The 144179-nt window shown below is 39.8% G+C and overlaps 1 protein-coding gene, 1 long non-coding RNA gene, 1 other non-coding gene and 1 pseudogene across 4 annotated transcripts; 2 read left to right on the top strand and 2 right to left on the bottom strand.

Annotated features, from left to right (window-relative positions):
* Positions 1-5136: 5136 nt before the first annotated feature.
* On the top strand, positions 5137-5243 carry LOC123458992. Its single transcript, XR_006635925.1, has one exon. It is a non-coding gene; the product is annotated as a U6 spliceosomal RNA (small nuclear RNA).
* A 34934-nt stretch (positions 5244-40177) lies between these two features.
* LOC123458533 lies at positions 40178-46005 on the bottom strand. The gene is made up of 3 exons (XR_006635713.1): positions 45786-46005; positions 41715-41784; positions 40178-40233 (listed from the first exon to the last, which is right to left on the bottom strand). It is a non-coding gene; the product is annotated as an uncharacterized LOC123458533 (long non-coding RNA).
* A 349-nt stretch (positions 46006-46354) lies between these two features.
* Pcmtd1 (protein-L-isoaspartate (D-aspartate) O-methyltransferase domain containing 1) lies at positions 46355-143338 on the top strand. Of its 2 annotated transcripts, XM_045144215.1 has the most exons (6): positions 46355-46430; positions 78583-79013; positions 113930-114032; positions 128387-128558; positions 138112-138235; positions 141544-143338. In XM_045144215.1, exons 2-6 carry the CDS (start codon positions 78707-78709, stop codon positions 141909-141911), a joined length of 1074 nt encoding a protein of 357 aa, XP_045000150.1. In that variant the 5' UTR covers positions 46355-46430; positions 78583-78706; the 3' UTR covers positions 141912-143338. The 2 variants fall into 2 exon arrangements, with proteins under 2 accessions (XP_045000150.1, XP_012803178.1); XM_012947724.2 differs by lacking the exons at positions 46355-46430; positions 78583-79013 and adding an exon at positions 122260-122452.
* On the bottom strand, positions 133094-137759 carry LOC105943743 (annotated as a pseudogene).
* Positions 143339-144179: the final 841 nt, after the last annotated feature.

The following is a 144179-nucleotide window of genomic DNA, read 5'->3' as shown; positions in this document are numbered from 1 at the left end:
TTTAGGAAGGACAAGGCAATTCTGAGTGTCAATCATTGTGGGTTTCAGTCACACAAAGAATATTGCAGGTTTATGCTACACGAAGCCCCCTTCCAGTGTATTATATATTATGCTATGAAGCATTCTTCATTATTCTACATTTGCATGAATGATGAGGTCTTTAGGAGGAAAGAAGCAGAAGGCGGCTAGGGAGTATACCAAAAACAATTGATTTAAAACCATGCTCACTGATGATTATCCTTATTGAAACAGGAACAGAAAAAGAACTGGTTATATATTAGCAAAAACCAAATTGTGATTTCAAGGCATTAATTCAGTTAACCAAATGTATGCATGTGATTAAAATGTAATATTGCTGTGATTATAATGCAATCAGCAAATTATTAAATAGCAATCAAATTGTAAACAAGTCCTATGTGTCTTCCAGAAGTCTCCCCTTCTCGTTACTTTAATTCAATCTGTAAACTAGTTTTTGTAAATAAACTCTTTCATATTTCTTAATTGTCACATTTCATTTTTTCCCTTTAACTTGTTAACTGAAAGAAAACATCAAAGAGGTGTTTTTAAGGACTTTAGTAGAGCTTGTTCAATGTAATTTCAAAAGGTATTTGAAACCAGGCATGGTGATGTCCGCCTTTAATCCCAGTATGTGGGAGGCAGAGGAAAGGAGCATCACCATGAGTTCAAGGCCACCCTGAGATTACATAGTGAATTCCAGGTCAACCTGAGCTAGAATGAGTCCCTACCTGGAAAAAACAAAAAACAAAACAAAAAAAACAAACAAAAAAAAAAAAAAAAAAAACAGTATTTGAAACCAGGCTTTCATTTTGTTACTATGTAACACTTGATATATTAAAAGAAAAAAAATATTTGTGTTTAAAACAAAGTTTAAACTGGTAAGGCTGGATACTCCATTTAACATTTGATCATAGCCAAATGGCAGGCCATGGTGGTACACCCCTTTAATCCCCACACTTGGGAGGCAGAGGTTGGAGGTTTGCTGTGAGTTTGAAGCCAGCCTGGGACTACAGAATGAGATTCAGGTCAGCCTGGGCTAGAGTAAAAAAAAACCTTGACAAAAAAAAAAGTTTAAGCAACATATTAAAGATTGACAAACACTATTTTCTTGATTGCTAAGTTAGATTATAAATTACTCATGATAAGATATTAGTAGGGGGGCTGGGGAAATGGCTTAGCAGTTAAGGCATTTGCCTGCAAAGCCTAAGGACTCTGGTTTGATTCCCCAGGACCCACGTAAGCCAGCTGCACAATGGGGTGCCTGCATCTGAAGTTCATTTGCAGTGGCAGGAGGCCCTGGCATGCTCATTCTCTCCCTCCCTCTGTCCCTCTCTCCCTCCCTCCCTCTCTCTCTCTCTCTCTCTCTCTCCCTTTTCCTCTGTCTGTCTCTCTCTCAAATAAATAAATAAAATATTTAAAAAAGAAAAAAAGATAGTAGTAGGGGATGGAGAGATGGCTCAGTGGTTAAGGACACTTTAAAGCCTAATGGCCTGGTTTTGATTGCCCAGCATCCATGTAAAGCCAGATGCACAAAGTGGCACATGCATCTGGAGTTTGTTTGCAGGGACAAGGAGGTCCTGGTGTGCATATACTTCCTCTCTCTCTCAAAACAAATAAAAAATAAATTTTTAAAAGGTAATAGTATATACTGCTGGGGATATAGCTTATTTGGCGCAGTGCTTGCCTTGCATGCACAAACTCCTGGGTTCAATCCCCAGTCTAGGATACTTGAGACCCTGTCTCAAAAGAAACAAGAAAGATGATATTATGTAAACGTGCTTTCCCTTTCGACACTAGTGTTGTATATGATTATGTCTAAAAATATTTTAGTGCAGATGTTTAGATGTCAAAATTATAAATTGTCCAAACTTTGTTTTTATTTAATTAAAGTCATATATAAAAACCTAATTTCTAGATCTCTTTGTTCTGCCCACATTTTTTTTTTTTTTGTCTTTATTTGTTTTGAGGTAGGGTCTCACCCTAACCCAGGCTGACCTAGAATTTACTATGTAGTCTCAGGGTGGCCTTGAACTCACTGCAATCCTGCTACCTCTGTCTGTCAAGTGTTGGGAATAAAGGTGTGTGCCACCACACCCAGCTCTGCTCACATTTTAAAAAATATTTTGTGTTTTTCTGATCCCAAATCACACAAGAAAATAAAGTCTGTTTAAAATATTTCACCTATCCTATTCCAAGACAAAAGAAAACTTAAACCATATTTCACCAACAATATCTTCATTTCTATTTTCACTTAACATTACAGCACCCATTGTTTAATATGACTGTCTGCCTTGGGCTTCTCTGGAAGTCTGTAATCTGAGAATCAAGCTTTGTTCTTCATTGGAAAAGTCTTGTTAAAAAATTTGACTAACCTGTTGTGTCATAACATGGTTGGGCTGAGCTACCTTCAAAGGGCTGATACAAAGAACAGCTTTATTAAAGTGTAGTCATTGTTTGGAGTTATTTTCTGGGAATGGGGTGGGGTCCCACCTGCAATTAATGGCATCCAAGACTTGAGTACAGCCATTGTCTGTCTCTAAGCTTGGAACAGCTCAGAAGCATCTTAAAACTGAAGTAGTTCTTAAGGAAAATATGACTGCTTTCTATGTCTTCACCCTTAAATAACAACCTACCAAGCTAAAAAGTGGTAAAGACAGGGTGTGCTGGGCTGGAAAGATGGCTCAGCAGTTAAGACACTTGTCTTCAAAGAATAACGAACTGGGCTTGATTCCCCAGGACCCATGTAAGCCAGATGCAAAAAGTGGCGCATGTATCTGGAGCTCATTTGCCGTGGATAGAGGCCCTGGTGTGCCCAGTCACTCTCTCTTTCTCCCCCCCCCCCGTGTGTGTGTGTGTGTGTGTGTGTGTGTATCTGAATCTCTCTGCATGAAAACAAATAACATGTTAATAAATAAATAACAACTCATTTGAAAGCAAAAAACATTTTATTTTATTTTTGATAATTTCACACATGTATATAATATAGTTTATCGTATTCACTCCACCCATTCCTGCTATCCTGAAAGCCACCTCTTCCTACATATTCCCTACTATTTTCATCGTGTGTGTGTGTGTGCGCGTGCGTGCGTGTGTCCCAGTGAATTACATCACAGTTGCTTGCATGAGCATAGGTAGAATGTTACTTGCTGAAATGCTAGAAACTTACCAGGGGCTACAGCTCTGGAGAGTATGGCTCTCCCTTGCCCAGCAACCATTAACTGCCAATAGCTCCTCTGTGGGGAGCTGAGGCCAACAGAGCACCTCAACTAATGGTGTATGTCTGGAACCCCGGCATTCAGATCAGGCATGCAAAGCCAGCTTGGGCTCCATGGAGATCTTACCTCAAAGAACTAAATGTAAAACGAAATTAAAGAAAAGAAGATGCCAGACTCAGTGTCTCACACATATAATCCTAGCACTTTCTCATAAAACTTGGGCCCATGAAGGACAGAGGAATAGCCTACTGGTATGGCCAAGCTGAAGAGGATTGGGGTTCTACCCCCAGCATTTTGTGCCTTGGGTTTGTTTGTTTGGTTGGTTTGGTTTGGTTTGGTTTTGGAACCACTGGGTTAAATTAGAGTCACACCCATGATCATGGATGGGAGGTTATTTACTAGAGAATGCCAACTCACCAATGAAGGATATGACCCCTCTCCCAGCAATCCCCAGCTGCCATTAGCTACTAGGGGAGTGAGGTCTTGTGAACACCTCTCCCACACATGATGAAATCGTGACAGAGTTGGGTGGTGTTGTGCACACCTTTAATCCCAGCACTGGGAGACTGAGGTAGGAGAATCGCTGTGACTTCAAGGCTACCCTGAGACTACATAGTGAATTCCAGCTCAGACTGGACTTGAGTGAGACACTGCCTCAAAAAAAAACATATATATAAAGACAGTTTCAGTCTTTCAATCTTATATAAGAAACCCCATCTCCTGTGAGTTCATAAGTATAGCAGCCTTATACTATCCAAAAGGTAGCATTCTGTACCCCCCTTTTCATCCTCTTGCATTCTTTCTGTTTCTTCTTTGATGAGGTCCCCAGAGCCTTAAAATTGTGGTTTAGGTATCATGTATTTGGCTGAGCACGTACTGGTGTTACTATTCATGGTAACTTTGGCAGCTAACCACCAATGCATTAACCTGTGCCCTTTGCATAAAAAATCTTCCATGATCCAGGCTTCAAGATGTAGCAATACCAGTGGCTACAATGTGGTACACCTGGCAAAGGCAGGAGGGGGTACAGGATGCTAATTTTTTTCTTTTAAAAAATCACATGTGGGCTGGAGGGATGGCTTAGCGGTTAAGCGCTCGCCTGTGAAGCCTAAGGACCCTGGTTCGAGGCTTGATTCCCCAGGCCCCACGTTAGCCAGATGCACAAGGGGGCGCACACGTCTGGAGTTTGTCTGCAGTGGCTGGAGGCCCTGGCGTGCCCATTCTCTCTCTCTCTCTCTCTCTCTCTCTCTCTCTCTCTCTCTCTCATAAATAAATAAATCAATAGAGTTATACCTTGGAGTAAAAAGTTGGGAATACCAGAAATGAGGATGACCATATGCTCAAGGCTTATGTTCCTAACAGAACATTTTATTTTTTTGTTTTGTTTTATCTCAGTTTTAGAAGTGATTTTGCACTTGTACTTTCATTATTTTTGTTTTTTACTTTTTTCACAAATAAAAAAAACCTTTATATAAAAATTCTCAAGCATTCCTCCCTACCTTTTGATGCTTATAGTCTTTCTTTTTTTTTTTTTTTTTGGTGGGGTGGGGGATATTAAACAGAAATAAATTTAATACACAGAATTACATGCTTACAAGGTCTTTGGAAGGGATAAAAGACAAGTCATGAATAACCCTAGGGTAATAACTCTCTGACTGCACCACCAGGCAAATTAAGATTCTTTCTGAAGCTGTGTGTTTGAGACCAGGTGTTATAGATATGATCCAGTTTATATTCTTGCTACCTCTTACAGTGGTTCTGGAGTCTTGGAGGGTGTGTCAGAGATGTCTTCTTTAATGCTGAACACTCAACCATCACATCTCAGCACTTTGATGAGTTTTGAGTCTCCCCAGCAGTCACCACCATCTGAAAAGAGATTTTTTTCTAAGCAAAAATAAGAGCAGTGCTCACTTCGACAGCACATATACTAAAATTGGAATGATCCAGAGAAGATTAGCATGGCCCCTGTGCAAGGACAATGTGCAAATTCATGAAGCATTCCATATTTTAAAAAAAAGTAAGAGCAGCACAACAGTAGCAACTACTCCCCTAGGGCCTGTGACACTCCCAGCCACAGGCTTTTGACTAGGTTTTTAGTAACAGGCATGAATTCTCTTCCATGGGGTGGGCCTTAAATAAAGTTAGAAAATAGTAGCCAGGCATGGTTTTGCACACCCTTAATCCCAGCCCTTGGGAGGCAAAGGTAGAGGATTGCTGAGAGTTTGAGGCCACTCTGAGATTACATAGTGAATTCCAAGTCAGCCTGGGCTAGAGCGAGACCCTATCTCAAAAAAAACAAAATAAAATTAGAGAACAGTTGGTTTTCCCATAACAGACATGACACCATTGCACAAGTGGGTATATCTTTCCTAACCTATGGCTTATTATAATACTAATGTGCCCCTTGGTGGAGATTTAAGATGTTATTAGATATGTGATGCATGAAGTTGTATGTAGAACTATGTGTAACAGATAGTAAGAAAGCCCACACTATACAAATGAGTCAAAAATCCCATACTAAGGTACCATACTAGTTCTGTCTCTATAGCAATGTCATTGAGCTGTTATAGCTTCCTCTGGCCCTTGAAAGTGTATCATTTCATAATAAATTCTCCTTATTTTCTTGGGACTATATATATATGTTCAATTCTTTGTTTTAGAACACAAGGTCCTGAAACCCCTCTTGAGGTACCCATCAAACCCCACTCCAAAATCAGTCAATATTATGTCACAAGAATGTTGTCAAACATAAAGATGGACAATGATGTTTATTAAGAGAGCTAAAGATATCTCGAGATCTAGATAGAACATTACAAGTTTCCACAACTGTGAAGTTCTAGTCAGTGAGTAAGCCTCCCAAAATTTCTAACACGGATGTGGCATTGTCTGAGAACTTCAGTTCACACCCATGAGCACTTGAGCAACTTTGAATTCCAGGAACAAGACTGATCAATAGACATCTATGTTACCTGGGACTCAACTACCCCCAAGCAGCAGACAAGCCTGAACAACAGGCTACACCTAAATGGAGACAATTACCCATGATTGGAGGCTGCACCTTACAGCAAAAGTGATCATCTCAGCTGGGCATGGTGGAGCACACCTTTAATCCCAGCACTCGGGAGGCAGAGGTAGGAGAATCGTCATGAGTTTGAGGCCACCCTGAGACTACATAGCGAATCCCAGGTCAGCCTGGACTAGAGTGAAACCCTACCTCGAAAAACCAAAAAGAAAAAAGAAAAGTGATAGATCACCTCATAAGACCCACATTGCTCCCCTCACATGTGATAGCAATAACAACTTTATTCACAACCACCTTGCAGTACCAGAAGTGGGGCCATGATCAACCAGACCACATCTTGGCCAGAATTGCTTCACTTGCCTTTCTGAATGGAGCTCCTATGTCATCCACATTGACCTGGAATTACCTGAATTCTCTCACCTGTGCCTCCTGAGAAACTAGGATTACAGGTTGTTTACCAATGTGCCCAGCTTCTCCCTTCCCACTTTTTTTTTTTTTAATTCTTATTTGAGTGTGACAGAGAGAGAAAGAGGCAGAGAGAGAGAGAGAGAGAGAGAGAGAGAGAGGAGAGAGGAGCCACTACAAACAAACTCCAGATGTGTGCGCCCTCTTGTGCATCTGGCTAACGTGGGTCCTGGGGAATCAAGCCTCAAACTAGGGTCCTTAGGCTTCATAGGCAAGCACTTAACCGCTAAGCCATCTCTCCAGCCCCACTTCTTTTTTCTATATAAACTATGTCAGTACTCCAAAGGTGATCTTGGGTTCGCTAGATCTCTTTATCTGTTCTTCTTCCCACTGAATAAACCTCTCTGATTTTCACCATGGCTTTTCTCCATGGAGTACTGAGGACACATGGCTGGATCAATCTATTGGAACTGCCAGAAACTAGGCTTTTGCCCTACAAACTGCAGTTACATTAATGCACTCCCTAGACAGAAAGGTGAGAGTAAGTGCAGTGACCCTCTAACAATAGTCATGCCTGAGACTAATTAGTACATTCAGGGTACATTGACCTTTATAAACTCGAATATGTACAGGGCTTATCTTAAATCTACCATCGTTTCATGCCATTGACACAAAATTTCTTATAGTTTAAGATACTTTTGGTAGGCACTGAAAGGTAATTGAAGGGAGGGGCAATTATAATTCAAATATGGGCATCATAATGTTGGATAGTAAATGCTTATTAATTAAAACTGTCTTAAGAAATTATTAGCAATGAAATTTTAATAACAGACAATATTAATATTGAGTAAAATTAATTTGCTAATCAAGTTAGTGTACCAAGTGATTTTACATGAGAGGATTTAGTTGTCATGTCTAATAATAGTACAACATAATATTTTAAGACCATGAGAAAGAGTATGAGGTTGAAGAGAGGAGAGGAATAGAGACAGCCATCTGACTCACAGCTGCAGACCCATTTGACTATGATTTGGACAAGTGCAAGACATGAATGTATCCTCTGCACATTGTTGGGTTTCTAGGAAAAGTCATTGAAGAGCAAGGAGGAAAACAGTTCTATGCCCTATCCAGATAGAAAGTCAGGATTACATGTGGGCTTGTTGGCAGGTAGAGAAAAGGTTGCAGGGAATAGGAGTGACTGAGGTCACAAAGGGAGCCATGTTGAGCTGGAACTTGAAAACTAATCTCCAGACAGGTGTTCACTTAACCTTTAGTGGTGCCAGACTGCCGGCAGTAAATCACATCAGCCCTTCTTCCCATTTGGAGAATGCCTGCTATACAAACAGCTCAGCAGAGCTTTTCTTAAGAGGGTAACTGGCTTCTATAATGTCTCTGGCTTTCTCTTTGCTGCAGTTCCTCGGTCAAGTTACAGATCTGTTCTGATAGGAACCACGTGACATTCTTACAAAGAAGCATGGTGATTTTATCTCTGTTCAGGAAAGGTTTTCATTTGTTTTGTTTGTGTTGGGAATAGAACCCGGTGCCCAGTCATGCATGTTCTCTACCACTAAGTTACACTCCCAGGTTATTTATTCTTTAACTTAAATTATTCTGCAGGGCATGGTGAGTCACACCTGTAATCCCAGCACTAGGTAGGTTAAGGCAGATGGATCAGGAATTCAAGGTCGGTCTGGGCTACAAAATGATTCAAGAGAAGCATGAGCTAAATGGGAAGTGATTTAAAAAAAAAAAAAAGCCAGGAATGGTGGCACATGCCTTTAATCCCAGCACTCAGAAGGCAGAGGTAGGAGGATCGCTGTGACTTCAAGGCCACTCTGAGACTACAGAGTAAATTCCAGGTCAACCTGAACTACAGTGAGAACCTACCTTGCAAACGCAAAAGACAACAACAAAAAAAGAAAGAAAGAAAGAAAGAAAGAAAGAAAGAAAGAAAGAAAGAAAGAAAGAAAGAAAGAAAGAAAGAAAGAAAAACACTCTGATCAGGCATGATGATGAAAGCCTATGGACCCAAGTTGGACTCCCCAGAACCCACATAAGCCAGGTGCACATGTTGATGCATGCATCTGGAGTTTGTTTACAATGCTAGAGGCCCTGGCATGCCTATTCTCTCAATCTTTCTCTCTATAATAAATAAAAAAAAAACCCTTTTATAACAGGAAGATAGGATGAAAGAAAGAAAACCTTAAAAGCAAAAGCTGGGGTGTAGTTTAGTTTATACAATACTTGCTGAATAAAACTAGTCATGTTGTCCTAGAGCACCTTGAATTCCAGCACTCAAGAGGTCAAGACAAGATGATCAGAAGTTCAAGGTTACCCTTAGCTACATAATAAGCTCTATACCAGCCTGGGTACATGAGACTTGTCTGAATGAATGAACTGAATCACTTTTACTCTTCAATAGAAAGAACAATTTGTGGCAAAATGCATGCACTGTCAAATAAAATGTGTGTACTTATATATGCATGTATGTTTAAAGTTACTTATTACATGTATATATTTTGATCATAATCCCCTCCTATTACCTTTTCTTATCCCACACCCCTGTCTCCTTTCTGCTGAATCATTCTTTCCAACTAGTCCCTCTTCTACTTTGTGTTTCTCTACTTTTCTTGTCTTCCTTTCCTTTTTTTTTTTTTTTTTTTGCTTTCTCTACCATCCATGAGAGAATGTTGATGGGCCAGTATCATGCAGGTCTTCTGCAAATGACGACACTTGTTATGAGATGATGGACACAAAGGCAACTTCATGCCCTGAAGACTGCATTCCAGAGCATCTCTCCCCATCCTCTGGTTCCATATTCTTTCTGCACCCCCCTTCTGCTAAATTCCTTGAGCCTTGAAGGGAGTGATATAGATGTCTCATTTAGCACTAAGTTCTCAACAGTCATTTATTCTCAGCACTTGTATGAGTTTTGAATCTCCCTAGGAATCACTGCCAACTGCACAAAGTAGTTTCTCTGAGAAAAGGTGAGAGCAACACTAATCTATGGACATAAATATAAATATCTAAAGGGAAATTTGATGAGAACTATAAGTATATACTTAATTAAGACAGAATCTGGCCATGTAGCCTAGGCTATATATTTTTTTGAGTTATGTACACAGTGTGTATTCAGCCATGTTGATACCATTGTTAGCCTCCTCCCTGCCCTCCCCCTCTCCACAGGGACCCTCCTAGTTGGAGAAAGTGGGTCATGCTTTGTGGGTTTAGCCATCAGTTATGGGTAAAAGGCAGTGTCCCTGTGCATAATGTCCCAACATGGCTCTAACAATCTTTATACCCCCTTTTCTGCAAATTTCCCTGAACCATGTTGGGTTCGTTTTAGGACTACTTCAGTGATGAGATCTTGGGAACCTCTGTGTTTCTGGATATCTGGTTTTGTAGGAGTTCAGTGTTCTCTGTGTCTATCTCCTTCACCCTTGTGCTGGTGCCAGGTTCACCAAGAAAGCAGCACTCTTGCTCATTTCCCCAATTACTCTTGGTTTCAGTTGGGGCCCTGGTGAGGTGCCATTGTCTGATTCTCTCCTCAGGATCTGCGTCCACCTAAAAAAGAGAAGCAAATTCTCCAATGGAGAGTGAACTCAGAACCAGATAAATGGGATAACTATTATTATTTTAGAGAGAATTTAATAGGCATAGGCCCTCTTGTAGCCCACAATTGGTGGGAGCTTGCTAATGGAGAGCAGACTCATTTTTTTGGATATGGTTCTGATTTGTTTCCCAGCTCCAGCTATGGGTTCCATTCCACTGAGTGGGTCAGTTAGCCAAATCAAGAGCAATTGGTTACCCATGGCTGTGTGCCACTATTGCGCTTATGTGAGCATCACATCAGGCTGTTTGCTGCTGAGTAGCTTAGACCACGAGTTGCTTGGACAGATGTTGCTCATTTTCCCCCACTCACTGTCTAGTGCACCTTCTGGCACTAGACGAGCTAACTGTCTGGGTACTGACTCTCTTCCAGACTCCAGCCAGGTACTCTGACAGAAATTTGCCTTCTTTTGGGAAACATTGTATGTCTCTCTGATCAACAGCTCATTGTGGATGCTAACCACATGCTGGTACTGGGAGTTACAGGCCAGTGCCAAGGAAAAGAAGGAAGAAAAGATAGGTAATATAAAAGAGATAGAAGAGGGAGAGAGAAGCAGGAGAAGATTAAAGTTAATCATCATACCCTCTCCATGGTCCTGTGACTCAGGTGTTCGCTTTAAGAGCCTGATGAAGGTTCAACCATTTAGTGTGTCTTTTAGGATATAGAATTTTATGATACCACTGCCAGTTTGGTCCAGTTTGGTGTCCCTAGTTCTTTGCCCCATTTTGTGAGTGGGTTGTTTGACATTTTAATGTTTAGGTATTTGAGTTCTTTGTACATTCTAGAAACTGGACCTCTGCCAGTTGTATAGCCAGAAAAAATTTTCTCCCATTCTGTGGGTAATCTATTGGCTCTGCTTATAGTATGTTTGTCTGTGAAGAAACTTTTCAGCTTCATGAAATCCCAATGGTTGAGTGATTCTTTAAGTTCCTAAGCTACTGAGGTTTTGTTCAGGAAGTTTTTTCCCATGCTTATATCATGGAAAGTTCCTCCTATTTTTTTCTTCCAGTAGTAGCAGAGTTTCTGGTCTTATATTTAGGTCTTTGTTCCATTTGTACTTGATTTTTGTGCATGGTGAGATGTGTGGATAAAGTTTCATTTTCCTGCATATGGTTATCCAGTTTGTCCAGCACCATATATTGAAGATGCTGTCTTTGTGCCAGCCTACATTGTTAGGGCTTTTGCCAAATATCAAGTAGCTATAGTTACTTGACACAAACTCTGGGTCCTCCATTCTGTTCCATTGGTCAATAATCCTGTTTTAATACCAGTACCATGCTGTTTTTACTACTATGGCTTTGTAATATAGCTTTAGATCAGGTATGGTGATGCCTCCAGAGGTGTTTCTTTTGCTGAGAATATGCTTGAATATCTAAGGCCTTCTGCCATTCCATATGAATTTTGATATCATTTTTTCTATCTCTGTGAAGAAAATGTTGGGATTTTTATTGATGTTGCATAAAATCTGTATATTGCCTTTGGTAAGATTGCCATTTTCACAATGTTAATTCTGCCTATCCAGGACCATGGGAGGTCTTTCCATTTTCTCCAGTCCTCCTCAACTTCTTTCTTGAGTGTTTTTATGCTTTCATTGTATAGATCTTTCACATCCTTGGTTAATGTTATGCCAAAGTATTTTGGGTTTTTTATTGTTGTTGCTATTGAAAATGGGACCATATCACTTATTTCCTTCTGTGTATTTTTGTCTTTTGCATATAGAAAGGCTAGTGATTTTTGTGCATTGATTTTTTTATCCTGCTACTTTGCTGAAGGAGTTAATCACCTTTAAGAGTTTTGAGATGGAGGTTCTCAAGACTCTTGTATATAGAATCATGTCTTCTATGAAGAGGGCTAACTTAACACTTTCCTTTCCAATTTGTATCCGTTTTTATTTCTTTCTCCTGTCTTATTGCTAGAGCTGAGACTTCCATTACTATGTTGAAGAGCAGTGGTGAGAGTGGACATTCCTGTCTTAGGAATTCCTTCAATCTCTCCCCATTAGTATTATTTGGGCTTTAGGAGCTTTATATATAGCCTTTATTATGTTGAGATATAAACTGTCCATGCCAATTCTCTCCAATGTTTTGGTTGTGAAGTGATGTAGTATTTTGTAAAAGGCCTTTTCTGCATCCATCAAAATGATCATGTTTTTGTTGTGTTTAACCTTGTTTATTTGGGGTATTACATTGACAGATTTCCATATGTTGAACAACTTTTGCATTCCTGGGATAAAGCCTACTTGATCAAGGTGCATAATGTTTTTGATGTGTTGTTGAATTTGGTTTGTGAGGATTTTGTTCAGGATATTCATATCTAAGTTTATCAGGAAAACTGGCCTATAGTTTTATTTTCTTGTGGCATTTCTGCCTGATTTTGGTATTAGGGTGATACTAGCTTCATAGAAGGAGTTGGAGAGCTTTCCTTGTTCTCCAATTGTGTGGCACAATTTGAGAAAAATTGGTTTCAGTTCTTCCATGAAGGTTTGATAGAATTTAGCTGAGAAGCCATCTGTCCTGGACTCTTGTTTGGAGAGAGGTTTTTGATTACCTTCTCAATCTCAATGTGTGGGGTAGGTTTGTTTAGGAGATTAATCTGCTCTGGGTTTAGCTTTGGTAGGTGTTATATGTCCAGAAATTCATCCATTTCCTCCATATTATCCAGTTTTGTGAAAGGTTTTGAAATAAGTCCTGATGAGTCTCTCAATTTCACTTATGTCTTCTGTGATCTCTTCTTTTTCATTTTTAATTTTGTTAATTTAAAGCATTTTTTTTTGCTTGATCAAATTAGCCAGAAGGTTATAAAACTTATTTTTTTTCAAAGAACCAGCTCTTTGTTTCACCAATTTTCTTAATTGTTTTCTTAGTTTCCAATTCATTAATTTCTGCTCTGATCTTAATTATTTCTTTCCATCTGGAGCTTTATGGGTTGGATTCTTCTTGCTTTTCCAGTGCCTTTATGTGGATGGTTAGGTTATTGATTTGGGATCTCTCTGATTTGTTATGAAGGCATTTAGTGCTATGAATTTTCCTCTGATGACCACCTTCATTGTGTCCCATAAGTTTTGGTGTGATGTGTTCTCATTGTCATTCATTTCTAGAAATTTCACAATTTCATTTTTTGTTTCATCTACTACCCATTATTGTTTAAAAGTGTGTTGTTCAGTTTCCAGGAGCTGATGGGATTCCTGATGCATGTTTTTTTGTTAATTTCTAGCAATATAGCATTGTGACATATCATGCAGGAAATTATGTTGATCTTCCTAAATATATGGATGCAGGCTTTATGAACCAGTATATGATCTATTTTAGAGAATGTTCCATGGGTTGCTGAGAAGAATGTGTAGTCTGTGGATTTTGGGTAGAATGTTATGTAGATGTCCATTAGGTCTAATTGATCTATGGTTTTGTTGAGCTCTCTCAGTTCCCTGTTAATTTTCTATTTGGATGCTTTATCTACTGCTGATAGTGGAGTATTGAAGTCTCCAACGGTGATGGTGTTGGTTATTTCTGTTTTGCTGTCAAGTAGGTTTTGTTTTATGAATTGTGGTACACCTGTGTTTGGTGCATAAAGATTGATCATTGTGATATCCTCTTGTTGGATCATTCCCTTGATAAGTAAGAAGTGGCCCTCTTTGTCTTGTTTGACTACTTTTGGTTTGAAGTCAATTTTATCCAATATTAGTATAGCTATGCCTGCTTGTTTCTTATTTCTGTTTGCTTGGAATATCATTTTCCACCCTTTCACTCTGAGACAGTGTTTGTCTTTAGTGGTGTGTGGTTTCTTGAAGACAGCAGATTGAGTGGTCTAATTTTCTGACCCACCCTGTTAGCTTATGTCTTTTGATCAGTGAATTAAGGCTATTAATATTTAGGGTAATGACTAAGGTTTGATTTAACCCCTGCCCTATTGTGGTGGTTTATGTGGTTTGGTGTTTTCTTGGACTTTGTAGCTTTTTGTGCCTTCTCTGAGTTTGGTTATTGCAATCTGCTTCATTTAGGCACTTGAGTTTGGTTATTTTATTCTTCTGTGTGGAAAATTCCCTGAAGTAGTCTCTGCATGTTTGGTTTTGTGCTCACATAGTTGTAAAGCTGAGTTTTATCATGGAAAGTTTTTATTTCACTACCTATTGTGAGGGATAGTTTTGCTGGATAGAGTAGTTTGGGTTGGAAGCCATAGTTTCTTAGACTTTGCAGTGTTCCATTCCAGGCCTTTCTGGCTTTCAGAGTTTCCATTGAGAAGTCTGAAGTAATTCTGATGGGGTTAGCTTTTTATGTAATGTGTTGTTTCTCCCTAGCTGCTTTTAGGACTTTCTCATTGGTATTGATGTTTAGAGTCTTAATGATAATATGTCTTAGAGAATTTCTCCTTTGGCCCAGTGTGTTTGGGGTTCAGCTAGCTTCTTGTAACTTGATGGGACATTCTTTTGAGTGAGTGGGAAAGTTTTCTTTGATAATTTTGTTGAATAAATTCTCCATGCCTTTGGTCTGAATTTCTTCCCCTTCTGTTATTCTCATAATCTGAATGTTGGGACATTTAAGGGTATCCCACAGTTCCCTCATGTTCTGTTCACAAAGATTTTTTTTCTTTTGAGGTAGGGTTTAACTGTAGCTCAGGCTGACCCAGATTTCATTATGTAGTCTCAGGGTGGTCTCCAACTCACAGTGGTCCTCCTACCTCTGCCTCCTGAGTGCTGGTATTAAAGGCATGTGCCACCACACCTGGCTCTGTTCACAAAGATTTTTGAATTTATTAAAACTTTTGGACTCACAAACTGTTTCTTCTGTTTTGTCTTCCAGTTCTGAGTTTCTTATACTCCACATGGCTGACTGTATTCTTGAGATCTTCTGTAGAGTTTTGGGCTTTTTCAATTTGGTTTGAATTTTCTACTGCTTTTTTATGTATAGTTTCCATCTCTCTGTCAAGTTCCCTTTTCATGTCATTTTATGATTTTCTTAATGCTTCCTGGTATCCATCCTTGCATTTCTTTATGTCTTCATTGAGCTTAACCATCTGGTTATTGAGGTCCTATTTTTTTCCCTCTCCTTCAGATCATTTAATTGTCTTTAGAACCCTTCCTGATTCTTTTCTATTAGGTCTAATCTAGTAAGGACAGCACTCATATAATTATCATCCCTTTGTTGCTTTCTGCAAGTTCTGCTATTTGATTGGTCAGGGTTGCATAGCTTGTATCTTCATTTTGGCATTCTGATCCTATTGTCTTTTCTGTTTTGATTAGAGACATCCATTGTGGGACTGGGCAATCTTGTTGGATTTACTTGCATTTTATTTTTCATGTTATCCCTTTTACACTGTGTTCTGCCCATCACAGTATAGATGTCTTATTTAATTTAGGAGGAAGCTGTAGCCTACCCTGGAAGTGTCTTCAGTGATTATTCCCTTGTATGTTCACTTCGATTAGGATTCTGATGGCAATGGGGCCTGCCTTCTCAGAGGGAAGGAGCCTGTGAAGCTCAGTAGGGGCTTGGGAACCTGATGAAGGGGCTTGTTGTTCCATGATTCAGAGTATAGGACTGCATGGTCAAGTGGCCCAAGGGGACAGGGGGTAGGGTGGAATGGGACAAAGCAGACTGGTGTTGCAGCTGGGCTGTGGGGGGGAGAGGATGGGAGTGCATAGTGGTTCCCTGATGCTGAAGGGTGAAGAGATGGGTCAGCCCGTCCCATTGGACCCTGTAGCAGGGGGGACTGCCAGGTCCTGTGACAGGGCAGGGTAGGGATATGGGACAGCTGTGGGTCAGGTGACATGTGTTGAGGGGGCATGGAGGTCCCCTGTGGTGGGAGAGCCTAGGCAAGGGGGAACCCTAGCCTGCTGGTCTGGGTCTGCGCATGGTGGGTGGGGGGAGTTCTCATGTGGAGCTCTGCAGGGTCAGGAATGCCTGGAGGGGACACTAGCCTGCTGGCCAGGGTCTGAGCATGGAGTGGGGGGTGGCACCTGCTGGGACAGCTTTCACACGTGTAGGTCCCCTGGGGGAACATTATCCTGCTCGCGTGGGTTCTACCACAGGGGTGGGGAGCGACAGTGTTCATGAGCTTGTAGGCTCACATGGAGCTGTACTAGCCTGCTGGCTTGGGTCCCCTTGCCTGAAGTTAATGCAGGAAAAACCTGTGGCTGGGACTATGGGTAGGAAAGCTGCTTGAGTGGATTATGGGACTGGTGGGCTACCCAAGGGCATGGCAATCAGTGGATTCCCTACTTTTCTCCTCCGTGCCCTCCCATTGGAGGTCTCTTACAGCCTGCTCACCCCTACAAGACCCAATGAACCCTAAACATCTTGCCTTTCCTTCCCCAGGAGGTGCAGCAGAGTGAGGTGGACACCATCTTGACCAGAAGTCAAAAAAGCCCAGGCTATCTGAACTGTGGTTACTGGTGTCCACCAAGCCCCCCTGTTGTTAGGTTTTTGACAATCGATATCAATATTAATGCAATAGAGATTCTGAGGTTCTTAAGTCTTGGCAGTTATGTTTAGGCTGTTGCTTCCCCTGCAGCAGGTATCAAGTAGCAAAGAAAAGCAATAGCATGCACTTTTCCTCAAATTGCATAGCTCATGAGCACACATAAGGAAAAATGCATTAAGTTCTTCCATTGGCACATTTTAAAGGAATGAAAAGAACTTTGCTTTTACAAATTCCAATTTTTTTTTTTTAAGTGTGATACTGTGTGGGAAGAGTAGTAATATTTTGGCTTATCCTAAATATTTTGTTTCAGAATTTTACAGTCAGCAGTGTTCTGGGAAATTAGCTAATACTTAGTAAATCCCAGTATCTGTGAAATGATTTAATTTACACTCTGTTTACTTTCAACTGTAAATTTTTCTTTATTTTAACCACATGTAATTGGCAGCACAGCTGAGTGACCAGTTCTGCACAATGTGGGGTATGCTCATACTCAGCTCTAAATGGCCTCAGGTCACAACCAGCCCCAGTTTCTCTGTGGACAGACTAGCAACATACAGCTTTAGAATACTGGGTATTATATAAGCTTTAAGTGACTTAGAGATTTAAGCAAAGAATCTAAGTAGAGAGAAATACATGTGTAATATCTGGTAGACAATGATTCACAGTGTACGGTCTGAGGCAACAATAAAATGCCCACACCTAAGCCGGGTGTGGTGGTGCACACCTTTAATCCCAGCACTCAGGAGGCAGAGGTAGGAGGATCACCATGTTTGTGACCACCATGAGAGGACATAGTGAATTCCAGGTGGGCCTGGGTTACAGCGAGACCCTACTTCAAAAAACCAAAAAAGATGCCCATACCTGACCCTCTCATGATGACAACACACTCCTCTTCTCCCTCCTTCCCTGAATAAGTCCCAGGCAGGGTAAAAATGTCATATTTATTCCTTTATTTATTTACTTATTATTTATAAAGTCTCATGTATCCCAGGCTGACTGTGAACTATGTAACCAAGAGTATGACCTTAAACTTCTGATCCTCTGCCTCAGATTCTGGAATGTAGGAAGGGCCTTTGGAGCCCAACTTTTGGGTCCTTATCCAATTTAGTAAAGAATTGATAAAATGGACTTCAAGAAGGGTAAATTATGAATTATGAGGTTTATTATGGAGGGATTTCAGATCTATTGAGAGGCTACCTGAAAGACTCAAGACAGCAGAGCATTCTTCTCATTGCCTGGCTGGAAAGGGAGAAGGAAGACAGAACCTCCATTACAGAGAAAGCTTTTGGGATGAAAAGGCTCTAGAAGAGGTGCATATACCCACAATTCAGTAATCTCTGGACACCCAACCAGAAGCAGCCCATGGGAGAAAAGGGCTTATATCAGACTTACAGATTCCAGGGAAAGCTTCATCATGGCCAAAACTGGCTCACTTCATCATAAATCCACAGCAGCAGAGAGACAGACAAAAGAGAGCAGCCAGGGTTCAGCTGACTCAGAACACACCTTAGGGCTGGGCTCATTATCCAACCCCAGTGACACAACTTCTCCAGCAGGGTTCTGCCTGCTGGGGACTTAAGTAGGAAACTTAAACTTAATCAAAAATATCTGGGCCTATGAGGCCATTTACATTTAAACCATCACAACTATACTACTATTCAACAAAGTAGACCTGGTGAGCCCATACTTTCCCTCTCTCTCTATGTCTATTTTTTCTATTTCTCTCTCTCTCCTTCTCTGTCTCTCTCAAAATAAATAAATAAATTTTTTAAGCTTTTTTAAATTTTATTTTTTTCTCAATTTTTATTAAAATTTTCCATGATTATAAAATGTATCCCATGGTAATACCCTCCCTCCCACCCCCACTTTCCCCTTTGAAATTCCATTATCCATCATATCCCCTCCCCACAAAATAAATTTTAAAAGAATTAAAGTTTGACATCTCTAGCAACATGGGTAGTAACAAGCAGATGGTGCTTTTAATAGCAGTTATCCTCTATTGTCAGAGGGCAAGGCACATTCTGAAAAACTGCTGTTTTACATAATATATGAGTCCCTTAGAACAGAGCTCAACCTGGTCTCAACGTACATTTCATCAACTCAGAAATAGGAAGAAAAATTAAAAAACCACTTTCAGATACTGAAATATACCCTGTGACTACCTGTGGCTAAACAAAAAATACTTATTTTAATAGTATGGTACATCATGAATTTGTCCTTGTAACTAGGATTCTTAGAGCAAAAGCTGGCATTCTGATAGCCCCAACAGAAGCCAGATTCAATCACTCACCACATAAGCCAATTTAAAGACCAATTATGGGCTAGAGATATGGCTCAGCAGTTAAAGGCACTTGCTTGCAAAACTTGACAGCATAGGTTCGATTCCCCAGCTTGATGCACAAAGTGGCACATACATCTGGAGTTCACCAATGAGTTCAAGTCTGTCTTTAGGGTACTGACTGGAGCTTTCTGTTTGAACAGAGTAAAAACCATGGGTGGGAGAGACAAGAGATATGCATGATGAAGCAGTCCTATATAGTGGTCATCTTGTTGCAGATTTTCACACTGTCAAGTTCTTGGTCTTGTGACCATGAAAAACAAGGCACACAGTCACGGAGGGATGTAGAAGGCAAAGGAGATGTATTGAGAGAAAAGGGTGGAAAATCCCCAAAGTGTCAGGGCAAGCATGCTTAAAATTTCAGAGTGCATCCAAAGAAGAGAAAGAAAGTTGGGGGTGGGTTACACTTTCGAATTAGAACTCAGAAAAACAGGCAGGCTTAGCAGTGACCGTTTGTGAGCAACTGTAACAAGGCAGGGGCCTCTGCAGATTTAAGTACATTATTGTTATTTAAGTGCATTATTATTAAAGGGCAAATAATCATCCCACTTACTTAGCTTGTCTGTAGGTGAGGGATAGTCTCTTGATCAGGAGATGCACAGAACCACAGTTGTATTAACTTTTTGTAATATTTTTTTACTTATTTTCAAGACAGAAGAGTGTCTCTGTGTGTGTGTATGGGTGCCATAAGGCTGGCCCTTGTCACCGCAAACAAACGCCAGATGCATGTGCCAATTTGTGTATCTGGTTTTATGTGGACACTGGGGAATTGAAACCAGGCTGTCAGGTTTTTCAAGCAAGTGCCTTTACCCATTGAACCATCTCTCTGGCCTGAAGTTGGATTAACTACTAAGGGAGGGGACCATAATCCTATGTTTTGGGTAATTTAGAATATCTTCACCCAGGTCCAGAGGTAAACTCAAATTGGCTTTCCTTCAACAAAAGCCCTGGTATTTCTTCCTCCTTCCCTTCATACAGTAGTTTAAATTTTATAGACCAGCAATTGTGATTTTTCCCTTTCTAATGTTACTAGTAAAACAGGTCTATCCTTCAATGACCTCCAAGCCCAATGTCTGCCTAGATACTTATCAGTCTACTTGATGTTTATCTCATCTCTAGTTCTGAAAGGTGGTTTAAAGAAGTTCTCATTGCTTCAGGGGACAAGATGGTTCTCAGAAGATGATTACCTCTGCTCCAGGGTGAAATGTCACCCTGGATAAAGGTCATTGCCTTTATCTGGAGTGTTCTGTCCTAGGAGGCTTTGATGCTCCTGGACTAAGATGATTGAAGGTTTGGGACAGTGATTTACCTCCATGTCTTCAGGCTTGAAGGTGGATGACACAGGTTAGGTATCTAGGCACTCCAAAAGTGATTAGCATGCTTAGGCAGAGTCCAACAGGAGACTGAACCAAAGTAAGGACACAGATACAAAATGAAGGCAGAGATGTCACAGTTTCATCCTGTGCTTGGTTGCCTTTAGAGTCCATGTGTTTTGTGGGGAGGGGGAACAGCTGCTAAGTGCTTCTCTCTCTCTTTCTCTCTCTCTCTCTCTCTCTCTCTCTCTCTCTCTGTGTGTGTGTGTGTGTGTGTGTGTGTGTGTGTCTGAGACAGAGCCTCATGTAACCCCTGCTGGCCTTGAATTCAAGATGTAGCTAAGATTGGCCTTGAACTCACAATCTTCCTGTCTCCCCCTCAAATGCTGTTATTACAGATATACATCATCATACCTGATTTTTTTTTCCTTTTCTTGCATGCAAATATTTACTTTTTAATTTGGAGCAGGTTCCCTTATTTAATATTCCTGATTTAATTTTGTTGTTGTTGTTGTTTTGTTTTGTTTTTTTGAGGCAGGGCCTTGCTCTAGCTCAGGCTGACCTGGAATTCACTATGTAGTCTCAGGTTGGCCTCAAACTCATGGCAATCCTCCTACCTCTGCCTCCCAAGTGCTGGGATTAAAGGTGTGCACCACCATGCCCAGAATGATTTAATGTTTACTATCATATTAGAGTGCTAAAATTTTCTATTGTTTATAATTACTAAGAAACAAGTGGTTCAGGAATCCTAATGCTTGTATGCTGAACAAATATCATTTTGCCAGGTGTGAGCATGATATCTCTGCAATGAAGGCAACTTTGTACCCTGGGGGTATGTTAAATGCTTTTGCATTGTACTAACTGCATCAAAAATAGCAATGAATCCAGACATGGTCAATTCATCCTTGTAATCCCAACACTCTGGAAGAGTCACAGGGAAGAGGAACACCGCAAATTTGAGGCTAGCTTGGTCTATATAGAAAGTAGAAGACTAGCCAAGGCTACATAGTGAGACTCGATCTCAAAAGAAATGAAAATCTAGCATTTTCACCTCTTTAGCAGCACTTGCAATTGAAGTCATGTCTTTGTACATACTAGGCAAGTGTACAACCAGTGATCTATACCCACCCCAGCCCTCTCCTCTTGGATAAGTGGCACTTGATACCCTTCATTTTATATATATTTTATTTATGAGAGAAAGAGAGTGGGCCTCTTTCCACTGCAAACTAACTCCAAACACATGCGCCACATTGTTCCTCTGGCTTTACATGGGCACTGGGAAATTCGAACTAAGTGCCTTTAACCACTGAGCCATCTCTCCAGCCCACTTGGTACCCTTTGAACATTACTCCCCACTTCATCCTTTTCCTAGTCTCAATAACCACTAATCTATTCTCTATTTCTATGGTACTGAGCGCGCCAGGGCTTCCAGCCTCTGCAAATGAACTCCAGACGCGTGCGCCCCCTTGTGCATCTGGCTAACGTGGGACCTGGGGAACCGAGCCTCGAACCAGGGTCCTTAGGCTTCACAGGCAAGCGCTTAACCGCTAAGCCATCTCTCCAGCCCCTATTTTTTAATTTAATTTAATTTAACATATATATGAAATTAATGCCTGCTCGTTTTTTGCTTATTTGTGTGTTTTTCCGACAAGGTCTTGCTCTGCAGCCTTGGCTGCCTCCCATCTTCTGATTGCTCTGCCTAAGTGATGGGATAATAGGTGTGTGGCACCGCACTTGCCATATTGGTCTCCCTTTGCCAGCTCATTTCATTCACCAATGGTGCTTAGGTCCATGTTAAGAATCTAAAAATATTTGATGTTATACATTATAATTCTCTGCAAAAACTAGATATAAGCAAAAAATGTATCTATTGCTCTATTTAAGCAAGATTTATAGGATCTATGGTTCAACTTTATTTTATTTTTTTCGAGGTAGGGTCTCACTCTAGCTCAGGCTGACTTGGAATTCACTCTGTAGTCTCAGGGTGGCCTTGAACTCTCGGCAATCCTCCCACCTCTGTCTCCTGAGTGCTGGTATGGTTCAACTTTAAATTGAAGTAGTCTCAGTTAATTCTGAGCACAGAATGCTAAATGGTGATCCCTTATTTGTCTACTTGTCCTCTTCCAATGAAATTAGGCTCTATAGTCTGCACTTCTGCAAGTATTTTCACAGGACAGAGTAAGCAACCATATATTATTAGACGACACACTCTTAAAGGACTCATGAACAATAGGACATTTAGCTCAGTAACTCAAGAAGCATGTTTAGTACTGGAATTAAACTCTGTTGCAGTCAAGTTCACATTGCTGGCAGAAATCACCCAACCAACAGCAGTTTGTAAGAAAAAAAAAAGCGGTTTATTTTGGCTTACAGATTTGAGGGGAAGCTCAATGATGGTAGGGGAAAACAATGGCATGAGCAAAGGGTAGACATCACTCCCTGGCCAACACAAAGTGGACAATAGCAATAGGAGAGTGTGCCAAGCACTGGCTGGTTATAACACTCATAAGTCTGCCCCCAACAATACACTGCCTCCAGGAGGTGTTAGTTCCCAAATCTCCATCAGCTGGGAACCTAGCATTCAGAACAGCTAAATTTATCGGGGACACCTGAATCAAACCACCACATACTCTAACAAGAAGACATTATGAAAACTATCAGATATTTGCCATGTGGCTTAGGCAGACAAGAACATATCCTTAAGATAGGACATGATACACTTGTGCTCTGTTCTGAGGAAAAGGGGAAGGCATATTTGAGATGGACAAGATGGATATCATTTCTCAAATATCTTGACAGGAGAGCACAATATGCTACCCTCCTTTTAGAGGAAATTGTAATGTGATAGCATGAATAGCTTAATAATAAAACAAAATAAGGCAACCACCCCCTTTGTTCTTGTCACAGAGGCACTGATACTCAAAGGACAAAGGATTAGAACACTTTTCAGAAAGTGGCCCTATGAGCTTGTCAGAAATATAGTTTCTGGGCTGGAGAGGCAGCTCAGCGGTTAAAGGCACTTGCTTGCAAAACCTAAAGGCAAGGATTCAATTCCTCAGTACCCCATGTAATGCCAGATGCAAAGTGTATGAGTCTGGAGTTCCTTTGTAGCAATAGGAGGCCCTACTTCACCCATTAATTCATTCTCTCGATTTCTCTCTCCCTTCTCTCAAATAAACATTTTAAAAATGAAATGTAATTCCACCTTTCAGTTAGCTAGATTCTTTGGGGATAGGGCTGCAATTGGAGTCCTAGTAGATTCTTCATGCAATCATTGTATACCTTGAGATTTGAAAACAACTGTCTGAGTGGATACTTCTGATATGCTTCAAACTCAATCTGAAAGTGACACTTCCTAATCACCCACTCACAAAAAGCATGACATAAGTTCAACATGATCCAAAGAGGATGCACATCCAAAAGCATGTCAGAGAAACAGCACAACGTACAGCAGCAGTTCTCAAAGTATAGTCCCAGTGGTATTGGTTGACCTACACTGTGGCCTAGTGACCTGTGTCTAATGAGCTCTTCAGGTGCTCTTGACATGGCTAAAGCTTGAGACACGGTGGTGAAGAGAATGTCATATTTTGGGGTGAGATGTGGAACTAAACAACAAGTTAGGTGGCTTTGAACATTTCCTAAAGCTTTCTGTTACGTTTCCCCAATTATAAATAAAAATACTATTGATTCATTCATTCATTCATTTGTTCATTATAAAAACAATTTATTATAGGTGGGCATGGTGGCACACACCTTTAATCCCAGCACTCAGGAGGCAGAGGTAGGAGGATCACCATGAACTCAAGGCCACCCTGGGACTACATAGTGATTTCCAGGTCAGCCTAAACTAGAGTGAGACCCTACCTCAAAAAACCGGAAAAAAAATTATTATACATCTTTTGATCTAGGTCTGGTGACATGGTCTTATAATTCCAACTACTCAGGAGGCTGAGGCAGGCGGATGGGCTACAGAGTTAGTCAAGACCAGCTGGGATAATATAGTGTTTCTAATAAAAAGTACAAATAGAGACTGGGGGGAGGGAGGGGGTCTAGCTCAGTTGGTATACTACTTATCTGGCATGTACAAAACCTTGTGTCCAGGGCTGGAGAGATGGCTTAGCGGTTAAGCGCTTGCCTGTGAAGGACCGGGGTTGGAGGCTCGGTTCCCCAGGTCCCACGTCAGCCAGATGCACAAGGGGGCGCACGCATCTGGAGTTCGTTTGCAGAGGCTGGAGGCCCTGGCGCGCCCATTCTCTCTCTCTCCCTCTATCTGTCTGTCTCTCTGTGTCTGTCGCTTTCAAATAAATAAATAAATAAAAATTTAAAAAAATATTAAAAAAAAACCCTTGTGTCCAACCCCCAACAGTATGTGATGCTAGCATGTTGACACATGCCTGCTATCTCAGCAGGACTTCAAGGTCATTTTTGGTCACATAATAAGTTTGAGGCTAGCCTGGGATACATGGGACCCTGTGTCAAAAAAACAAAAGCATAAAAAGAGCTGGGGATATACCTCAGTAGCCCAGCAGTAGAGCATTGGCCTAACATGTGAAAAGTCCTGAGTTCAATCTCCACCACTAAAAAAAGGGTAAAGAGCCTACTTTGCTATATTTTTAAGATTACTAAACATCCATCAAATAAGTTGATGTTCCACTTGAGACTTAATAGCATGAGCAGTTCACTTAGTGATGGGCCTGGGCAAAGAAAAAAGCTGTATGGGTGTCTCATTGCTACTTCAGACTGTGCTCTGTATAACATTGCCTTCGGGGTACAATCCATTTATTTCCCTCTGCTTAAGTCTCAGAATAACTTAAAACTTATATCTCGTTTCCTTGTGTAAATTGTTTAAAGTTGTGTGTTGCTAGTCTAAGTCCATGGAGAAATGTGGGTTGGTTTTGACCTGAGGCCATTTTACAGCTAAATGTGAGTATACACTACATTGTCCAGAATTTTAACACATAGGTCACTCAGCTGTGCTGAAAATCACATATAATTAAAATTTTTAAAAATCATATCTTGCATGACTCAGAAGGCATCATGGTACTGGGCAAAAGTGACAGGAGTGCTCAGCACTGCAATATCGCTTTCATACCTTCCAAGGCTCAGGGCATGTAAGAACCAAAGGAAGGGTAGGACTCCTTACAACGTGCTCCCCCCAGACACAAAATGGTCTGGATATCCATGATTTCACAGTGCCTGATACTACCTACACAAGACCATCATAATAGGAAGAAAAGATCATGACATCAAAATAAAAGAGAGACTGATTGAAAGGAAGAGAGGGTATGATGGAGAATGGAGTTTCAAAGGGGAAATTGGGAGGGAGGGCATTACCGTGGAATATTGTTTATAATCATGGAAGTTGTTAATAAAACAAATAATAAATAAATTTAAAAAACAATAACAAAAGAAAGAAAAAGATTGAAACTTGAAAAAAAATCATCTTTTAAAGTAAGAAAAGGGTTGTTGTTTTTTTGTTTTTTTTTTCCCAGTTTCAATTTTCAAGGAGCCTGCTTTCTTTCTTCATGCCCCCTGTTGCAGTCCGGTTCACATTGCTGGTAGAAATCACCCAACCAAGAGCAGCTTCTGGGAAAAAGAGATTTATTTTGGCTTACAGGCTCGAGGGGAAGCTCCACAATGGCAGGGGAAAACGATGGCATGAGCAGAGGGTGGACATCACCCCCTGGCCAACAGAAGGTGGACCACAGCAACAGGAGGATGTGCCCAACACTGGCAAGGGGAAACTGGCTATAAAGCCCATAAGCCCACCCCCAACAATACACTCCCTCCAGGAGGCATTAATTCCCAAATATCCATCAGCTGGGGAGCTAGCATTCAGAACACCTAAGTTTATGGGGGACACCTGCATCAAACCACCACATTCTGCCCCTGGCCCCCATAAACTGATATCCATACATGATGTAAAATACAATGCATTCATCTAACTTTAAAAGTCCCATAGGTTTTATCAATTCCAATGATGTTCAAACATCCCCATAGTCCAAGATCTTTTAACTGAGCCATAATACCAAAATATAACCTCAAAAAACCCATAATGGCACAGAATGTTCACACTGCAATAGATGGCATTGGGCATAGCAAAGAAACTTTCAACATACAAGATTTAAACAACCAGGGCAAACATCAAACTCTGTAGCTTCAAGTCCAGCAACGCTAGCCAGTGACAAATCTTCAAGTCCGATAATTCTCACCAGCAACAAGTCTCTAGCATTCCAATTCCACCCCTCCAGCTAGGCTACTCACAGTCCTGGAAAACTTCATCTGGGCCAGCAGCATGTCGGCAGCCATCTCATGGTCCTGGCATCTCCACTGGGTCTCCACTGCAAGCCACAGTTCATCCTCATGGCCCCATGGGGTCTCTATGCAGGCAACCAGAAAACCCACTTCACACTGCCATTTCCAAAACACAAGACCGTGTTGCAAATTCAATGACCCTCTTTCAAGCATTTCTTATACTCCACGATACCAGATAGGGAGCCAATTTGTTAATCTAGGGGGGAATAAAGCAGACTTAGAAGAACAGGACACTCCTTGAGCACTTAGGCCCCTTCAAAAGAGTCAACATTCTTTCTGTTGCCCCAGCGCAGGTCGGCTAGCCCAGTCTCAAAGATTGTAATCTCTCAGTTGCAGCTGAATGGGCAACAGTTCACCCAAAGATTTTCCTTTCTGTGCCATATCCCTCTGCTCACACCAGTTCATTTCTACGCAAAGCAACCCTGCACAGCTTCTCAGGACACGGGCACAAGAGCAAACTTCTCACACAAACTGCTAGCCCAGTCCAGACAAAGCTCTTTCTCACCCTCATAAGCCAAACCTCACAGTCCATAGTTCTTACTGCCTTCAGGTCTTGCAGCTCTGACCAGATTAGTCCATCAAGCTTTACTTAACAGCACTGCAAGGCATCTCTTAGGCCAAGTTTTCAACTCTTTCCACTTTCCTCTTGAAAATCAGATCCAAAAGGCCAAAGCCACACAGTCAGGTGTCTAGCAGCAATCCCACTCCTCGGTATCACTTTACTGTTGCAGTCCGGTTCGCATTGCTGGTAGAAATCACCCAACCAAGAGCAGCTTCTGGGAAAAAGAGATTTATTTTGGCTTACAGGCTCCAGGGGAAGCTCCACGATGGCAGGGGAAATCGATGGCATGAGCAGAGGGTGGACATCACCCCCTGGCCAACAGAAGGTGGACCACAGCAACAGGGGGATGTGCCCAACACTGGCATGGGGAAACTGGCTATAAAGCCCATTAGCCCGCCCCCAACAATACACTCCCTCCAGGAGGCATTAATTCCCAAATATCCATCAGCTGGGGAGCTAGCATTCAGAACACCTAAGTTTATGGGGGACACCTGAATCAAACCACCCCCCCCCCGCCCCAGCCCTTAGTCTGAAATAAACTTGATTGTTTATAGATGCCTTCCCTTGTGGCAGTACTGCCATCATCCTGGCTGAAGCTGGATGGCAAGGAAGAGGAGCATGGAGGATGCTCATGCCCCCTGGTGAGACCTGGCTCACTGCAGCTCATCTTTCATTGCTCATCATTTCACCCAACTTCACTGTGCAGGATTCTGGGAAACAGCCTGGTTCTTGAGCAGGAGCAAGGATGTACATCTAGCAATCTTCACTAAACTACTCCACAGCAGTCATTTCTCTGACAGGGACATGGGACAGAGGCATGGGGGAACAAAGTGTTAGCTAACGGCGGCTCGCTGACAAGCACCTCTGTGGCCTCACTTCTTGTAGTAACAAGAGCCAGGAGGAGTGAATGGGCATGGCATGGACAGAGCCTGGGACAAGGATGAGAAATTAAACTTGCTAAGGGCTGGGGAAATAGCTCGGTGAATAAAGGGCTTACCCAGCACCCACACAAAGGCCAGGCAGGCAGAAGTGACCCACTGGTAATCCCAGTGCTCAGGAGTCAGAGGTGGGGTTCCCAGGGCAAGCTCCATAGTTGGACTAGTGGAATCAGCCAGTTTTGAGTTAAAGAGAGAAAGCCTGCCTTGGTAAAATAAAGAGGGAGTGACAGAGGAAGACACCAGCATTAACTTGTGGCCTCCAAGAACACTTGCACATACATGTGTGTCTACACACATGCAAATATGCATACGCATACATGTACACCACACACACATGTAAAATAACAACATAAAGTTTTTTTTTAAGAGAGACATAGTGTTGTGTTTATTTGTTTGTTTGTTTGTTTCCAGTGGGAAGAATGCCTCCAGACTGTAAGTATTAAAGTTGGGAAAAGCACATCCGTGTAATTAGAGCAAGAAGGCTTCCTGGATTATAGAAAACCAAAATCAGGTATTTTACCCACCATTCTGTGGAAGCAAAACATTCTCATAGATCAAATGGAACCTATTCACTGAAATTGCAGCCACTATAGATGCAGAAACAGGAAATTGCTTTCAGTAAGCTCTTGGGGTTCACCTACAAAAGAGCAGCAGGCACTGAGCTCAGACCCACAGGCAGAGCTGTCTAGGAAGGAAAATCTACAACAGATAAACCTCGCTGGCTGTTGTCACCAGTTCTCAATGAGCAAAGGTTGATGGTTAATTTAGGAAAGGCTATTTAAGTGCATTAATATATGTTATGTATAATGTGTTGCATAAAATTATGAAACTTGCATTGCAAATTACAGCATTCTCATTAAATCTTCTTTATTGTCTATATTTATAAAGTCTGAGATTGTAGAACACTTCTAATTAAATTATAATTCTATCATAAATAATAAAGTGACAATGACCTTGAATGCTTACAGAGATTAGAAAGTGGGAAGGGAGAGATGGAAAAGAGGTGGGAAAATGAAAGCCTTCCGTTTACAGAGTGGGAGTCAAAGAGGTTTTGCTCCGTGGAGCAGAAAATGTAGGCTTAGGCAGATTTTTACGACAGTAAGAAGATATGGTAAAGGTATGATCACCCATACCTGTAATTCTACCGCTTGAGAGAATATGGCAGGATTTTCAAGAGACCAAGGTCAATTTGTCTACATGGTAAGTTCTAGGCTAGCCCTGGCTAGAGTTTGAAGCCCTGTCTCAAAAAAGAAAAAAATGGTCAAAGACATCAAAATAAAAGAGGGACTGATTGGGGGGTAAGATATGATGGGGAATGGAGTTTCAAAGGGGAAAGTTGGGGGGGGAGAAGGCATTGCCATGGGATATTGTTTACAATCATGGAAGTTGTTAATAATAAATAAATTAATTTTTAAAAAGGTCAAAGAAATAAAAAATGGGATAACAGCAATAGTGGACTCAGTGAACTAACCTACCAGAATGAGCAAGCTGCTTGTGTCTGCTGTTGGAGCAGAATGCCAAGCTCTAAAGATGGATATATCTAACCATAATAGCCAAATCTTAGCAATGGATTAATTTTATGTCTGTTGCTATAGCAGAATGTCTGAGGCTGGGTAACTTATAAACTGAAGAGATTTATTTAGCATTGACTGTGAGCTATATCAGAAAGTGATCCATTTCATCACTGTTCCTCACAGAAATAGAAAAAAAATCTTACATTTATCATACCAATAACTGTGGGCTAACCCCACAATGCACGACCCATATACCTCAACAAGGAGGGGCCAATTGGGAGGGGGTAGGCCACAAGAATAATAAATAAATAAATAAAGAAAGAATCTTAAAATTCACATGAAATCACAAAAAAACCCTGAAAAGCCAAAAAAAAAACCTCAGCAAAAAGAATTCAGCTGACGGTATCACCATACCCGATTTCAAGCTATACTGCAGAGTAATAAAAACAGTCTGGTCCTGGCATAAAAGCAGATCAGTGGAACAAGATGAGGATCCAGAGCTCAGTCAATGCTGAATGTATGCCCCTCATAGGCTCAGGTGCTAAAATAAAACTTGTAACTCAGATCTCCAGCCACCTGGTGAGAAAAAGTGTCACTGGGGTGAATCCCAGGGTACAGCCCAAAGGTGTATTTGGGGAGGGTCTGAATTCCTGCCCAAAGGTATGCAGAGAGGCCTGAGCTCTGCCAGGGTCTCTGCAGCTTGCTGCAGGTTTGTGCTTGCTGTCCCCTCCACCGCCACCCCACACCCCACACACACCCATGGTTTCTCTCTTTCTGCTTGGATTCCTGAATGGGAGCCAGCTTCTTCTGTCATTGTTGTTCAAACTTCCCCTGGATCTATAAACCTGAAATAGGTTTCTTCCTCCCGTAAACCATGTCAGTTTGGATACTCATCCCAGCAACGTGGAGCTGACTATAGCATCTCCCATAGCACTTGCTTTTTGACAGTGTTGGAGAGAAAAGACAGTATTTGTGACAGATGGTGCTGGTAAAACTGCATATCTACATAGAAGAATGAATCTAGACATTCATTTCACCTTGCACCAAAATCAACTCCAAATAGACCAAGAATCTCAGTGTAAGATCTGAAACCCTGAGCAGCAGGCAGAGAAAAAAAGCAGAGAAAGCACTTCAAGTAATAGGTGTAGGGAATGACTTTCTCCATAGGACTCTAGTGGCCCAGGAATAAAGCAATCAACAAAAGAGATCTCCTGAAGCTTAAATGCTGTTGCACAGATAAGGAAATCAACTGAGTCAAGAGATAACATAAAGAAAGAGAGAAAATGTTCACCAGCTATACATATGCAAAGGATTAATATCTAGAAAATACAAAGAACTTAAAAACTGAGCAATAAAAAATTAAATAATCCAATAAAAAACGTGCCATGGAACTGAACAGAGAGTTCTCAAAATGAGAAATATAAATGTCCAATAATTTTTTTTTTTCCTAAATAGGGTCTCACTGTAGCCCAGGCTGACCTGGAATTCACTATGGAGTCTCAGAGTGGCCTCAAACTCAGCGATCCTCCTACCTCTGTCTCCTGAGTGCTGGGATTAAAGGCGTGCACCACCGTGCCCGGCTTCCAGTAAATATTTTTAATGTTTAATACATTTATCTATCAGTGAAATGTAAATTAAAACTACTACTTTGAGGGGCTGGGGAGATAGCTCAATGGTTAAAGGCATTTCCTTTTAAAGCCAACCAGCCTGACTTAATTCCCCATGACATAACAATGGTCAGACATCTGGCGGTCATTTGTAATGGCAAGAGACACAAATAAATAAATATATATATACTTGTTTCAAGGTAGGGTCTCACTTTAGTCCAGGCTGACCTGGAATTCACTCTGCAGTCTCAAGATGGCCTTGAACTCAAGGCAATCCTCCTACCTCTGCCTCCCAAGTGCTGGGATTGAAGGTGTGCACCACCACACCCGGCACAAACAAATATTTTTAAAAATAAAACTTCCTTGAGACTCCAGAGTGAATTCTAGGTCAGCCTGAGCTAGAGTGAGACCCTACCCCAAAAAACAAAAAAATAAAATAAAAAACTTCATTGAGACTCTATTTCACCCTGGTCACATAACTATCATCAAGGAAGCAAGTAGAAATGAATGTTGGTAAGGGTATAGGGAAAGACATGCCCTTGCCTCCTGTTCATGGGAGTGACAGCTGGTACAGCCACTATGGAAAGTAGTATGAAGAATTCTCAAAAAACTAAAAATAAATCTACCATATGACCCTGCCAGAGACTCCTGGGCATATACCCTCAGGTCTCTACACTCTACTTCAGAGATACTTACTCAGCAACGTTCATTGTAGTCACAATAGCTAGGAAATGGAATTAGACTAGATGTCTACCAACATATGAATGGATACTGAAGATGTGGTATACATGCTCAATGGAATTTTATTTAACTATAAAGAAATATGAAATTTGTTCAAGAATTAGATGGAATTGGAAAATATAATACTAAGTGAGTGTAGCAGACAGCTTCAGGTTCACTAAGATGAACTTCCAGACCAGGTACAGTTATGGAGGAAGGGATTTATTGAAGCTTACAGATCCAGGGGAAGTTCCATAATGGCAGAAATAGCTGGCCTGCCTTCACAGGTCCAAGCAGAGAGAGAGAAGCACAAGCCAAACAGCCAAAGCCACACAGCACAGCACACTTCAGGAACTCCAGCTAGGCACACTTTGCATATCTTTAGATTGAAATCTCAAACCCACCACCACACCTTAAGATTTACCCAGTGACACTGCCTCCAGCCAGGTGGCTGCAGATACAAACTAGAAAGTAATAAAATACTGAATATATTGGGGGCCATCTATTCAAACTACCACAGTGAGGTAACTCAGTCTTAGAAAGACAGCCACCACATAGTTTCTCACATATGTGGATCTCAGCTTTGTATTTTTATATTTGTGTGTAAGTTGGAGTAAGAGTCTGTAGAAGAACCCAGCATGGTAGACAAAGGCCAGGAGAAAGGAGGGGGAAGGATGTAGGAGAAAGGATAGTAGAAATGAAAGTGGAGGGACAGAATACAGGAGGTAGAAAGGTCCAAGTAGGGTCAGTGCAGGGGAACTGAAGAAGATGGGGTGGGGGGAGAATTCCCCAAGGGCATTCATAATATAACTTTCAAAAATGTAATTTAGAAAAAGAGAGAGAGAGAGAATGGGAGGGAGAGAGACAGGGAGGGAGGAAAGGAAAACGGGAGGGAGGGAGGGAAGGAGGGAAAGAAGGAGGAAGGAAGGAAAGAGAAGAAAGAAAAACTGAGTTTTGGGAAGAAGTACACTGCTAGGGTAGAGCCCAGAAGCTATAGGTTATTCCAGGAAATTCCCAGTACCAGGAGTAACCCCCCCGACTCCATGCCTTCGAATTGGGGAGTCCCATGAATCCCCCAAAACAACAAAGGCTAATACCAATGTTCATGGTTACCCAGCAGAACTATGTATGGTAGGACCCTATTGCTGAAGATATCACAAGCTGTGGTCATAGGACACAGAAATCAAGCTAGAACTGAGCAGAAAGCTGCCTCCTGTTGGCTGGTGTCATAGTTCTGAAAAGTACGATGTAGGCTGCTGGGGGAGAAAGGTCATCAACATTCTTAACTAGCAGTGGAACCTACAAACTACACAATCAAATAGCGAGGCAGGATGTACACTTTGCTTTAAAACAATTTTTAAGCGGGTTGTGCACATGCCTTCAATCCCAGCACTTTGGAGGCAGAGGTAGGAGGATCACTGAGTCCAAGGCCAACCTGAGACTACAGAGTGAATTCCAGGTCAGCTTGGCCTAGAGTGAGAGCCTAGCCCGAAGTGAATATATATATATTTGACAATTTCATACTTGCGTATAGAGAGCATTCCAATTTCCTTAAGATAAATGGAGTTGTCCCGGGTCAAGACGAGAGGAAGCTCCTGTGAAGGAGATTGCAGCCTCTCACAATCTTGACTTTCATCTCGCAGCTTTGGCATGCGTCCCTGATCCCCACCCAGCACCTCAGCTCTGCCTCACTGCCTGTCAGCTGCTGCGCCATGCTCTGCCTCCGTGCCTCTTCAGTGAGCTTTTATGTTTATCTTGCATCTAAGGGGAATAAAAGTCTACCATGAAGGACAGATAGAAGGGTGGTCTCATTCTCTGGATGACTGAAAATATCTCAAAAATCTTTTAGAATTCCTCTTGCAATCTAGACCTTTGATCATGAACAAGCAGCTTCCAATTCCACAATTGGGCACCCTAGCCTCCTTTCTTCGGAGGCACTGACTACAGCGGATAACAGATGGTCACAGTGCCCTCTTTGTTTACTGCAAATTCTGCCACTTTGTTTCTAAACTGGGTGTCATGATTCCTCCTGTTCCTAGGTTTCTGATGACCCTGCCATAAAAGAGTTGTAGATCCAGTTGGTAAGAGACAGAAATGGGCTCTTCAGCTCCAGGCTAACTTCTTTCCAAATGTGATGTCTATGAAAAGATTCCTTCTGAGTTTCCTTATCCTAATTAATAATAATTTTCTTAAGTTCAATTAGTCTGCTTTTACATGATTAACATGACTCTGCTCATGTCACAAAATAACAAACCCTGATTTACAAAGAGTACTTATCATTAAATCTGGCTTTCAGTACAATTGGCATTTGCGGAGCTGGGCATGGTGGTGCCTTTAATCCCAGCTCTAGGGAGGCAGAGAGAGAGGAAAATAGCGATGATTTGGAGGGAGGCCGCTTTGAGATTACACAGTGAATTCCAGGTCAGCCTGGGCTAGAGAGAGACCCTACCTTAAAAAACAAAACAAAACGAAGGAAGGAACAAAAACAAATGGCATTTTGCTATCTAATATGGGATCAATGAAGCTTAGGCAGAACAGGAAGACAGGGAAAGTTGTAAAATAATAAAGAGAGGCCCCAGACACAGAAGGTTCTCTTCCCCAGGCCTACTGTGCTCTTACTGACTTCAAACACAACTAACAAAGGGAAAACAGAAGACCTGGGACTTCAAACGACTTCCAACTTCAAGCAGTATTTGTGGAGGACAAATGGCCCACTAAAACAGTGTCTTAGATCTTTTTTAACTTTTTTGTTTAAGATGGGGGGAGGGAGGGCAGTACCATGGAATATTTTTTATAGTCATGGAAGCTGTTAATAAAAATAAAATTGAAAAGAAAAAAAAATTGTGTATTTATTTGCATGTGTGTGGGAGGGAGGGTTTCAGGGTCTCTTGACACTGCAAATGAATTCCCTTCTGGTTTTATGTGGGCAGCTGCTGGAGTGAACCTGGGCAGCAGGCTTTGCAAGTAAACACCTTTAACTGCTGAGCCCTCTCCCGGCCCCAATGCCTTTCAATCCTCAGCACACCCTCTCATTCCTTGAGCAGAGACAGTACCCACCATGAACTTTATTTAATAAAGAGAAAGCCTGTAACACTTAAATGACCTATCGATTTAACTCTAAATATTGTTGAAGAGGAGAGAGGTGGCTTCCTAGCCACCAGTAGGCATGTAATTTGAGAGTCACCAAACCCCTACATAATATATCCCTTACAAAGAAAGTTAATTGCCCCCTTCTACTTTGAGGACACCCTACCAAATTGGCTATGACCTTTCCATAGAGAAGCCCAGCGATCTGTTGTTTTTTTTTTTTTCTCCTTTACCTGAAGCACGTTTTTCTTTCTACCTGTTAAAGTTCTCAACTTTGCTTCAACAACTAGTTCAACTTCGATTTTTTTTTTTTTTTTTCTAGCACCAGAAGTCACAAAACATGGAGTTTCACCTCAGGAAAGTCTCTAAAAGGAACTCCTCAATCTGTGGGGAAAGGGTTAAGGTAGAGACTGACTAAGAGTGAAATTTCTGTGCTACTTATCACCACTGAAAAGCCAACACACTAAAGTCAGCATTATGAATACCTGTTTTGGTTCCTCATATTTTCCTTAATTTTTTTTAAAATTTTTTTATTTTATTTATTTATTTGAGAGCGACAGACACAGATAGAAAGACAGAGAGAGGGAGAGAGAGAGAATGGGCGCGCCAGGGCTTCCAGCCTCTGCAAACAAACTCCAGACGCATGCGCCCCCTTGTGCATCTGGCTAATGTGGGTCCTGGGGAACTGAGCCTCGAACCTGGGTCCTTAGGCTTCATAGGCAAGCGCTTAACCACTAAGCCATCTCTCCAGCCCCCTTAAATTTTTTTTAAACCAGGTATGGTGGTACATGCTTTTTAATCACAGGGCTTAGGAACTTGAGGTAGGAGGATCATAGTGAGTCAACAAGAAAAACAGCAGAAAACACACTCCCAGAGATCGAAAAACACACTATTGAACAATGAGTGAGTTGCTAAAGAAATTCAGAAGGAAACAAACAAGCAAACAAAAACTAAAACTGGGCTAAGGAGATGGCTTGCAAATCCTGGTAGCCCAGTTCCAACTTCCTAGTGCACACGTGTGTGTGTGTGTGTGTGTGTGTGTGTGTGTGTGTGTGTGTATTACAGATTAAACCTAGAGTCTTAGGCAAGTGATCTACCACTGTGCATAAATGCATGAGAATATTTGTAGAGTTAGTCACCATTTTATATATATAAGAAATTAACTGTAGCCAGATGTGGTGGCACATGCCTTTAATCCCAGCACTTGGGGAGGCAGAGGTAGGAGGACCACCATGAGTTCGAAGCCATCCTGATAATACATAGTGAATTCTAGGTCAGCCTGGGCCAGAGTGAGACCCTACCTTGAAAATAATAACAATAAAAAAACCCTGTATTTAATTTTATTATGAGAATGATACTATTGGTATTCAATCTACTATAGCTTCCAGGTAAGAATATTCAGCCCACTATAAAACATGAGGAGTGGACTAAATGACTCCTAGGCTTTGTACAAGTATTCCATAATTTCCTATTCCATTTTACATGCAGCTCACTAAAATATGGGTTCCAAAATGGCAGGGCCTTTTCTAAATTATTACCTGTTGTTAACTCTTGTTGCCAGAATATCCTATACCCAAATAAAAAGTTGTTGAGTGAAACAGTCAGTCAGCTATAGCGTTTGTCTTCTGTCCCTGAAATGCTTATACTTACAGAAATTCTGCTGAATACTTTTCTGAGGAACAACTACTGTGAGCACAAGGCTGCTGTTATGGGTTCTGGGCTCCTATTCAACCTCTCACAATCTATTTGGAGAAGATTTTAGCACAGTCAAATGTGAACACCATAGTAAGAGTAGTTGAGATACCAATGAATAAGAAAGATTCACAAACTTGACATATGAACTTTATTTAAAAAAAAGAATGAGTATAGATACTTTTTACAATTTTTTAAATTTTTTTTATTTTTAATTTTTATTTATTTGGGAATGACAGACAGAGAGAGAAAGAAGCAGATAGATAGAGAATGGGGGTGCCAGAGCCTCCAGCTACTGCAAATGGAACTCCAGATGCGTGTGCCCCCTTGTGCATCTGGCTAACGTGGGTCCTGGGGAATCAAGCCTAGAACCGGGGTCCTTAGGCTTCACAGGCAAGTGCTTAACCGCTAAGCCATCCATCCAGCCCGAGTATAGATAGTTTGATTCTTTTCTCCTTCATTCCTTCATTTAAAAAATTTCTTTCCTCTCTGTTCTTCTTTTAAAAAATTGAAATAAAAAAATTATTTCTGTATGTGTATAGGCATGTATGTAGAAGTCATAGAACAACCTTGAGGTGTCTGTGTTCTTTGACCTTCTTTGAGACAGTGTCTCTTGACACTGTAAAAGAATGGCACTCTAGCTGGCCCATGAGCTTTGAGTTCTCCTGGCTCTGTCTACTACTATAATAGGTGCCTTGGGATCAAATACACACATGTCACTTTGTGTCCAGGTTTACATGGGTGATGGGGATAGGACTTGGGCAGACGGGCTTTGTAAGCAATTGCCTTTAACTGCTCAGCCATTTCCCCTGTCCTTTTCTTTGTTTTTCTAACAGAATTATAATTATTTATAGAATATATTTCCAGAGGATCAGGGAATAAAAAGCAGGATAGTGGGAGTAGATATCCCGTATTTTTTCTTCTTATTTACTAACAAAACACTTGTTTTACCAGATTTAAGAGTTGTGTGCCGTTATAAATAACTTCAAGCTTGTGACTGAAGCCTGCTTTTATGCAGCATCTGGAAGACACACTGAGAGAAAAAACCTACAAATGAATCTGCGGACAGGTGCAAGACCAGAGCTAGATATTTTAAAAATATTTTAATTTACTTACTTGTGAGGAGAGAACAAGAGAGAGGAACCAGAGCCTTTTGCTGCTATAAAGGAACTCCAGATGCATGTACCACTTTGTGCATCTGGTTTTAATGAATTGAACCTGGGCTGGCAGTCTTTGCAAGCTATCACCTTTAACTGCTAAGCCCTCAGAGTTAGATTTTGTTTTCTCTTAAATATTAATGATGTTTGGAAACAGAGTAACTTTCTTTTTCTATACACTAATATTTGAATATACATGATAGAGAAGAGCTCATGAGAATGTAGAAAATGAGAGAAAGAGTCTAAAGATTTCTATGGAAACAGAAGCACTTTAATTTGTCAATAAAATAACTTCATATTTATTATTATATCAGCTATGATATGCTCTTAGAGCAAGTCTTTTAGATTTTTTACCTGTTTTTTTATTTTATTTTTTTATATTTATTTGTTAGTGGGGCAAAGAGAGAAAGAATGAGTATACTGGGGCCTCTAGCCACTGAAAAAAACTCCAGACACATGCACCACCATGTGCATCTGGTTTATGTGGGTTCTGGAAATTCAAACCTGGGTCCTTAGGCTTTGCAGGCAAGCACCTTAACCACCAAGTCTTCTCACCAGCCCCTTTTCCTTGTTTTTATGTTTTCTCAGATAGTGTCCCCACTGTAAACCAGTAACTTAGGCTGACCTTGACAGAATTCAGTATTTTTTTTTAAATTTCTTTTTGTTCATTTATTTATTTATTTATTTGGGAGCGACAGACATAGAGAGAAAGACAGATAGAGGGAGAGAACGAGAATGGGCGCGCCAGGGCTTCCAGCCACTGCAAACGAACTCCAGACGCGTGCGCCCCCTTGTGCATCTGGCTAACGTGGGACCTGGGGAACCGAGCCTCGAACCGGGGTTCTTAGGCTTCACAGGCAAGCGCTTAACCACTAAGCCATCTCTCCAGCCCAGAATTCAGTATTTTAACAGTGCAGATCTAACAGGTATCTGCTGAAGCTTCCAGGTTCTTGGACAGCAGTACAAAGGTCTGTACCAGAGACACATGGTAAGGTAGCCTAGGCTGGTTTGAAATTCACTGTTTTCTTCCCTTCCTAACCTCTTAATTGCAGGAGATGCAAGTGCAAGTTGCATTTGGCTCCTAAATGGTTATTGTAGTAAAAAAGAAATATATTTCAGTCCCATAAAGCAGCCTGCTTTGCAAAACTGAAACTAAGACATAATGAAGTAATTGTTATTGAGAAATAATTTTCTGTGGTTTATTTTTGAGGTAGGTTCTCACTCTACCCCAGGTTCATACAGAGATCCTCCTACCTCTGACTCTGAGTATTAGGATTAGAGGTATGTGCCACCATGCTGACTAAGAAATTGTTTTAAATGATTGTAATTTGATTTTATTAGAGAGAAAAGTAAAATCTGATATATGAAAAAAAGAAAAGTTTTAGAGCAGGACAAAAAGTAGGTAAAGATAATTACATACTCACCATATAATTATTTCAGTTGTTTAAGACAAAGCAATTAAAGTTCTTATATCATTATTACCAAAGTTATCAACAAATTATCTAATGCATAAACTTCTTAGGCTTATAACATAATGAAAACAAATATAGCCTGTTAGATAATATAAGTACTCCAATAACTTCATAAATAAAAATTTCTTAATAAGGCTGGTACTTGTTCTTCTGTTTTTCTAATTACTTTCATAGCATGCATAATTCAATTTACTTATTAAAAGAATGGATATTATACATCACTTTAAGTAATGTTTGATGAATTTGCTATCACATGAATTAGTATTAGGCAAATGCCAAAAAAAGGCTTATAACTTCTTATGTTAGGTGAGCAAAGGAGCTATATTTTTACTTTATTTATATAGTATCTTCTTATCAGTAGAAATGAGAAAATATTGACATAGGAATAAGTAATATCTAAGGTCCTTCATTAGATAGGGAATTTTTTAAAAAGAATTTTTATTGACACCTTCCATGATTGTAAACAATATCCCATGGTAATTCCCTCCCCCACACTTTCCTCTTTGAAACTCCACTCTCCATCATAGCCCCTCCCCCTCTCAATCAGTCTTTCTTTTATTTTGATGTCATGATCTTTTCCTCCTATTATGATGGTCTTGTGTAGGTAGTGTCAGGCACTGTGAGGTCATGGATATCCACGCCATTTTGTGTCTGGAGGAGCATGTTGTAAGGAGTCCTACCCTTCCTCTGGCTCTTACATTCTTTCTGCCACCTCTTCAGCAATGGACCCTGAGCCTTGAAAGATGTTATAGAGATATTTCAGTGCTGAGCACTCCTCTGTCACTTCTTCTCAGCACCATGGTGCCTTCTGCATCATCCCAAGATCGCTGCCATCTGAAAAGAGAAGGGTCTCTAACCAAAACTGAGAGTAGCATTAATATATGGGTATGAACATTAAGCGAAGTGCTTACTGGGCAGTTTGATGAGCACAGTATATACTTTTAGCCAGATTGCAGCAGACATTATACCCCTAGGGCTCATGACTACCCCTGTTATAGGTTTTCAGTATCAGGGATATATTCCCTCCTATGAAGTGAATGTCCAGTCAAATTAGAGAGTGGTTGGTCTCCCCCATAGCAGATGTGACAGTATTGCACCTGTTGGCTCATTTGGTAGGGAATTATTTATTTATTTATTTATTTATTTATTTATTTATTTATTTATTTACAGGCAGAGAGAGATAGAAGAGAGACAGAATGGGTGAACCAGGGCCTCTAGATGGTACAAGCAAACTCCAGATGCATATGCCTCTTTATGTACCTGGCTTTACATGGGTACTGGAGAACCCAATCTGGGTCATTAGGCCCTACAGGCAAACATCTTAATTACTGATCCATCTCTCCAGCCCTAGGTAGGGTATTTCTTATTTTTTTGAGGTAGGGTCTCACTCTAGTTCAGGATGACCTGGAATTTACTATGAAGTAGTCTCAGGGTGGCCTTGAACTCACAGTGATCTTCCTACCTCTGCCTGCCAAGAGCTGAGATTTAAGCCATCACGCCTGGCTAGGTAGGGTATTTTTAAGTCACCCTTCAAGGCCCAAAACAGTCAATCATTTAATGTCTTTTATAGTTTTATGCTGTATCAGATGAAGTATCATGAGATATATTATTTATAGTTATCACAGACGAATATGTATGTACTTACATATGTGTATATGTAGACACATGTAGTTTAAAGTTTTAAAATAGAGATTATATTTTAATTAAATTCAAATTGGATATGGTCAACATGGCATGGTTCATGATCTACCTTTAAATTGTTCAGATTAGCCTTGGGGATTTGTTGAAGTGGAGCATACCCTAAGAACTTGAGAACTACTGGTTTAAAAGTTAAACTGTCCTATTCACCTCTATAGAGGATAGCTACTCTTATGCAATAGAACTCCTGCCCTTGGCTTTTGACAAGGGTTTCTCAATAAGTGAAGTAATCATGTGAAAATAGTAGAACCTAGTGCCAAGAAGATATTTGAAATAAAAGAAAATTCTATTAGACAAAGGTTATAATTTAGAAGATTTCTTTTTGTATTTTTCAGCTACAAGGTTGCTTTCAGGCATGTCGATGAACACCTATAATCCTAGCATTTGGGAGGTGAACACAAGAGAATGAGGAATTCAAGATCCTTCTCAGATACACATGTTGTTCAAGGCCAGCCAAAACTATGAGATACCCTGTCTCAAAAGAAACTTTAAGTAAGTAAATAAACAAATATTATAAAAGTCTTGGCAGGAATTAACATCTTCTGAAGAAAATCCCTTGCTATTCCCTTTTGTTATGGGACCACTGGAACAACTGATTCCAAAAAATTGAAATTTACCTAGAATCTCATGCTGGGAGATGAAGACTGCCGAGTCTCTGAAGCCAGTCAGAGAGAGAGAATGTGTCTCCTGGAAAGAGATTTATATCTTGTCAGACCACAAGTGAGAAGACCCTTCAGGACACTGGAGCTGCAACAATGATGCTACCTTGGCCAAAGCTTGACTGCTACTGCTGTGTTCTCTGCATGTGTGTGCAGGAGGTGCATCCCTCTGCTCCCATGTGTACATCCGCACAGCACACATACTATACACCACATATGCAACATACACAGAAGAAAACAATAAGGAGCTGTTGATGTGTTTTTGTTTTTCAATCACATAAAAATGAAATAAAGCAAAGATAATTCTCCTACAGATGGGAAATATTTGTGTTCACTGGTTTGGAGAAAAGAGTTGGAACTGATGGACTGAAATAGTGTAAGAAAATAAAGTTGCAAAATAAATCAGTTCCATGTTTAGCAGAACTTCAGTTTTGGCCTTTCCCCAGATATTGCAGATACAATGAAAAAAAAAAAAAATACAAGTTCTTTCAGGCCTTAACTAGATTTGCCTTTGCCTCTGTATCAGTTAACTTTTCATTGCTAAGACAAAATACCTGACCAGAAGCAACTTAAGGAAAGAAAGAGTTGTGTGGGCTTATCATTCTAGAGGCTACAGTTTCAGAATGTAGAGGCCATTATGACTCAGAAAACATGGCAGGAGAAGGAAGCTGGGTCACCATGCCATATCAAAAGGGAGGAAGTAGAGAGATAAAAGTTAGTGGGGCTGACCGGGTCCATTGTGGAAGAGGTGGCAGAAACAATGTAAGAGCCAAAGGAAGGGTAGGACTCCTTACACCGTGCTCCTCCAGACACAAAATGGCCTGGATATCCATGATCTCACAGTTCCTGACACTACCTACACAAGACTACCATAATAGGAGGAAAAAAATCATGACATCAAAATAATAGAGAGACTGATTGACAGGGGGAGGGGATATGATGGAGAGGTGGAGTTTCAAAGGGGAAAGTGGGGGTAGTGTGGGAGTTACTATAGGATATTGTTGACAATTATGGAAATTGTCAATAAAAAATTAAATAAAAAAGTTAGTGGGGACTGAATTTAAAAAGTTTGTCAAGCCCTACCTCCAGTGACATACTCCCTCCAGCAATGTGCTACATCCTAAAGGTTTCACAGGGGCTGGAGAGATGGCTTAGCCATTAAACACTTGCCTGTGAAGCCTAAGGACCCTGGTTCAAGGCTCGATTCCCCCGGGCCCACATAAGCCAGATGCACAAGGAGGCACATGCATCTGGAATTTGTTTGCAGTGGCTGGAGGCCCTAGCATGCCTGTTCTCTCTCTCTTTCTCTCTCTCTTTGTTGTTCTCAAGTAAATAAATAAAAATGAAAACAAAAACAAAACAAAAAAAAAAAATAAAGGTTCACAACCTTCTCACAGAACGCCACTAACTGAGGATTAAGTCTTTAAAACATGAGCCCATGGGAGACATTTCATATTCAAACTACCACATCCTCCCTAATTCATAACTAAGGTCTATTGTTTATTATCACAAGTTGGGCAACACAGGGAGATACCCAATTCTGAGGTGAGAGAACACACCCAACAATGCTAAAAACCATGTAACTACTAGAATGATAATAATTATATATACATTGAATATCACTGAGTTTAATGAGTATCTTATGCATTTAAATAATGGCCTGTCTTTTTCCATTTTGAGGAGGAGGGATTTAAGTCAGGGCTTCATATAACTCAGTGTTGTAGTTACCTTCTCATTTCAGGGGCAAATCACCTGACCAAAAGCAGTTTATGGGAGGAAAGTGTTTCTTTTACCTTATAGTCTCAAGGAGAAACTTCATGATGGCAGGGGAAAGCATGGCATGAGCAGAAGCTGGACATCACCTCTGCCACAGCAGGTAGAAACAGCAACAAGAGAGTGAGCTGAGCTCTGGCAAAGGGGAGCTGGCCATACATTCCAAAGCCCACCCTAGCAGCATGCCTCCTCCAGCAAGGCTCCGCCTCCCAAATTACCAGTAGCTGGTTACCAAGCTTTCAGAACACATGTGGTTATGGGGGGACATCTGACTCAAATTACAATTCAGCTACATATGAAGTTCAAGACTAACCTGGCCTCCATAGTGAGTTGCAAGCTGATATAAAAGGGAGCTGTTCAAGTTCAATTCAGTACAAAATAAAGGTCTAGTAAAAAAGAGAAATCCTCATAACAGAAGGGGCAAAGTCAAGAAATGAATGTTAGAAAAATGGGAAAGCCAGAACAGATGTTTATGATTTTAGCTATACTCCTAATTTAGGGTAGGTTAGTTGACACTCATTTATAATCCCTCAGGATTAGAAAAGCAGTATATAATTTATATGAAGACAGCATATATAAGATAATGACATGTAAGGCAGGTGCAAAGTGGGCTAAAAGTTCAACTTTGAACCTTAACATCCTTCCTGATTTATTATTTATATTTGTTTTGTTTGTGGTATTTTCCTTTCTTCCCCCTTTATTTGAGACAGTCAGTTAGCTCAGAAAAGTCTTGCACATGCTATTTAGCCATGGATGACCTAGAGCTCCTGATCCTTTTGCCTCTACCTTCTGAATGCTGCCATTATAGACTTAAGCTATCACTGTAACTTGGTATTTTCATGTGCTAAAATTTGTGCCTGGAGTAGCAGAAAAATGTAGCAGAAAAGTAATGCTGAAGACTGTTATGTCATTCCATTGCCTTAGGAAAGCCCCGGGTCCAGGCAAGAGTTCCAGAAACGGGGCTAATGAATCTTCCCAATAGTTTCATTGTACAAGACAGATGGGTAGATTTTGCAGTTTAGAGATGGAAGTCCACTGATTATACATTCATACTTTAATACATTTATTTATTTGACAGAGAAAGAGGGAGAGAGAGAATGAATGGGAGCCAGAGCCCCCAGCCACTGCAAACACCCCCTGGTGCATCTGGCTAAGTGGGTCCTGGAGAACTGAACCTGGGTCCTTTGGCTTTGCAGGCAAATGCCTTAACTGTTGTGCCATCTCTACAGCCCTACATTTATACTTTAAGCTCAAATAAAGTGAATTTGTTTGAGTAGACTGTCAGGTCACCATAGCAGGAATTAAAACTTTTTTCCTTTTACTTTCCTTGTTCTTGTTTTCAAGTTTACTTAGATATTTCATGATTTTGATGTTATCTGGTTCTTTATAAACACCTCGGTACATGACCACTTGGGGAGCACTACAGTAACGTGGGTTCATGGTTTCTTATTTTTTTTGGTTGGTTGGGTTTTTTGTGGTAGAGTCTCACTCTAGTCCAGGCTGATTTAGAATTCACTATGTAGTCTCAGGGTGGCCTTGAACTCAGGGGATCCTCCTACCTCTGCCTCCTGAGTTCTGGGATTAAAGGCATGCGTCAACATACGCGGCCTAGCCGCATGTTTTCTTGATTTTTTTCCTTTGAGGTAGGGTCTCAGTCTAGCCCAGTCCAGGCTGACCTAGAACTCACTCTATTTCCAGGCTGACCTCAAACTCAGTGATCCCCCTAAGTCAGTCTCCTGAGTGATGAGATTAAAGGCGTGAGCCACCACGCCCAGCACTTTTAGTTTGAGAGAGGCTCTTTGTGAAGCCCGGCCAGACCTAGAGCTAGTGTTCCTCCTGCTTAAGCCTCAAGTGATGGGATTTACAGGCAGGTGCCGCCATGCGTGGAACTCAAGGCTGTACTAACTGTAATTTTCCTTAGGAAATCTGTAAAAGTAGCTTTCATCACATCAAGATAGCTGAAATCCCAAACTGAGCGCAACTCAGTGACTCATATACTCATATATTCCAGCAATGCTAGTGAATCATACTCCTATATCCAAATGGTTTGAGGGAAACACAGATCAGAGAAATAGGAGAGCAGAACAGTATCTGGGGAAGCATGCTTTTTATGTATTGTAAGCTGGGGGAAAATGAATGCAGGTTTCTAGGAGTCCTCAAAATATGAACGTGTTTACTGCTCAGGATCGTTCGTACTGCTTTCCCGGATTCTGACCCTATGTTGCTGGCAAACGCGGGCTGTGGGAAGCTCAGTACCTAAGCAGAGAAACCTCGCGCGGTGGAGGCCTCACGCAGCGTGCAGCAGCGGTTCGGGTCTGGGGGGGGACTTCTCTTTGGGTACAGGGTCTCCGGGTGCAGCGCAGGCTGGCCTCCAACCCCGATCCTTCGGGAGCTGGACAAGTCCGGGCACCGAGCGTCACCGCCTCGGGGTCGCCTCCAAACCAGGAAGGCATCTGGGTTGCGGTTCCGCCTTCCTAGGGACAGTGTCCTCGAAAGCGGTAGGGGACGCCGAGGACAGGCCAGGGAGGCAGCGCGCAACGCGACCGGGAACAGCAGCAGAAGACGCCCTCCCGAGCCCGGACGCCCCCGCGCCGCCTCGCGGCTCCGCAAGTCTCGCGTGGTTTGCACTAGGGGGCGTGGCTAGGCTGGATGGGCGAGCCGGAGGGGGCGGAGTCAAGCGGGGACGTCCCTGGGCCTTGTTGACATCGGCGTCCGCGCGGCTGCACGACGCGCTCGGCGCATGCCCGGCTGGCGGGCGGTGCTGGAGGCCGGGACGGTCGGGCTGTCCCGGTCCCTGGTCGGGGCCCCGCCTCTTCCCCGGCTGGCTGCGGCGGCCGGCGGTAGCGGAGCTCGTCCTGGCCTAGCCGAGGCTCGCGCCGCGGCGCTGGGGCCGCGTCACAGGTAACGCGGCGGCCCGCGGGGTCGGGGGACGCGGGGCGGGCCCGGCAGGGAGCCGCTGGCTTGCAGGGCTCGTGGACCTGGAACGCGGGCGCGGGCCCCCGCCGCTCCTGGGACGCCCACCGGGCCGCGCCGCCCGCTGGCTTGGTTGTTTTGGTTTTGAAGCCAGAGCCCAGCCTAGGAAGCTTCGTGCTGCCGCAGCGGCTGGGAAGCGGCCCGAGAGAGCAGAGCCAGCGGGCGCTAACATTTCCTTTCTGACTTTTGTTGTTGTTTTGATTACTGCCTGTGGCATGTTTGTAGGCTATTTCAGACACCGCAGGCAGAATATCCAGGAGTATAAGAAACGGAGGATTTTTTTGCAGACCCAAGATTCCACCCCCCCAACCCCACTTACTTAGTTTTCATGTCTTAAATCGAGATCATCACAGCTTTATTTTTGTGGTTAACACCAGTAGAATTTGGGTACAGGGGAGGAAGAACGCTTTTAGCAGATTTCCTTTTTCATAACAAAAGTACTGCGTGCTCTGTAACAAGAAAATATGTTGCCAAACAATGAAGACGCCTGCCGTCCCTCTTGTGCCTTCTTTCCCCCCTCCTCCAATATTTTCTCGTTTCTCAGGGTAACTAGATCTCAAGTGTATGTAGTCAGCCATTAGGAATTTTTTGTTTGTTTTCGGAATTTTTTCAGTGCACACGGTGGGTATGTTTTAGAAACAAAATTGGAATTACATTGTACATCACTTTTGGCCAACAGTACATAACCTCTCCATTTTATTAACATTGTTTTTAAAAGCTATACAGATGTGTATGCACTGTTGGACATGGTCTTCAGTTTTTCAGTAACTACTTCCTTAAACGCAATTTTTGTTTTTTAAATTAAGATGTGGTTTCTTACAGCCCAGGCTATCCATCAACCACCTATGTAGGATAGAATAACCTTGAACTCCTGATCTTCCTGCCTCTGTCTCCCAAGTCCTGGGATTACAGGCATGTGCCACCAGGCCTGACACACAAGCCATTATTTTGCAACATAATATTTTGAAACTTTCAGAATGCCTAAGGCCAGATGTGCTACTTTCATATTGAACAGATTGAATAATATGTTTACACAGAGCTTAATGATAGTTCACATGAGACAGAATGACTTCATGAAGTAGATTACTGAGTTTACTTTTTTTAGTGCATTTTTCAAAACTAAATCTAAAATACATATGGTGAGATGAGAACATTTAATTTCTTAAATTTGAGGTGGGCTACTTGTGAAAAAGAGGTAAGGTAGAAAACCAGTGACCTAGAAGTTTGAAAAAGTACTAGGAATTAAATACTTTGGTAAGTGAGCCTTAGGGACTTAACTTGAAAGTGGAGGATAGCCCGGCAACTACCTGCTATTAAATAAGACAAAGCTGGTGAAGCCCTGTTAAATTCTGTATCTGTGCAGTGGAGGTGGAGGCATTGTTGATTTAATCACTTAACTTGTGTTTACTGAAAATGCCCTGCTGTGCGCGTCCATGGCAAATAGAATTGAGTAAATTAATAGCAAGCAACTGTCTGGTTCTAAACATGTCCAGCCTTAAATCTAAATTGCATTGCATTTTATTTGAGAACTAGGTGTTACAGGAATCAAAGCCATTCATGGTATTGTTGTTTCTGGTAATAGGCTCCTCTAGGTTTTTCCTAACAATAGCATATGTAATAATCTCCCCACTCTATGATAAATTACTCTGAGATTAACTAGTTGCTGCAGATTCTGTTGCTTTTTCAGTAGCAATGCCTCCTTATACTCTCAAGTGTGTTTAATCCAAAAACTTTTTTTTTTGTTCTGTTTTGCTGTGTTTCCTTAATGGAAACTGCCTTATTGAAAATAGTCTAATAAATGCAAGAAACTAAAATCGTTTGTATCTTTAGATGAAGGTGTGGTAGTTAGTTAAATATTATTAAAACATTAAACTCTTTGGTTTTAAGTCCTTTATCAAGAAGGGAGGGACCTTGATGTTCAATGTCATGGTAAATTTGAGTATCTTTACTTATAGATTATATGTGAGGAGTCTGTCCAAACTTGGTTGGTAATCTCATTTCAGTAAACATTTCTGTGAATCTAGGTGAACTTTTTTGTAAATTGAAAAGAATACAAGAGGACACTAAGATTAAAATTTGCTTCTTTGTGCTATTTCAGTTTTAATGCGTCACTAGGGTATGTGTCATAATTAGGATATGTTTAATTTTTTAGTTTTTTGGTAGGTCTTGACAATTGTAGTTTAAGGAAATATGGCAAATATGGAAATAAGTAGAATATGATCAGTTATAATGTGTTTGAGAAGAAACCCATTTACAATAAAAGATTTGAGCCTTTCTGCTAAGTTTAGCGTTAGATCTTGGAGTTTGATCTAAATATCTGCCATTGATTACTTAGCTTGTCTTGGATGTATTTTATACTTGTTGGACACAAAAATGTTCCAGGTCTAGAAAGATCTGTTTACTAAGAGTGTCTTAAGATCTGTTGACCTTTAGCTATCATCTGATGAACATATGCATGAGTGTGTGTGTTTAGAAATGAGCGAAATCCCAGTGATACATCCCAGGATAAAGAGCTTGCCTGGCAGGCATGAATACCTTGGTTCAGTTCCCATTTACCCCCTTCCTTCCCAAGTAAATAAATGGAATAATCTTATTCCTTATAGGAAAGTTTTATTTCCCAATTAAACCTGAAAATTGTTTGGGGTCATATATTCATATTAGTAACCAGAAATAGATCAGCTATTTTGGTCCTATGTATAATTAAAACTTTTAAAAAAGATATACAAGATGTTTCCAGTTTAAAATCTTGTTTTGGCCGTCTGTCCTTTTGCCCCTCTCTCCCTCCCTCCCTTTCTTTTATTTGTGTTTTTTGGTCAGGGTAAAGGACACAGAAAATTTATTATATATCCCAGGGCTTTGGAAGTACAAGACTTTTACTTGGGGTGTTTGAAATTAATTTATATAAACAGCTATTGTGGAATTACGTAAAGGATTTAGTCTTCAGAGTTAGGTTTCTTGGGAGAAGCCAGAATACAGTGTGAATGTGTGAATCTGGTATTGGCTGTCAAAATAAACAAAGGGTGTAGGGGGTTCTATAAAGACTGGGTAATCAGAATCAAATATATAGACAAATGTATAGGAAGGTGAGAACCTCAAAATTATAATTCCTTGAATTTTGAGACATAGAAATCTTAATTATATAATTATAATTATCTTGTATTAGCTGGATCTTGCTGGGGGTTGAATTGGGATAATTAAAGTAACTTGCATGCTATTGTATACCTTGAACACATTAGCATATGTCAGCTAGTCCAGTTCTTAACCTGAAGTTATAATGAGCATTTGAGGAGATATAGGATGGGAAGTGCTATGAGGTTTTGTCATCTTGCTTTCTTTAAACCAGCACCCCCAAGTTGTCCTCTCTGAAGCCTTTATTCATGCTCCAGCTTCCTAGTTTTAGGTGTTGCCTTATGCGTGGTTCTCATCTGTCATTGTAGAACTCCATTCTTTGTTGGTGATCCCACACAGATCAGGATTTTTTTGGTTGGTTGTTTTTGTTTTTTTTTGAGGTAGGGTCTCACTCTGGCTCACCTGACCTGGAATTAACTATGTAGTCTCAGGAACTCACAGCGATCCTCCTACCTCTGCCTCCCGAGTGCTGGCAGATGAGTGGTTATAACTGCTTATACCCTGTACCCCAATTCTGCATGATAACTTACTGTCAGTTTGTTATTTTGAACCAGCTACTTTGTAAATTTTCATTCCTTTTTCCTCTTTCCTTGTTTATGTTGAAGGCTAACATTTTGTTAGTCAAGTAGACTCAAAACCAAAAGGTCACCCTTGAGTTTTCACTCTACTTTGCCTAGCAGTATTTTTGTTTTGTTATGTTGCCTTTTTCTTTTTCTCCCAGCAGCCATGTACACAGTGAGATATCTCTGACCTCTAGGATTTCCTTTTCATCATGCTTACTGATAATAATAGAGCCCTGATAGTATTCTTTACTCACTGACATAACAAAACCCCATTTACTGCCTACTTCTATATCAGTCATAGTTTGAATGGTTTATTCTCATTTTGGTCCTCGTAAGTTGTTAGGTCCTTTTATCCCCACTATACAGGTAAAGAGATTGAGCCTTTGTGAGCCTGAAGGAGTTGGTGGTATAAAGCTGGAAGTTAAAAGATTGTATTTCTAAGCATCTTCTTTGTAAGTCTGTATTCTTGACCACTTTGCCCCTGTCACATGTCTCTTCATTGACTGGAAAGTTCCCCAGCATTGTATCTCTGCATTAAAATGATCCTAGTCCCCTTTTTAAAAACTTGTTTCAACTAGTAGACAAACTTGTTTTAGTACCTATCCCCAAAAGGTTGTAAACTTAAGTTTTACTATGCTTTTTTTTCTCAAGCATTTTCATTTCTTGGGTTTTTTTTTTTTTTTTCCTTCTCTCATTTATGCTTGTCATTGTGTTTGAAGCCTGGTTCCCAGAATGGCAATGAGCAGGTGAAGGGTACTCCAGAGGTGCTTAGGTCTTTAGGGTAATTGGGTACAGGACCTGGGAAGTCATTAAGGCGTCCTCAGGTGACTCCTGCATAGTTCTCAAAAGAGATAGTTCTTGCAAGAGAGTGGTTATAAAAGCAATCTCACACCCCCCCCCCCTTAGATCTCTGATTTCCTGCTTGGGGATGTAATTGTTCTTACACACTAGCTCCCTCTATTGCAATTACCATAATTTGGTGCACAAGGAATTTGTGTTTTAGTAATCAAGCTTGGGACAAGCCTTAGCTAACTTGTCAAGTTTCTGCACATTCATGGCCAACCACTTGGTTTAGCTCCTGGTTATGGAAGCCACAGGTATGCTGGTCAGTCACAACACTGCTGTCATGGCCAGTGGGTAAATAGTGCAGAGCTTCATTATGATGTCATTATGTCTTGCCTTAAGTTTAGTGGAAGGCAGTATTTAGAAATACCATGGCTTAAAGACTTTGGTTTACAATATCTGAAAGGACAGTTCATTTTTTTTTATGACTCCTGAAAATCTTGATACTTTTAATTGTCATATTTGCATCTCATAGGTCTGTGTGTGTTGTGTGTGTATTTAGGTTTATGAAGGCAGGATCTTACTATGTAGCTGTTGCAGTCAGATTCGCATTGCTTCCAGAAAACACTTGACCAAGAGCAACTTGGGGGAAAAGGTTTATTTTGGCTTACAGACTTGAGGGGAAGCTCCATGATGTTAGGAGAAAATGATGGCATGAGCAGAGGGTGGATGTCACCCCTGGCCAACATAAGGAGAAGTATAGCAGCAGGAGAGTGTGCCAAACACTGGCAAGGGGAAACTGGTTATAAAACCCATAAGCCTGCCCCCAATAAATACACTGCCTCTCGGAGGTGTTAATTCCCAAATGACCATCAGCTGGGGAACCTAGCAGTGAGAACATCTAAGTTTATGGGGGACACCTGAATCAAACCACCACAGTACCCCAAAACAGTAACCTCAGACTGACCATCTTCTTGTCTCAGCCTCCCAAGTGCTGGGATCAGGCACCATGCCCAGTTCATTCTCTTGATGACTAGAGTGGATTTTTAAATCTTGGTCATTCTTCCTACTCAAACATAAGAATAATTTTTGAACACATAAAAGTAATTACCACAGTTTTTTAAATTTTAAATATTTTATTCTTATTTATTTATTTGGGAGAAAGAGAGAGAGAGAGAGAGAATGAGAATGGGCACTCCAGGTCTTCTAGCTGTTGTAAATGAACCCCAGACACATGCATCATCTTGTGCATCTGGCTTATGTAGGTCCTGGGAATCAAACCTGGTGGATCCTTTGGCTTTGCAGGCAAGTACCTTAGCCAGTAAGCCATCTCTCCAGCCCCACAATCTTAATTTCAACACAGGTCTGTCATAGTCTTTGATAGTTTAACATGCATTATAAATTCTGTTATAAAATAAATACTTCTAAACCATTTTAATGAGATTGTTTTTATTTTCTATAGACTGATGTGAACACTTCATTCTTTTGAAATCTACAGCGATTTATGTAAATATATGTATCATAATTGGTCATGAAATTGTTTGGGCTCTAAAGGAAAGGAGTAAAATCACCATGGGCATATGGTAGCTGAACTACCTCTTTTTTGTTTGTTTGTTTGTGAGAAGATAGGGTTACTGCTACTGTTTGTTAAGGATTTCTGTCTTCACTGTTTAGTAATCCCTGGTTTAAGAGCACTTAACATTGTGTGACTGTAGTTCACACTAATTCCTACAGACTGTAATTTGCCAAAGCAGCAGGAAAGTTTGTTGTGGACAGGGTCTCAGCTCTATAACTGAGGATGACCTTAAGCTTCTGATTCTCCTATCTCCACTTAATTGCAGGGATTATAGGGGCCTGGTTTTAGGCAGTGTTAGGCATTGAACCCAGGGATTTGTACATACTAAGCAAGCACTCTACCAATTGAGCTGCATTCCAGTCCAGTCCTTAAGCAGGAAAGTATTTTTATTCCCATTTTATAAATACACGTATTGAGGCTGAGGGTGATTTCATTTTCCTGAAGTTTTTTTTTTGTTTTTTTTTTCCCCTACAGAATGACTCAGTCATCTGTATTGTTGAAGAGCACAGGGTGTGGTTTGAGTTAAACCTAGAATTCAACCATAATTTTGCCTCTTAGTACTTGTGAAAGTTTAAGTACATTATTTATTTCACTTTAGCTTTTCATCCTTGAAAATACCACGCAAAAAATTTTTCAAGAATTGACTGTGTTAAAGTCCTTAAAGCACCTCAATGTTTTATGTTTAACAAACCGTCCATGTCACTTGTGCTATAATAATAAAGGTAATAATAAAGGATAATAATAAAGGTAATAATAAAGGTAATATTTTGTGAAGTATGTACTACCACTGAGCGATTATGAGATCAGTTACTTGGTAGAAAGTGAGGGACCTAACTCAGCAGTAGTATCTATATGAGTATAGGCCAAATTTGGACTATTTACCTCATTTAACTATATTGTAAACAGGGAGCTGGAGTGGATTACAAAACAAACAAGCAAGCGAACAAAAAAACCTGAGCTAGGCCTGGTAGCAAATGTCGGTAATCCCAGCACTTGGGAGACTGAGGCAGAATTGTGAGTTTGAGGTCAGCCTGGAACACACAGGGAGCCTGAGGCTTACAGAGTGAGACCCTGTCTTATGTCTAACCGTTGCTAAGCCATCCCTCCAGCCCGTGCTGGATATTTTCTATGACTGCAGAATCAGGATACTGGGGACTTTTCTTAACTCTATTTTTTGAAATGGAATTTTGCAGTGTAGTGCAGGCTAATCTGGATTTTGCTGAGTTTCCAGGCTGGCCTCAGTCTTACAGCACTGGGCTACCACACTCATTGAGCTTACTGGTTTTGTTTATTTTGAGGTTGGGTGTCACTCTCACCCAGGCTGACCTGAAAATTCACTCTTTAGCCCAAGCTGGCCTTGAACTCTCATACGTCAGCCTCCTGATGCCCACCTCATCACTTTGTTTTTAGAATCTTTGGCTTAAAAAGAGCTTTTCAGATCTGGGCGTGGTAGCGTACACCTTCAAGCACCTGGGAGGCAGAGGTAGGAGGACAGCTGTAGGTTTAAGGCCACCATGAGACTACATAGTGAATTCCAGGTCAGCCTGGGCTAGAGCGAGACACTATCTCAAAAAGAAAAGAAGAAAAAAAAAAAAAAGGAGCTCTTCAGTTATTTGTAACATTAATTCCTTTTACCTTCATTGGCACTAGGTTAAAAGAACAAACTAAGCTGGGATTGGTGATGCAGACCTGCAATCTCAACTACTTGGGACACCAAGGCAGGAACATTCCAAGTTCATAGCCTGTGTGGGCTACAGAGTGAGTGACAGCTAGTCTACCTTGGTACCTTAGGGAGATCCTGTCTCAAAATAAAAAAAAGTAAAAATAAAAGCTCTGTGGTAAAAGTGCCTGCCTAGCATGCCCAGTACCCTAAGTACTTCAAAAACAAAACAGCAAGACCCGAAATTTATTCATGTGACCATGTTTCAATATTTAATTTGGGAGCCAGGTGTAGTGGCACACACCTTTAACCCCAGCACTTGGGAGACAGAGGTAGGAGGATCACTGTTAGTTCAAGGGTACCCTGAGACTACAAGTGAATTCTAGGTCAGCCTGGGCTAGAGTGAGATACTACCCTGAAAAACCAAAAAAAAAAAAAAAAAAAAAAGATTTTATACACACACACACATAATTTGGTTCTCAAAACTAAGTTTAGTCAGTAGTAGAATAAGGTAGAAAGGCTGCAGATTTAAACTTTAGTAAATATGTTTGATTCTGGCCTCTTTCATTGCTGCTTCAAAGTTTTTATCAAGATCAGTATTTATTTTTATACCTGTTTTAGTGCCTTCTGCTAACTGGAACATTACTGAAATCAGGTCTTGCTTCTAAATGTCTCTCTTGCACACGTTCTTTCTCTTTATACATATAGCTTTTATTTTCTTTTGGCCAGTTCATCTTTCTACTCTTTTAGCAATGCACTAGACAGACAAAAGACATTTACCTGCAGAAGAATTTTGTTTTCTTTTTAAATTTTATTTATTTATTTATTTATTTATTTTTTTGGTTTTTCAAGGTAGGGTCTCACTCTAGCCCAGGCTGACCTGGAATTCACTCTGTATTCTCAGGGTGACCTCTAACTCACAGCAACCCTCCTACCTCTGCCTCCCAAGTGCTGGGATTAAAGACGTGCGCCACCACGCCTGGCTTAAATTTTATTTATTTATTGAGGAAGGGCGGTACAGAAGGAGGGAGACAGAGAGAAAGAAAAAAGGGAAAGAAGGAACAACACAAGCATGGGCATGCCAGGGCCTCCTGCCACTACAAGTGAACTCCAGACGCACACACTTTGTATATCTAGCTTTATGTGGTTATCAGTTTTCCCCTCCTATTATGTAGGTCTTGTGTAGGTAGTGTCAAGCACTGTGAGGTCATGAATATCAAGGCCATTTTATGTCTTGAAGACAGCACTGTAAGCACTCCTCTCCTTCCTTTGACTCTTACATTCTTCCACCTCTTCTGCAATGGTCCCCTGGCCTTGGAGGGTGTGATTGAGATGTCTTGCTCAGTGCTGAACTCCTCTGTACTTCTCAGCACTATGGTGAGCTTTATTTTATTTTTTTTATTAAGTAGAAACTTTGGACATGTTGTGTACTGGTACTATGATTTCCTTCCTCTCTGCCCCCACTCCACTGAGGGCCCTTGTCAGTGGGATTACTGGTATTCTCCATGGGTTGTAGGTTATGAGATAAGAGAGCATCAGTCAGTCATTGTAAGGGAGTGGGTTGGTAATGCCTGTGGATATTCTCTCATTTTGTGGTTATTAAAATCTTTCTGCTCCCTCTTCCACAAAATTCCCTGAGTGGTAACAGGTGTGTTTTAAGTCTCCTGTACTGTTGAGCTCTCAGCAGCTTCTGGATTTGTGCTGTGATACATTTTGGGTAACCTCAGTGTCTGTCTCCCATCACCCTGACGCAGGTTGTCAGGCTCGACATTGAAGCAGCCCCTTCATTGAGGAACCTCTCCAGTTCCTCAGTGTGGTTTGGGCCTTGGCTGATGTACAAGGGGTGGTTTACCTCCTTGGTTCTCACTGCTTTCTGACCTCAACTCTCAGTGATCAGGTTTCCCCAGCATCTCTAAAATTATTTTTAATGTTTTATTTACTTGTAAGTAGAAAGAGAAAGAATGAATGAGAATGTGCATGTTGGGGCTTTTGGCACTGCAAATGAACTGTAGATGCATGCTCTGTTTTGTGCATCTGGATTTATATGGGTACTGTCGATTCAAACCCCAGGCCATCAAGCTTTGCAAGTGAGCCTCTTTAAACCCTGAGCCACCTTTCCAGCCCAACCTTGGTCTTTAAAAATAAAAGTTTGAAGTGGATGTGGTGGTGCACACCTTTAATCCCAGCACTCGGGAGGCAGAGGTAGGAAGATTGCCGTGAGTTCTAGGCCATCCTGAGAATACATAGTGAATTCCAGGTTAGCCTGAACTAGAATGAGACACTACCTTGAAAATAAGGAAAGCCAAGTAAATTGTAGAAAAATTGTTTGTTTGGTAATGTGTTTGTGTATGTGTTCATATGCACACGTACAAACATACACAGCATGATGCACATGTGGAAGGCAAAGGATAATTTTCAGGTCAGTCCTCACCTTACTTCAATTTTGAGGCAGGGAGGCTCCATTTGCAAACTTCTGGGAAATTCCCCTGTGACCTTGATCTTCTGATTATCCTTTCTCCACCTCCTGAGTGTTGGGGTTACAATTTAAAAATTTTATAAATACTAAAAATTTCATTTTCAGAATTTAGGATTAAACCCACCTACATGCTTGGCAGGGGCTCTACTGCTGAGCTACATCTCCAGCCCTTATTTTTCTACTGAAAAAAAATGTTTATATGGTTTGATAATTACCACACCAGAAGGTTCTGAGTTTTATTTGTTTCAGTATTTTCTGTTAGTACTTATGTAAACTCATGGTGATCCTACCTCTGCCTCCCAAGTGCTGGGGAATTACAGAGATTTTATGTAGTTTTTTTTTTTTAACTTGAAAAAATTATTTATTTATTTGAGAGTGACAGAGAGAAAGAGGCAGATAGAGATAGAGAATGGGTGTGCCAGGGCCTCCAGCCACTGCAAACGAACTCCAGACACATGTGCCCCCTGTGCATCTGGCTAACGTGGGTCCTGGGGAGTTGAGCCTTGAACTGGGGTCCTTGGGCTTCAAAGGCAAGGACTTAACTGCTAAGCCATCTTTTTTATGGAGTTTTTGTATTGTTAATCATTAGTATAGCTATTTTTTTTCTGTTAGAGGTGTTAAAGCCATTTCTAAGAGTATGATCATGCATCATGTATGAGAGAAAAATGTGTCCCCAGTTACTTCAAGAATTAATAAGAGCTTACCTCTATCTCTGGCCTTGGATCCCCCCATTGTGTCTTTAGTTCTTTGGTTTTATCTGGAATGAGAAATGAGAGCTAGGATGTTTAGTTCTCTCTAGTGATCTGCTGAAGAGTTAGAGGACAATGAAAGTTTGAGTAGCATGTTAGCTAAACAAATGTTCCCTAGGAACCTGTACAAGTGTGACCTTATAGAGCAAAGGGGAATTAAGGTTGCAGATGAAATATGGTTGCTAATCAGTGTGGATATTTCTGATGAGTGATCACAAAAAGGTGCTTAAAAATGGAAGAGGGAGGCAGAGTTGAGAGCCAGGGAGATGGCAGCAAAAGGCATTCATTCCTGCAATACTGGGGCCAGAGAAAGAAATACAGGATATACTGCAGATTCTTCCCTAGAGCTTCCAGAAGAGTCCTCCTGGTACCTGCATCTTAGCCCAGTGAGATTATCAGAATTGCAAGATAATAAATTTGTGGTTTCAGGCCATTAAGTTCAGGGTAATTTGCTTTGGCCGTGGCAGAAAACTGTTAGAGCTAAGTGTGTAGTAACCATTCCTTAGGGAAATGACTGGAATGGGATCCTGTTATGTTGGGAGAATTACAAGTAAGGTTATCTCTAAGTTTGTCATAACCTAGCAAGTAGTTTTAGAGATTGAGGTTTTCTTTTATTATTAAGGCCAGTGGCAGTATTAAGGAGAGCACCTGGTTTGCAAAAGTGAGGGCTGTGTAGAAGATTTTGGTTTCAAACACATTGAGTTTAAGGTGGTAGCAGGAACCTCCTTTTATGTGATAGTAGTGTAAAAACTTGCTGAATATACTGGAATATTTGTGTAGAATCAGAAACAGGTAGATAGGTATGTAGCCCAAAATTACAAAAAAGTATTAATAGGTATTTAAGTTGCTATTTTAGCAAATGGAGCCAGGGTTTTTATACATTTGCTAGGAGTCTTTCCTGCGTGGGGGAAAGCTTGTGCTAGAAGTCCTATGTAGTTTTTCTTCTCAGTATGAACAGTATCACTGAGTTCACTCTAGGTAAAATGCATTTCTACCACAGGCCAGTGTGGTAGTTTGAGTTTGAAATGTCCCCCATACCCTCATGTGTTTGTGGTTAAGCCTCATACTCCATCCCCAGCTGCTGGTAGTTTGGGAGGTGGAGCTTTGCTGGAGGAGGTGTGTTATTGGGGCAGATCTTGAGGTTCGTTAGCCCAGTTCCAAGCCTTGAACAGAGATTACTTCCACCCAGATATGTGACAGCTTTCTGCTTGTGCCATGCTTTTCCCTGCCAAGATGAAGTGTCCCCTTAAAATTGTAAGCTGAATGAATTCTTTGTTCTTCGCACATATGCCTTCCTAGCCAACACAACCAAAGTAAAATTTATGTGACATAAGGCTGTCTTTCTAGCACTTGGCACTTTTAACATGGTGGTCACTGTATTAGACTTAAGTATAGAAGGGAAGAGATTTGATGACTTAGCCTTTTCTTATTTCAAAATTGTATTACTAAAAAAATGATAAAACAAATATATTGAATTCATTTGTGGCATGCGCTTGCTCGCTCTCTCTCTCTCTCTATATATATATATGTATATATACATATATTTCAGTGAGTACATTTTTGATGTTCTTTTACTCTGTCAACCTGAAATGTCATAAGAAAATATATAATAAACTTTAGTTATTGTTTTACCAGCTTTTGATTCAAGAATGTGTCTTTGCTTGTTTCCCTACCCCATTATTCCTTCATGGATTTCTTTTTCTTTTTCTTTTGGTTTTTGAAGGTAGGGTTTCATTCTAGCCCAGGCTGACCTGGAATGCATTCTGGAGTCTCAAGGTGGCCTTGAACTCATGGTAATCCTGCTATCTCTGCCTCCCAAGTGCTGGGACTAAAGGCATGCACCACCATACCCAGCTTCCTTCATGGATTTCTTTTGTGAGCTTACCTACCATGAAATTTATCCTTTTCCAGGTGTAGAGGTATATAGGAGAGAAACAAAGGCATCAGAAAAATGATACATTTTGTTTAAAAGGCTCTGTTTGGGCTGGAGAGTATGCAAGCCTTTGCCTGCAAAGCCTAATGACCCAAGTTCATGATGTAAAGCCAGGTGCACTGGATGGCACATGCCTCTGGAGTTCATTGGCAGTGGCTTGAGGCCCTGGCATGTCCATTCTCATTCACTCCCTCCTTCCCTCTTTCCCTTCCTCCCTCTCCCCCTCCCCCCCCCATGATGGCACGCACTTTTAATCCCAGCACTCAGGCAGAGGATCCCTGGGAGTTCACAGGCAGCCTGAGACTACATAATGAATTCCAAGTCAGCTTGGGCTAGGCTAGAGGGAAAGCTTCACACAAACAAACAAACTTCTCCATCAGGAGTGAGCTGTCTTACAGAAATGCTGGCAATCGGCACTTAAAGTGTTGTATGCGAGTGTGCTATGCGTGTACATGCCGAGGCTAGAGGAGAACCTCAGTTTCCCTTTATATTGCTTATCCACATACTTCCTTGAGATGCCATCTCTTCCCCCAACTCAAGCTGGGTTTTTAGTCAGGGAGCTCTGGGATTGTCTGTTCTCCACCCCTCCCAGACTGGGTTACAGAGGCATGTGACCACACTTCTTCCAGCATCTCAGGCCCTCATGCTTTAGTGACAAACACTCTTAATTGAGTCTTTTCCCTAGTCCAAGTATTTGTCAAGATCCGAGAAGGCACTCAGTACTTTAGAAACACAAACAAAACAAAAGATACAAGGGAGTACTTCTGGGATACTGTAATCTCAATAAAATCTGGGAGATTATGAGTGTTTTGTGGGCCATGTGTCAGTGTCTTCTGTATTCTTGGTTTCTTTCCCCTCCTAACCATTGTCCTTAGTCCAGTACCTTTTAGGGTTCTTTTATTCTGGATCTAGACAGGAAAGAGGAATTGTAATTTGAACTTTTTTTTTTTTTTTTTTTGGTTTTTCGAGGTAGGGTCTCACTCTGGCCCAGGCTGACCTGGAATTCACTATGTAGTCTCAGGGCAGCCTCGAACTGTCAGCGCTCCTACCTCTGCCTCCTGAGTGCTGGGATTAAAGGTGAGCGCCACCACACCCGACCAGTAATTTGAACAATTTTATAGAATTATTTACTTTTACAAAGAATTGGCTAATAAGTAAAGAGAGCACTATAAAAAAAATAGAACATTGAGAGGTGGAGGCAGGAGGACCCAGAGGTCCAAGCCATCCTTGGCTATATGGGATTTTGTCAGAGAAAAGCTAAAAGAAAAAAAGAAGAGAAAGAATGGAAATTAGGAATAGCCACAGTATTTTTTGTTTTGAGACAGTCTTGCTATATAGCCCAGGCTGGCCTATACTGGTGGTCCTCCAGTCTTAGGCTCCTGAATGCCGGGATTATGAATGTGTGTCTGTCTGTATGTTTAATTCAAACCAGCCACAATGGGTCTGTGGTTGAGCACCCAAGCAAAAGGACAACACAGGGTCATAGATAGCAAGACTGTGCTCATTGGAGAGCAGACAAGTTGATGAAATTTGCCAGCTGTTGTGCAGTATAGGAGCCTGGTGGCTAAGCCTGCCAACCCTTCTGTCAGACCAGGAATCAAAGCCCTTTGCCTCCTGTAGCCACTGTAGCACTCTCCAGTTAAACACATCCTCCAGTTGAAATCACTAGAAGAAATAGAATCTTTTCTCTTGTGTTTAATCTCTGGTGGATTCAAGGGAACATATACCTGTGCTAGGCTTTCCTTTCCAAAACAGAATTGCAACAGAGAGAAAATAGGATGAGCACCTGGGCACCAGGGTCTCTTGCTGTAAACTAACTCAAGACATATGTGTCCCACTTTGTGCATCTGGCTTTATGTGGGTGCTAGGCAATTGAACCTGGGCCAGCATGCTTAGCAAACAAGTACCTGTAACCACTGAGCTAGCTCCCCAGCCTATATTACAGGCTTTTCTTGAAGCATATTTTCTTAGTTTTAGTATTTTTCCCTACCTCAGAGGTTTTCTTCTAGGTAAAGTGCTGACAGACTCCATTTTGATTTAGAGGTCAGAGCCTTCCTTGCCTTTGTATGTGGTCGTGATCATTCAGCTGATTATAGCTTTTCCTGCTTGCCTCTGCTATCCCCCCTCATTTAAGTATAGAAATACAGTTGTAGCCTTGGCTAGTTTGCTTTTTCCTATAACGATGAGATTAAATGCTTTGAAGTAGAACTTTAGAAGGTACTACACAGGTTTTTGACCTAAGTTGTTTTGTTAAAATACTAAAAAGGCATTTTATCGTAGATAATACTATTTTTCTAGCTTGTATTTTATGATGAATTGAAAAGGAAACAAAGATACTACAGACAAAAAATTCCTGTATGGCCTTGTAGTTTTTCCAGATAAGTGATGGAAAACTAGATTATTTTAGTATTTTACTAATTTTATTTTATTTATTTTTGGGACAGAGTCTCACTATAGAATATTCTATAACAACCCTACCTCAGCCTTCCAAGTGCTGGGATTATAGGCATGAGCCAGCATGTTTGTCTTTATAATTATTTTTCTTGACTTGCCTTTCACAAATGTTAAAGGGCTGTGTTTTTTTGTGTGTGTTTATATGCACAGAAAAATAAATGGATTATGTCTTTGCCTTTGTGGGTGCAGATGATTTTAAAGCTATAGAAAGAATTTTAAAGGGTTGGGAGATAGTTCTTTTGGTCACAAATGCCTGTCTAGCAACCATGAGGACCCGAGGTCGATCCTTAGAACCCATAGAACCCATATTTAACTTCCCATCAGTAAGCTGGGTGTGGTGGTTCATGCATATAATCCCAGCTTCAGAAGACTAAGGAAGGAGGATCACAGTGACATCAAGGCCAGTCTGTTCTACAGAGTTGAGTTTCAGGTCAGCAGGCGCTAGAGTGAGACCCTTGCCTTAAAAAAAAAAAAAAAAAAGCCTGGCATGATGACACAAACCTTTAATCCCAGCACTCAAAAGACAGAAGTAGGAAGATCGATGTGAGTTACAGAGTGAGTTCCAGGTCAGTCTAGGCTAGAGTGAGGCCCTACTGCGGAAAAAGCCCCCTCCCCCTATAATTTTTTTTCAAGTGTCAGCAATATAGTGTGGCGGTTTTTTATTTCGTCTCACTTTATTGCTGTTGCCACCAGAATTTAACAACAAAAGTATTCCAGTGCTACAAAACCTTTTGTGAACTGATACCAAGGAGGACACTTAAAGGAATGATCTATACATCCTAGCTTGTCTGAACACATTTTTAAAAATCTTGGGCATTTTGCCAACTTTTATGTACTTATGCTTATTGTATTTATAAAACTCTTTAAAATATTTGCTCTTCTGTGACGTTTACTTTGGTTTAATAGTGCATGAATAATTCAAAAGAAAGTCTGTTGAGTTTTTTCTTCCTGCTGTTTGTGTGCATCTGTCTATGTACATGTTATTGAGAGTCAAATGGAATTGTGGTTATTGCAGCAGTCCAAGAAGTTGCTTTTTGTCTCTTGGTAGCATTTTTCTGTGAAGGATGAAACAGGTCCCTTTGAATGAGGAAGGTCTATTCTTTGAGAGCAAAGAGGCTGGTAATAGAGTTGGCTATGGTTATGGGACAAATGAAGGATAAGAGTCTTTAGAGCACTGGAGATGTGTTCTCAGCCTTCGGAAGCAGGGAAGAATGTGTATATGCTTGTGCATTTCTCTAGTTTGCTCTCTTTTATGTTTGTATTTGTTTTGTTTTTAATTTACTGATTTCCTTGAGTTCCATCCAACACCATCAAGTATATGCTAGTCTTCACCCAGCTTTTCCATATTGGTTTCCTTTATAAGTACATTGAACTACTGAGATCATGTTGAAAATTGACATTTGAACACAAATGTATAAAAATCCTCAAATTATATTGATTCTTGAAGTAAGGGTATGTTCTTTCATAGGATTGGGTTCTTAGTTAAAATTATTTAAACAGTGAACACCTGTTGAGCACTTAAATAAAACTTTCTGTAATTTTCACACTACCCAGGGGAGGGTAACTGTTAACCAGTGAGGTAACTGTTCGCCATCTACCAGTTGAGGCCCAAGAAATGGAAATTCTATTTCCTGAGATTTAGCAAGTTGCAGAATTAGGGCTCTAATGTAGAACCTATAACCACACTATGTTATATGATTCTAATGATTATTTATTTATTAAGGCAGGGTGTCATTCCTGACCTGGAACTCACTCTAGCCCATCCTGACCTTGAACTAATGGTGCTTCTCTAACCTCAGTTTCCCAAATGCTGGGAATGAAGGTATAAGCCATTATATCTGGATTTTAAGTGTATTTTTTAAACTTATGTTGAAAAGAGTACTTTTTAAAAATTTTTATTTATTTGAGAGAGCAAGAGAAGAGAAAGAGTGAGTATGGACACACCAGGGCCTCCTCCTACTGCAAATAAGCTCTAGATGCATGTGCCATTTCGTGTATGTGGCTTTGCGTGGGTCACTTGAACCTGTTATGGCAGGCTTTGCAAACAAGTACCTCTAACCACTGAGTCATCTCCTCAGCCCTTGATAGGAAGTTATAATTTGAGATACTAATAATCACTTATAAATGCTCCTTCTTGAGACTAGCAAATGATTACTCCTATTGACATGAATCCTGTTGAATTTCATCAGACTTTTACATTTACTGAGTGTTGTAACTCACCACAAAAACCTATATGGATTCAAATATATTTGATCAATTGAATTATATAATTTTTGTTTGAAGAGGTCATGTATTAAGGTTGTTTAGGAAAAGGAAGAGGAAGAGAAGCTTGGGAGTTCCATGAAGGCTTACAACTTTGCAATAAGATTCTAGCTTGCACTACTTCATTTGTTCTGTATTCCTTCCCCGCCCAACAGTACAAACCCTAAGCTGCTACAGGGCTGATGTCTGCTCTTTGCTGTCTTCACACTTGTACTGTTCTCAAGTCGAGGAGACCTGAAAGGGTGAGGGGGAAGCTGGAGGCTGCTTTGTGAATAGCAATGTCTTAAACCCTGGCAAGTAGCAAGATGTGTAACATGGATACTATAACAAGAACTCACTTTGTAGTGTTGTAGGTATGGGATAGAGATAGTCTTGAATTATTGGCTTATCAGCTGTCGGATGGAATGATTCCAGAGTTAAGAAAATAGAAAATAAAAATGTACACTTTGATGTTATTGTATCTATTGGATATATTCAAATTTGACATGGCTTCCCAAAGTAGAAAGCTGGACCATATGCTCATAATAGTTAGCTATTATTTAGTAAATTATTACCAAGGCATATGATAATCACAAATTATTATTTGTGGTGCTGGCATTGGGAACTCAGGGCCTTGTTCATACTAAGCAAGTACTCTACATACACCCAAAATTCTGACTATGGTAACTATATTAAGTATATAACATCATGTTTGTCTCCAGTGAGTCTACAGTTTGGGATAAAAATTTGCATGGAAGGGCTGGAGAGATGATTCATTCCCCCAGGACCCAAGTAAGCCAGATGCACAAGGTGGCATATGCGTCTGGAGTTGGTTTACAGTGGCTGGAGGCCCTGGCGTGCCCATTTTCCCTCCCTCCTCCTTTCTTCTCTCAAATAAATAAAAATTTTTAAAAAAGAAAAGTTGTATGGAAGCAAAGAAAACTGTGTAAGTCAGTTGATGAAATTTGCTAAATTGCATAACTGGTACTCGTTACAGAGGACAAAATATTAGTGATCACAAAAGTTACCTAGTGAAAAGTGTTGGATTACTCTTTTCTTCTAAGATTCTCAGTGAGCACAGAAGGGCAACCTGACTCTTAATTTAGCCCTCAGTCTAGTTTATGACCCAGAGCATGGCAAGAGACCTGTGTTGTCCTCTAGTCACTTACGTGTGACTTTGTATGCCACTGGTCTATGTCTATTGTGCCTTGTTTTTTCATTTTACACACTCTAATATCAGTATTTGTCCCCATTCCACCGGGGTTCCCCTTGAAGTCATTAGGCATTCGACGATAATGTCATGAGGTTTGAGATCTGGTGCTTTTATTTAGTTTATTTTGTATCCGTTTTTGTTTTTCAAGGTAGGGTCTCCCTCTAGCCCAGGTTGACCTGGGACTGACTCACTGTGTAGTCTCAGTGTGGCCTCAGACTCCTGGTGATCCCCCTACCTCTGCCTCCAAAGTGCTGGGATTAATGGTGTATGCCACCATGCCCGGCTCTGGTGCCTTTTTTATTTTTATTTTTTAATCTTTTGTGCTGAAAATGAAAGTTCAGAAGTAAAGCTGATAGTTACTGGACATTAGTATGTTAAGGGCTTTATAAACAGGACACTACACATAGTCCAGGTAAAATAACTGGAGATTACAGGTTAAATGCTTTGCCTGAGGCTGCATGACAGTAAATGGCATCAGATCCTTTTTAAAAATCCTCCACCACTTCATTCTTTCTTTCTAGCTAAATGCCAAAAGTGGAAGAGAAATGGAAAGTTTTAAGGGAAGGAAAGGTCAGAATTGAGAATTTTATCAGCTGAAAGTTAATGAATAATTCACTTTTGCTTGTGGATCATGAGTCTGTGCACAAATTGTTTTGCTTTAGAACAGTTTCATAACTGGGATTCATCCTGCAAGCGTCTGGAGTTTGTTTGCAGTGGGTCTATGCCCTGGTGTGCCCATTCTTTCTTTCCCCTTCTCTTTCCCTCTCTCTGCCTCTTTCTCTCTCAAACAAACAAATAAGAATTAGAGTCCTATGCTTGATATGTAGCTAGCCCAAGGGAAATGGCCCATTTTACCACTATTTTTTTTAATCTATAGTATTTGTCATCAAATGTAAAATTCATGTTTGTCAGCTTTTGAAAGGCAAGGGACTTTTAAGAACAGCTATCTTTTCTTTCATAATACATATTTTGTTGTACTTGTCAGCCTGATTATTGAGAAAAATTTTCTGCTCATGGAGTTTCCTCCATAACCAAAACAGCTTTGGTCATTACCAGTGACATTGAGCTACCTGGGCACAAGGAGCATTGTTCATTCATTTTTCCCAAATTATGTGTTCTCTTGGATCTCTGTCGCCTTTGCTCCAGAGCTGGGTAAGGTTTGTTTTCTTTGTGCAGAAGAAGGAACTGCAGGAAGAAATTGGCTCCTTCTCCTAGGGTGCTAGGAGAGAAGGAAAGTGAGTCAGCATTCATTCTGTTCTCACTCTGAGACATCTGTCTACCATCTGTTTACTTCCTGATTACTTCTACTTGCCAGGACGTAATACTGCACAGGGCATTCCTAAGCAGCCCTAGACACCTTAGTAGTGAGGGGGACCCTCAGCAGTTCTTCCCTGCATCAAATAGATTTGAATCACAAATTAAATTTTGAAAGAATAGCAAGAAATATTTTGAACATTTCACAAATCTTTTCAGGTGTGTTGTTGTGAATGCACCCATTTAATAACCTTACCTCCACTAGTGAAATAATGTTTTATGACTAAATGTCCCTTCTTGTCTCTTTAAAAAATTATTTAGGGTCTGGAGAGATGGCTCAGTGGTTAAAGATCTTTGCTTTTAAAACCCGACAGCCTGAGTTTGATTCCTAAGTACCTGTGCAAAGCCAGATGCACCAAGTGGCTCATGTGTCTAGCATTCCTTTATAGTGGCAAGAGGCACTGGCATGTCCATTTTCTCTACTTGCAAATAAATAAATAAATAAAAACATTTAAAATAAGAAAACTTTCATTTAAAGTTATTGACAATTTCATGATAACCTCTTAAGGGCTTAAACTGTTCACTACTTTATGTTGTCACATTTTTCCCTCTTTACATTTTCTTTCACATTCTTTATTTTTTTTTATTGTTTAGTGTATGACTTGGTTACTTCTAAATTGTTTGCTTCTCTGGAAGTAAAAATGGCAGGAATGGAGACTGGGAGATTGCTCAGTGGTTAAGGAACTTGCCTACAAAGCCTAACAACCCAGGTTCCATTCCCTAGTGCCCACGTAGAGCCAAGATGTACAGAGAGATGTATGCATTTGGAGTTTGTTTGAAGTGGTACTGTGTCCTAGTGTGCCCATTCTCTCTCTCTTTCTGCTTATATACACATAAATAAATGGAAAGAGTGACAGGAATGGAGCAGTAAAAGTATGACCAATGAAACAAATGCTGAGGCATGAACTGCTATACCTAGGTAATTAAATCTTGGCTGTATTACACTGAAATACAGTAGTAAGAGTTCTGAGAGACTTGAGGAAATGACCTCTGTTCTATCTACAGATGAAGAAATGACATTCTGGAGATTTGTACAGATTGATGCAGCAGGGTTACTTTGTTTCCATGAATAGACCTTGCTGTCCTGATGTTTATTTGGCACTTCTTTTTCTTTGGTTGATAGAATTATCTCAGACTTAAATGATGCTTTCACAGTAGTGAATTTTAAATATTGTTTTCTTATGCTGACAAAATTAATATTTTTGAGGGCTGGAGAGATGGCTCAGCAGTTAAGGCGCTTGCCTATAAAGCCTAACAACTCAGGTTCAGTTCTCCAGTACCCACGTAAAGCCAGATGCGCAAAGTGGCACAAGCATCTGGAGTTCGTTTGCAGTGGATTTCCTCTCTCTTTATTTTCTCTCTCTCACTTTCTGTCTCCTTGCAAATAAGTAAATAAAAATTTTTTTAAATTGTTATATTTTAAGTTGGATTATTATTATTGAAACACCAAAAAAGTTTGTTTACTTATTTTTTTTTTTTTTGGTTTTCTAAAGTAGGGTCTCACTCTAGCTCAGGCTTACCTTGAATTCACTATATAGTCTCAGGGTGGCCTCAAACTCATGGCGCTCCTCCTACCTCTGCCTCCTGAGTGCTGGAATTAAAGGTGTGTGCTACCATGCCTGGCTGCAAAATAGTTATTTTAATTCAGTTTTTTTTTTTTTTTTGCAATTTCCTCAAATGTGCATTGGTTATAATCCAAAATTCCACTACTTATCAGTTGGGGGATTTTTTTTTTTCTTGGTATATATCCATGTGGCAGAACATCATGGTTCTGGATTTGGGAAGCCTATTTAATGGCAAAAAAGAAAAAAAAAATGTTTAAGGGATTCGAAAGAGTCAAGTTAAGTACAAAGGAAAGCCAAATGTCAGGCCAGTTTGCAAATTTTATATTTCTATCCATCTCTTTCTCTGTACACCTATCCTGATTCCAGCACCTATTGTCATTTTAGCAGGCGAGCTTGGGCCCCTCTTACCATAACTCTTCTCTTAACCGCTGTTGGTTTCTTTGTTTATGTGTATATGTGAGTATATGGGGGTCAGGATACTTTTGTACTTTGTTTTGAATGTGGTGTTCAACTTTCTTTTTTTTCTCCCCCTTACTCTTTCCCTCTATATCTTCTCCCAAAGATTAAAATCTGTTGTTTTGCAGGAGTGCTGACCCATAGCATCCTGAGAGATGCAATTATTCTGCATTAGCTGTTAGCATACACTCACTTCTACCTCCTCAGTCTCTCTCTAGTCAAAATCCTACTTTCCCCTATTTTATTCTCTGTTGCTCCTACAGCTCCACTTATTCACGAACTCCTCCTTTACTTTATCCATATCAGCCCAACACTAACTCGTTGTTCTGCAACACTTTCTTCTTTTTTTCTCTTCACCAACCCACAATAACTAATATATTAGTGCAGTGATCATTTTACAATAGACTGTCACTATTTCTTTTGTAGTGTGTCTATCCCAAGGTAGTGACTGTTGTTATAGGCAGTACTCGACTGGGGAGGAAGCCTGGTGCTCAAGCCTAAAGGAAGAAGATGACACTTCAACCCTACTACAAAACAGTTCCTCCTGAATATAGCAAGTACCTCTATAGTGAAACAAGAAAACCTAAATTTAAAAATACCAAAAAACCTCAGTGAATGATTTAACAAATGATGTGAAGGTCCCAGCACAAAAAAAAAAAAAATCAAGAAAATGTTTCCTCCCAAACCTACCAATCCCAGGGTGGTGGCCCGTGGTGAGAAAGCTTAGATGAGATATTAGACAACGAGTACTAAAAATGATGATAAATATATGCAAGGAAGAGCACAAATAACCAACTGAATGAAAAGTCAGTGGAAGAGATAAAAATAGAATTTTTTTTTTTTTTTTTAGATATGGTTTCACTCTAGTCCAGGCTGACCTGGTATTCACAATGTAGTCTCATGGTGGCCTTGAACTCAACAGTGATCCTCCTACCTCTGTCTCCCAAGTGCTAGGATCAAAAGCATGCACCACCCTGCCCAGCAAAAATGGAATTCTTTAAAGACATAGAAATATTGAAGAAAAAGCATATTGAAATGGTGATGGAAATGAAAGCTGCAGTAAATGAAATTAAAAGTTCAGTGGAAAGCCTTACCAGTAGTATGGATCACAGGGAGAATAGAATTATTAGAGCTTAGGTAGGGTAGAGAAATTGGTTTGATTATTCAAAAATAATAAATTTACAAAAATTTGTGAACAAGGCATGCAGTATCTTAGGGGCATCATGAAAAGACCAAATTTATAAATTGTGGGCATGAAAGGAGAATAATACTGTGCTAAAGGTGTAGAAAATATTTTCAGTGTAATTATAACAGAAAATTCCCCAAATCTAGATAAAGAGATACCTGCCCATCCAGGTACAAGAGGCATACAGGACAACAAATAGGACCTGAAAAGAAATTCTCTACATCACATCATAGTTAGAATACTAAATTTATCAAAAAGAAACAAACAAACAAAAAGGTAGAATATTGAGAGCTATGAGAGAAAAATTCCAGGTCATATACTAAAGCAGTCCCATCAGAATAACAGCTGACTTTGTCAGAAACTTTAAAATCAGAAGGGTTTGGAATGATGTGATGTATTTCAAGCCCTGAAAGACCACAATTACCAACTCAGACTACTATACCTAGCAAAACTTTGAGCCATTGATGGAGAAGGAAAAACTTTCTGTGGTACAAGTCGGCTGAAGAAATTTTTGACCACCAGGCCAGCTCTACAAAGAATACTTGGAGGAATACTTCAGAGGGAAGAGAAGGCTAACTGCCTCTAGGGAGCTGCTGGAAAAATGATGATGCTAGGATAGTTGTTAAGTAATTAGAGACTTAAAAAATACCACACACTAAAAAGATGACAGGAATCAATTCACACTTTTCAGTAATAACCCTGAATATTAATGGCCTTAATTCCTCCATCAAAAAACACATGGTAGCAGATTGAATTAGTAAACAGGTGTATCTCTTTACTTTGTCCAAGAATCCTACTTGACCACCAAAGACAAATACCTTAGGGTGGCAGGATGACAAAAAGATAGCCCAAGCAAATGGAACCAGGAAATAGATGTTTCCATTCTAATATCTGACAATACGTCTTTAAATTTAATTAGAAGAGATAAGGATATATCATTCTGATAAAGGGAACAATCCACCAACAGGACCTTCTAGTTTTCATAGTATACACATCAAGCACAACTGCATCAAATTTCATATAACAAATGCTAGTAGACATAAACAAAGAGATTAAGTCCCACACAATCATAGTAGGTGATATGAGTATCCCATTCTCACCAGTAGGAAGGTCATCTTGTCCAAAAATAGAGTAACAGCTGGATTTAAGTGACATCATAGGCACACACAGAACATTCTGTCCAAACACTACAGAATGCATATTCTAAGTAGCCCATAGAATTTTCTTTAAAGTAAGAGTACATGTTAGGACACTTGTGGTTTGGATGTGGAATGGCCCCATAGACACATGTGTTTGAATGTTTGATCTCTAGTTAGTGGCTCTCTTTGAGAGGTTTGTTGAGGAGAAGCTTTGCTGGAGGAAGCATATCACTGCGGAGCTGTTGGGAGACCTTGTGTTATATTGTCTAGCCCTGCTTGGCACTCATATGACTTTTTCTTTTCCTTGCTGTTTGAAGATGAAAGTGTCACTGTCTATTATTGCCATGGAAACCTACCCTCTGGAATTGTATGCTGAATTAAAACTGTTTCCTTCCATAAGTTGCAGGTCAGGGTTTGTTGTTGTTGTTGTTGTTGTTGTTCCCAGCATCATGAAAATAACTGATACAAAGTATGCCAACAAATAGAGGAAAATTGAAATAACCCACATTATTTCTGCCCATAATGGAGTAAAGCCAGAAATCAATGTCAAGATAAATTAAAGGGGAAAAGAAACTCCTATGGAGATTTAACAGTACAGTTTTTAAATTTTTAAAAACCTTGAAAAGATTTTATTACTATATATTTATTTGAGAGAGAGAAAGGGGTGGGGGGGGTCCCATGCCAGGGCCTCTAGCCCACTGCAAACAAACTCCAGGCACAAGCACCTTGTGCATCTGGCTCATGTGGGTCCTGGGGAATCAAACCTGGGTCCTTTGGCTTTGTAGGCAAGCGCCTTAAGTACTAAGCCATCTCTCCAGCCCAACAATACAGTTTCAAATGACTGATGGGCCACTGAAAAAAATAAAGAATATTAAAAAAATCCTAAAACTGAATATATGGAAACACAACAAACAAAAATCTATGGGGTACAATGAAAAGCAGTCCTGATAGGGAAGTTCATAACTCTTTTTAAAAATTTTTTTTTGTTTATTTTTATTTATTTATTTGAGAGCGACAGAGAGAGAAAGAGGCAAATAGAGAGAAACTGAGAGAATGGGCGCGCCAAGGCTTCCAGCCACTGCAAATGAACTCCAGACGCGTCCGCCCCCTTGTGCATCTGGTTAACATGGGTCCTGGGGAATTGAGCCTCGAACCGGGGTCCTTAGGCTTCATAGACAAGCGCTTAACCACTAAGCCATCTCTCCAGCTCGTGGAGTTCATAACTCTTAAGTGCCTATGGTAAAAACAAAAATCAAAGAGGGACTAGAGAGATGGATCAGTGGTTAAGGCACTTGCTGGCAAAACCTGACTGCCCAGGTTCAATTCCCCAGTATTCATGCAAAGCCAGATACACTAAGTAGCACATGTGTCGAGTTCATTTGCAGTGGCAGGAAGTCTGGGCATGCCCATACTCACTGTGTGCTGCTTTTTCTCAAGTAAATATATCTTAAAAAATTAGGGAGCTATCAAGGAAATAACTTGATAAATGATAAGTCTTAAGACCTTGGAAAAAACAACAGCAAACTAAACCCCACAGAGTATATTGGAAGAAGTAATTAAGATCAGGGCAGATAATAATGAAATTAAGGTGAAAAAATAATATAAGGTATAAATGAAATAGGGGATTTGGTTCTTTGAAAAAATAAGATGGACAAACCATTAGCCAATCTGCCCAAAAGAAAAAAAAAAAAATTATAAGTAATAATGGAAAGAGAGACATTACAAAGGAGAACAAAATTTAGAATATCATAAAGTCCCACTTTAAAATGTATATTCCACTAAATTGGGTAATCTAAAAGAAATGGGTGAATTTCTAGATGCACGTGACCTATCAAAATTAAACCAAGATGAAGTCAGTAATTTAAACTGATGAATAATACACATGAAGATTGAGGCAAAAGCCCAGCATGGTGGCTCACGCCTTTAATCCCAGACTCAGGAGGCAGAGGTAGCTGGATCACCATGAATACCCTGAGACTACAAAGTGAATTCCAGGTCAGCCTGGGTGAGTGCAAGACCCTACCTCAAAAAAACAGGAAAAAAAAAAATGTGTCTGTCTCCATGTCTCCAATTATTACATGAAATATGATGGCAACAAATACATCCAAACTCCTATACACCAGTGTTTTGTAGAACCAAAGCCAGATGAAGATACAACACAAAATTGTAGGGCAATCTCAAGAACTGATTCAAGGAACATCACAAGCAGGTATATACCACCGTCAAGTGGGCTTCATCCCACAGATACAGGGGTGGTTCACTTACAAAAATCAACAATTGTAATTCACATAAATGGACACAAAAACAGAAGTGACAATCATTTTAGTAGATGGAAAAAGGCCTTTGACAAAATCCAATTCTGACCTCTCCCAAGTGCTGAGATTACAGGCATATGCACTTTTTCTAGCTTATTTTTTCACTTTTTGAGGCAGAGTCTCTAAATTGCCCACATTGGTCTTTATTAGTAGCCTAAGTAGATTTTGAACTTGTGATTCTCCTGTCTTAGTATCCAGAGTAGCTGGTATTACAGGAATGTATTACCAGGTTCTGGTATGATTTATTTTTCTAGTTCCTTCAGGGTACTGCTTAATCTGTTGTTTCTGTGTTTGAGAGTGCAGGAATATACGTGCCTCATCCCTCAGACAGGGTCACAGGAAAACTTCTGGGTCTGTAGTTGCCTTCCACCTTGGTCTCATTTTAAACTACATTCCTGAACTTCCAGGAAATTCTGATCTCTATCTCCCTTGTTACAGTAGGTGCACTGGGATTATAGAACCTTCTAACAGTTTCTGGCTTTTTACCTGGGGTCTCGGGGACTGAACTCAGTTACTCAGAGTTGTATATTAAGTATTTTATCCATTGAGTTATCTCTCCCCAGCCCAGTTTTCTGTTTTGATGCTGACGTTTATTGCTGTAAACTTCTACATTTGATATATCCTATAGGTTTTGGTATGCTGCATTTCCATCTTCACTTATGTTACATAAAAAGTTATTTTAGAGAGAGAGAGAGAGAATGGGCACACCAGGGCCTCTAGCCACTGCAAACAAACTCCAGATGTATGTGCTCCCTTGTACACCTAGCTTACGTGGGTCCTAGGGAATCAAACCTGGGTTCTTTGGCTTTGTCAGCAAATATCTTAACTGCTGAACCCATCTCTCCAGCCCTGGTTACCTTTTCAAATTAAAAAAAGAAACTATTTTACACATGTGTGTGCGGGTGCACACATGCCATGTCATGCATGTGGAGGTTAGTGATCCAACTTTTGGGTTGGTCCTCGCCTTTCTGCTTTCTCTCCAGATCACATCCTGGCCTTGTTCTTCACTTTGTTAGCTGTGAGCTTCTCGAAAATTCTCTTTTCTGCCCATCTCTCCTATACCATTCTGGGGTTACTGAAGCCCACTACAACTTTTGGCTTTTTATGTGGGCCCTAGAGACCAAACATGGGTACTCGGGTTTTGGTGGCAAGCACTTCATCTACTGAACCCTCTCCCCAGCTCGTTATATTAATATACTTGAAACATTTCCCTTTTAGTTCTTCTTTGTACCTAGATTGTTCAGATTTTTAAGTACTTATGAATTTTAGCAAACTTTTCTCTTGTCACTGGTTTTTTGCTTTCATTCTATTATGGTCAGAAAAGGTACTTGATAGGTTTTCTGATCCTCCAGTCTCCACCTTCCAAGTGCTAGAATTAAAGGCATATGTCACCATGCCAGGCTGTTTGCTGTCTTTTGGTTGCAATTTTCTGGAGTATCTTTTCCAGGCCTTCATTCTCAGTCTATGTGTGTCCTTAAGGCTAACTTGAATTTCTCCATTAGAGAAGGGTAACATCCACTTTGCAATCTCATTGCTGGTCAGCTTCCTGAGTGCTAGCATTACAGGTGTGTGTCAGCATGCTGGCCATACTTTCTCATTTTATTTACATTATACATCATTACTTTGTACACTAAATGTGTGAGCTAGTTTGCATGAAATAAACATGCATCTTAGTAGGTTCGACAGGAGTCCATCCTTATCTTTGGGAGTTAATTTCAGGTTGCCAGATGATGCTTGAACCATAATACTGAACCTTTGATCACATGTCTAGAGCCAAAATGTGAAGTTTAGAATACTCCAAGATAGGAAGCTTTTTTAGGTCCATAGAATGTCACAGACTATTCCACACCTGACCTTAATGTATAAAATTACTTTTAGGCTATGTGTTGATGGTGTATATGAAACAAATGAACTTCATTTTTAAACGTGGGCCCCATGTCCCTAAGATCTTTCATTATGTGTACATGAAAATACTCAAAATCTTAAAAAAGTGAGGTTGTAGTGCTTCCTGGTTACTGGCATTTGAATAAGAATACATTGTTTTCCCCCCATATACATACCTACAGTGAACTTCAATTTGTAATTAAGGTGTTATTAAGAGATTAACAATCCTAATAATAAATTAGGGCCATTATAGCACTATACTGCAGAGTTGTGTGAATAGTCTTTTTTTTCTCCAAATATTCTGTATTCACCTTTATGATGATGTGAAATGATGTCTTTATGAGATAAAGGGAGGTGAGTGATGTAGGTCTTGTCATGTAGCCTTAGAATAACATGCTAGAGTTATTCCAATACACCTATTGCTGTGCCACAACAGTTGATGCCATTCCCTAGATGGTTACTAGTGTTGATGAGTAGGTAGTGTATCCATGATGTGCTGGTCAGAAAGGCATTGTTCACATTCTGCATGGAGTAGAACCTGATGGCATGAGATGTCATCATTCTGTTTGGGAAAGGCCTGCAGTTTAAAACCTAAGAATTGTTTATTTTTAGAATTCCCCATTTGATACTTTGAGACCATAGTTGATGGTGGGTAACTGAAGCCATGGGGAATGAAGCCACAAGTAAAGGAAGACTAGTATTTCTCTTAATTCTGGGAAGCATGTCCTCACTGCTTCCTTCCTAGGCAGCCTTGCAACCTTTTGCTCAGATTTAATGATCAGTCTCTCCCCCTGGACCATTGGGAAAGAAGTCTGGTGTAGCAACTTTCACACTCTTGCACCACCACTTGTTTTGTGATGCTTTTCCCAGCTGCCTAAGTACCTGGAGTCAGGCCTTTGCTGTAGATGTAAAACAATCTTTCAGTATAGAAGTTGCTTCATACACAATGCTAAGGTTGAAATGCAATTGTCCCTTCATTGTTGAAATCTCTGACTGGCCCTTTGTTGCTTATAATAGATGCTTTTAAATTAGGAGTGGATTCTTGGGTCTTGTGATGCTTGGGAATCTTACAAAGTTGTTGCAGGTTTTTTGTCCTGTTTCTCTGTAGGGAGAAGGACCATAAATAAGTCTGGTGAGCCTCTAGGAAGAGTTCATGCATGAAAAGAAAGAAAAACCACAGGCCTACACTGAAAGGCTGTTATGACTAGAAAATGCCCAACTGTGGTAATTTCTCAAAAGCATTATTTGCCTTTGAGATTCAGTGCTAGGTCTTTCCCTAGCCTATAGATTCCTCCCTCTGTGTATTCTTTTAAAGAAGCTGACTTCCATTCTTGGAATCCAGATCCCACTTTGGCTCCTCTGAAGTGTAGCACCCCAGCTTTTTACATGTGACTTCTCATGTAAAAGTGGGTGTGCTGGTAGCTCTTCTTCCTCCTGGACTTACTGTGATTTTGCATGAGATAGCATGTTTAAAAGGGTGTCTGTCTGTTAACTCCCCTTGCCTCTTTTTCACTAAAAAAAATGTAAAAATGTAAACATCTCTTCATTAAGCATTACATGGTACAAAGTCTTGTTCCTGTGACACAGGGTATTAGAAAGCCTTGGTACTTTGTTCATTATTTTTTTGGGGGTGGGTTGAAGACAGGAAGTTGAGCCATCCAACTTTTGTACAAGTGAGTTTGAATAAATGATACCTGAATAACACATAAGTTCACAGTGTTTTCTTCTCTGGAAAGTTATCTAAGAGATTGTAGGAGAGAACAAAGGGACACAAGAAAAGATGACTTGTCCCTCCTGTGAATGATTTGCTTTAGTGACTCTAGAGCACCTTGGTAGAAGGGGTGAGGGGATCTGAGGATACCCAAGGCCAGAATCCATTTCTTCTTTAAAGTCAGGAATACGGGCCTGAGGAGATGAATCAGTGGTTAGAGTGTGAGGGCCAGAGCTGGGTTTGCCAGTATACATATAAACCTGAGCAGGTGTGGTGCTCACCTGAAATCCCAGAGACTGGGGAGCAGAGGCAGGGGCTGACTAGCTAATCTAGCCCAATAGACAAGCTCTGGGTTCTAGTGAGAGTAAACAAAGAGGAGACGATAGGGAGGAAGACAACCAGTGTCAACCTCTGGCCTTGCGCACATGAAATGAAAAGATGAGGGGTTCAGCCTTGTTGGAGTTGGCTGTTTTAATTCTTGCTTTTGGCCAAAGGATTTTCATTTCTCTCTTTCTTTCTTTCTTGACTTGTTAATTCAGAAGTTATATGAATTTACTTTAGTATTAAATTGTGTTTACAGTATTACACACTGCAATTCTTTTTCAAGATCCACTTAGGTTCCATTCAAAAGTGCTGATGATTCTAGCTTTTAAATAAATTTATTCATAATTTTTATTTATTTATTTGTAAGCAGAGGGGAGAGGAAGAGAGAATGGGCCCACCAGGGCCTCTTTGTACTGCAAATGAACTCCAAATGCATGCACTATTTTGTGCATCTGGCTTTATGCAAATTGAACCTGGGCGATCAGGCTTTGCAGGCAAGCACCTTTAACTGAATCATTTCTCTAGTCCCAAGAAATTTATTGTGTGTGTGTATGTGTGTGTCAGCATTTCGACTATTAAAATTGTTGATAAGGTTTAAAGTCGCTTTATTTATTACAATAAAGTTTACCAGACATGTCAGTGTATATGTATGCACAAAAACCATTGAGTCTGACTTTGAGACAGAGTCTTTCTATGTAGCCCAGGCTGACCTTGAGTTCATGATCTTCCTGCCTCTGCTTCTTGAGAGCTGGAATTACAGGAATGTTAGGTTACCATGGTTTACTTTTTTCCCCCCCAAATTCAATGTTTAGGAAATGTATTATTCTCTGTTAAACATTTTAAATGTATGTAATTTGTTTTAGAATTGCTAGCTTAAATTAAGTTCAGGAAAGTTAAACCAAGAACTATTAAAGTAAGATAACTGTACTATAAATGTATGTATCTTCATGATCAAGAGCATGGCTTTTCAGTTAAAAGACTTGGGACTTGGAGTGTCATTCTCCAATCCAGTTCTGTCCAGTGTGGCAGCCACCTGCAACATGTAGCTTTTAAGCACATAAATGTGGCTAAGCTAACGAACTGATTTTTAAATTGCATGTAATTGTAATTAATTGATATGTAGGTAGTTAGATCTTAGTGACCACCACATAAGACTGGCAGTGGCTGTGTGTACTAGTTAACTTAGGTTTTTGTGAGTTCCAGTTTTTGTATTGTATATGTGAGGTCAGATGTAATCTACCTTTTATGGTTGTTATAAGAACAAATAAAATAGTGTGTTTAATTCATTTTCCATGGTAACTGGAACAGAATGTATTTTTGAAAAATAGTAGCTAATTATAATGGATACTTAATAAAGTAAAAATGCTTTCCTCTTGAATATTAATTTAAATTTGTTTATTTTCTTCCAGGTTTAATTTATTTTTGGAAATCAAGTGCAGTATTAAAAAGAGAACAAACCATACTACATTATTGGAAGCCATTTCTACTAATTTTATGACATTTAAAAATTTATGATTTGATTTGAATACTATCATGGGAGGCGCTGTGAGTGCTGGGGAAGATAATGATGACTTAATTGATAACCTTAAAGAAGCTCAGTATATCCGCACTGAAAGAGTAGAGCAAGCCTTCAGAGCGATTGATCGTGGAGATTACTATCTGGAAGGCTACAGAGACAATGCTTACAAAGACTTAGCCTGGAAGCATGGAAACATACACTTGTCAGCACCTTGCATTTATTCTGAAGTTATGGAAGCATTGAAACTTCAACCAGGATTATCTTTTCTTAACCTGGGAAGTGGAACCGGATATTTAAGTACAATGGTGGGCTTAATTTTAGGTAATTGCATTTTTGTAAAATACTATTTATAAAGTGAACTGAGTTTGTATTGCTTTTCATGATTTACAGGATTTGTAAATTTGTGTACAGTATATCTGAATAGATGTATTCAAAGGACTTACCTTCCTTACTTAAATGTGGAGGTAGAGGCAGTAGGATCTGAAGTCCAAGGTCATCCTTATCTAAATAATGAGCTTGAGGCTATCCTATAAGATGCATGAGAACCTGTCTCAAAATAATTGAGCAACTAGTAGGCCTGAAGTTCAGGAGTATTATTTAATCTATTTCAAGTAAACTGTTCTGTATACTGACATAAAAGGTGGAGTTTTAACATTTTCCCACTTTTTTGAGTCAAGCCCAACAGACTGCCTTTAGTTTAAATGTGTGTGTGTGTGTGAGAGAGAGAGAGAGAGAGAGCGAGCACGCGAGTGCGCAAACGCCAGCATTGGCACACCAGGGCCTCTAGCCACTGCAAACACCAGAAGTGTGTATCCCCTTGTGTGCATGTACAACCTTGCATGCTTGTGTCACTGCATCTGGCTTTTGTGGGACCTGGAGAGTTGAACATGAGTCCTTAGGCTTCATAGGCAAGTACTTGAACTGCTAAGCCATCTCTCCAGCCGTCATTTTCCATTTAAAATGGACAGAGAATTATGCCAGGGTTTTTGTTGGTTTATTTTTAATTTTTCCAAATTTTTACTAACAATAATAAACAATATCCCATGGTAATACCCTCCGTCCCCTCACTTTCCCCTTTGAAACTCCATTCTCCATCATATCCCCTGCCCTTTTCAATCAGTCTCTTATTTTGATGTCATGATCTTTTCCTCCTCTTATGATGGTCTTGTGTAGGTAGTGTCAGGCACTGTGAGGTCATGGATATCCAGGCCATTTTGTGTCTGGAGGGAGGACGTTGTAAGGAGTCCTACCCTTCTTTTGGCTCTTAACATTCTTTCTGCCACCTCTTCCGTATTAGACCCTGAGTCTTGGAAGGTGTGATAGAGATAATGTAGTGCTGAGCACTGCAGTCACTTCTTTCCAGCATGTTGATTTATTTTTTATTTGTTGTTGGAGACAGGAGTGTGGGGTCTGCATTAGTCGGACAAAGCAAGAGCTTGGAGGGAGATATATTTTAGCATTCTTATTTGTCTGCTTTGACAGGCATTGTTCCTGGAACATTGATCTAAAGGGGCCAGGAGTTCTCCCTTTGGAAGAGCATTTACAGCAAGTGGTAGTGTTTAAGCATCTAAACATGTAGTAGCTCATTTAGTATTCTTTTTTTTTTTTTTTTTTTTTTTTGAGGTAGGGTCTCACTCTGGTCCAGGCTGACCTGGAATTAACTCTGTAGTCTCAGGGTGGCCTTGAACTCACGGCGATCCTCCTACCTCTGCCTCCCAAGTGCTGGGATTAAAGGCGTGTGCCACCATGCCCGGCTCATTTAGCATTCTTAATAATCCTTTGAGGTATATGCTTTATACATCCTATTATATTTGTGTGGAAGTGGAAGCACAGAGAGGTTAAGTAACTAACACAACTAGCAAGTAATACTTGGAAATGTATGTGTAGAGGAAAATCTGTTGTAAGACCTGCTGGCTGGAAATGAGCAGCCACGAAGTCACTAATCCATTTAGTCCACCACCATGTTAATGGTGGCTGTTGTGGGGGAGCATTAAGGCTTGTGACAAACTCTTCCTGCCCTTGTGTTAAGGAGACAGAAAATCAACAGCTCTCTTCTAGTGTATTAGATGCTGTAGTTGAGGTATAGCTCAAGTTACAGGGATATGATTGATGTTAAGTCGATTCTAAAGTAATGAGGAATCAGTGAAGGTTTTAGAATAGACATTTCCTCTGGTAGGGTGATAATACTCAATGTGAACAATTAGGTGCTATCGTATTTTGTCATTTTGAGGCATTTTCATGCCCATAATCCCTTTTTCTTATAAACATGGCTTTCTCTTTATGTCTTGTTAATGGGGAAAAAAAAGTGTCATTCTACAACTGGATTAGTTCCTGATACATAATTATTTTAAAGTGGAATTAAATTATTAACATTTGTGAAAAAAAAACTTAGAATTTTACATTTAAATTGCATGGTTTGCCCCATTCTCAGAACTTATCTTATTCTGTTTAGTAGTCTTATTAAGAAGAATCTTTTTTTTGTTTTGTTTTGTTTTGTTTTGTTTTGTTTTGTTTTGTTTTGTTTTGTTTTGTTTTGTTTTGTTTTGTTTTGTTTTGTTTTTCGAGGTAGGGTCTCACTCTGGTCCAGGCTGACCTGGAATTAACTCTGTCATCTCAGGGTGGCCTTGAACTCATGGCAATCCTCCTACCTCTGCCTCCTGAGTGCTGGGATTAAAGGCATGCGTCACCACGCCCAGCAAGAAGAGAATCTTTTAAAGTTGAGACAGTCTGCCTGCTTTTTCTGTTCTACCACTCTGTCAGCTCCTGCTGAGGGAGTCACTGTACCAAAGGGAGAGGGGATACATGTTATCTTAGCAAACCTTCCTAGCAAAAGCCTGTCTTCTTAGAGCTGTCACCTACAGATTACAGTCCAGTAGCCACATACTTTTAGGCAGACCTCAAACTATTTTATATTGGTGGTTGTCTTTTTTTTTTTTTTTTAATTTGAGAGCGACAGAGAGAGAAAGAGGCCGATAGATAGACAGAGAATGGGCACGCCAGGGCCTCTAGCCACTGCAAAGGAACTCCAGACGCGTGCGTCCCTTGTTCATCTGGCTAACGTGGGTCCTGGGGAATCAAGCCTCTAACCGGGGTCCTTAGGATTGACAGGCAAGCACTTAACTGCTAAGCCATCTCTCCAGCCCATTGTCTTTTTTTTTAAGTGCATGTATGTGTGTACATTTGGAAGCCATTTCTACTCAATCTTCTAGGAAATCTTTAGGTATCATCCTTAAGTGTGATGTCTACCTTTTTTCAAGATAAAGTCTCTCATTGGCATGGAGCTCACCAGTTGGCTAGACTTGACAGCCAGCCAGCTATAGCAGTCTTCTTTTCTCTGTCTTCTTCAGCACTGGAATTACAGTTGCATGTCACCACACCTGGCATTTTGCATGGGGTACTGGGATCCAACTCGGGTCTTCATGCTGGCAAGGGTAGCACTTGTCAATTGCCCCTTTGATTGATTGTCTTAGTCCATCACCAGAGCCCAGCGGAGAGGAGATGTAGAATTTGTGTAAATGATCCATAGTGCTGCACTGGGTATCTTGCCTCTGGAGCTATAGTTTATGTATATGACTTGACACCTAGATATGATCCCAGTATTTGTTTAATGTGTCCTTCCATAATTTAAGACTGTGATACAATTAATTGTTCTTCTTTGATTAGAACTGTTCATTTGGCCAGGCATGGTGGTGCACACCTTTAATCATAGCACTTGGGAGGCAGAGGTAAGAGGATTGCTGTTTGTTCAAGGCCAGCCTGAGATTACATATTGAATTCCAGGTCAGCCTGGGCTAGAGTGTAACCCTACCTCAAAGTAAAATAAATAAATAAATAAATAAATAAATAAATAAATAAATAAAATAAAGAACTGTTATTTTTTTCTTCTTCTTAGGGTAAATTCTCTTCCTAGCCTAGGCTGACCTGGAATTCACTATAATCTCAGAGTGGCCTAGAACTCATGGTGATCCGCCTACTAAGGCCTCCTGAATACTGGGATTAAAGGCATATGCTACCATGTCCAGCTCTAGAAAACATTTAAAAAATTTTTTTTGTTACTTATTTATTTATTTGAGAGCGACAGAGAGAGAAAGAGGCAGATAGAGAGAGAATGGGCACACCAAGGCCTCCAGCCACTGCAAACAAACTCCAGACACATGGACCCCCTTGTGCATTTGGCTAACATGGGTCTTGGGGAATTGAGCCTTGAACTGGAGTCCTTAGGCTTCACAGGCAAGCGCTTAACCACTAAGCCTTCTCTCCAGCCCACGAAAACATTTTTTTTTAATTTTTAAATTTTTATTAACATTTTCCATAACTATAAATAATATCCCATGGTAATTCCCTCCCTCCCCCCTGACACTTTCCCCTTTGAAATTCCATTGTACATCATATTACCTCCCCATCTCAATCATTGTACTTACATATATACAATATCAACCTATTAAATACCCTCCTCCCTTCCTTTCTCTTCCCTTTATGTCTCCTTTTTAACTTACTGGCATCTGCTAACAAGTATTTTCCTTCTCATGCAGAAGCCCAATAATCTGTAGCTAGGATCCACATATGAGAGAGAACATGTGGCGCTTGGCTTTCTGGACATGGGTTACCTCACTTAATATAATACTTTCCAGGTCTATCCATTTTTCTGCAACTTTCATAACTTCATTTTTCTTTACTGCTGAGTAGAACTCCATTGTATAAATGTGCCACATCTTCATTATCCACTCATCAGTTGAGGGACATCTAGGCTTGTTCCATTTCCCAGCTATTATAAATTGAGCAGCAATAAACATGGTTGAGCACGTACTTCTAAGGAAATGAGATGAGTCCTTCGGATATATGCCTAGGAGTGCTATAGCTGGGTCATATGGTAGATCAATCTTTAGCTGTCTTAGGAACCTCCACACTGTTTTCTACAATGGCTGGACCAGATTGCATTCCCACCAGCGGTGTAGAAGGGTTCCTGTTTTTCCACATCCCCGCCAACATTTATGATCATTTGTTTTCATGATGGTGGCCAATCTGACAGGAGTGAGATGGAATCTCAATGTAGTTTTAATCTGCATTTCCCTGATGACTAGTGACGTGGAACATTTTTTTAGATGCTTATATGCCATTCGTATTTCTTTCTTTGAGAATGCTCTATTTAGCACCATAGCCCATTTTTTGATTGGCTTGTTTGATTCCTTATTATTTAACTTTTTGAGTTCTTTGTATATCCTAGATATTAATCCCCTATGAGAAACATAGCTGGCGAAGATTTTTTCCCATTCTGTAGGTTGCCTCTTTGCTTTTTTCACTGTGTCCTTTGCAGTGCAAAATCTTTGTAATTTCATGAGGTCCCAGTGATTAATCTGTGGTTTTATTGCCTGAGCAATTAAGGTTGTTTTCAGAAAGTCTTTGCCAAGACCAGTATGTTGAAGGGTTTCCCTACTTTTTCCTCTAGCAGTTTCAGAGTTTCAAGTCTGATGTTAAGGTCTTTAATCCCTTTGGACTTAATTCTTGTGCATGGCGAGAGAGAAGAATCTTATTTTCATCCCTCTGCAGATATATATCCAGTTTTCGCAACACCATTTGCTGAAGAGGCTGTCTTTTCTCCAATGAGTATTTTTATCGAATATCAGGTGGCTATAGCTACTTGGGCTTACATCTGGGTCCTCTATTCTGTTCCACTGATCTACATGTCTGTTTTTGTGCCAGTACCACGCTGTTTTTGTTACCATGGCTCTGTTGTATAGGTTAAAATCAGGTATGGTGATACCACCAGCCTTATTTTTGTTGCTCAGTATTATTTTAGATATTCGAGGTTTTTTGTGATTCCAAATGAATTTTTGGATTGTTTTTTCTATTTCCATGAAGAATGCCTTTGTAATTTTGAAAGGAATTGCATTAAATGTGTATATTGCTTTAGGTAAGATTGCCATTTTCACAATATTGGTTCTTCCCATCCAGGAACAAGGTATGTTTCTCCACTTTCTAGTGTCTTCTGCAATTTCTTGCTTGAGTGTTTTAAAGTTCTCATTGTAGAGATTCTTTACTTCCTTGGTTAGGTTTATTCCAAGGTACCATATTTTTTTTTTTTTTTGATGCAATTGTGAATGGGAGTGATTCTCTGATTTCATCCTCTGTGTGTTTGTTGTTAGCATATATGAAGGCTACTGATTTCTGTGTATTTATTTTGTATCCTGCTACATGGCTGTAGGTTTTGATCAGCTCTTTAGGGTCCTTTATGTATAGACTCATGTCATCTGCAAATAATGATAACTTGATTGATCCCTTCCTTTCCAATTTGTATCCCTTTTATGTGTGTCTCTTGCCTTATTGCTATGGCTAAGACTTCCAAAACTATATTAAATAAAAGTGGGGACAGTGGACACCCTTGTCTTGTTCCTGATTTTAGTGGAAAAGCTTCCAGTTTTTCCCCAGTTAGTAATATGTTGGCTGTAGGCTTGTCATAAATAGCCTTTATTTTATTGAGATATGTTCCTTCTGTTCCCAGTCTCTGTAGGACTTTTATCATGAAGGGATGTTGGATTTTGTCAAATGCTTTCTCTGCGTCTAATGAGATGATCATGTGATTTTTGTCCTTCAATCCATTTATATAATGTATTACATTTATAGATTTGTGTATGTTGAACCATCCCTGCATCTCTCGGATAAAGCCTACTTGGTCAGGGTGAATGATCTTTTTGATATACTCTTGTATTCTGTTTGCCAATATTTTGTTCAGAATTTTTGCATCTATGTTCATGAGGGAGATTGGTCTGTAATTTTCTTTTTTTGTTCTATCTTTGCTTGGTTTTGGTATCAGGGTGCTGCTGGCCTCATAGAAGGAGTTTGGTAGAATTCTTTCTATTCTATTTCCTGGAAAAGCTTAAGAAGCAATGGTGTTAGCTCTTCCTTAAAGGTCTGGTAAAATTCAGCAGTGAATCCATCTGGGCTTGGGCTGTTTTTAGTTGGGAGATTATTGATAACTGTTCGGATTTCCAGGTTATTATAGGTCTATTTAAGTGATTAATCTCATTTTGATTTAATTAAGGTAGGTCATATAAATCAAGAAAATCATCCATTTCTTTCAGATTTTCATACTTTGTGGAGTATATGCTTTTATAGTATGTCCCTATGATTTTTTGAATTTCTCTGGAATCTGTTGTGATGTTACCTTGTTCATCTCTGATTTTATTAATTTGTGTCTCTTCTCTCTTTCTTTTGGTCACATTTGCTAAGGGTTTATCAATCTTGTTTATCCTTTCAAAGAACCAACTCTTCGTTTCATTAATTCTTTGGACTGTTTTTTTTTTTGTGTGTGTGTGTGTTTGCATTTCATTAATTTCTGCACTAATCTTTATTATTTCTTCCTGTCTACTGATTTTTGGTTTTCCTTGTTCTTCTCTTTCCAAGGCTTTAAGGTGAAGCATTAGGTCATTTACTTGCGACCTTTCTAATTTCTTAATATAGGCACTTAAGGCTATAAATTTACCTCTTAGAACTGCCTTCATTGTGTCCCAGAGATTTTGATATGTTGTGTTCTCATTATCATTTGACTCTATGAATGTTTTGATTTCCTTCTTGATTTCTTCATTGACCCATTCATCATTTGGTAGTGTATTGTTTAGTTTCCATGATTTTGTGTATGCCCTATAGCCTTTCTTGCTACTGATTTGTAGTTTTAATTCCATTGTGGTCAGATAGAATGCAAGGAATTTTTTCAATTTTCCTGAATTTGTTAAGATTTGCTTTGTGTCCTAATATATGGTCTATTTTAGAGAATGTTCCATGTGCTACTGAAAAGAATGTATATTCTGCAGCCTTTGGATGAAATGTTCTGTATATATCTGTTAGGTCCATTCCTTCTATGACCTCATTTAGTCCAGATGCCTCTCTGTTTATTTTTTCCCGGGATGACCTGTCAATTGATGAGAGTGGGGTGTTAAAGTCACCTACCACCACTGTGTTTGGCGTTATCTGTGACCTTAGTTCTAATAGTGTTTATTTGATGAATTTGGGAGCCCCCATGTTAGGTGCATATATGTTTAGGATTGTAATGTCCTCCTGTTGGAGTGTGCCCTTAATCAATATGAAGTGACCTTCCTTATTTGTCTTGACTAATGTTGGACTAAAGTCTACCTTGTCATATATTAGGAAAGCAACCCCTGCTTGTTTTGTAGGCCCATTTGCTTGAAACACTGTCTTCCAACCTTTCACCCTAAGATAATGTCTATCTTTTGTAGAAAGCTGAGTTTCTTGGAGACAACAAATTGTAGGATCCTGCTTTTTTTTTTTTTGTTTTTTTTTGTTTTTTTTTGTTTTTTGAGGTAGGGTCTCACTCTGGCCCAGACTGACCTGGAATTCACTATGGAGTCTCAGGGTGGCCTTGAACTCATGGCGATCCTCCTACCTCTGCCTCCCGAGTGCTGGGATTAAAGGTGTGCGCCACCACGCCCGGCGGATCCTGCTTTATAACCCAGTCTACAAACCTATGTCTTTTCGTTGGGGCATTGAGGCCGTTGATATTAAGAGATATTATTGAACGGTGTGTATTTATGTTTGCCTTTTTTTTTTTTTTTTTTTGTGGTTCTGGTTCTACCTGTGTGCGCTTGTGTTAACTAGTATTTGAGTATTGCTTGTTTTTTCTAGGTTCCTTATATGTGTGCTTTTCCTTTTCTTAATCATGGAGGCTTCTATGAAGTATTTTCTGTAGAGCTGGTTTTGTCTTCAAATACTCCTTTAACCTGCTTTTGTCATGGAATGTCCTTATTTCTCAGTCTATTTGAATGGATAACTTTGCAGGATAAAGTAACCTTGGTTGACAGTTGTTATCTTTCAGAACTTGGAATATATCATTCCAAGCCCTTCTGGCTTTTAAAGTTTGTGTTGAATAATTTTTGTAATCCTGATGGGCTTGCTTTTGTAGGTAACTTGATTTTTCTCTCTAACTGCTTTCAATATTTTTTCTTTGGTATGTGTGTTTGGAAGTTTGATTATAATATGGCGAGGAGAGGTTCTTTCCAGGTTTTGTCTGGCTGGGGTTCTAAAGGCTTCCTGTATCTGCATTGGCACCTCCTTCCCAATTTGGGGGAAATTTTCTTCTATGATTTTGTTGAAGACGTCTACTATGCCTTTGGAGTGGAATTCTTCTCCTTTTTCTAAGCCCTGAATTCTTATATTATATCTTTGATAGTGTCTCGTATATCTTGAAATTCCCACTTATACTTTTCTATAAGTTTGTCTTTCTCTTTGTTGGACTGTATTAGATCTGCCACCTGGTCTTCTAGCTTACATATTCTGTCCTCTCCCTCATCCATCCTACTGGTGAGATTTTCTACAGAGTTTTTTAATTCATTAACTGTGTTCTTCATTGCTAGTAATTCTGACTGGTTTTTCTTTATTATTTCTATTTCCTTGTTTATGTCTTGTATTGCCTTCTTTATTTCATTAAATTGGTGTCCTGTATCCTCTTTGATTCTTTTGATTTGTTCTTTGACCTCTTTGAACATACTTACAATCATTCTTTTGAACTCTTTCTCAGGTATTTCCTCTAACTCGTTCTCACTGGAGGACATTTCTGATGCATTAATAATTTTAGGTGGATTTATATCATCTTCCTTTTTAGTGTTTCTTGTGTTACAATGTATATATTTTTGCATGTTAGGTTAAGTTAAAGCTTGGATTTTTTAGCTAGCTGGGTATTCTTAGCTGTAGCAATTGATTTGATGTTATATATTTTCAGGGTAGGAGCTTAAGGTGTTAGGTGTGGCTCCTAAGACTCTCAGAGTCTACAAAGGTGTTCCTAGGGGTTGAGGTTCCCTGCTATGGGAGTATTCAAGCAGGCTGAGTGGAATAAAATATAGGTAGATTCTAAAATTTAACTAAACACTGTACACATTCAATCAAAAACAGCCCCAAGTATGTATGCAAGAGTAGTTATTATAACGACCAGATCCTCTATCAACAAAGAGGTTAAGATTTCTGGTCTGTTGAGGGATCCAAGTCAGCTTGTGACAAGTGAGACCCTTCCCTGGTGCAATCCCAGTTACCTTGGGTGATTGTGGTCTCAGTCAAGTTGCTGCCTGGGTCGTCGGGCTGCTGTTCTGATTTCTGGAGCTGGGCCCTGGCTTTTCCTGCGGGGCAAACTGAGCCTGGCAAATGTGGCCCTGCAGATCAGCACTGCTGCTGCTAAAGCTGCCACTGCTGGGTCTATAGCCGCTGCTGCTGAAGCTGTACTGCTGGGCCCACCGCTGCTGCTGCTGCTACTGTAGCTGCCACTGCTGGTTCCACCACTGCTACTGAAGCTGCTGCTGTTGGGTCCACTGCCGCTGCCGCCACTGAAGCTGCTGCTGTGGGATCTGCCGCTCCTGCTGCTCCTGGGTCTGCTGCTGCTGGGGCCACTGTTACCAGTGCCCGAGCTGCTGATGTTGCTGCCAAACTCTGCTCCTGCTTGGGTCCCACTGTCAGCCCAAGTTGGCGTGGGCGGGTCCCGGGACCGCTGCTCTGTTCGCTGGAGCTGGGCTCAGGCGGTGGGGGTGGGGAGGGAGCCACAGCTGCTCTGGTTCTCTCGCTGTTCCACGTGTTCTTCTACCTTGTGGTCTGCTCCTCCGTTGTTCACCATAGCTCTCCCTTCACATTTCCTGAGTTGCGGAGAGCGCTGGTGTGAGGGGAAGCTCCCACACCTGGCTTTTCCTGTGGCTCGAGCCGAGCCTGGTGGCTTTCTGGTGCGCCACCACCGCCACTGAGGTTGGCGGAGCTGCCGGGGCCATTTTTGCCAGCCTGTGCGGGCTCTGAATGTTCTGGATCTCTTCTACTTCTCTGCTGCCGCTTCAGTTTCCTATACACCTCCCTTTTTAGTAAAAGTGTGTACTTTGCTGAGATTTTTTGATCTTTTTTTCCCCCGTAGGCTGCTTTGGCGTTGTGCCTATGCCGCCATCTTAACCGGAAGTCCAAAAACATTTTTTAATGTTTGATTTATTTAGTTATTTATTTGCAAGGAGAGAGAGAAGACAGAGAGAATGGGCTCGCCAGGGCCTCCAGCCAGTGCAAATGCACTCCAGATGCATAGTGGGGAATTGAACCTGGGTTGTTAGGGTTTGCAGGCCAAGAAAACATTTTTAAAAGGAAGAAAGAACAATCTGTAAAATAATGGCTATAGCTGGGTTTTAATCCACTAAGCTTTAGTGGAAGCCTAATCCAACCCCTCCTACTTTGGTTTGTATTTCAGGTGTTAAGGAGAGGGAAGGGGACACTGTAAAGAATCATGTTGAACTAGGATGTTGAGATTTTTTAGTCTAGAATTTCTATGTATAGTGAGTTAAGATTTGCCTGTGCTGCTTCACAGTGACCAGATTCATTGAAGCCCTTTTCTTAGCTATTTTTCTGTCCCATTCCCAAGATGAGGTTGGCAAGTTCTCACCATAGGCAGTGGCTCCTATCTGAGGTAATAAGTTCTGGAGGGATCCAGGCTGATGCTAGAGGGAGAACAGGGCATTTCTAGTTGTTAATACAGTTAAGGAAGATGCCACTTGAGGAATTCCCACTTCATTTAAAAAAACAAATGTAGAGGATGGGCTGTCAAAACCAGAGAAGTTGGGTTTTCTTTATGAAGTTTCAGTTATCCATTAATTTAATTTTGCCTCAGATATGAAGAGTAGACTACTCAGAATCCTAAAATGTCTCCTTAGGGCCTGGGAAGATGGCTTACCAATTAAAAGTGCTTGTTTGTTAGCTGGGCGTGGTGTTGCACGTCTTTAATCCCAGCACTTGGGAGGCAGAGGTAGGAGGATTGCCATGAGTTTGAGGTCACAATGAGACTACATAGTGAATTCCAGATCAGCCTGAGCTAGAGTGAGACCCTACCTCAGGGGGAAAAAAAAGTGCTTACTTGCAAAGCCTGCATCCAGGTCCATTTCCCGAACCACCCTTGTAAACCCAGATAGCATTTGTTTGCAGTGGAAAAATCCTGCTTCATGCACGTGTACATGCTTGCACATACACATATACACATAGAATAGATTAATTTAAAAAATAAGAAAAGCTGAGCATGGAGGTGCATGCCTTTAATCCCAGCACTTGGGAGGCAGAGGTAGGAGGCTTGCCATGAGTTTGAGGTTACCCTGAGACTACATAATGAATTCCAGGTCAGCCTGGGCTAGAGTGAGACCCTACCTCAAAAAAGAAAATTAAGAAAATGTCTCATTGGAACATCATCTTTGGTTTTCAACTAAAGATAGCCTGTTCTGCTCATTTTTCTTTTCTTTCGTTTCTCTCTCTCTTTTTTTTTTTTTTTTTTTTTTTTTGAGGTAGGGGCTCATTCTAGCTGAGGTTGATGTGGAAGGCATTATGTACTCTCCGGGTGGCCTTGAACTCATGGTGATCCACTTACCTGTACCTTCCGAGTGCTGGGATTAAAGGCGTGAGCCACCATGCCTGGCTTCATTTTTCTTCACATACCTTCTCACAATGCTTTTCTCAAAGAAAATCTCAGTCCTGTCTGTTCAGTTGAAAATGTAGTCGAACCAAAAAAGAGCAGGCTGGAGAGAGTGAGCTCAGTGCTTAAAATAAAGGTGCTTGCTTGCAAAGCCTGATGGCCTAGGCTCAGTTCTCAAATAATCTATGTACAGCCAGGTATTACAAAGTGACACATACATCTGGAGTTTGGCTGCAGTGGTAGGAGGCCCTGGTGTGCCATGTGCTCACTCATGTGCATTCTCTCAAATAATAATTGAAACTATAGCAGAGTACAATAACAAAAACTATAGTTCCTTATAAAACTAGGAATGTATAGATTCCTCCAATTTAGTGACTTCCTTAATCTCTTGCTTAGTTCTTTAGTTGGTAGGAGTGCCCCATAGTTACTCGTAGTAGTTTGGTTGCCACTTTACTAGTACTACAGCATTTACTCCCAAAGGCAGAACAGGTAATAAGCAGGAATCTTACTGCCAGCTTGCTTAGGTACCTTCAACTGCTGAGTTGTTCACAAGGGTCAATTAGTTAAGCTATCTGTTCTTGCCCTGTTTCTCTCTTGTCATGAGGCGTTATGTGAATCTCAGCTAGCCAGTGTTGTCTTTGACCTCAGGTATTAGCACTTCCCTTTCCACTCTCGCCCCTGTGATTTATTTACCCTAAAGATTCCCCATTCTAAGTATACAAGCAATCCACTGATCTTCAGTAAAATTACAGACTTGTGCAAACACCACTGTAATCTATTTGAAAATATATAACTGTTAAGTTAAAAAGTATCTACTGCTTGTTCCTGTGTTGGCCATCACAGCATCCAGTTATATGCTGTCACTGTGTTTGTTGTCTTTTTCTGTACTCATAAGTGGAGTCATACAGTGTTCGGTTCTTTTACATCTGGGTTCTTTCACTTACCTGTATTTTAAGGTTTACCGTGCTGTAGTATATTTATGTGCTTCATTCTCTTGTGACCGAATAGTGTTCTTTTAAATGGATTCACCACATTTGTTTATTCATTCATCAGTTGATGGATATGTAAGCTACCATTTTTGGTTTTGGGGAATGATGCTAATGAACATTCATGTACCAATCTTTGTGTGGACATGTGTATTTTGTTTTTTGTTTTTTTTCTCTTGGTTGGATACTTAGAATTGAAATTTCTGGGCTGCTAAGTTGGTAGGAATTTTTCCTCCCTATTTTTGTTTTATTTATTTATTTGAGTGCGATGGACAGAGAGAGAGAAAGGGCATGCCAGGGCCTCCAGCCACTGCAAACAAACTCCACATGCATGTGCCCTCTTGTGCATCTGGCTAACGTGGGTCCTAGGGAAATCAAGCCTTGAACTGGGGTCCTTAGGCTTCACAGACAAGTACTTAACAGCTAAGCCATTTCTCCAGCCCTTTTCCTCCCTTTTTGTTTTGTGAGGTGAGGTCTCACTCTAGCTCAAGCTGACCTGGAAAACTCTGTAGCTACAGGCTGGCCTCAAACTCACAGTATCTCCTACCTCAGGCTCCCTCAGAGCTGGGATTAAAGGCAGCACCACTACACCTAATTTGGATATATATAAATTTGTACTTACCCTTTAAAGACATTAAGAGATTTTCCCAAAGTCTCCCACCATCTCTGTATGAGTTTTCTCACATCTTCACTGTGGATTCAGATGTTCCTCATAAATTTAGGTGTTCTGAATGCTAGGTTCCCAGCTGATGGAGATTTGGGAATTAACACTTCCCTGGAGATGGTGTCTTGTTGGGGGGTGGACTTAAGGTGTTATAGCCAATTTCCCCTTGCCAGTGTTTGGCACACTTTCCTGTTGCTGTTGTCCACCTTATGTTGGCAAGGGGGTGATGTTCACTCTCTGCTCATGCCATCGCTTTCCCTGCCATTATGAAGCTTCCTCTAAAGTCTGTAAGCCAAAATAAACCCTTTTTTCCCAAAAGCTGCTCTTGGTTGGATGGTTTCTTCCAGCAATGCAAACCTGTCTGCAACACTCACTGACCTGCTATGTCTGCTAAGAATTGTGTGTAGTCACACCTGCTGTGCTTGTGATCAAACCAAAGAGGGGTCTCATGAGTGTTAGACATACGTACATACACTCTACTGCTGAGCTGTACCACAGCCCTATTTATCATTTAATAGCGTTTAAAATAGATCTGAGTTGTCTCATTGTAGTTTTAATTTGGCTTACCTAATTAATAAAGTGACATCTTTTCATTTGTATAACTTCGTTGGAATGTCTGCCTATGCACACATGTGTGGAGGCCAGAGGAGAAAGCTGGCTGCCCTCTGTGCCCCTTACCCATATTTCCTTAAGATCAGTTTCTCACTGAACTGGAACTGTTACAGACTGGAGCCCCAGTGATCCTTTCATTTCCACCTCCCTTAGCACTGGGCATATGTGACCCACCTGGTTTTTTAGGTGGGTGCTGGGAATCAAGCAGGGTTTCATGATTGTGCAGCCCCACTAATCCATCTCCAGGCTGATCCAGTTCACCAGCCCCTGCTTTCCCTATTTGTACAATTGTGTGGTGGTTCTTATTGTTGGTTGTTAAGTACTTTGTATAGTTATAGGACCTTTCAAATGTTTGTGCAGACTCTGTACAGTGTTACTCTTTATTGTGGTTAGGTTACCATGTTTTGTTGTAGGTATCAAGCCAATTCTGTTTTTCACTTTAAGCTAACCTCACTTTTTCCTCTGTCTGCTTACTGATGCATTTATTTCTTTAGTCCATTCTTGATAATGTGATACATTCTGGGTTCTGAGCATAACTGGGTGTCTGAGCTCAGTAGAGCCATTCTCTGTTCTTAGTTGGCTTTTATTCCAGGAGTTACGATGCTGGGTGGTTACAGTCATAAAACTTCCATTGAGTCCATGCCCCTGTGTTCTTAAGACTTCTAAAAATGAAGTCCACAGAGCATAGAAGGTGAAGTTCAAAAGATTTAAGAGAGAAGGTTTGGAGAGGTGGCTCAGTGGCTAAAGCCACTTGCTTGCCAAAGCTTGAAGGCCTGGGTTCTGCTGCCCCGTACTCATGTAAAAAGCCAGATGCACAAAATGGTGAGTGTTTCTGGAAATGATCTGTAGCAGCAGGAGGCCCTGATAGCCCGTTCTGTCTCTCTTTCTTCCTCTAAATAAATAAATAAGTTGGTTTTTTGTTGTTGTTGTTATTGTTGTTTGTGTTTTAGAGAAGGGAAGAAGGCAGAGCTCTTGTAAAGAATGAAGGGGCGCCCCAGAAATGGGAAAAGCTACCTGGTGACTGATTGGGGCTTTTATGGGAAGGGAATCTCTTTTAGGGAGGAAGAGAAAGAAAAAACAGATTCCCCTTTAGAGGCTTAAGGACATTTCTTGCTTTAAAAAGAAAAAAAAAAAATCTGTATTGGGGTCCCTGTCACCCTCAGCTGCCAGGCCACTTTCCATCTCCTATTTTTCATTGCAACTGTCATTGATGATCATCACAGTGATAAGAGCAATGCATAGTCATGCATGTAACATACTAAGAAATAATGTGGGTTTTAGACAGGTCACAAAATTTTCAAAGTCTTTTTTTTTTCTTTCTGTTTTCTGGTTATATTACCTTACACTCTCAGAAAGTATGAGGCGATTCCCTCAGTGAGGTGATGGCACACTGAGAATTGGCCTCTCTTCCATCTGGATCATTTATAGCAATTATAGCTAGTCCTTGTTAATATTTGCAAATTCTGAGAATGTGCTTATAATTTAGTTGTAACTCCCAAATCTATTTAGTGTCTTTGTTTGTTTGTTTGTTTTGAGGTAGGGTCTCACGTTAGCCCAGGCTGTCCTGGAATTCACTGTGTAGTCTCAGGCTAGTCTCGAACTGATAGTGATCCTCCTACCTCTGCCTCCCGAGTACTGGGGTTATAGGCATGAGCCACCATGCCTGGTCTTTATTAAGTGAATTTGAGATCATTTGTAAGTCTTGAGCAAAGGAGCCAAAGCCATGGGTCAGTTGTTGTATGTGTTTCTAGTAAAAGTGTTACAAAGCCAAGCTCTCTCCTGCCTGGGCTGTAGCTCATGGACGAGCAGAAGACTGAGAAGCAGGGGCCATCCAGGGCTGGAGCTTTGCTTTGCACTTAGGCCACTTGACAGGGCTTGCATACCAGATCTGCCACAGGCTCCCAGGGACTCAGGCAAGTTGTCACCAGGATCTCACTCTGGTAGTTTTTAGCTTCTTGAATTTTTATGATAAATGAATTCAGAGAACACAGTATGGAGTGTGGGACATAGAATATCTCCTCTCTCCTCCCTTTCATGTGGTGATGGGAAGTGGGGTTCATCCTCCATGACCTTCACAATGGTTAATGCCTATCCACCTAACAAAGGTAAAAGTTAAACTCATTTTCTCATGTAAAATAGACTATCAGGATGAATTTTTAGGATGTAAGATTACTTGTAATCTATTTGAGATATGTGTACAGTTTTGTCCTAGAAGCACTGGATCAGTGTTGGCTAATATTTGTTGGACTTGACTGCACATTACTATACCAGCAATGAGAATTGGCTGTATATGGAAGGAAAGTGTTTATTATGGCTTACACTTTTGAGGAGAAGCTCCATGACCTCATGGAAAGCGAGGCATGAAGCAGAGGCTGGCATCACCTCGGCCACAGCAGCAGGAAAATAGCTAGAGGAGAGCTAACCCAACTCTGGAAAGGGGGAGCCAGTTATAAAATCCCTAAGCTCAACCCCCGTGACACCTCTTCCAACAGTTCCACCTTCCAAATTGCCATCAGTTGGGGACCAAGCATTCAGAACACATAATTTTATGGGGACATTTGATTAGAACCACCACAGTGTTACACTCTGAAAAAGATTAAGCCTTTCTGCATTTGTGTCCTTATGTGTGAAGGAATTTGCAAGTCAGTGTTCTAGTATAAGAGCTCAAAGCTATGAAGTTGTTTCTTTCTCAATGATACAGCCTTCCTTAGGCTGGCTGGACGTTGGACTAAGTAGTTCAGATAAAGGCTGTAGGCCTGCTTGATCTGCTGTAGTTTTTGGTCCTGTCTGGAACCAGCCTTTGTCTTCTGTCTGGGCTTCCCTCCTGCATGCCCATTCCACCCACTCTTCTTGGTCTTTAAGGACTCTCTTTGGATTTCTCGTCCTTAGATTTCCTGCTTCTAAAATGTTCTAGCCTTCCCCCTCCCCCCCCCCCAACTTCTTTGGTTTTAGTGTATGGGGATTGGTGGATATCTCTTTCCAGTGACCTTGCAGGACCCAGTACTTATGATCTTGATGCTTACACACATGTGGTGTCCACATTTCTTCTTTAGTGTGCACAAAATCCTAAGACCTGAATCCTTTCCCTACCTTTTCCACACAAGACAAAAAATTTAGTTCTTTTCTTCTTGGGTTTACTTTCTTGGTGAAAAGAACAGTTTTCTTTTGAATTATTCAAGGCAATGTTAACACAAATCTCACAGTTCTCAACTCAAAGAGAATAAGAGTAGTTTTTTATGGAGCCAAATAGGAGATCTGTCAGTTCACTCAGCCTTTTTTGAAGTAGATGCAGCATTTTCTAGGAACTTGAGTTCATGGTTTCCCCTCTTGGCCAACCATCACATTTTGTGCATGCAGTGGCAAAATATTACTTAATGTCCCATGGCACTAGTATGGGCCATTTCTAGGACCTAACACAGATGAAATTGAATAATAGGAAGAAAAGTGGTCTTCACAAGAGAGAGGAGCTGCTGGAAAAGCCATTAAGAAAGAAACTCCTGAATCATATCCAGTTTATGAGCCATCATGATCTTCATTTGATCTCTGTATCTGACATAACATACACATCTAACATATAATAGAAGTATTATGAATTGCAATAATCAAGAATATAGTCTGACCTGGTAAAGTGAAGGTAGCAGATGAAGGAAACTGACATTCTAACCAACCAGTATTCCTCTGGATGTGTTATCATACTCTAACCAGACTGACTATGTTTTCCTTCTGTGTTTATGGTCATCTGTACCTTATGAAACATTGTATTTGATGTTTGGAGTATTTGAGATGACTTATTATCATTACACCATCATTCTTCATAGCTATAACTTCATGTGGAGTTGCTAGCTCTCATTCTAGGAAACACTGGTCTTCAGTATCCAAATTGTTATAGCTCTTATTTATAGATAATAGCTTGATCTGTCTTTTTATCTGGGTATTGCACCAGATTCCAGTACAGAGGACATCACATAACAATACAGTATCATTTTGAATTCCTTCCCATGTACCAGGTATTATTAAAGACAGAGGTAGAAACAGGAGGCCAGATAGGTGAGAAATCTGGATAGGTTTTGTGGGCATAACCAAACCTTTTTTCTTTTCTTTTTTTATTTTTCTTTTTAAATTTTTATTAACATTTTCCATGATTATTAAAAAAAAATGGTAATTCCCTACCTACCCCCCACACTTTCCCCTTTGAAATTCCATTCTCCATCATATTATCTCCCCATCACAATCATTGTACTTACATATATACAATATCAACCTATTAAGTAACCTCCTCCCTTCCTTTCTCTTCCCTTTATGTCTCCTTTTTAACTTACTGACCTCTGCTACTAAGTATTTTCATTCTCACACAGAAGCCCAATCATCTGTAGCTAGGATCCATGGAGTACATGCGGCGCTTGGCTTGCTGGGCTTGGATTACCTCACTTAGTATAATCCTTTCCAGGTCCATCCATTTTTCTGCAAATTTCATAACTTCATTTTTTTTTTAATTTTTATTAACATTTTTCATGATTATAAAATATATCCCATGGTAATTCCCTCCCTCCCCACCCCCACACTTTCCCGTTTGAAATTCCATTCTCCATCATATTACCTCCCCATTACAATCATTGTAATTACATATATACAATATCAACCTATTAAGTATCCTCCTCCCTTCCTTTCTCCACCCTTTATGTCTCCTTTTCAACTTACTGGCCTCTGCTACTAAGTATTTTCATTCTCACGCAGAAGCCCAGTCATCTGTAGCTAGGATCCACATATGAGAGAGAACATGTGGCGCTTGGCTTTCTGGGCCTGGGTTACCTGACTTAGTATAATACTTTCCAGGTCCATCCATTTTTCTGCAAATTTCATAACTTCATTTTTCTTTACCGCTGAGTAGAACTCCATTGTATAAATGTACCACATCTTCATTATCCACTCATCTGTTGAGGGACATCTAGGCTGGTTCCATTTCCCAGCTATTATAAATTGAGCAGCAATAAACATGGTTGAGCATGTACTTCTAAGGAAATGAGATGAGTCCTTTGGATATATGCCTAGGAGCGCTATAGCTGGGTCATATGGTAGATCAATCTCTAGCTGCTTTAGGAACCTCCACACTGTTTTCCACAATGGCTGGACCAGATTGCATTCCCACCAGCAGTGCAGAAGGGTTCCTTTTTTTCCACATCCCCGCCAACATTTATGATCATTTGTTTTCATGATGGTGGCCAATCTGACAGGAGTGAGATGGAATCTCAATGTAGTTTTAATCTGCATTTCCCTGATGACTAGTGACGTAGAACATTTTTTTAGATGCTTATATGCCATTCGTATTTCTTCCTTTGAGAACTCTCTATTTAGCTCCTTAGCCCATTTTTTGATTGGCTTGTTTGATTCCTTATTATTTAACTTTTTGAGTTCTTTGTATATCCTAGATATTAATCCTCTATCAGATATATAGCTGGCGAAGATTTTTTCCCATTCTGTAGGTTGCCTCTTTGCTTTTTTCACTGTGTCCTTTGCAGTGCAAAATCTTTGTAATTTCATTAGGTCCCAGTGGTTAATCTGTGGTTTTATTGCCTGAGCAATTGGGGTTGTATTCAGAAAGTCTTTGCCAAGACCAATATGTTGAACGGTTTCCCCTACTTTTTCCTCTAGCAGTTTCAAAGTTTCCGGTCTGATGTTAAGGTCTTTAATCCATTTGGACTTAATTCTTGTGCATGGCGAGAGAGAAGAATCTATTTTCATCCTTCTGCAGATATTTATCCAGTTTTCAAAACACCATTTAATGAAGAGGCTGTCTCTTCTCCAATGAGTATTTTTGGCATTTTTATCGAATATCAGGTGGCTATAGCTACTTGGGCCTACATCTGGGTCCTCTATTCTGTTCCACTGATCTACATGTCTGTTTTTGTGCCAGTACCATGCTGTTTTTGTTACTATGGCTCTGTAGTATAGGTTAAAATCAGGTATGGTGATACCACCAGCCTCTTTTTTGTTGCTCAGTATTATTTTAGATATTCGAGGTTTTTTGTGATTCCAAATGAATTTTTGGATTGTTTTTTCTATTTCCATGAAGAAAGCCTTTGGAATTTTGATAGGGATTGCATTAAATGTGTATATTGCTTTAGGTAAGATTGCCATTTTCACAATATTGATTCTTCCAATCCAGGACCAAGGGATGTTTCTCCACTTTCTAGTGTCTTCTGCAATTTCTCGCTTGAGTGTTTTAAAGTTCTCATTGTATAGATTCTTTACTTCCTTGGTTAGGTTTATTCCAAGGTATTTTATTTTTTTGATGCAATTGTGAATGGGAGTGATTCTCTGATTTCATCCTCTGTGTGTTTGTTGTTAGCATATATGAAGGCTACTGATTTCTGTGTATTTATTTTGTATCCTGCTACATTGCTGTAGGTTTTGATCAGCTCTAACAGCTTGCTAGTAGAGTCTCTAGGGTCCTTTATGTATAGAATCATGTCATCTGCAAATAATGATAACTTGATTTCTTCCTTTCCAATTTGTATCCCTTTTATGTGTGTCTCTTGCTTTATTGCTATGGCTAAGACTTCCAAAACTATATTAAATAAAAGTGGGGACAGTGGACACCCTTGTCTTGTTCCTGATTTTAGTGGAAAAGCTTCCAGTTTTTCCCCATTTAGTAATATGTTGGCTGTACGCTTGTCATAAATAGCTTTTATTATATTGAAATATGTTCCTTCGGTTCCCTGTCTCTGTAAGACTTTTATCATGAAGGAATGTTGGATTTTTGTCAAATGCTTTCTCTGCGTCTAATGAGATGATCATGTGTTTTTTGTCCTTCAACCAGTTTATATAATGTATTACATTTATAGATTTGCATATATTGAACCATCCCTGAATTTCTGGGATTCTTTTCTTTTTTTTAAATAAGGCACAATGTTTAATAAGGCAAAATTCACAGGAGGTTATATAAGGTTAATCTAAGATCACATTGTTTTATGTCCTGAGGGAGAGGGAACAAAGTTCTAGAACTAAAATAGCTTAAACACTGTTTTTAGAACATTTGCCAGATTAATGTAATATGTAAACTGGATACAATAAACTAGATGTTTTCTGGAAAACAAATTTAGTTATTAAATATTTTAGAATTACATTTTAAATTACATATATATCCATACAGATATTCCTAATTCCATGACTGAAGATATAGAATTTTAAGAAATTGGATCACAAAAGTTTGACCAAAGTAAAAGTAACATATATCTTCAGCATCCTTTGTTGCTACTTTGAAGGCCCCAACATTATAAAGTTAAAATACTGGTTCTTTTAGAAGTTTCTCCCATATTTTTGTCTTTCATGAATACAACATGTGCTCAGAATAAAACACCTCAACCCAAGTCTTAACATGACTTGCAAAGTGACTGTTTAGGTTAATATTGTCTCTCGCAAATCAGTGTTTGACCACCAAACCTTATGTCTTATTTCACTGTCAGTTGGAATGGGACTTCAGCAGAAGTCATTTAGTAATATTGCCCATTGGTTTACCATTGGCAGAATCTGAGTGCCATTCAGTATTTTCCCAGTCCCTGCTGACTGTACTACAGGATACCTTGAAAGCTTAATCAGGGAACACTAGCTTTTAAAATGCAGTGTCCAGGGCTGGAGAGATGGCTTAGCGGTTAAGCGCTTGCCTGTGAAGCCTAAGGACCCCGGTTCGAGGCTCGGTTCCCCAGGTCCCACGTTAGCCAGATGCACAAGGGGGCGCACGCGTCTGGAGTTCGTTTGCAGAGGCTGGAAGCCCTGGCGTGCCCATTCTCTCTTCCTCTATCTGTCTTTCTCTCTGTGTCGCTCTCAAATAAAAAAAAAAAAAAATGCGTTCTTAAAATGCAGTGTCTGAAGTTATAATTTCTATCATTTTTTCTCTCTTTCTTTCTTTCTGTTTTTTGGTTTTTCTGAAGTAGGGTTTCCCTCTAGCCCAGGCTGACCTGGAATTTGCTCTGTAGTCTCAGGGTGGCTTTGAACTCATGGTGATCCTCCTACCTCTGCCTCCTGAGTGCTGGGATCAAATGTGTGCACCACCAGGCCCAACCCTCTATTATTTTCTTTTTAATTAACAGCCTCCATGATTGTAAACAATATCCCATGGTAATTCCCTCCCACCCCAACTTTCCCCTTTGAAATGGCACTCTCCATATCCCCTTCCCCTCTCAATAAGTCTCTCTATTATTTTGATGTCATGATCTTTTCCTTCTATTATGATGGTCTTAAGTAGGTAGTGACAGGCACTTTGAGGTCATGGATATCCAGGCCATTTTGTGTCTGGAGGAGCACCTTGTAAGGAGTCCCACCCATCCTTTGGCCCTTACATTCTTTCTGCCACCTCTTCCTCAGTGGGCCCTGAGTCTTGGAAGGTGTGATAGAGATATTTCAGTGCTGAACACAACTCTGTCACTTCTGAGCACCATGGTGCCTTGTGAGTCGTCCCAAGGTCCCTGCCATCTGAAAAGACCAAAAGTGAGAGTAGCATTATTGTATGGGTATTAAGAGGAATGCTTACTGGACAGTTTGGCAAGTATAGTATATACATTTAGCCAGACAGCAGCAGGTTACACCCCTAGGGCTCATGACTACCCCTGTTACAGGTTTCAGTATCAGGGATGTATTCCCTCCCATGGAGCAGGCCTTTAGTCAAATTAGAGGACTGTTGGTTTCCCCCATAATAGAAGTGCCACTATTGCAACCATTGGCTCTTTTGGCCTGGCTGGCCAAATATAAGGTCTGCAGTGTCCACTGCTGAGTATCTCCATTGGTGATTTCTTTTTCTTCCCTTGAACTGCATGCAGTGTAGCTTTTTTTCCAGCTTTCTGTCAGCTGATCTACATGGAGGAGGTTTTTTTTTTTTAGCTCAGCTCCAGCAGGATTTCTCAGTGGCCGTGCAGCCCAAGTATGTGGAGTCTTCAGCAGTAAGGTCTTACTATCTATTCCTGGTGGGAAACCAAGGGCCTTGGCAATGGCCTATAATGTTTTGGGGTCATCAGGGACCTCCCTGGCCAACAACTCACTGGAAGTTGTCCCATTCCTGGCACTGAAAAGTTTCTAGTAACAGTCTATGGCTCCTATGTGTTCAGTTGTCCAAAAATGTAGGTTTTCATATGATTTATTTATATCCTCTTAGATTTTGATTAGCCCTCCCCCCACCACCTTCCACTCATTCTCTTCTCCTGACCTCACTTGGGCCTTTCTACCCCAATTAATCTGTTCTTCACTTACATATATACAATGCCATCCTATTAATCCCCACACATTCCCTTTCTGTCTCCTTTGTAGCTTACTGGCCTCTGCTACAGAGTTTTCTTTCTACTCACATTTTCCATAATTGACATTTTCAAAAAAAATTCCATATGGCCTGTAACCTAAGAAGTGTCAGTGGTTGTCCCATAATAGCTACTCCAGATTTCATCTGAATGAACGTTGTCAGGAATCCTTGTTGAGTTTGAGTACATTGAGTATAGGTTCTTTCCCACTCTAATTTTGGTTATAGTCTTGCATCATTTGTCTAGTATTTTTTTAAATTTTTTTTGTTTTGTTTTTCTCAATTTTTATTAACATCTTCCATGATTATAAAAAAAAAATCCCATGGCAATACCCTCCCTCCCCCCACTTTCCCCTTTGAAACTCCATTCTCCATCATATCCCCTCTCCATCTCAATGAGTCTCTCTTTTATTTTGATGTGATGGTCTTGTATAGGTAGTGTCAGGCAGTATGAGGTCATGGATATCCAGGCCATTTTATGTCTGGAGGGAGCACATTGTAAGGAGTCCTGCTCTTCCTTTGGCTCTTAGATTCTTTCTGCCACCTCTTCCGCATTAGACCCTGAGCCTTGGAAGGTGTGATCGAGATACTACATAGTACTCCAGTCACTTCTTTCCAGCACCATGATACCTTCTGAGTCATCCCATGGTCACTGCCATCTGAAAAGTGAAGATTCTCTACCCAAAGTGAGAGTAGCATTAATATAAGGTTAAGGGATGTGCTTAGTGGACAGCTTAATAAGCATAGTATATACATTTATCCAGATGTCAGCAGGTGTTACACCGCTAGGGCTCATGACTACCCCTGTTTTAAGTTTTCAGTATCAGGGATGTATTCCCTCCCAAGGAGCGGGCCTCCAGTCCAATTAGAGGGCAGTTGGTTTCCACCATGATAGACGTGCCACTATTGCACCCGTTGGCTCATTTGGCCTGGCTGGCCAATTATAAGGCTTTCAGTGTCCACTGTTGAGTAACTTCACTGGTGATTTCTCTTTCTCCCATTGAACTACATGTAGAATGGCTTCTTCCAGCTTTCTGTCAGCTGGTCTACATGGAGGAGGGTATCAGCCCAGTTCCAGCAGGATTTCTCAGTGGCCTTGCAGCCCAAGTATGTGGAATCTTCAGCAATATGTCTAGTAATTTTGATCCATTCTTATGCATCATTTTTCTAAGTCTGAGTGTGCCTTATGGCTTCCCAGAGCCTTCAAGGCCTAATAGTCGTATTTGCAGCACCTTGAATTTGAGTCCACCGAGCTATTCTTATGAGTTTCCATTCATGTCATGGATACGTATGCTTAAGTCTCATACTGTGTGGTATCCAGCCACACAAGAAGCACAGGGAGCTACATCTAACCAACCAGGATTTCTCTACATGTGTTATCTTACGCTAACCAGACTGTGTGTTTTCCTTCTGTGTCTATGCTCATCTGTGCTTTATGAAACATTCTATTTGATATTTGGAGTATTGGAGATAATTCATTATCATTACACCATCTTTATTCACAGCTGTAACTTCATGTGGAGTTGCTAGCTCTCATTCTAGGAAACATTGACCATTTGTTATAATTTATCATTTCCAGTGTTAATGGCAATGTACTAATCTAGTTAGTTAGACCCAGTTAAAATTCTTCCCTTTTCCTTAGTGCCTTGGCTGTGGGGTTGTGGATCTGAAATAGACATATCTCCAAAAGGGAATTTTCTTAGGTAGATTTAAATTAGGGCTCTGCCAGTCCTACTTGGAATTTTTCTTTATCCAAATTTTACTGAATAGTAAGGGACTCCCTTAGTCCTTTCCTGGAGGCAGTGAAAAAGTTAAATCTCTACAAGGCATTACAAACACATGGTTAATAAAAGAGCATATTAGCTGGGCATGGTAGCTAATGTCAGCACTTGGGAGGCAGAGGTAGGAGAATCGCTGTGAGCTCAACGCCACCCTGAGATTACATAGTGAATTCCAGGTCAGTCTGGGCTAGAGCAAGATCCTACCTCAAAAAAAAAAAAAAAGCATACTAATATTAAAATATTTAAGATCAATATTTTTAATCTAAGAAAATATTTCAAGTAAAAATTAAATTTATATATATTTGGGTTCTGAGCTCATTTACTTGTGGCTTTTAAGTGATTATGAGATCAAAGGTGAATATTCATCTAGTTTTTCTTATGGCAGATGGGTATATCCTCAGGAGAAGTTTGTGCACTTTTTTTGTTAGTTTCTTTGTTTTGTTTTTTGAGGTAGGGTCTTACTCTAGCCCATGCTGACCTAGAATTCACTATGTAGTCTCAGAGTAGGTTCAAACTCATGGCAGACCTCCTATCTTTGTCTCCTGAGTGCTGGGATTAAAGGCATGTGCCACCATACCCGGCTTGTTTCTGCACTTTTGAAGTGGGAAATAGGAATCTAGAAGTTGACTCCCTGGAGTTTTTCAGCACAGTAGGTGGTTAGATATACCTGATAGGGTCCTTTCCGTTGAAGCTAGGAGTCCTTGGTGTGATGTCCCTTCCAGTACATGAAACATGAAACCATCTCACCATCTCACTTTAGATCCTCTGTGATCTTACTGTGCCATGCTATTTCGGCCTCTGAGCTTTCAGCTGGCATGGTAGCTCTTGAATAATTTCCCTTTTTGATGTCTTCCAATTATGTATTATATGAAGTGTTTTTTTTTTTTTTTTTTTTTTTTTTGCTTGTGATTGTGATCTATGAGTTGGCTTTTATACCAAAGGCAGAGTTCCATCAGATATAGTATGAATCTCTCAGATATCCTTGGTCAGTGCCGGACATGCCTCTGTCCACCTACATGACATCTTCACACTGCGGGACACCACATAAGGTTGACATGAATGTAAACAGAAAATACAGCTATTGAATAGATAATTCATTCCCTTAACAGTTCTTTGGTTCTTTTTTTTTTTTTTTTTCTGTTTTTTGAAGTAGAGTTTCACTCTAGCTCAGGCTGTTCTGGAATTAACTATGTAGTCTCAGGGTGGCCTCGAACTCACAGCAATTCTTCTACCTCTGCATCCCGAGTGCTGAGATTAAAGGCGTGAGCCACCATGCATGGCTTAATCTTTGGTTCTTAACTAACTGGTAGATAAATTGTTAGATAACAGTTGATAGAAAAGATAAATGTTTCTAGAGTTGATTATATTATAATTTTGTTACATTTGTTTTTGGCTCACATAAATGGACTTTTGTTAGTATTAAAAATATTTCTAATACATGATTCCTCAATATTTCTTTTTAAACTATTTTTAAAATTATTATTAACAACATATTTCATATGGATACATCATGTGTTGGTACCCTCTTTTCCCTTGTCCCTGCCCCCATTCTTCTGGAGACCCTCCTCATTGGGGTTGTAATTATTCCTATGGGGTTGTGGGTTATGTGTTGTGGGAGCAGCAGTCAGTTATCTTTTTTGGGTGGGGGAGGGAATGCCTCTGGGCATGATGTCTTAACCTTTGGCTCTTAAAATCTTTCTGCCCCCTTTTCCACAAAATTCCCTGAGCCGAGGTAGGTGAGTTTTAAGCATACTTCAGTGACGAGCTCTTAGGAGCCTCTGGATCTCTTCTTTGTTAGGTGTTGAGTATCCTCAGGGTCTGTCTACTGTACCCTAAAGCTGATTATCAGGTTCACCATGAAAGCAGCACTCATGTTCCTCTTCCCAATTCCTCTGTGGTTTCAGCTATGGCTTGGCTGAAGTGCAAGGGGTAGTTTATCTCTTCCAGTGTTACTACCTTTTGGAAAAGAAGAACAGATTCTCCAATGGAGAGTGAAGTTAGCATAGTTTAAATGGATAAGCATTATGAAGGTAGGGAGAATTTGATGTATGTAACCCTTCTTTTAGCCAGACTAGTGAGAGCTTGACACTGGAGAGAAAAATCTTTCGTTTCCAGAGGATTCTGATCTGGTTCCCTATTCCCGGTATGAGATCCTTTACAGTGAGCGGGTCTTTTAGCCAATCAAAAAGCTGTTGGTTACCCACCTAGGGTGTGTGCCACTATTGATATTTCTTTTTAAATTTTTTTGTTTATTTTTATTTTTATTTATTAATTTGAGAGCAACAGACAGAGAAACAGGCAGATAGAGAGAGAGAATGGGCGTGCCAGGGCCTCCAGTCTCTGCAAATGAACTCCAGACGTGTGCGCCCCCTTGTGCATCTGGCTAACGTGGGTCCTGGGGAATCGAGCCTCAAACCGGGGTCCTTAGGTTTCACAGGCAAGCACTTAACTGCTAAGCCATCTCTCCGGCCCTTGATATTCCTTAATAATATATTTATTTTATTGTTTTGTTTCTACTTTCTCTTTATTGTTGAGGCTACAGTAACAGCACTTTATTTTATAAAATATTAAAGAAATTATACTTTTATTACTTTATAGAAAAAAATCTCTTTGGGGAATAGAAAATAACATTGGAATTTATTGAATCCGAAGTCACTTTTATGCTTTATCTGACCTGTTAACATCTTATTTGACTACTATTTCATCTTTTCCCATTTACAGCTTATACCTTCTGTTAAATATATATGACATTACTTGTTTTGTATCCACTTATGTACTTAATGTTTTTGTTTTTTCTTTAATTAGCCTCCCTTATTTATTTATTTATTTATTTGTTTATTGTTTGAAAAAGAGTTTCATGTAGTCTAGACTGACTGTAGTTTAGGTTGGCTTTGAACCACTGACTACTGGCATGGGTCTTCACACCTTGCTTTAGCCCACTTTTTTTTTTAATTGAACAAGTTATACATGTGAATCATTTTATACTTTGGTAAACCACACTTTACCAAAGTATAAAATGATGAGAATGTTCTTTTCAACCCTAGACCTTTCATTCCCCTTCCTAATAAGTAGCTATAAATGCCTTTTCTGTCCTGTTTGTGGTTCTGTTTTGTTACAGGTGTCAGATAGGAGTTGTGCAAGTTATCAGTGGCCTATATATTTACAATATACTTTATCTGTTCTAGTAGAATATCACATTCTAGTAATTAAGACATTAGAGATATCACTACCTAAACTCTTACCCTTTATTAATATATTTTAAAATTATTTATTTGAGAGGGAGGCAGATAGGGAAAGGACACGTCAGAGCCTCTAGCAACTGCAAACAAACTCCAGATGCATGTGCTACCGTGTACTTATGGTTTACATGGGTACTGGGGAATTGAACATGGGTCCTTAGCCTTCACGGGGAAGCACTTTAACCACTGAGTCCTCTCTCTAGCCCTATTATATATGTTATCTTTTTACTTTCAATATGATAATGACTTTAGATTAAGTAATTATAAGTAACTATATGCCTCCATGTGGCTGTAAAATGAATTCCATACATTTAAAAACAAATGGTATATAAACTAGATAATAGTAATGTCCTGCATATGTACTTATGGTGCTTGTAAAAAAAAATCCTTTGCTTATTAATGAAAAAAAAAATCTTAAAAAATGCTTTTTAAAAGTTTCGTGTCTGTGTATGTAAGTATGCATGGCACACTAGGGCCTCTTGCCTCTGCAAATCAGCACAACTCTTGTACCATCTTTTGCCATCCCACTTATTTGGATGGCTTGGGACTCGATCCCAGGCCAACAGCTTTTGAAAGCAAGTGCCTTTCACCACTGAGCCATGTTCTCAGCCGCCTCAAAAACTTTTGAATTAGGGCCTCACTAATGTAGTTGAGGCCAGTTTCAAACTTGATCTAACTGCTAGGATTTTAGGCTGTACCATTCTGTCTTATATTCCTGGCATTTTAAAAAATATTTCATTTATTTATTTGAGAAGGAGAAAGAGGGAGGGAGCAAGAGAGAGAGAGGGAGAGAGAGAATGGGCATGCCAGGGCCTCCACCATTGCAAACAAACTCCAGAGATGCATGCACTGCCTTGTGCATCTGCCTTACATGGGTCCTGGAGAATCGAATCGGGATCCTTTGGCTTTGCAGGCAAACGTCTTAACTGCTAAGCCATCTCTTCAGGCCTATTCCTGCCATTTTTATCTTTTATTATTTCCTGTCTTGTGTCAAGATGGTATTAGAAATGAGTTATATGAGAAAACATTAAGAAAAATTTTTTAACTTTATTCCTAAAAATTGGTACTTCAGTCTTAGTAATGAAAACATCTCTAAGTGAGGAGTGGGCTGCCTAGTTCTTTTGTAGTAGAACTCAGGAATTCAGACTTTATAAGTCTGGCAGTTTCAAACGTGAATGTGAGCCATGATTTCCAGAAGATTCTGCACGGTTTTGATTTGGTCTTATAGGAAACATAGAATGCCAGTAATATTTTTGTTGATGTCTATGAGGCTCTCATATTTTTCATAAAATTGTATGACTAAAATCTTAATGGATAATGAAAATACAAGTTAACTTTTACATTTTACCTTCAGTATGAGAGCGGTAGCTTTGTTAGGTAGTTTAGGGTGACTGGGCCCTGAAAATAAAAAAGTAGAAATGTCTTTTAATCTTCCCTTACAATCTCCACTAGAGATCAGAGAACTATCTCTCCTCTCCTTAGCTCTTGACTAAAGAAGTTCCCTAGACCACTTTTTCTATAAACAACCCAAGGCCCTCCTGGCATTGAGATTGGCGAAGCTCAGCCCCCAAAACTTGGCTTCATGCTGGCCTCTTCTTGAGCCAGATTCTACCTAGCCCAGACCAGTCGCCCTCACTCAGGCTCACCTGAGCCTGAAGGTAAGGCCCACCACAGTGAGGTTATAAGTAGACGCTTGCCAGGTGGGCCAGGCTCTCTTTTTGCTGGCTGTTCATCTCTCCTGAATTCCCAGGTCCTGGTAAACCTCCCCATTACTCCCATATAGATTCTCTACCCCTTCCTGCCCTCCCCATAGCAGGAGCTCTCTGTACTTTCTTCTCTTTCCTGTCTAAATCCTTTTTCATGTTTCAGGCTCATGCTCACTTCCTACATGGGCTTTTGGGCCACGGCAATGTATCCATTCCCCCTTCCTTAGCCTGTGGATTCTCCCTTACCCCTCCTGACTCCTGAATAAAAAAATGTAATAATTTTATAGTTCTTCTTCTCAGTCTTGTTTTATTTGATTTCCTTGGTAAAATAGACACAAACTCAGGGTTTGGAGTTCAGGACTTGCCTGAACTCCCAAAACCCTCTTAAAGTGGATCGCCTTTAAAGATAAAAAGGTCAGATTCATTTTGTAGAATAGTATGTTCCTGACTGTGTTTGTACTATTAATAGTCATTTAATTGTAGCCTTAAAAGAAGTTTTCTTCAACATTCTATTTTTTCACCAGTTTGGAAATTTAAGTTTGCAAGTAGTCAGATTTAGTACTATTTTTAAAAAGTGACATTACTGTGTGTGCTATTCTAAGTTTCATTCATTCTTTTTTTTTTTTTTAGTATCTTATTTATTTATTAGAGAGAGAGAATATGACATGCCAGGGCCTCTAGCCACTGCAGATGAACTCCACATACATGTGCCACCCTCTGCATCTGGCTTACATGGGTCCTAGAGAATCAATTTTAGGTCCTTGGGCTTCACAGGCAAGCACCTCAACCACTAAGCTTTTTTTCCCAGCCCTAAGTTTATTTTTTTAAAATAAAGTTTCGGCTTTCTTGTTCATACTAATATGAAGTGTTGAATGGTTTTAGCCTGATACTTCAGTTTTCAGAAACTTACTGCCTTCTGAATAAGGAAACAAACAAAAAAGAACAATATTTTTAAAAAACTTATTTATTTATTTATTTATTTATTTATTTATTTATTTATTTGAGATAGTGGGGGGTGAGAGAGTTGGTGTGTGAGAATAGGCGCACCAGGGCCTCTAACCACTGCAAACGAACTCCAAACACATGCACTACCATGTACATCTGGCTTACGTGGGACCTGGAGAATCGAACAGTTCTTAGGCTTCGCAGGTATGCATCTTAAGCACTAAACCATCTGTCCAGCCCAAAAGACCAATCTTTTAGTTTTCATTTTATTATTATTATTATTATTATTATTATTATTTTGGTTTTTCAAGTTAGGGTCTCCTAGCCCAGGCTAACCTGTAATTCACTGTGTAGTCTCAGACTGGCCTCAAACTCAGTGATCCTCGTACCTGTGCCTCCTGAGTGCTAGGATTAAAAAAGCATGTGCCACCACACACAGCTAGTCTTTTTCATTTTTAAAACTATAAAAACATTTTAAGCTGGGTCTGGTGGCACACATCTATAAATTTAGCATTTGGGAAATAGAGGCAGAAGGATCAAGAATTCAAGGTCAAGACCAGCTACATAAGACCTTGTCTCTGAGCAAAACCAAACCAAATAAAATAAAAATAAGAACAAGCAACAAAAAACATTTTTTAAAACGTTAATTATCTTTTGTTTGTTTGTTTCTTTTGAGGTAGGGTTTTACTCTAGTCCAGGCTGACCTGGACTTCACTCTGTAGTCTCAGTCTGGCCTCAAACTCACTAGGATTCTTCTGCCTCTGCCTCCCAAGTGCTGAGATGAAAGTCTTGTGCCACCACACCACACCTGGAAAATTATCTTTTTTTTGATTTCACTTAATTGAAATTATCTGTCTGAATATGTTTTGTTTGTTTGTTTTTCGAGTTAGAGTCTCACCATTAGTCCAGGCTGACCTGGAATTCACTATGTAGTCTCAGGGTGGACGTGAACTCGCAGTGCTCCTCCTACCTCTGTCTCTGGAGTGCCGGGATTAAAGGCGTGCTCCATATGGCCTGAATGTGTTTTTCAAGTAAAATTAGTTTTTGTGTTTTTTTTTAATTTTTACTAGCATTTTCCATGATTATAAAAAAATATCCCATGGAAATTCCCTCCCTCCCCTCCCACACTTTCCCCTTTGAAATTCCATTCTCCATCATATTGTGTTTTTTTTTTTTTTAAATAATAGTATCCAAAAGAATATGGTGGCAACCAAACATGTTAAAGTATTTTTTTTTTCATTATTTAGTGGTTGATAGACACAACTCTATATGCACTATATTTAATTGTTTTTATTCATTTAAGAGAGGCAGAGAGGAGGGAGGGTTGGAGGGATACAGCAAGGGAGAGAGGGAAGGAGGGAGGGAGAGAATGGGTTTACCAAGGCCTATAGCCACTATAAATGAGCTCCAGATGCACTCACCACTTTGTGCATCTGGCTTACGTGGGTCTTGGGGAATCAAACCTGGGTCCTTTAGCTTTGCAGGCAAGCATCTTAACCACTAAGTCATCTCTGCAGCCCTGCACTATATTTTAATAACATTCAGTAAGAATAACTCTAGTTATCATTTTCCTAAAGATAAAAAATAAAACAAGCCAGGTGTGGCAATGCATACCTTTAATCCCAGCACTCAGGAAGCAGAGATAAGAGGATCACCATGAGTTCCAGGCCAGCCTGAAACTACCTAGTGAATTCCAGGTCAGCCTGGGCTAGACACTCTACCTAGAAAAAAATAAAATAAAACATAATTTTCTTAAGAGACCAATCTCAAATTTCAGTAAACAAGGACATTGTGTGGAAAACCTGGTTAGCTAAGTTTCTGAAGTTAAAACGGAGCTGGCATAGACAGAATTATGTGTTGCTGTTATGTGAATAATGAGCAGAAAGTATGTATATTGAATAGCCTTGGAAAATGCTGAATTCTTCCGTTCTCAGTGAGCCATCCAGTGTCTTAGTGGGAAAGCACCATGGCCAGTACCATCTGCCAGCTGGAGTTGGGTACTGAATAAGCCCTCTTCTTTTGCCTTTTCCTGGAAGGCATTCCAGCTATGGTCCTATGGAAAAAAGAATCATATGTAGGCTAGGGAGATAGCTCAGCAATTAAAGGTGCTTACTTTCATAGCCTGATGGCCAAGGTTCAATTCCCCAGTATGCATGTGAATTCAGGTGCACAAAGTGGTGCATGCGTCTGGAATTCCTTGCAGTAGCAAGAGGCCTTCCCCCATTCATACTTTCTCTGCCGCCTTCTTTCTGTCTCTATCACTGAAATAACTAAATAAAATTTAAAAAGTAAAAAAGAGGCTGGAAAGGTGGCTCAGCAATTGGGGCACTTGCCTGCAAACCCTGATGACCTGGGTTCAATTCCCCAGTATCAGGAGTTCATTTGCAGCAGCTAGAGGCCCTGGTATGCCCATCCCCCCCCCCAACCCGCTTTTAAATAAATAAAAATAAAAAAGAAATAACGCGGGAAATGTGAAGTTGGCTGGACATTCATTCTGTAGCAAGAGTGAAGTCCAAAAGGTACTGCATCTGCCTACTGGCAGTGGGTGTACTGTGAGATCCTAGATTATCCTTGTCAGTGCATGGTTTCGGGGAGCTTAGAGCTAACGAATCTTGAGCACATGATAAATGATGTTAATGGTAAAATCTTAAGCTTCCTGATGGAGAGATAGCATAGCTGTTTAGGCACTTGTCTTTGATGCCAGTAGACTCAGGTTCAATTCCTTGGAACCCATGTAAGCCACATGTGTCTGGAATTTGTTTGCAGTGGCCTCTCTTTTTCTCTGTCACATAACTAAATTAAAAAAAAAAAGAAATATTTAAACATTTAAAAAATTTTAACTTAAATTGGATATGGTGGTACATGTCTGTAATCCCAGATACTCATGAGGCTGAAGCAGGAGAATTGTAAGTTGAAGGTCAGTCTGGGCAACTTAGCAAGTCCCTCTCAAATAAAAGCAGAGGGATGGGGTTTAGACAGCTTGCCTAATACAAGGTCTTGGGTCCAATCCCCAGTACTTAAAAAAGAAATTCATACCCAGATTATAGATAAAAATAGCAACTAGGATGATACCTCAGCAGTTTAAGGTACTTGATAGCAAAGCCTTGCTGGCTTGGGTTCCGTTCCCAAGCCACCCATGTAAGCCAGATGCAAAACATGCACTAGCATCTGGCGTTCATTTAACAGTGGGGAGGTGCTGACACGCCCCTACATGCATGCATACATGTGTGCATGCAAGTAAAGAATTTTTTTTTAATTTAATTTATTAGTTTTCTTTTCAGTAAAGAATTTTTTTAAGAAAATTAAAGCTTAAACCTCATAGTGGATCTATGGTTATTTTAGCAGTATTGTCATGCCAAAACAGAGACATTGGAGAATTCTCTAGGTTTTAACAAGTTTTTGATAGAAAACAGATACATCCCCCCTTATTACATTGAAGTAATATAAATAAATTTCCATTGGCGTCTGAAGTCTGCTTTGCAGGCGTTTACATATTTGTAGCACCTGCAGTGCTCCTGAGCTAAATAAATGAGCAGAAGTTAAAAGAGCTTTGTAAAGGCTCTTTTTAACATTTTTATAATAATGCCACTACGATTGCAGGTCCTTTTGGAATCAATCATGGAATTGAGCTTCATTCCGATGTGGTGGAATATGCCAAGGAAAAACTGGAGAGCTTCATCAAAAATAGTGATAGCTTTGATAAGTAAGTATTCATTTTTGTAGTTTCAGTTTGGAAGTAATAAATGTATATAACATAATCTGTTTTTGCAGGCAAGGGCCATAACCACTGAGCCATCTCTCTAGCCCCTCTATCTGTTTTGAACACTTAGCTGATTTACTTATTTAAATACAACAAAAATCTGTGTGATAAAGTGATAAAAATTAGGAAACTTATCCTGTATTTTACTCTGTATAATTCTATATTAAATTAAAGATAAATAACATGCATTTAGTAATTTTGTGCTGCTTTGACTTTATTACTAATGTTCCCTTCATTAAACATGCAAGTTTCTTTTCTGCAGATGAGACATAGGTCCTCATACTCAACAGTACATTCTTACAACTGGTTTTAAATCCTTTGGGTAACAGTTTAATGGTTGTGTCATCTTTATTTGTACTGTAATATGTCAGTGTAGAAAGAACTTTCTTTAAAATACGTACTTACTTTTTAATAGATCCAGAAGAAACTATTATAGAAATACATTAGTATATGTCATGATAAGGTTATGTTTGTTACAGAACCTGCTCTTTGACTTCATAGTTTTTTTAGTATCTAAATACCTTAAGTTTAGAAGAAATAGTGCAATGGTTTGATCTTTGGAAAGACAATGACAGTTGGTATAATCTCACTAAAATACTGCAGTGCTAATATTGTGGTGCAAGGGCTCCTTTGATAAAGTCTATGGACTGAAATTGTATTAAATCTGTGTAGCTTTTGATATCTCATTTTTCTACATAGCTTATCATATTTTCAAATACAAAATGCTTTAAAAAGCATAGGAAACACAAGCTTAGAGCAGAGTCGCCATATGACAGGTTTTTTTTTTTTTGTTTGTTTGTTTGTTTTTTTTGGTATTTCAAGGTAGGGTCTCACTTTAGCCCAGACTGACCTGGAATTCACTCTGTTCTCAGTGTGTCCTCTAACTCACAGCGATCCTCCTACTTCTGCCTCCCGAGTGCTGGGATTAAAGGCGTGCGTCACCATGCCTGGCTGACAAGGTTTTTTTTTTTTTTTGCTAGCAGAACACTCTCACCTTTCAGCCACTATGCCTATAAATGTGAGAGGCTTTCCTATAAAGAGAACTGACCTGCAAGAGACTGCCAAGAAAACCCTATGAACCCCAAGGGTGTATATTTTCTGTCCCACCTTCCTTTGCTCCTCCTCCTTCTTCCTGCACTTTTATTTGGTTCCCTGTTACCATAGTCGGTGTGCTGCTTAAACTGGGTGTGAGCAGAAAGATGAGACTCATAGCACAGTCTTCAGTGCTTCAAGTCCAGGCCGAGTCTTAGGCCTTCTCAGGTGATTGCAACCAGCTTAGTAAAGATTTCTTCAGGCAGCCTTAAAGAAGTTGGGAAATGCTCAGTTTTTATTTTTCCTATAATAAACTCCATAGTCTTAAATAAAACCAGTTGAATTTTCTGCATCAGTTTGCTAAGCAACTTGTCCTTTTGGGAATAACATTTAACTTACATACTCAATCATATTCTGTGTTTGACAGAAATAGAAATTTTTAATATTTTATTTTTATTTATTTATTTGAGAGAGGGAAAGGCAGAGTGAGTGAGAGAGAGAGAGATAGAAAGGGTGTGCCAGGGCCTCTAGCCACTGCAAACAACTGCAGACACATGTGCCACCTTTTGCATCTGCCTTACATGGGTCCTGGGAATTGAATTGAGGTTCTTTGGCTTTGTAGGAAAACGCCTTAACCACTAAGCCATTTCTCCAGCCCAGAAATAGAAAAATGTATCCTGTTATTTAATAAGTAATTGAAATTTAGTTTAGTAGCCTTTTCTGTCTTCATTGTTTTCTGTGTGATTACGAGTGTGGTAAGTGCTTAATATGTGGACATTACTAAATTTTGGAATTTTATTGAATTTATTGAATTCCTGTTGAGTATGTACTTTGGTATTAAAACAATATCCATAAGGACTTTTAAAATTCATTTGAACTTAGAAAATATAAAAGCACTATTAATAAAAGCAGATGGTTACCATGTATTATAAGGTCTATTATGTATTAATACATTTTCATCTCTTGATCCATGATGATAATTTAATATTGAGTAATGAGTCAAGCATACCAGGCACAGGGAAGAACCTTGAATTACTAAAGCAGCTGTCTTCAAGTTTATTGCTAGCAAGTGTATAGTTCTTACTATTAGCAAAGTATGTCAGTCATGTTTTAAAGCAATTTAATCTTAAAACAGTTACTCATAACAGATGTTTGGAAACTTAAAGGGTCTCGATTTTTTAAAAGTTGTTTTCACATAATTGTAAAATTTTCATGGCTTGTATTGTTTTTCTCATTATGCATTTTTATGAAATATTGATCCATAAAAATATGACCATTGTTATAACAGTTATTTCTGAAGTATTCAGAGATTGTTCAAGAAATGGCTCAAAGAGTGTCTGAGCCACCATGACTTAATCCTCAGAATCCATGTGTTCCTGTAACCCCAGTCCTGAAGGGGCAGAGACTGGAGATTAACTAGGGCTCACTCTAGGTTCAGTGAGAAACTGTCTCAAAGAAATACAGCAGAAGAGTATTAGGGAAGAACACCTAATATTCTCCTTCAGCGTCCACACCCACCCGTGGGCATAGGGCAAATACATCTGTACATTACATGCATCCACCACGTACACACCACACCATATGTATTATACCTACATGACAAAAAAAAAAAAACTTGTGTTCAGAACAGAATTTTAAACAGTTCTGAAAAAGATAGTTTGCGAATTTTATTTTACTTTTTAAGCTATGATTTGAAATATTACTGGTAATAGGTTTCAGATTATAAATGAGTCTTGTATCAAAGAGTGGTTTGTCCTAAAAGAATTTTCATTTTGTACAAAGTAGTAAATGACCAAATGTGTAAGTAGTCAAAAGTTGATGAGTGATTCAGTGGTATTTTTCTAAAAAAAATTATTACTTATTTTTTATTTGAAAGAGAGAGAATATGGGTGTGCCAGGGCTTCCAGCTGCTGCAAATGAATTCTAGCCACTACCTCTATCTTGTGCATCTGGCTTACGTGGGTTCTAGGAAATTGAATCCTTTGGCTTTGCAGGCAGGTGCCTTAACCACTAAGCCATCTCTCCAGCCCTCAGCAGTCTTTTTTATTTCTTTATGTAATTTGGTTTTGGCAACAGAAATTATAGGATGTAAAATTTTGCTTCCTGTAATATTTGGGTTTTGATAATTCCTTTTCATTTTTTTCTTAATGTCTGGGGATAATATTTCTATTTATTTTCAGTAAAGAAAATGAAACATGCTATGAAAAACATTTTTTAAAACCTAAGCAGCTTCATTATATTTAATTTTGTGTGGGGTTATCAAAATACATATTTTATTAATAATGTAAAATTAATTTCTAGTCATGTATTCCTTAACATCTAATTATCCTTAAATTTAATGTAGAGAGTAAGTGACTAAAATCTAACAGTCTTATTTGTTCTGTTAGTTTGGTTCTCATCAGTCCCTTTTTCAAAAGTATTTTCTTGTTCCTTGTGATTTAAATTGCACTTAAAGTTTACTTATATCTATTAGAAATCAGGGTGAACTTTCTAATATATAAAAAGAATGAAGAATCCATAAACAAGTCAGCATTAAAATATAAGATGGCATTTTACAAGGTATGAATGTATATTTTTGTGAGTGTGTGTATGCGTGCTTGTGTGAGTGCATGTATGTACCTTGAGTCTTATGTCATGAAAGTAATAGCTCTTAAAATAAAAGAATCATGATATGTACTTTTGAACTGTCTATGTCTTATTCCTATATCAATACATTAGAGCCATTCTGAGTTAACTGTACTTGGAGGGAGAGAAGGCAGAACTCTGAAGTATGATTTATTCCTTACAACTTATTATATTCCCAGATTCACATGATATTCCAAGATTCACTGAAATTCCTTTGTAAAACTGAAACATGGGCAACTTGTTTCCACATATAGTCAGATAATAAATCTTTTGGGATTTCTGGGCTAAAAGGTCTCTGTTCCAACCATTGATTCTTCCTTTGTTGCGAAAAGGTGGCCACAGTCATGAAGAAAATGATGTCCTTGGGAGTGAACCATTAAAAGTTGTTTTGTAAAAACAAGCTGTAGAAAAGACCTGCTGCTCCTAGCTTGCTGATTTCTGTTGTACTCTACACATCATGAAAGATGTTCTTTTTTAAAAGCTTTTTCAGATTTAAACATCTCTTTGGAACTTGCTGAGTGTTTTTAGAACTTTAGGTGTCTGATTTTTGTGAGAGAAGGCTTAGGAGGGGCAAATTATTCCAACCAGTATTTGTACAGCTAGCAAAATAAAATATAAATGTCTCCAGCTGTGGTTACTTGGGTGAGTATATTAGTTAAAGGAGCTTGAATTATAAATACTAGCAAAGAGTTGGCAATTAACACAGCACTTATTTATAGCTACATGTGTGTACTTATTTAATACATATACATGTATGTAGTTGATGGGACTTTTTAGAATGCATACTGTGCAGGATACCTGTAAAGCAGAGGGTTGATGCGTTGGGGGGGGGGGGGCGGTGAATCTCTCCCTTCCAAAGTGATTGTAGATGAAGTTTTGGAATTGCTGTTATGTCATTCATCAAACTAGTCCAGTATAACTTTTGAATATTCATCCCTATAAGTGGTGAAACATTGTTTCTGTGTAGTTGGTGACATAAATGAGCCATGATATAAGTAAGGAAAATAGCAGTGAGGTGATAATCACCGAGCTAGTATGCACTATCTACTCATTAAGTATCATCAGCAATTTTAAAAGCTTTATCTGCAATCCTAGAGATTATATTTGTTTCCTGGATAGGAAAGCTAAGGGTTAGCAAGGCTGTAGACTGAGCCAGCAAGACTTTTAATCTTAGGTTCTGGCCATGTAAAAATTGGTTGACCAGGCTAGAGTGATAGCTTAGTGGTTAAGGCACTTGCCTTTGAAGACTTCAGACCCATGCTCAACTCCATAAACCAGATGTGCAAAGTTGAGGCAGGTGCAAGGTCGCACATGCCCACTAGGTGGTGCACACATCTGGAGTTTGGTTACAGTGGCTGAGGCCTTGGTGTACCACTTTTCTTTCTCTAAAATTAAAAAAATGGTTGATTATATTACTTCTTCCTAGATATAAACTACCACCAGTAAATTACAGCCTTACAACTTAGTCCTGCTTGTAAAATTTGAAGGAACACTTAAGAAATTTTTTTTATATTTATTTGGCGGGGGCGGGAGGGAGAGGCAGAGAAAGAGAGAGAAGGGGCACACCAGGGCCTTCAGCTGCTACAAACAAACTTCAGACACATGCACCACCTTGTGCATCTGGTTACATGGGTCCTGGGGAATTGAACCTGGGTTCTTTGGGTTTGCAGGCAAGTGCCTTAACCACTAATTCATTTCTGCAGCCCTGAAACATATGTTTATCACATGTTTCTTTTAAACTAGCATTACGAATGCTGCTAATGTAGTTAAATGAATTGCAGTATTTTTGTTAAAGAGTCCACACAGTATTATTGTTCATTAATTGGCAGTATAGTGCGATTTTTTTTTTTTTTTTTTGAGGAGGATGAGATAGGGAATGCAATTCCTCATCTTTGATATGTTTTAAATGATGCAAATGATGCATGACAGTAGCTAGTATTCAATTTTCAGCTATGGATTCATTTTCTACATGTGATTTGTGTGTGAAAATTAATTGCTTCCACATTCTGTCTGCCTTGATCACTGGAGTATTCCCACCTCTTCTTTAAGAAGATCCTGCCATATAAAGTAGTTTTCTGATTTTTTTTTTAATTTTATTTATTTATTTATTTGAGAGTGACAGACACAGAGAGAAAGACAGATAGAGGGAGAGAGAGAGAATGGGCACGCCAGGGCTTCCAGCCTCTGCAAACGAACTCCAGACGCGTGCGCCCCCTTGTGCATCTGGCTAACGTGGGACCTGGAGAACCGGGCCTAGAACCAGGGTCCTTAGGCTTCACAGGCAAGCGCTTAACCGCTAAGCCATCTCTCCAGCCCAGTTTTCTGATTTTTTTCCGTAGTGTATCTGAGGCCAACCTGAGCCTCCCTAGTGCTGGGACTTACTAGCATGAGCCACCACACTTGACGTATAAAGCAGTTTAGCTAGTTCAGACTTTACTTGTTCTAACTAGTCAGAGAAATCTTTTATTGCATGTCTCTTTAAATATTGGCTTAACAGAAAACCTATCCACAACTTAACAGACTGCACACATACATACACACAGCCATTTCATGTGCTCATGTGAAAAATCTCTGAAAAGATACAAGAATGTCAAGAGAGCCAGTGCTCAAATTATTTTAGAATATTTCTCAGATATTTGTATATTTGAGTGTTACTTATGATCAGAAATGATTGTATAAAAATTGTCACAAATTGTTTTGCTAATGTTTTATTTTTTTTTCTTCCTGTGGTGCTGAGGATAGAAATCAGGGTTGTGTACATACAGATAGTCACTCTGCCATCAAACCTCATCCTTTGTACTTCTAAAATGTGTGTTTTGAGACACATGCCTGTAATCACTGAATGTTCAAGGCTTGTTTGGGCCATATGGTGAGTGCTAACACAGACAGACACACACACACTATTTTGAGATTTTGCTGTTATTTTGCCTAAGCTGTCCTCAAACTTGTGATCCTCCTGTCATAACCTCCTGAATATTGGGATTACAGGTGTGCACCACTACATCCTGCTAAACACATTTTTCCACTTGTTACTTTATTATTTTTAATTGTTTACTAAGAATTTTCATACATGTGCATAATGAATGTGTTTATCATAACCCCTTCCTGTTATTTTCTTTTGTTCCTGCTCCTCTGCCCCCTTCTCTCTCTCTTTCTTAGCCCAGGCTGACCTGGAACTTGCTCTATAGCTCTAGGCTTGCTTCAAACTCCTAGAAATCTTACCTCAGCCTCCCAAGTGCTATCATGCCTGTCAAATTTTATTTTATTTGCATGTGTGTGGGGATGCGCTAGGATCTTTTGCCATTGCAAACACCACTTTTTTTTTGCACCCAGCTTTATGTAGCTGCTGGGGAATTGAACCTGGGCTGGCAGGCTTTGCAGGCAAGTACCTTTAACTACTGAGACATATCCCCAGTTCTTGAATCCTTAGTTCCAACTAATCCGTATTCTCCTTGGTCTTGTTTCCACCTCCACCATCCATGATGCAACCAATATTGTGAAGTTTTTGTGCAGGTAATGACAGCTTCATGTCCTAAGACCGCGTTCTCCAGCACTCTTTCCCATCTATTCTACAATGTTCCCTGAGGCTCAGAGGCCATAAACACGTACTTGATTGTGACATTCAAATTCTGGGACAGAGAATCTTTGAAAATAATCATCAAAGCTGTCAGTTTTATATAATGACATCCATTAGAAATGACATGAGGAAAAGTTTACTGGCTTAAACACATTCTATGAGAAGAAATTGTTGGAAAACACAAAGACTTAACTATCACATTTTCTATAAAATACTTAGCTTGTTTTGTTTCTGTTTGTGTAATTCCTTTTGTTTTTATTTTGTTGTTGTTCTTGTTGTTGTTTGTGGGGGCAGGGGTGAGGTAGAATCTCACTATAGCCCAAGCTGACCTGGAATTCACTCTGTAGCCCAGTCTGGCATGTACTCAAAGTGATCCTCCTACATCAGCTTCCTAAGTGCTGGGGTTAAGGTATGCACCACCCTGCCTGGCTTCTGTAATGCTTTTATTCAACAAAAAAATTACTACTTGCTTTCAAATAATGTCTAAATTATTTTGACATTAGTTTGATGCAGTTGGAAAGGTAAAAACTTGAAAAGGTAAATGCTTTTTCTTCAAATTCACAAGTTTAGTTACTGATTGTAAGAGTATTTGGTCTAAGTATTTGGAGATCAAGAATTTAGCATTTCCCTTGGATTTTTACTTCAACTGAAACAAAGTTTTGCCTTAAAATTAAATCTCTTAAGTTGAAATAGATGCTTTATCACATTGTTTTAAGAAAAAAAAGCTTTTGTGATTCATTTGGCAGGTTGTTTTGGATGAGTTGTGAGAACAAGGTAGGATTCTTTCCCATGTCCTTTAAATTTCTTTATTCCATTGGAATAATTATCAAAAATTTCAATGACAGCGTCCTGTGACACCTGAAAAACTAGGTGTGCAAATTGTCAGCCCCCACATCACAGTGTATTGAAGGGGAATGTTGTTTTTTCTACTCTCAGTCAGCTCCTAGACCTAGACTATCCGTCTAAGAGGGAAGCTGCAGGGCCAGGCTAGGTCACCCTGATCTCCTAGCAGCTTTTCAAAAGAATTATATGGGCAAGTTGGCAAGGTCCCCTGCTGTGAACGAACTCATCTGTCCATCTGAAGATGAAGATAGTGCAACACGCATCTACAAAGAAAACCACTGCTAAGGTAAGTAATTGGAATCCTAGTGTTCCTTTGAGCAATGTTCTAAGCTAAGATTTCTATATGCTGTTTATTTTCCATAAATGGATTTCAATGTACAGTTTAGCAAGGGCAAGAAAATCTTAAAAAGTCAGTGGACTTCCAAGTGTAAGTCAAGAGATGATTGGTAATAAGCCTAGAATGAATAAACTTGGATAATATACACCTTTTAGGACTATTATTTTTTCTATATACTTCTGGTAGCATGATTCAGGGATGTGAGTTTATCTGGGAAATTCTGTTCCAGAATTTTTCTAAAAAGAATAAAAGTGATGTCTAATTTCATTTTGCATACAGATTCAAAATTTTAGCAAGCACTTAATTTTAGTATACAAACCAAGAGAAACACACCCAGACCTTCTTAAATAATTGGGGCCACATCTCAATTCTTTTTTTGGTAGAGTAGTTCCTTTTTTTTCATGTTTCGTTTATTATATTTTTTATGAAAAGAGGAATTTGAATTTCATTTTTTGCTATATTTTTAACTTGAATTATTTTTATAAATTTATAACTACTGTAGTGCCTTTTAATAAACTGAGAGCTTCTAGTTAATTCATTGCTATAGTCTTAAATTATTCAGAAGTTTTATTTTGGATTTAGAATAAATCCTCACTGCTTTTGGAAGGTAGTCAAAACCTAAGAAAGAAAAAAGTGTTTTCTTTATTTTTTTACTCAGGAGAATCAATAGGAATTATAATTTACTTTGTCCAATAACATGATAGTTCTCATCTATATCTTGACTCAATCATACACATGAGTGAACTTACTCATAAACATTTACCAGAAGTCTTTTAATAATGGGCTTTTTGAAAAATACCAGCAGTAGAATTTTGTTTCTTCTATAACCAGATTGATATGCATTTATATGTATGCAGTGTTATTTAGTCATAACATTAGTATCAAAATACAAAACATTTTGGATTTTCAGTTCTTTCCAAGTCAGAAGCACTTTGTTAGGAACATTAGTCTATAATTCTTATCTTGATTAAAAAAATGTATCAATGAATTTGCGAGCTCCTTGTCTTTAAAAATTAAGAAAAATTCATGTATTACAATGTATTACAGGTAGAAAAGATTAAACCATATTTGCAAACATAAGCACCATATGGGTCTTCTTACTCTTCCCTCACTCTCACTCACTCTCTCTCTCTTTTGCGGGGGGGGGGTATTGGTTTTTGAGACTCTGTAGCCCAGGTTGGCCTGGAATGCACTGAGTTAGACCAGACTGACCTAGAACTCGAGATGTTCCTTCTGCCTTAGTCTCTAAATTCTGGGATTGCAGGTATATACCATTATTGCTGCTAGGTTCATAGTGTTCCAGTTTTCTTGTAGTATGTTTGACATACGAGGTCTCTGTGTCATATATTTTTATTGCCAACATTTTATCTGAGTTTAGATAATGTTCTTCAAGTTTTGCAATTTCCTTATTTAGAAATAATACAGTCCTTTAGGAATATTTTTAAATTCAAGTTAGCTTTCAAATTTAAGTGTTTTGCTTATGAAAATTAAAATGTTAGGGCTGGAGAGATGGCTTAGCGGTTAAGGCACTTGCCTGCAAAGCCAAAGGACCCAGGTTTGACAACCCAGAACCCACATAAGCCAGATGCACAAAGGGGGTGCACACATTTGAAATTTGTTTGCAGTGGCTGGAAGCCCTGGTGCACCCATTTTTTTTTCTCTCCCTCTCTCTCTCTCTCTCTCTTTCTACCTGCCTATTTTTATATCTTTCTCTCAAATAAAAAATAAAAATAAAATACTTAATAAAAAATTAAAATGTTAAAGTATAAAAATGCATTAGTATATATTTTATCTGTATTAGTAGACATTATAGATTTGATCTTTCTCCGAAATAATGCTTCATAATAGTATTCAGGTTACTTATTAGAATAGAAAGCATGCTTTATTTCGGCTCTTCAGTTATGTGACACCTTACTAAAGGCAAGTTTATTTTTATTTTAGTTTGCCTTTTTTCATTTTGGGAAAATATATAAAAAGCTATAGTTGCTATAGTAACCAATATATCACAAACCATTATAATACTGTAGAGTGTGCCATGGGTATGTACTTTTTCTGTAACTTTAGGCAAATTGATCATACACCTTTGAGATGTTTTTTATGATGGTTTCAATTTATCATCTAGGTCCATTCAAAGTTGGTAGATAGAAAAGTTGATATAAAACATTTATGTTTCGTATGTTTTCACTTAATAAATGTACTTTGGGGCCACTATAGGGGATAGCAGTGTAATTAAGTTCAGAAGAAACATTTAAAGAGATAATCAAGAAAACCAATAAAATTATTCAGAGTAAAAAGTTTGTTTTAAAAAAAAAAAGCGCCTCTATTCCTGAGGTAATTAGAAGGGCAATTGTTCAGGATTTGCCTTTAATGTAACTGCTTAAACAATACCTATTTTTAAAAGACTCATTTGTGGGTATTTGCTGCGCAAGTAGAAGTGCTTGAGTTCAGATCCCTAGTACCTATATGAAAAGATTGGTTATAGTAGTAAGGGTCTGTAATTCCAGCAGCTGCAGAGGCAGAGATAGAAAGATACCTGGAACCTGGAACTTATTGGCTAGCTTCTGCATACAAATCTGTGAGCCCCAGGATCAGCAAGAGGCCCTATCTCAAATTAATGAGGTGGAGAGCAATCAAGTAGGAAACCTTATTTCAACTTCTGGCTTCTAGGCATGCACACATATATGTGCTCTCAAACATTTGCAAGCATGCATGGATACAAATCCCACATACATATACATGAAAACTAGAATAGAACTACTGAGATGTTTTCTGTTTTTGTATAAAGTGTTTTAAAACTTCAATGAATGTTATACATTGAGCACAACTCATTTGGGACTAAGCATTTTTTAAGGATTTAGAATCTCTGTGACTTGTGGCTTCCACCTTGGAAATAGACTCTAGATTGTCTTGCCTCACCTTCTAGATTATATAGTTCGTGTTTTCTGAGGAAACTTCTCTGATCCCCAGGTCTATCTATTCCTTTTTCCCTTAATTTCAAGGAATCATACTCACTTTCTCAATTGAAAGCATTTGTCATAGGTATAAATTGCACTTTAATGAATGGGATTGTTTGATGTGTGTCTTGTCCATTCAGTGTTGTCTTGAGTGTTTCCTATTGTATTTCCAGTCAGTTCCTACTAATATTTAGTAACTAGTGATTGACTGAAGGAACTGTGAAATCACTGCTATGAAGTAACTTGCATAAAGGCACACATTTAATTTTCATATCAGGCAGTCAATTTTTAAATATTTTCTGTGCTAATATATAAAATATCATTAATATGAGACATGGATTTAATTGTAATTTGTTTGCCTGTAATGGTGTTTTCTTTGGTAATAGTTCTGTAAGCTGCCCTATAAATAGTAGGAAGCTTTTAGAACTGTAATGTATTTCTAGTTGACTTAACAGATTTGAAGGTGAAAAGAAGCTTAATAATTCAGAATCTTTCTATCAAATTCCCTACCTCCAAAAAGACTAAAGTAAATTATTATTAAGTGAATTTTTAAATTTTTCAGCTAGAATTCACTGAAAATAACTTTTTTTAAAAAACAAAAAGAACATATAAATTTGATAAAATGATGAACCCATGAATTCTATAGTAGCTACTTAAAAGCAAGATGTTACATTTTGGCCATTTAGTAATGAGAAATCGGGCTGTAGTCATGTATGAGAGAAATTTTATATGAACTCTACTTTAGGTAAGCCAATACTTTTTAAAATTAAGATTTCTTTATAAAGCAGATATTATATTTCAAAAGGACAACAGACATTTATTAGGAGGAAAGGGCCAGGGAAGGGCACTTAGGTGTAAGGAATAGCTCTTATCCAGATGCAGGTCCTCCTAACAGTTCCCACAGCAAAGTAGAAACAAGTAATTCAGTGTAGCTGCAGTGTAATACCATAAGGACAGGGCTAAGAACTCTGTTTTTTGTTGTCATAGAGTATACTTGAAACTAGGTGCTTTATAAAGACAGGAGGTTTATTTTGACTCATGCTTGGAATATGAAACTCCACACTTGAGCAGCAACATCTTGGGGACCTCATGCTGCCTCAACATGGCAGATAGCATCACATGGTGAAGAGTTGTGGGAAGTGATGTGCAGTATATCTGGAAGAGGCCGTATGTTTGATGACCTTGCTTTATAACAGCCAGTCTACCCCCAATTCCTAACCCACCTCTCTAAGATGTACATTCATCCCATTGACATGGTTTCTCCATGATCTGATGCAAGCCTCCAGCACGTGAACCTGGGGAAACACAACACATTCAAACCACAGTAATCACTTCTTCTGTTCAGAGAAAAAAAATCAAGACAATAACATAGCATTGATAGTAAAAGAAATAATGGAATCAGACATGGTGGCTCATACCTTTAATCTCAGCACTCAGAAGACTGAGGTAGAAAGATTGCTATGAGTTCTAGGCTAGCCTGGGTTACAGAATGAGGAACAGGTCAGCTTGGGCCAGAGTATAAAGCAAAAATGATGACACTTAGATTCGCTGAAAGTGGAAGTGTGAGGATGATGAGAGTGTATAGTGTATATTCTTCTCCTGCTTCTGCCAAGCTATCTCAACCCATTCCACTTTGTCCATAACCACTGCCACCAATCTGATAGGAAATTATAGGCAAGGCACAACTCTGATTAACACTTCTCCAAACATAGGTTCGTTAATGTATCTATGCTTTATAAAGTAAAAATGACTGTCATCTTCTACTGCCTACTAAAGTTATTAATGTAAATTATTCTCAAATGATAGCTTAATCTTGTTGTATGATCATCATCAATTTAACAGGATAAAGATTAGTGTAAAAAGATTACATATCTTTAAAGATTGTTGTAGCTGGATCCTGGTGGCTCATGAGTGTAATCTCAGTACTCAGGAAGTTGAAGCAAGAGGATTGCCATAAGCATGAGGCCAGTTTGTACTGCCTAATGAGTTCAAGGCCAGCCTGGGCTATGTTACTAATTTACCCTCATAGTGTCCCATGCCAAATCAAACTGTATCCTATTGCCTGGCTTCTCCCTGTAGATTGCTGGCACTGTAGGAGGTTGTACAGAGGGAAATAAAAATCTAAAAACTTGTGTTCACATTAGAGTTTTAATGACATGGAGTAGTTCACAGAAGTATTTTGCTTTTGCATGTCAGAATTTAAGAAATACAATAGAGTCTAAATAGGGTAGTTTATAGAAGTATGCCTATGCCATTAACAAAAATAACCAGGAATCTAGGGTCTGGGTGAACTTGGAAACCACATCTCTTGTACTACTTAAGGATATCACAGGGGCCAATACAGCAGTAAGAAAAATCAGCGTTCATTCTGTTTTCTTTCTCATTCTTGTAATATTGCTCAGCCAAAATGGATTAGGAAAGCTTCCCTAATTTTAGCAAGGACAGTGGTATCTCTTCCAGACCAAGTTCTGCTGCCATTTCTCTCAGCACAGATGCCAAGCAAAGATGTGTGCTGCATGAGCCCTTCTCCTTGCTGGCCTCTGAAAGTTTTTTTGAAAAGACAACACAAAGTGAAGTCTTTTCTTATTTGTTGACCTTTATGATTCTAATAGAAAATAACTATTATCTTAAAGGCCTTTCAAGATTGAAGTGATGGGTTCTTTATTCATTTTTTTAAGCCCTAAGTGAGGTTTTAGTATGACCCAAAATAATAAATCAATGTTTGAAAGTTTGTATCATGTATTACTGATACAAAACAGTACAGTTGATCAATGCTAAGCTTCCTAAATACTTTTAAATCAAATTTCCTAATCATATTTTATCTTAAAATTAATTTTGGTAAATTCTCTATTTTAAGATCTGGATTATGGTAATTTTTAAGATTTAATCATTTACTTAAACAAATTAAAATATTTGTTTTTCCATTCAGATTTGAGTTCTGCGAACCTGCATTTGTGGTTGGTAACTGCCTCCAGATAGCATCTGACAGTCATCAGTATGATCGGATTTATTGTGGAGCTGGAGTCCAGAAAGATCATGAAAACTACATGAAAATCTTACTCAAAGTTGGAGGCATATTGGTTATGCCTATAGAGGATCAGGTATCTTTCCTGTGTCCTGATTTGTGCTATAGGAAAGAAGCACATATTGGATTAAGATCAAGAGTATTTACTTAGTGACAGGAAAAAACATTCCTGTTATTTCTACAAAAATTATTCCAGAAATAATTACTTACATATCCTTGTCTATGTATAGAAAAAATCTTTAAACGGACTCTTTAATTAATTATTCTTTTTACATGCTTTATTTGTTTATTTAAGAGAGAAAGAGGCAGGTGGGAGTGGGGGTTGGCCAGGGCCTCTAGTCACTGCAAATGAGATCTTAGCTCAAAAAAAAAAAATTACTTGAATCTAAGTTTTAGATTTTAGTGAAACATTTATTCTTCTTGGTTTTCCTTGAATGATATGTTTTAAGAATGCTTTTCCTTTTATAAAAATTCTTTTCCTTTCTTAAATCTTTTATTTATTTATTTATGAGAGAGATAAAGCGGCTTTGCAGGCAAGTGATTTAACCTCTGAGCCATCTCTCCAGCACGCTGCTTTTCTTTTTCTTGTTTTATTTTATATATTTTAATTTATTAGATATGGACATATTTAGTATGTAAACAACACATGTTGGTACCATTCTTTCCCTCCCTGCCCCTTTTCTGAAGAGGCCTTCCTTGTTGGGGATGTAAGTCAACCTCATGGGGATTGTGGGTCATGCACTATGGGGGTAGCAGTCAGTTTTGGGGAAGAGGTAATGTCTCTGTGCAAAATGTCCCAACTTGTGGTTCTAACAATCTTTCTGCCTCCTCTTCTGCAAAATTCCCTGAGTCATGTTGAGAACATTTTAAGTCTACTTCAGTGATGGGCTCTTAGGAGCCTCTGGATCTCTGGTTTGATAGGTATTGAGTATCCTCAATGTCTGTCTCCTTCACCCTTGTGCTGATACCAGATTCATTAAGAAAGCAGCACTCAGGCTGGAGAGATGGCTTAGCGGTTAAGCGCTTGCCTGTGAAGCCTAAGGACCCCAGTTCGAGGCTCGGTTCCCCAGGTCCCACGTTAGCCAGATGCACAAGGGGGCGCACGCGTCTGGAGTTCGTTTGCAGAGGCTGGAAGCCCTGGTGCGCCCATTCTCTCTCTCTCCCTCTGTCTTTCTCTTTGTGTCTGTCGCTCTCAAATAAATAAATAAAAAATTTAAAAAAAAAAGAAAAGAAAGAAAGCAGCACTCTTGCTCATTTCCTAGATTCCTCTATGGTTTCAGTTGGAGCTGGGTCATTTATCTCCTTAGGTCCAGCTCCCTAAAAAAGAGAAGCAGATTCTTCAAGGGAGACTGAAGTCAGCATCGGTTAAATGGGATAACCATTATTAATTTAGAGAGAATTTAAAGGGTGTAGACCCTCTTCTAACCCAAGATTAGTGGGAGCTTGACAGTGGAAAGCAGAATCATTATGTAGATATGATTCTGACTTGTTTCCCAGTTCCAGATGTGGTTTCCTTTCCACTGACCGGATCTGTTAGCCAAACCAAGGGCAGTTGGTTACCCACTATGGCTGTGTGCCACTATTGCACTTATGTGAACATCATGGCAGGTTGTTTGCTTCTGAGTCACTTAGACTTTGAGTTGCTTGGACAGATATTGGCCACTTCCCCCGGTAGCTCATGTAGCACCTTCCAGTACTAGGTGGACTAATTGTCTGGGGACTGGCTCCCTTCCAGAGTCCAGCCAGGTCTCTCCGTGGCCTGTGCCAACAACTTATGGTGTCTTCAGCAGTAAGGCCTTACCATTAACTTCTGGTAGGTAATCAAGTGCTCTGACAGATGTCTGTCATGTTTGTTTTAGGAGGTCTAGTAGGTCTCTTATCAACAGCTCATTGTGGATATAAACTACATCCTGGTACAGGGAGTTACAGGCCAGCACCAAAGAAAAAGAAAAAAGAGAAGAAAGATAAATAGGACATAGTTAAGGTTAGGCTTCATCTCACCCTCTCCAAGGCTCTTTGATTAGGTGCTCTCCCTAAGGTCCTCTTGAGGGTTCCAGCTTTTAGTCTAACTTCTAGGATATAGGATTCTATGGTGCCAATTCAACTGGGGTTCAGTTTTGTGTCCCCCCACCCTCCCCCTTCCCCCAACCCCTATCCTCCCTGTTGTCCAAACCTTGAGATGTTACTCAATTATGTGATCAATTTAGGCTTATCTTGGTTAGGAACTGCAGATGAGTGAGACTTTGCAATGATTGTCTTTCTGTGATTGTGTGCGTTCACTTAGAAAGTTCTGTCCCAAGTAGAAAAGCTACTGATTGTTGTGCATTGAGTTTGTAGACTGCCACTTTGCTGCCACTTTTTTTTTTAAAAATATTTATTTATTTGAGAGGTACAGACACAGAGAAAGACAGATGGAGGGAGAGAGAGAGAATGGGCGCGCCAGGGCTTCCAGCCTCTGCAAACGAACTCCAGATGCGTGCGCCCCCTTGTGCATCTGGCTAACGTGGGACCTGGGGAACCGAGCCTCGAACTGGGGTCCTTAGGCTTCACAGGCAAGCGCCTAACCGCTAAGCCATCTCTCCAGCCCAGCTGCCATTTTTTACATTTTATCACCTTTAAAAGTTTTGGGATGGAGACTTTTGGGTCACTTATATATAGGATCATGTCATCTGCAAATAGGGCTAACTTGACTTCTTCCTTTTCAGTTTGAAACCCTTTTATTTCTTTCTCCTGTCCTATTGTTTGGGCTACTATTTCTAGTACTATGTTGAAGAGCGGTGGTGAGAGTGGACCCCAGTCTTCTTCCTGATCTCAATGGGAACTCCTTGAGTTTTTCCCCATTAAATATTATTTGGGTTTTAGAAGCTTTATGAATAGCCTTTATTGTGTTGAGCTATAAACCCTCCATGCCTATTCTTTGCAGTGTTTTGATCATGACGTGGTGTTGTATTTTGTCAAAGGCCTCTTCTACATCAATTGAGATGATCATGTGGTTCTTATGGTTCATTTATTTGTGGGATATATTATGTTGACTTATTTCCATATGTTAAACCATCCCTGCATCCCTGGGATGAAGCCTACTTGATCAAGGTGGATAATGCTTTTGATGTGATTTTGAATTTGATTTGCAAGGATTTTGTTCAGGATCTTTGCATCTAAGTTCATTAGGGATATAGGCCTATAGTTTTCTTTTCTTTTTGCATCTCTGTCTGGTTTTGGTGTTAGGGTGATACTTGTTTCATAAAAGGAGGAGGATTCCCTGGTCTCCAATTATGCAAAACAGTTTGAGAAAAATTGGTTTCAGTTCAGTGAAGGTTTGGTAGAATTCAGCTGAGAAACCATTCAGTCCTAGATTTTTTTTTTCTTTTGGGGGAGGTTTTTTATTATCTTTTCAATCTCCATAGATGTGATAGTCTTGTTTAGGAGATTAATCTGCTCTGTGCTTAGTTTTGGTAGGTGATATGTGTCTAGGAATCCATCCATTTCTTCCAGATTATTTAATTTTGTGGAGTAGAGGTTTTGGAAGTATGCCCTGATGATTGTTCCAATTTCAGTGATGTCTGTTATGTTATCTCCTTTTTCATTTCTGATCTTGTTTGTTTGAGACGTCTCTGTTTTTTTGTTTTTTTTTTGTTTTGTTTTGTTTTGTTTTTCCTTGATCACTTTGGCCAGGGGATTTTCCATCTTGGCTATTTTTTTCAAAGAACCAGCTCTTTGTTTCATTGATTTTTTTTTTTTAATTGGGTTCTTAATTTCCAGTTCATTAATTTCTGCTCTAATCTTGATTATTTCTTTCCATCTGGAGCTCTTTGGGTTGGATTCTTGTTTTTCTAGTGTCTTTAGGTGGACAGTCAGGTTATTAATTTGGGATCTCTCTGTCTTTGTAATGAGGGTATTTAGGGTTATGAATTGTCCCCTTAGGAATGCCTCCATTGTGTCCCATAAGTTTGGGTAGGTTGTGTTTTCATTATCATTCAATTCTAGGAATTTTACAATTTCTTTTTTGATTTCTTCCACGACCCATTCATTGTTTAAAAGTGGGTTGTTTAGCCTGTAGGGGCTGGTGGGATTTTTTTTTTCCAGTGAGCTTAATGTGGATAGATAGGAACAGTGTACACATGAGGTTGTTGGGGAGAATGGAAAGGACGGGTTCAGATTAAAGGAGATGGAACATACCAGGAGGTGACATCCCCAGTGTTCTCCTAACCTTCCTGGCCTGGACTCTGGAAAGACCTTCTATGGATAGCTGCATGGGTCTATCACTAGGTGACTACAGAGAGGACAATGTGGAATAGCTAGCCACTTTCCCCACCCCCTTCCACCTAGGAGGGCAAATACTAAGATGCTCCAGGGCATAGCCCCACCTTGCTGGCCAGCTGCAGGTGCTTGCTCTATTACAAAGGCCTGGTTAAAGACATCAATAAGTAACTTTCTCCATGTCCCTGGTCCCTGGAGTCAGTGATTCTGCCATCGTGGCTGTGTCCTGGAAGGAGGGTGGATATGCCCACATCAGTCAGTGTTACTCACTGGCTTCAGATAAAGCTTCTACCTAACTCAGAGCTAGTGTGCCATTGCTGGAGCCAGGCATTGGTACCTCAGGGCCTGGGGTCATTAGATGAAATACTCTTCCTTCTCTCTGCCCTTGGCTGAGTCACTCTCCATCTGGAGGATGGCACTGGGCTCACCTTCTGCAGGTTCATAGGTGACGTAGCTGCCTTTGTTCTTGTACAGGTAAAAGAAGATCAAGGTCACAACCAAGAGCAGGGTGAGAAAGACCACGGTGATCACAACTGCAATGAGTGCTATGCTGGCTTCTTCAGCTTTGGGGACAGGGTCTTAGTGGCCTGCAAAATTGGGGTGGTTAGCAGTTCTCCAGGAGAAGGCGTGGTCAGGAGGCTGATCCATCTTGCTATGTATGGGCAGAGTTTCTTCAGGAAGGTGGTGGGGCGGGAGAGCTCAATCAGCACTCTAGTCGGCTGTGGGGCCACCAGAGGTACGTCCCGGGATGCCAAACTGTGGCCGGGTGCTCACTCGGGGGTTTTGGTTCCTGTGGTGGCTTGGGTGCATGTGTCACTGGTGGAATTCTTGATGTGTCTCTTGTTGTTAATTTCTAGCTTTAAAGCATTGTTGTCTGACATGAAGCAGGGAGTTACTTCAATTTTCCTGACTTTATGGAGGCACACTTTATGGCCTAATATATGGTAAATTTTGGAGAAGGTTCCATGGGCTGCTGAAAAGAATATGTATTCTATAGAATTGGGGTGAAAAGATCTGTAGATATCCATTAGGTCTAGTTGATCTATGATATTGCTGAGCTCTATAATTTCCCTGTTGATTTTCTGCTTGGATGATCTGTCTATTGATGATAGTGGAGTATTGACATGTCTGACTGTGATTGTGTTGGTGTTTATTTCTGTTTTGTTGTCAAGTAGATTTTGTTTTATAAACTAGTACACCTGTGTTTGGTGCATGTATATTTATGATTGTGATGTGCTCCTGTTGGATCATTTCCTTGATGAGTAAGAAGTGGCCTTCTTTGTCCTTTTTGATTACTTTTGGTTTGAAGTCTATTTATCAGATATTAATATAGCAATACTCGATTTTATTTCCACTTCCATTTGCTTTGAATATTGTTTTCCAACCTTTCAGCCTGAGGAGGTCTCCTCCTTCTCCTCCCTCCTCTTCTTCTCTCCTCCTCCTTCCTCCTCTTCTTTTTCTTCTTTTTTTAATTCTTTTTTTTATTTTTCAAGGTAGAGTCTCACTCTAGACCAAGCTGACCTGGAATTCACTATGTGGTCTCGGCGTGGCTTTAAACTCATGGTGATCCTCCTCTTACCTCTACCTCCCTAGTGCTGGGATTAAAGGCATGTGTCGTGATGCCCAGCAAGGTGTTTATCATTAGTGGTGAGGTGGATTTTGTGAAGCCAGAAGATAAGTGGGTCTAGTTTTTTTTTTTTTTTTTTTTGTCTTTTCTGAGGTAGGGTCTCACTGTAGCCCAGAGTGGCCTGGAACTCATGGTGATTTTCCTACCTCTGCCTCTTGAGTGGTGGGATTAAATGTGTGTGCCACCACGCCTGGCTAAGGGTTTAGTTTTTTGATCAACCCTGATAACCTGTGTCTTTTGATGGGTGAGTTAAGTCCATTAATATTCAAGGTTATTACTGTGAGGTTTGAATTAATCCCTGCCGTGATGAAGTGTTTTATGGGGTTTGGTGTTTTCTTGCATTTTGTACTATATTGAGCCTGGTCTCTTTTTTGGTTATTGTGATCTTCTTGCTCGCTCTTGGGATTGGTTGGTTGACTGTTCTGTGTGGAGTATTCCCTGGAATATTCTGTGTAGGTTTGGTTTTGTGTTCATATAATCATAGAGTTGACTTTTTTCATGTAAAGTTCCTTTCACCATCTATTATGAGGGATACTTTTGCTGGGTAGAGTGACTTGGGTGGGAAGCCATAGCTTTTCAGGCCTTCTGGCTTTCAGGGTTTACATTGAGAAATCTAATGTAGTTCTGATGTAATTGCCTTTGTTGTTGTTGTTGTTTTTTGTTTTTTTTTTTTTTTTTGGTTTTTGGAGATAGAGTCACACTCTAGCCCAGGCTGACCTGGAATTCAGTATGGATTCTCAGGGTGGTCTCAAACTCACTGCAATCCTCCTACCTCTGCCTCCCAAGTGCTGGGATTAAAGGCTAGAGCCACCATGCCTGGTTTGTAATTGCCTTTGTATATTGTGAGTTGTTTCTCTCTTGCTGCTTTTAACACTCTCTTTGTTTTCATTGTTAAGAGTTTTAACTATGATGAGTCTTGGAGAATTTCTTCTTCCATCCTGTCAATTTGGTGTTCTGTGGGCTTCTTGTATCTGGATGGGTCTCTTTCTTGAGAGACTCAAAACATTTTCTTCAGTAATTTTGCTGTATATGTTCTCTATGCCTGTGGTCTGGATTTCCTCTCCTTCTGATATACTCGTGATCCAGATGTTTGGTTGTTTTAGAGTATACTACAGTTCCCTTGTATTCTGTTCACTTGAGTTTTTGAACTTAGCAGAGTTTTGGGCTTCCTGATCAATTTCTTCTGTCTGGTCTTCTAGGTCAGAGATTCTGTCTTCCATATGATTAACTCTGTTGTTGAGTAGTTCTAGAGAGGTCTTTATAACTTCTATTTTTTTTTTTTTCTGTTGTGTTATTTTGCATTGTGTCCATCTCCTTTTTGAGATACAATTTTGAGTTTTGATTTTCTTGATGCTTTCTGGAATTCATTCTTGCATTTGATCAAGTCTTTATTACGCTTAATCATCCAGTTGTTGAGGACTTCCATTTCTTGACTCACCTTTAACTTATTTGTCTCTCTTGCTCCTTCTCCTTTTTTTTTTTTTTTTTTGTTTATGTTTTTCAAGGTAGGATCTTGCTCTAGCCCAGGCTGACCTGGAATTCACTATGTAGTCTTAGGGTGACCTTGAACTCATGGTGATCCTCCTACCTTTGCCTCCCAAGTTCTCTGGTATTAAAGGCATGTGTCACATTGCCCGGCCACAATTTATTCATATCTCTTTGGAGTGTTCTAATGTTTCCTTCCAGCAAGTTCAGCCTACTATCCAAAATTTGAAAGCTCTAGGAGACAATTGTGTTCACTTTCACTTATATGATTGTTAGTTCTTTGATGGTTTGTTTCCGGTTCAGCAATTTGTTTTTGATCAGGGTCTTGTTGGTTGTTGTGTTTTAATTTTGGGAATGAATTTCTGTTGATTTCTCTATGATTTCATTGGTGGCTTCCATTGTAGGACTATGCATCTTTGCTGGAGATTCCTGTTTTCTGATTTTTCTTGGTCTTTTTGCATTGTTTTCTACCCATTTTAAGAAGACTCTGTATTTTATTGAGAAGGAAGCAAGTTTTTGTCCTTTGGCCCATGCACCCTCTGACTCAGGTGAACAGGAATGTTGGTACCCAGTGGCCAGTCAGGATACCAGAGCAGAAAGCCTGATTCCACAGCATACTCAGGGAGCAGGCCTCCCCAAGAAGGCACAGTGGGACTACCAGGACCAGGAGCTGGGAGGAGACAGCAGACAGGCATCTGGCCTACTTACTCCACACTGTGGTGTCTGCCCACACACTGTTCATGCAGGGAACCCAGACCAGGGCACTGGAAGGAGCTGAGAAAGGGGTCTGGCCCACTTACTACACACTGCTATGCCCACTTGCACACTGTCCATGCAGGGAACCCCGACCAGCTGCTTTGCCTTATGTAGTTTGGATTATATTCATCCTCCCCCATTACACTCTTATTCCCCTCTCACTACCACTACCCACTTTCTTCTCATCTAGTCCCTTTCACGTTCATTCACATCTTTAATACCTCAGTGACACCTGAGGTTAGTTAGGATGGCACGGGGTGATTTACAGTGGCTATGCCAATGAAAAAATATGACATCCCCTTCTTCAGCAACTGTTAACTGCAAATAGTTCCTTTGGGGTTTGCTTTTATTTTTAAGGGAGAGAGAATAAAGCGGGGGGGGGGGGGCAGGTTTGCCAGAGCCTTCAGCCTCTGCATATAAACTCCAGACACTTGTGCCCACTTGTGCACATGTGTGACATTGCACATCTGTATAACTGTACATCTGGTTTACATGGGACCTGGGGATTTGAACAAGAGTTCTTAGGCTTTGCAGGCAAGTACCTTAACCTCTAAACCATCTCTCTGGCCCTTGTTTTTTAATTTGGAGTAGTGTCTTACTCTGGCCCAGGCTGACTTGCAACTCACTCTGTAACCCAGGCTGGTCTTGAACTCACAGTTATATGCCTACCTCAGCCTCCCAAGTGCTGGGATTAAAGGGTTGCACCACCATGTGAGCACAAATAGCTCCTTTGAGAGAGGTGAGACATCATGAGACCCACTTCTATTCATGATGAAATGTTGAAAGGCCCTGTCCTGGAGACTAGATCTTGCTATTTTAGCCCAGGCTGTTCTATAATTCAAGATCCTCCTGGCTTAGCATCCCTAGTGGGATTTACTGGGGTGTGCCACCAAATCTAGCCTGTTTTCCAATCTTTAAATGCTCCTTCCTTAGTAGTCTATTAAGCACTAATACCACAGTGGTACAAATACCAAATATAATTGTGAAATGTTTTATATAATAAGAGTTGAAGAGTCCTCCATCTTGAATAAGCCATGTATTGAGCTTTTTTTCTGTGACTTCAGATTGCACTTTTTTATGACTGTATTAATTGTGAAATACCAAGTTGAGTTTAGAATTAGAATCTGTTTCATTAGAATCATAGAAGAACATGAAGTCGAGACATTGGTATAGTAAATGAAATACAGTTTTGTTAATACAAAGCTCTAACCAGGTAACTGAACCTATTTCAGACATTTATTTGGGGAAGTAATGGCATATGTATTTTTGTAATGTACTTTTAGAAGCTGTCAGTTTCATCTGGCCATTTTTAGGTATTTCATTTGCACTAAAAATACCTATCTAAAATGGCATGTATTTTTCAATGGAAATAACTTGATTGCATTTAAAAACATACATGGTTATATAGTTCTTATTGGGAGGTTATATACTTATTTTTTCTCTTAAAATACAACTTTCATGTTAAGGTAATCACATTTTCTCTTTCCTTTTTCACACTGAATAGTTAACACAGATTATGCGAACTGGACAGAACACTTGGGAAAGTAAAAATATACTTGCTGTTTCATTCGCTCCGCTTGTACAACCCAGCAAGAATGATAATGGCAAACCAGATTCTGTGGGACTCCGTAAGTTGATTTTTAAAATACATAAAATTTTTATAGGGTACTCAGTATTTATTTTATGAGAAAATAATGAATGCTTTATTTATTTTAATGATGCAGAGAGAAAGAAGGAGGGGAGTAGGGAAAAAGAGCATGTATGTGCATGCCAGGGCCTCTTGCCACTGCATACAAACTCTAAATGCATGTGCCACTTTGTATGTCTGGCTTTAAGTGATTACTGAGGAATTGAACTCTGGCTGGCAGGCTTTGCAAACAAACACCTGAAATCACTGAGCCATCTTTCCAGCCTCATAAAGTAGTATTTTTTTTTTTTTAAGTTCTGATTGAATTGTCACCATAGTTAGCTCATATGCTTTAGATTTAAAGTATTATATAATAATTATGAAGAATTACCTGAATATGTAGTAATATATTCAGTAGGATTTATTCCTCAGTTAAAAATAAAACCTTCGTGTTGGTTGTACAGTACACTGCTAGCTCCATTCACGGAAACGTAGAACAGATCAAACTGAAACTGAGTTTACTAGTTAGTTTGTGATGTGGTAGATATAACTGGCTATGGGGAAGAACATGAGGTTTAGTTACAGTATAAGGAATGTCGTTCTGCTGAGATAAGATCTGAATAATGCCTGTAGTGCTATAAATGTGTGTGTGTGTGTGTGTGTGTGTGTGTGTGTGTGTGTGTGTGTGTGTTTATTTTCAAGATAGGTTCTCATGTAGCTTAGGCCGGCCTTGAAGTTATCGTGTAGTTGACAGTGACCTTAAACTTTTGATCATCCTCCTTCCACCTCAAGTGCTGTGATTACAGGTATGCTCTCCACCTCCCTGCTAAGTGGCAGCATTTTTCATAAAGAAAGTGACAACAAAAAACTTTAAGCGAAAAAAGGAGCTTGACAGTTATGAGACCAGGAATAAGGGCCATGGTTGGGGAGGATGGATTATCTTTGGGACAAAAGGAAATAATCAGTTGTCTGTTTTTATTTATTTGCAAGCAGAGGGAGAGAAAGAAAGAATGGGCATGCCAGATTCTGTAGCCATTGCAAATGAACTCCACATGCATGCACCCCTTTGTTCATTTGGCTTTATGTGGGTACTAGGGAATGGACCCTGGGCCATTATGCTTTGCAAGCTAGCACCTTAACTGCTGAGCCATCCCTCCAACCCATGTGTCTATCCTTACACCTGCAGAGAGGGAGAGAGCTGATATTGTACATAGAATTGTTTTATGGCAGAAGAAAATAGCAGACTGTGAAGAGTGCAGGTAGGGGAAAAAGAGAAGCTGACTTTTCCTTTAGTGTCCAGCTAAGTGGCAATACCATTGCATTTTATTGTTTGGCACAGTTTGGAAGGAGTTGTAGAAAGAGCAGACTTTTCCTTTGGGCTATGCTTGAGTTGCTTGTTAGTATACAAATGTCAGGTATCTATGGGTTGTAAACCCCATAGTAATGCAGTGGAAGTAAGAATTAAAAATCCTCAGTGTAAAGATGGGGGTTTTTTATTTAGAGTATGAGCTCACTAGCACCTCCTGCCATTGCAAACAAACTCCATACTCCAGACACATGCACCACTTTTTGCATCTGGCTTTTCATGGGTACTGGGGAATTGAACCCCAGCCATCAGACTTTACAAGCAAGTGCCTTTTACCACTGATCTATCTCTCCAGCCTTAAAGATGAGATTTTTTTTCTCAATTTTTATTAACATCTTCCATGAGATTTTTTTAAGAAAGAAAAATTACTTTTATTATTTTTGTGTATGGTATGTGTATGTGTATATGTGCACATAGAGACGAACGTTGGGTGTCTTTCTTGTTTGCTGTCTACTGTGTGTGTGTGTGTGTGTGTGTGTGTGTGTGTGTGTGTGTATTTGCTTACTTGCAGAGAGAGAGGATTAATGGGTGCGCCAGTGCCTCTTTTCACTACAAACTCCAGATGCATGCACCATTTTGTACATGTAACTTTAAATGGTTACTGAGGTATTGAACCAGCCTTTGAGCATGTGTAGTACATTTACCTGTTAGGGCTATGCTGTTCCATCTGCCCCTAAGTGTTTCCATGGCTGCTGGTTGGTTGATCTCATTTAGTCCCTGACTAACATAGGCCCCTCAGGAAGACCTCCTGACCACCCAATCAAAAGTTACTCCACCCCTAGTCACTTTCTATGACATGACCATAGGTTTGTTTTGTTCATATTTCCCCTCTCTCTCTCTCTCTCTCTCTCTCTCTCTGTTTTCCGAGGCAGGGTCTCACTCTAGCTCAGGCTGACCTGGAATTCAGTATGTAGTCTCAGGGTGGCCTTGAACTCATGGCAATCCTCCTATCTCTGCCTCCCAAGTGCCAGGATTAAAGGCATGTGCCACCATGCCTGGCTTTTTCTCCATTTTTTAAACCTATCTCCTCCCTAGCTAGATGTGTGAGTTCCTTATGGTCAGGGACTTAGCTAGTCTAAATCAACCATGTATCAAAATGAGTTCTTAAAGGCCTGATATATTATTAAGTGGATTTAAATAATTTAGTGAACAAGTTTGGAAGGAAGGCAGAGCTAAGTATATTCTTTTCATTTAAATATGTGAAGAATTATATCTCATTCATGCTCACAAAACTGATGTGACCAAAGCAGAATTTGTACTCAAATTTCTGTATATTGTTTCTATTACTTCCTGTAAGACAAAGCCAGATTAATTGTAGAAACATTTTCTAGCTGAATATGCCTGGTGTCATTCTTTAGAATTTCTTTTTCAAACTTCAGTGTCAAGTTGGAAAAAGCCTAGAGAGAGGTTGTTTTGGGGGGTGGGCCACTACAGTATGTGCTAAGAGATCTTTGAATTAGACTTTAAAATCTCCTACCATAAAACTCAGTGAAAGAGTATACTACTGCAGAGCTACCCTGGCCACTGTGGTCAGTGAGTAAAGCATGGTTAGTATGTTGCATGCCCTTGGCAAGGTAATGTGCTATATGTAGTTCATACATACCAAACCCTGCAGAGAAAATGAGGAGCTAATAGCTGTGGTCCCTTGCTACCAGAGCACATTGTCTAACACAAACACAAACTATACAGGGGCTAAGGAGAGGTTTCCGTGGTTAAAGGCACTTGATTGCAACAAAGCCTCCTGGCCCTAAGTTCATTTCCCTAGTACCCCCCTCACACACCATTAACCTCTGTACTGTCTACTCTCCTGTCTATGACTCAGCATGTACTAAGTACCCGAAAACTCCAAGTTTATAGTTTATGTGTTCTCTAAATTCACTAGTAAACGTGTTTTTTTCATCAAAGAAATGAGCAATGTAATCTTTTCTTTTTTGTGTTTTTAGCCCCCTGTGCTGTCAGAAATCTACAAGACTTGGCTCGTATTTACATTCGACGCACACTTAGAAATTTCATAAATGATGAGATGCAGGCCAAGGGGATTCCTCAGAGAGCTCCACCCAAGAGAAAAAGAAAGAGAGTTAAGCAGAGAATTAACACTTACGTATTTGTGGGTAATCAGCTGATTCCTCAGCCTCTAGACAGTGAGGAGGATGAGAAAATGGAAGAAGATAGCAAAGAAGAGGAAGAAAAAGACCCCAGTGAAGCCATGAAGCCAGACGGGCCACCACAGAATCTACTGAGAGAAAAAATCATGAAGCTTCCCCTCCCTGAATCTTTAAAAGCTTACTTGACCTATTTTAGAGACAAATAACTTAAACCATGAAGAAAGAATGCCTGCTGATAATTCCTTTAGTCTTGAAAATTGTAGTATTTATTAGGAGATAAGCAAAAGAGAATTATTTCATCAGAGTGAATTATAGAGGAAAAAAGTATAACTTGTTTCTGTCGGATAACAAAAATGACGTATTCAGTGATTTAAAAGAATCTTTTCTAAAATCTATTTTTCTTTAAATCTTGGGGGAGTGCTATTTTCACTTAGTGATTTTAAAGTGGAATGCAACAAGAATCAAGACTTTGTACTATAAATTCCCTTCGGATTCCTTACAGATTCATGGCGGCGAAGGTTCAATTTCATTTTCTATAAGGCTGGAATACGTGTTAAGCTTTATATTTGAACTGCAGCTGTTTGTGTTTCCTTTATGAGAACTTTATTCTCTGGTAAGGAGATTACATGCTTTGTAGGCCTACTTACCTTTTGTTGACAAAGATATATTCCGGGCAATATATGAGTGCAATAATAATACAAGATATGGAATGATTTAGCTTTAAAAACCAGGAATTTCATAAAAGATTACATCCCTGCAACTTTTGCTTTTGAATCTATTGCCGAACGATGCAGGGGATATTCCCGCTTCTCTCATAGAGATTTTAGCCCAGCGAGCAAATATTAAAGTAGAAAGGACAAAGTTAATACAACTCCTGATTTGAGTGGATCCTACATTTTCAGTATTTAAACATAATGAGGTTATCTTGGCTCTCTAGAATTTTAAAAGTAGCATATTTAGGATTTTTTTCTGTAGTTCACTGTATACAATATTAGGATTAAAAAGAAGTCTGCTGTCCCGCTTGCTTCTGGCTGCCTAGGCAGTGAGTGGATGATTGGGTGCATGTGGCCACTTCTTCCTAACATAGCTCTGAGGAATTGGGGCCACTGTGCTGTGGTCAGTTGATGCACTTTAGCAAATATGACTTTAGTTTATCTAAATATTTATCTTTGAAAAGGTAGGGCAAAGCTTGCCTGCCTTTGCTTTGGATCTTCCCAAACAAAAAGTCACAAAAATTGTATGTAGATCTTTTGTGTTGAAAAAGTGGTTCAGAATCATAGTGTAATATTTAGGACCCACACCATGTTCATTTGACTCCCCAGGTTTTTCTCTTTCTTTGGTAACGTTATAACAATTTTTGTTTTTTATTTTTGTTACATTCTTAAGCAGTGAATGTTACTATCAGTTTTTTCTTCCTAGAAAGGCCTGAAGACAGTCATTCCTTGTTAAGAAAGGATACGGTGTAACATTTATTATTCAGTGTGACATAGGTTATATAGTTTTAAAGAGAAAAGTTTGAGAGTATTGCTTATCACCATTGCACCACTACTACAATAGTGGCTCAGATTTGCTTAAGGAAACATTGTGAAAGGACTATTATTTCTTTCTTTCTTTCTTTCTTTTTTTTTTTTTTTTTTTTCTGAGGTAGGGTCTCACTCTAGCCAAGGCTGACCTGGAATTCACTATGTAATCTCAGGGTGGCCTTGAATTCACAGAGATCCTTCTACCTCTGCCTCCCGAGTGCTGGAACTAAAGGCATGTGCCACCACGCCCAGCTTATTATTTCTTTATTAAGCTCCAGTAATACCATATAGTTGAATCAGTTGTCTGAAATATTCTAAACATAAAATTGTTCCAAATATTTGAAAATATTTTAGTAATGAAAAAGACAGTTTTATGGTAAGTATGTGTCTTATGCCCATGGCTGTATAGAGTGGCAGTGTCTATAATTTTTCTTCAGAGGATTGTTACTAAGAAATGCCCTATCTCCTTTCTATCTGCAAAAGAAAAGAATCAGTTTTATGCTTTTGTCATTTTTTAGAAATGTTCATTGATTACTTCCCCATGGTGCTGGAGATCAAACCCAGGGCCTCATGACACACCAGACAAATGCTTCTACCAGAGCTGTATCCCTAGCCCAAGTGGTTTTTAATTGTTTTAGAAGTTTAATTTTGAATTCTTGGAAAATGCACACACACACGTGTGTCTGTGTACATATATATATATATATATATCTCCTTTACCTGTGCCTTTTTTTTTCCCTCGCTTGGAGCTGGTGTCCAAATTTCTGAAAATACCTGTTCCTCAATGATCTTACTGTTTAGGAAATTTATTGTTGAGGATATATTTGAACATTAACATTTTCATATTGTCTTTCATTCTGTTGACCTTGGTGAAGTATATAAATTAGATCATTGCCTATTTTTTTTTTGTCTTTGAAGTATATCTTTTGTGTTTTTAAATGCATTTATTTT

This window comes from Jaculus jaculus, chromosome 2 (assembly GCF_020740685.1).
Source record: "Jaculus jaculus isolate mJacJac1 chromosome 2, mJacJac1.mat.Y.cur, whole genome shotgun sequence".
NCBI classification, from domain to species: Eukaryota; Metazoa; Chordata; class Mammalia; order Rodentia; family Dipodidae; genus Jaculus; species Jaculus jaculus.
The sequence above is the reverse complement of the archived record's forward strand: the minus strand, read 5'-3'. Positions and strand labels throughout refer to the sequence as shown.

Coding starts and splice junctions, on each gene's coding strand:
- Pcmtd1 (XM_045144215.1), top strand. CDS start 78,707: ATGGGAGGCGCTGTGAGTGCTGGGGAAGATAATGATGACTTAATTGAT. Junction 128,559..138,111: donor TTATGCCTATAGAGGATCAG/GTATCTTTCCTG, acceptor CACACTGAATAG/TTAACACAGATTATGCGAAC. Junction 138,236..141,543: donor ACCAGATTCTGTGGGACTCC/GTAAGTTGATTT, acceptor TTGTGTTTTTAG/CCCCCTGTGCTGTCAGAAAT.